The sequence below is a fragment of the Pelmatolapia mariae genome, linkage group LG10_11, assembly GCF_036321145.2.
Source record: "Pelmatolapia mariae isolate MD_Pm_ZW linkage group LG10_11, Pm_UMD_F_2, whole genome shotgun sequence".
In the NCBI taxonomy this organism is placed as follows: domain Eukaryota; kingdom Metazoa; phylum Chordata; class Actinopteri; order Cichliformes; family Cichlidae; genus Pelmatolapia; species Pelmatolapia mariae.
In genome coordinates this window covers 25,477,634-25,621,812 of record NC_086236.1, presented here as the reverse complement: position 1 = coordinate 25,621,812, position 144,179 = coordinate 25,477,634, and the positions used below count along the sequence as shown (strand labels likewise).

Below are 144,179 nucleotides of genomic sequence, written 5' to 3'. Positions count from 1 at the left end.
CCTGCATGAAGTCCAGGTGCTGGTTTTCCAGTGTGTGCATCTGATGGCCCAAAGCTGACTCAGAGCCGTAACACCATCCATGGCTGCAGTATGGAACAGATGTGGGTGTGTCCTCATCTCCCAGAGGAGTCCAAATCATCATCAAACAGCCCTACAGACACAAAAAGATGTGAAAATATAAACAACCAGACTATCAGCAGTGATTTAAGTAAGACCTGTGTGAAAATCATTTACAGTATATATCACAGAATTTAAGGCCTTTATAATCACAGAACATACAGAGAAAAGTACTAAACTGAATCAATTTCAGCTTTTGTTTTTCATGATGTATATTGTATTAATAATTAAACTTCATTATCTGTATCTTTACCACACATTTACCACACAGGTGTAGATACTGTAGGTTCAGTGAATGCTTAAATTGCACTGATTAGAATATACTGGACATTCAAAGCTAAGATTCAGCGCACTGTGTTAGAGGCTGGGATTTGATGAATTCATCATATATACAACCTTTGATCATCGTTTATGTCCAGTTGAGAATGAATCTGTGCACTCACATATTAAATGAACTGAAATCAGTAGTGTGATCCCCAGTCTTGATATAAGGAATGAGAGAACTGACAGCTGTTATTTTAATCAGCCTGTCTCAGTTGTTTTAACTCTAAGTACCATAGAGTAATGTGGTAACATTTGGACTGACGAGTTTACTGTCAGCATTTTAATCGCTAGTTTAAGGGCTGTAGGTTGCAGCCATTGCTCTAACACTGTATAAATGTAACAGGCCTCAGTGCTGGTTCTAACAGTCTGAGCTGCTTCCAGCTTTATTTGAGAAGAGCACAGCAGCTTACAAAACACGTAGCTAGCTCGTACAGCTGCGACGTAAAATTTTCATAAGCTAAAATGACCTTAAAATAACGGGGCTACGTGCGGTGATGCTAGCGTTAGCCATGTTAGCACGTTACCTTCAGCAGGTGGTCAGACTGAGTAAACGGGCACTCAGTCAGAGGTTGGCTCTCCGTTTCGCTGCAGGGTCCCTTCATTCTTCACATATCCGTGTCGAGCTGAGTGTAAATCCCGAGGCTGAACGGCCTTTGTACAAGCACACACGCTTCGTAGCAGGGAGAAGCGATGAGCTAGAAAAATCCAGGCTGGCAGACAGCCTGTGTCTGACCAACCAATCAGAGAGCTCCTTACATCCCACGGTGTGGCTAATTTGAATAGCAGCAGGATTTTTAAAATGAAGTTGTTAATCCAACTGCTAATCCAACTGCTAATCCACATGTTAATCCCTGAGCGAACAGGAAAGGGAAATGGATTTTGAAATGCAGTTTATTAAAGTGCAATTCGAAAAAGGTTTTTGAAATGCAGTTTATTAAAGTGGAATTCGAAAAAGGTTTTTGAAATGCAGTTTATTAAAGTGCAATTCGAAAATGTTTTTTGAAATGCAGTTTATTAAAGTGGAATTCGAAAAAGGTTTTTGAAATGCAGTTTATTAAAGTGCAATTCGAAAATGTTTTTTGAAATGCAGTTTATTAAAGTGCAATTCGAAAATGTTTTTAATAAAGTGGAATTCGAAAAAGGTTTTTGAAATGCAGTTTATTAAAGTGGAATTCGAAAAAGGTTTTTGAAATGCAGTTTATTAAAGTGCAATTCGAAAATGTTTTTTGAATTGAAGACTTGAAAAGAATTTAAAAATCAGTTTATTAAAATTAAGCACAGAATTTTTTATTTCGATGCGCGTGGCTCTTGTGGTCCTCCATAGGTTCCGTGTCGGGCTCGTAGCCGAAAAATAGCTTTACTTTGTTGTCTGGGTCAACTTTGCTTGCCAGAGACAGAGAGAGGCGCTGAAAGACTGCTCCAACGGAACTTATTGTTTCGGAGGAAAACACGAACACAGCGTACAGTCGAGTCTTAATAGTGTACTTACAAATGGGCTCGTCAGGCACTCTTCTTGGCTGCAGTGGTTATTATTATATTTACATGCTTCCAGCTCCCGTTTTTGCTCCGTGACAGCTCGGACTTTCCTTTCTCTCCCCCCCTCGCTCACAGACACATAACGTGTATGGTAGTCCATTCTCGCTGCAGCACGGACTACACTGCCCATGAGGCTACATTCTTTAGGGCCATGCCTGTAGCATTCTGCCTTTTAGCTTAGCACAACAACAACAACAAAAAAGCGCTCTCTCACCCAGGAAACACGCAGACAGAGAGCGCGTCACCCAGTAACCATGGCAACCGTAACACTGCCGCCTGGAATAACAGAACGTAGCTGTCAAACAAACCCAAACAGTCCTGACTCGCGATAATATGAAACAGGAAAATACCGCCGTGTAATCCATTTATTTCAACAAAGTAACTGTATTCTGAATACCACCTTTTTAAACGGTAACTGTAACGGAATACAGTTACTCATATTTTGTATTCTAAATACGTAACGGCGGTACATGTATTCCGTTACTCCCCAACACTGTGTATTGTATTGTAGTCTGTTATCATTAACAAAACTTTCATATACACTGTTTTCTTCTTACCTAGGCTACAGATTTTGCTGGCATGCCACACCAAACTAGTTGAGCCATCACTCACTTCCAAACAGACTTTGAATGGAGACCTTGTAAGAAAAAACTGTTTTGTCAGAAGTCAATTTATGTCAGACCTGACAAGATCATTTTATGTGAGGACAATGAATCTGTTATGTTGTGGCAGGGATTGGTCCACCAGGGGGCAACAGTTGTTGGAGAGTTTTCAGTCTGTGGGGCGCATGCCCCGTCTCCCGCAATAAAGAAGTAACTGTGAGTTAAACATGGTCTCCGTGGTCCCTTAATCCTAGGATATTACATATGGCGACGAGGATAAAAGCCAGGTGTTGCTGTGAAGTTACGCCGTGATAAGTGACTTATGAAGTGAGGTTGGCAAGTGGTACAGCGATAGCATCTGTTGGAAGCGGAGCGTAACCCTTGGTGTGGAATAATGGCTACCACAGTGGGCTCGGTGGCACCGTTCGACAGCGAGCTGCAATCCTGGGAGGAGTATTGTGAGATTTTGGATTACTTCTTTGTGGCGAATGATATTAAGGAGGAGGAGAAGAAGCGAGCGGTACTGTTGAGTTGCGTGGGCGCACAGACCTATGCCCTGATTAGGAACCTACTCAGTCCGGTCAAGCCAGGGGATCGTTCTTATGCTGAGTTGGTGGGATTGTTGAACAATCATTTTCACCCTAAGCCGAGTGAAATTGTGCAGCGGTGGAAGTTTAACACACGGAATAGAAGGCCGGAGGAAAGTGTGGGCGATTATGTAGCGGAGCTGAGGAAGCTCGCACAGGACTGTAACTTTGGAGATTCCCTGACGGTGATGCTGCGGGATCGTTTAGTGTGCGGAATAAGCGACGACAGGATACAGCGCAGATTGTTAGCAGAGGATTCCCTAACATTTGAAAAGGCGCTGAAGTTTGCTCAAGCAATGGAGGCGGCTAACAGAGACATTGTGGACTTGAAGAGCATGACGGAACAGTCGCGATTCGCTAAAGGATTAGGAGCGGTAAACAAGATGGAGGACGGCGGCTCGACGTCACAACAGGTTATCAGGAAGTGCTACAGATGTGGAGGGGTAAATCATGTGGCCAAGGACTGCAGGTTTGTTTCAGAAAAATGCCACAACTGTGGAAAGGTGGGACACATAAAAAGGGTCTGCCGAATGAAAATGGAACAAAAAGGAGGGCGTGGCAGACAAGGTAAACAGGCCCATTTCTTGGAAGAGGAGAATGTGGACAGTGAGGAAGAAGGAGCTGAAATGCACCACATAAAGGCAAGTAGTGTGACTATGTATAATGTGCATGAGGAGATTAGCATCCCAAGGGAGGAACCCATCAGACAGAAGCTAAAAGTAAATGGACAGAATGTGACATTTGAAGTAGACACAGGCTGTGGCTACACTATCATGTCGAAGGAGTCATTTAAAAAACTTTTGGAAGGCAGTAAGGCACCCAAAGTAAGCAAGTGTGGAATCAAACTGAGAACGTATGGAGGCCACAAGGTACCCGTGTGGGGGGCAGCCCAAGTGCAGGTGGAATTCAGAGACAGTAAAAAAAAACTGGATGTGGTGGTGGTTGAAGGGGCTGGAACTAGTTTGATGGGTCGGGGATGGATTAAGGCCCTCCAATTAGACTGGCAATCTGTACATAAGATAGAAGGCAGAGATGATGCCTTACAGCGGATACTGGCCAGACATGAAACAGTGTTTAAGGATGAGTTGGGAACACTAAAGGGGTTTGCAGCAAAGATACATGTAGCCAGTGATGCCAAACCGTGCTTCTATAAGCCCCGATCAGTTCCATTTGCTATGAAAAAGAAAGTGGAGCAGGAACTGGAGAGACTGTTGAAGGAGGAGATCATCCAACCAGTGAAATTCTCAGAGTGGGCCGCACCCATCGTACCCATACTAAAGCCAGACTCCAGCGCCAGGATTTGTGGTGACTACAAGCTGACTGTTAACAAGGTGTCACCTGTAGAACAATACCCCATTCCACGAATGGAGGACATGATAGCGGGGCTGGCGGGAGGAGAAAAATACACCAAGTTAGATATGAGTCACGCATATCAGCAGGTTGTACTTGATGATGAATCTAGAAAGTATGTCACAGTGAACACACACAGGGGTTTGTTTACATACACCAGGTTGCCATTTGGTGTGAGTTCAAGTCCTGCCATTTTTCAGCGCACCATGGAGAGTGTGTTGCAAGGTCTGACCAATGTCGCAGTGTATCTGGATGACATCATCTTGACGGGAAAGAATGACAAAGAACATCTTCAAACACTGGATGGAGTGCTGCAGCGCTTGGAGGAGGCGGGCCTGCGCTTAAAAAGGAGCAAATGTCAATTCATGGAGAAGGAAGTGACATTTTTAGGACATCGGGTGGATAAGACCGGTTTACATCCAGTGCCAGCGAAAGTGAAAGCAGTACAGGAGGCGCCATCCCCAAAATCAGTGACAGAGCTGAAAGCTTATTTGGGGTTGTTGAACTTCTATAATAAGTTCTTGCCAAACTTGTCCACACTGTTGGCCCCACTGCACAAGCTTCTGAGAAAGGGGGAACCGTGGTGTTGGGGACCAGCACAGGAGAAGGTTTTCTGCAAATCAAAGGAACTGTTGCAGTCAAGCAGTGTATTGGTACACTATGATGAGCAAAAAGAATTAATTCTTTCGTGCGATGCCTCCCCCTATGGAGTGGGAGCAGTACTAGCTCACCGCATGCCAGATGGTCAGGAAAAACCCATTGGGTTTGCATCACGTACCCTGAATGCAGCAGAAAAGAACTACTCACAGCTGGATAAAGAAGGATTGGCTGTAATATTTGGTGTACAGTATTTTCATAAGTACCTGTACGGCCGGAAGTTTATGATTATTACGGATCATAAGCCATTGATAAGTTTGTTTCATGAGTTGAAGGCCGTCCCTCAGATGGCGTCACAGAGGATCATGCGATGGGCGGTGTTATTAAGAGCCTATGAGTATGTCATTAAATACAGAGAAGGCAAAAATAACAGTAATGCTGATGGTCTGAGTCGTCTCCCTCTTCCAGGGAAACTCCCTAAAGAGGTGGCAGCTGAGGACCAGGTGTTGATGGTAGATCAGGACCAGGAGGGCGTGATGACATGTGAGCAGCTGCAAAGATGGACAACCAAAGATCCCATACTCTCCAGAGTGCGTGAGTATGTTTTGAGAGGATGGCCCGCTACGCAGCATCCTAATTTTCAGCCCTACAGACAGAGACACCAGGAGCTGAGTGTGCAGGATGGGTGTGTGCTGTGGGGTGCGAGAGTGGTGATACCAGAACAAGGTCGACGCCCCCTTTTGGAACAGCTACATCAGTCACACCCAGGAATGAGCCGCATGAAGGGCCTGGCCAGAAGCTACATGTGGTGGCCGCATATGGAAAATGACATTGAAGACAAGGTGAGGTCCTGTAGTACATGTCAAGAACATAGGCACAGGCCGCAAGAGGCACCGCTACACCCCTGGGAGTGGCCAGAAAAGCCCTGGAGAAGGATACATATCGATTATGCTGGCCCATTTTTGGGTAAAATGTTCTTAGTAATAGTGGACGCCCACTCCAAATGGTTAGATGTGTATCCAGTTCCATCCGCTACAGCAGCTGCAACCATAGACTGCCTGAGAAACTGTTTCAGCACGCACGGCCTTCCTGAGATGGTGGTCTCAGACAATGCCCAGTGTTTTGTAAGTGCACAAACTAAAGAGTTCATGGCCAAGAATGGAATCACTCACGTCACCTCCGCTCCATATCACCCAGCATCCAATGGGTTAGCAGAAAGAGCAGTGCAAACGTTTAAAGAACTCATGAAAAAGAGTACTGGAGACACACTGGCAACCAAGTTAAACAGGGCTCTGTTTAGTTACCGAATCACACCACAGTCCACAACAGGGAAGTCTCCCGCTGAGTTGATGATGGGCCGGAAGTTGAGGTGTACTCTTGATCTTATACACCCTGATTTGAAACAGAAAGTGACAGCAAAACAAGATAGCCAAAGACTGTATCATGATAGACATGCCAAGGAGCGCATGTTTGTTATTGGAGACACAGTATATACCAGAAACTATGGTAGAGGACCCAAATGGATACCAGGACTTATACAGGAGATGACAGGGCCGGTTTCCTACTTGGTGATGCTGGGCAATGAGACAGTGGTGAGGCGTCACGTAGATCAGCTGTTTGCCCGCCTGGAGCCGTGCCTGGCAGCAGGAATGCCTGAAGGCCACCCAGGCGAGCCGCCAAAGGCAGCCCCAAACATCAGCGCTGAGACAGGAGACACGGATGAGAGACACATGGAGGTGCAAGTTACACCGGTGGTGAAGCCACATATGGAGAGTAGTGATTCACAGGAATCACCAACCACTGGGTTACGGCGATCGCAAAGAACCAAGAGACCTCCGGAGCACCTGAGAGACTTTGTGCCGTGATTGAAGATAATAAGGAGATTACGGTGAACTGTTATACGTTAACCTAAGACTGTTAGACTAAAGGTTCATTGTTACAGAGTGAAATTTCAATAATGGCTGGGGACGGGGTCGTTGTATTTTTACAAAGGTGAAGTTTTTTGTTTATGGGTATTTTCTGTAGTCAGTAAAACTACAGAGTGGTTTCAGTTTAAGGGGGGAGGAATGTTATGTTGTGGCAGGGATTGGTCCACCAGGGGGCAACAGTTGTTGGAGAGTTTTCAGTCTGTGGGGCGCATGCCCCGTCTCCCGCAATAAAGAAGTAACTGTGAGTTAAACATGGTCTCCGTGGTCCCTTAATCCTAGGATATTACAGAATCAGTAAGTAATCCTGAGCATTTCAGCAAATGTATGTATGTTCATAAAATGAGAGTGAGAAAGGCAAAGATGGATTTTAAACTCCCTTAAACATTGTCACTTGTATTGTGTTTTAATACATAATACATAAACATAATATTAATATTTACTATGCCATTTTGTTGAGTAGCCATACAAGCAGGCAGGATTTCACAGAAACGTTGAATTCTGACAAATGCGGTAAATATTCCTATCTAAAAGTAGCTCCAAATAAACTGGAAACCATGGTGCATTTATAAGTACATAAAAGATATATCTCCAAGAGATGTAATACTAGAAATTATAAATAAATAAAATAATAAATTTGGGTAAAATTAAGGGATAAAAGGGTACTAATTACCAACTATACAATACTATAATGATAACTGTACAATACTAACTGTACAATAAACAAAGACAGGACAGAGACAATACAAAGTGGATTGTGCAGTAGGTATAGAATACCAAGTACCGATGCAAGTGCTGAATTTACAAGGAACATTGTACCCAAATGTGATTTCAGTTTCACTTCAGTGTATTAAAAGCGTAGATAAATGCATTATTACCAATCCTATTTACTGAGTACAAATAATAGACTATTTCTGCATCCACCTAAGCTTAAATTGTTGTGGTCTTCAATAACTTCTTTTTTCAACATTATGGTTTCACTGTATAGATTAAATGCTAATTAGCTTCATGTGTGACTTTCAAAGTACATCTTAATTTTCAAAATATGCGTGTTTTACTTTTGCATTAATCTTTTGGTATTTTAATGTATCAGTATACCAATAGTCTTAGAAAAATACAAAACCAAAATTAGATTCTAACTATCTTATAGTTGACAGTGATGTCTCTTTGGAAGATATTCGTGTTTTCTGTACTGGATGTGACAGCATTCCAGCCCTGGGTTTTCTCCAAAGCCAAGCCTTGAGTTCATCACTAACTGCCGATTTCCAGTGACCAATACTTGTGAAAATATCCTTTGTATACCAGTTCATGTAGTGTACACTACTTTCAAATCAGACATGGATTTTGCAATACAGAATTCACCAGGATTTGGAAGAGCATGATGTGTATTCTCAAGGATTGTAGAAATGATGAGGATTTTGTTTTTTATTTTTTCTATTTTGCATATGCATGTTTAATTTTCTTGTTTCTTGTTAATGTTGTTAACCCAGTGTCAGATTATCAACCTGTCCAGGGTGTACCCTGCCTCTCATCCTGTGGTAGCTGGAATAGGCTAGCAACGCGGATAAAATATGCAGAAGAGAATGGATGGATGCATTTGGTTTCAGTTTATACGTATGAGGCATATTTTGTTTTTGGATTGTAGTTTATCTGTTTTCCTGCCTATATGGCATGTTTTGTCCCTGTTCTCTGATATGATCCATAGTAACATTAGATTATTTAGTACCCCTGCAGGGAGCAAAATAATATGCCACAACCTCACTGTTACATAGAATTCAATTTTCTCAAATGCTTCCTGTTTCCAGCTATTCAACACAATGTAAAATGTCAGTGGTAGTGTCATAACATACAGGTTTATCAGCCATGTTTTGTATTTCAGATACCTTTGTTTATTTTTTAAATACTATAGCTAGATGTGGTCATTGAAAGATCTGCCACTTAGAGCAACTTTTCTTTACATTTTCAAATGAGATGAGTTAAGCTTTATTTCAGTGTCCCATTTGAACATTTATGCTTTACATTGAAATTCATATTAATTTTCACTTGATTTCTAGTTTAACTCACAGGTTTAAATAATAGTTTTTGTTAGGTTTTGGAAAAGTTTTGAAAAGTGTTACAGTAACCCTAATGAAAACATATTTAAAGGGGGACTGACAGTATCTCCAACACTGCCAGCAAGTTGTCTATAAATGTGACAGACATGAAATATATAATAATATATAGCTGAAATATGAACATTATATCATCATCGCACTATATGACATTGCATTCTTATCAAATAATGATACTACTACTACTACTACTACTACTACTACTACTACTACTACTACTATTATTATTAATAATAATAATAATGATAATAATAATAATGATAACTGTTAAACATTACCTGGTTTACATTCTTTATGTAAACGTGAATGTTTAAGGATTTTGTTTACTTGATTAGACAGGCTAATTGTATTTTGTTTTTTGTTTTTTTCTTTCCCTTTCTTTTCTTTTCTTTGTTTTTTTAAGGTCAGTGTTGCCCTATTACTACAGAATACTCTTTTCTTCCTCTGGGTACTGGAAATACACAAATAAAGTGTTCTGTGTTCCTACCTTTTATGTGTCATTTTTTTTTCCAAATATCAGCCTGTAAGAGTTTAAATAAAAACATTTCTCTGTTTGATAATTAAAAGTGTATAACAGATATTTTATTTAATAAAAGAATCACAATTCGTGTTTATTAACAGATAAATTCGTACATCATACCATGATCTGTAACATATAGTGTAACATTTTTTTACTGTGACGAGTATGGTTTGTCATGAAAGAAAAGTATATTTTAAACACTTTGACTACTTTTATGATTTAAATGGCACAAGTGAATATGAAGATAAAACCAGTCTTATCAACCTTTACCTAAATAATAGCCTTGGAACTTTTTCAATATTGTGATATTTCACAATTTTTAAACATTTTCTAATGAACACAACCAAATTTACTAATAACCGAAGCATCTGGCATGCATAATCAGAAGATCATTCTATATATTCAAGTTTCATTCTATATATATAATAATTTCCTAAACGGCATTCCATGATAGATAGATAGATAGATAGATCAATATGAGAGAGTTAGAGATAGATAAAGACAAAGTATTTGTGTACCTGCTTGTTGGTATCTCATCCATCTGTGTTATTCATTTTCAAGTACACTATATGAGTCTAAGCCTTTGTAAATAAAAGACCCTCATTGTTTCAGCTCCTGCAGTCACTTGAGAGAACAGGATATGCACTGCCTTGCAAGCTTGCCTCGGGATGACTAGCAGTCATGCAAGTAACTTTTTACATGAGTTCTGAATTAAACAGCAGCATGTTGCTACATGTATAATGCAGAATGATTCTACAGTTTGATTATATTCCAATTTGGGTTAGTACTTGTTGTGAGTTACTCAGCCCTTTAGAACAGCTTTCACTCAGGAATGCTGCTGATTGGAATTTTGCACAGAAGAGAAAAATAGAGTAAAAATAGAGGCACAAAAATAGTGCAGAAAGTCTCTCAAAGAGATGTATTAGAGCACAGTGTTTCAAGAATTTGTTTTAGAACATCCACAAATTGAACACTTTGAAACACCTGTCAGCGATTCAGAACTTCTGCCTCAGGGAATCAAACTCTCAGTCTCAAGCTGAAAAGCTGACATTAAAGGAATAGTGTTCAACATTGTACACGGCAGACTAGTGAAGGCAAGAATGAGTGTTTAAAAAAACAGCTTGTTGACATACGTACACCCTCAACCTTAGGCGTGTTTATCAGTATAAAAAAGTAAGTTGTCACAACACAATAAATTAGCATTTTTTGCCAAATGTCATATATATACTTTTTTCCTTTCTTTTTTTTTAACTATGTATAAAAAGTGACACTGAACCTGCCTGTAAACTGTAAAGAATTCCTCACCCACGACACTTATACTGTTAAGAGGATTATTTTCAGGTGTGGTGAATGCGTTATTAACCATCTTTTGAGCTATGCTATTCTATATGAGTGAGCTTCTCCAGTCCTGCGCATTGTGGGGAGGAGAGCATCATGGGGCTGCCTTGACAAGCTCATCCATCAGCACAGCATGTTCAAGTCCCCATCAAATGCCTGCACCGCTCCATAAAGTGGAGGAGGAGAGGTGTCACTCCCTAAACAGGATATATGGTCTCTCACTGAGACACAAATTAGACAGTAAATACATTACAGTAGAAGTAGCCACTTCCGTGGCAACATGTTTGTGCTGCCGCTGTGCCAAAAACAACACCGCAGGAATATTAGAGGTGGCTGCTTGCCTGCCAACAAGACATACACATTTGCATTAGATTACCCCCAGTGTCTCACTCACATCAAGCTTCAATGACAGCCTTATCTATAAAGGAGAGACCACTATAAATTAGTGACTCACTTCATAAAATACACATACTCTGATTATTATTACCCTGGCACTGAAACGCAAGTAGAATTATTTATTTATTTATTATTATTTTTTCCTAGTTTGTGTAATATCATAATTATCATCACTTTCAACTCTGAAACTGGAGGCACAGATGGCACCCAGCCCATTGCAAATTCCCAGTTTAGTATGGCCAATTCCCAGCAGTGTGAGTGCCTCTGCTGCTGGCCTAGAGAGGGTGTAGGCAGCCACACACATTTTTTTTGCACACAGTGTCACTGTTTGTAGCTGCTGTACCAGTGAGCAGCCATAGCATGCATAACCCCTCAACCCCGCCCTACTATCGCATCCACCAAACAACACAAGCTATAAATACCAAAACCCTAATGTTCTTAACATCACTACCTGTGCCAGGTATATTTTTCATCAGAGACCACAAATTTAAAAAAAATCAAGCAACAGAATGGTCCATGTAACACCTGGGAATGTAAAAAAAACAAAACAAAAAAAACCCTGAATAAATAAATGAATAAAGAGCTGACAAAGTAAGTGTATAATTGAAATGGGGCATTACCTGAAGGAGAGAATGGAGAAGTCATGTTTGCTTTGAGCGTTGCTCGGATTGTATGAAATGTGTGAGGATATTACCAGTTTCATGGCTGGTAAGGAAAATGTTTGTTGTAGAGCTGGCGAATAAAAGCAGAAGCAGTTTGTCTTTTCTATGTGTTGTAACAGAGAATTTCCATACCCCTAACATCTAAATGTAACACTGGAAGGACACAAACTGGGCATTCATGAATATGCATGCTGCAGTAAAAGGCACTTCAGACAAAACTGCCTTCACTAGGAGAGCCAAACGCAATAGGAAAGGTACAAATTTAGGAATTGGTTTACAAACCTTGATGCACATAAATAAACTTTTGAAAGTTTTACGAATCCATCTGCAGTCGACGCAAGAGAGAGTTTTCCAAAATACTGACACATAGAGCTGAATTAATTACAGTGGAACAGCCCACTGAGGGCCAAGTTTGAATCTCTGGAGGCAAAGGAGTTTGCCCCTTTCATCTCAGACACAATACCACAACTCCGCCTTAAGGCTGCCTGCGTGCTGAGGATGTTTGGAAGCATCTATTTGTGTAAACAAATGTTCTCCGTGATGAGGTTCAACAATCATCTCGCAGGTCTGCCTGACAGACAAGAGCAGGTATCTATTTTTTTTCAAAGCTGTCTGTTGTTTCACTACAATGTATTATTTCAGTAACAGCTTTCACATTTTCAGTTTTTTTTTCTTTCAAATGAGTGATCACAGTCAAGTCTATGCAGTCAAACTAGAAGGGCAGCAGATGCACAATGAGTTATATCAAACACACACACACACACACACACACACACACACACACACACACACACACACACACACACACACACACACACACACACACACACACAAAAAAAAATACTTGGAAATCATAACAAAAAAGCAGACAGTTTTATTGAATTACTACAGATAGGAAGAAATGGTGCAATGAGAGAGGCTTTGTCTTGATTGATTTGCAAGGAACAATACAAAACAATCTTTATTAAACTAAATATTGACAGCATGAGGCGGACTGTCAGAATGTATGAAATGAGAGAAAGGTCAAAAACATGATTTGGGTCTACATGTTCGACAAAAGGTTAGTGACTGTGTCAGAATAGTTACTAGCTGTCAGTCTATAATAAAATAACTGGCCCATTTTAAAATGTCACAAACAGGCTTTATTATCCAGTGAGATTGCGCTCAGTAAAATATCATGCTTTTTATTTTATTATTTATTTTTTTGTAAGGGTTTTTTTTTTGTCAATATTGAGTTGACAGTGCATACTCTGTGTGTATGTTTTGGTCTGCTGTGCCAGTCTGAGTCAAAAATATTCAGAGTTTTCAGACAACAGTGTCAACAATGTCTCTCCACACTCAAAACAGACACAGAGGAACCGACATAGCCTCAAGATTATAATTAAAAAGAACTGACATCAATCGATGTAAAACACTGGAAATAGCAGGTGAGGAAACACCATGACTCATAAAGCAACTCTGCCGGGCAGTGTCATCTGACTTGACATTCTATTTCAGTATATTCCCTTTCGTAGGCTATTTTTGTTATTTAAATGCAGATAGAGACAATAGTTATATAGTTTGGTTAAAATGCAATATATGATCTTAAAACAAAAGACTATTGGACAACTGTAGCAATGTTGGGCTTGCAATGGACATTTTTAAAGGCTGAAAATCAATGCAGAAGAATCCCATATATTGCCACTTTTTATTTTTTGCATTCATCTGCATTATAGGATCTGTCGGCAACAGTTTCATTTGAGATTTGTAGGAGCACATATTCACTGGGAGTTCACTCATTTGTTTGTAATTTCACCTTAAGCTTCCTAACCATCACCCTCTTGTGTTTGGTGGTTCTGGTGCTGGTGGACACTGGGCACTCATACAGTAGCAATTTCCCCATAACAGCACCGGCTGACCCTTAATCTCTTTTTTTTTTTTTTTTTTTTTTTTTTTTTACTTTAACCAGGTCTATTATTTATTAAATGTATTGATTAAGATATGAAACACACTATTTGTGACGATAAACTCTTAGAAAATTATTTCCTGTATACTGTTGCTCTCTGTTGCTCTTTAAAACAAATACAGGTTTAGTACACTTGTTGACTGGCTGTGCTTTTCAGACCCAGAAACTTGTCCGTGTCCATTTTTTATATACATTTCATATCAGTTTCATTTTAGCAATTCATCTACTCTCATTTTACCAGCTTCAAGCATAGATGAGTAGTGTGCTAAAGAGATCTGGTGAGCTCAACCCATTCTAATTCCACCCACCCACCCAACTGAGTCAGTACATCAGACTCCATGCGCATCCCTCTTGAGCCGCATAAACATTCACATATGCAATAGGTTTCACTGACTGAACAAAACCCAAGTCATAATTTTTGATAGCTTTATTCCCATCAAATCCAATGTGTGTGATAATAATTTAATGTTGCAACGGTATACTGTATTTAAATGCTATTGGCTTGTGAGAGAATACTGCTATATTATTAAAACTTGCTGACGAAAGGGGGACTTTTATCACCATCTTTATGGCATGGCAGGCATTTGCTACTAAATCATAACACTGACTGGCGAATGGGGGGACTCAAAATTAAAAGTGACAAGTTGTGTGACAGTCTGATCAAGAAGAGAACAGACTGCAGCTTTATTAGTGTCATCCATCAATCAATTTGAGTAAAGCTGAACAGACATCTATATGACACAACAGACATTGTTGTGTTGTGATGGTGATGATTCATCAAACTTATTGAGCTATGCAGTTGGGTGTTTTCACTTGCAAAGATATGTCTCGTTCGCGTTCAGTTTTGTGACAAACAATATATCTGAAATTATACTTTTTAAAAAGAAACAAAAAGCTGCTTAATATTGTGATGGATGATGTTACAGGATAAAGAAGGCAAATTAATCTAAACATCCAGGTGGATGTTTGACATGTGACAAGTCCTTCATGTTGAGGTGCGAACTGAGGCTGTAGTATCTAGACCAGTCAAGGTCAGATTATGATGTAGAATAAAATGGAATAACACCTTTGGGGTGATGTGAATTATGTATTCAGTTTTAAAAAACAAAAATGCTCATTAGATTAGAAATCAAGCATTTTTGTTCTTTTCTTTGCACAAATATCATTTACATGTATTTTTCTGTTAGTATTGAATGTGTAGGCAACGAAAAACTACAGCCATTGTTTATTTTTTTTATGAGCACATACAGCAGACTACATTTGAATGCATCTTTGCACATTCAGTTGTTTGCTGTAGTTACTTAAATTAACTCATGTAATGTTTACACTACGTTATTTAATCTCATTTGCTCACCTGTATGATAGAATAGAATAGAATAATAATCCTTTGTGGATGTAATATCAAAATATACACATACAATGAATTATCAAACAAAATAATACTGCTGAAGAAAGAATATTTTGACAGTATTTGAATATTTCTATCAAGTTTCTGATCATAATGGACTTAGTGCCAAAAATCCTGGCAAATTTCTTCTACATATAGAATACCATTTTTTGCAAGTACTTAAAATTTGTTCGAAGCACAGCCATAATTTTCCTAACTGCTCTCACAGAAGATGAGAGACTCTTTGTTGCAATACTAGAAAACACAGACAGATGATTGCATCTGGCTTGTCCTCCTCCGTTCTTTCACTGTATCCCCTCTGGCTACTGGAACAACACACCAACACGCAAAATTGAGAAGGAGGTCATTTTAACTTTAGCCCTTTGACAGAGTCACAGACCTTGAGCTAGAACATTTCATTATGAAGCTACAAACACTGTATTTGTGCTTTTAAACTATCTGAAGTAAAAATAAAATAAAATAAAACTGAAAACTGTGGTTAACATGAGGCTAAACTAACATCTAGTATGAGTGCAAATTGCTTGCATCCTACACTTGGATGTGTTTTGATTTATTTCACGTGTGGTGTTAAATAGGACAGTTCTGGTAGAGTTAAAATCTTATTTTTTTTAATACTTGCTTGCTTAGTTTTATTGTGATCACAAATATTTGGCATTGATGCTTTTTTTTTTAACATTTCAGTGGATATTTTTGTACTATTCAGTGGTGCTTTTTTTTTTTTTCCCCAGAAAACAGCTATTCACTCTCAATATGAATCTCATTTTGGCAGAGAGGCAACACAGCTTTGCATGATTGGCTGTATTGCTGTCCTCTCCCACTCCCACAGACATGCATTTGATTTGTCACCAGCATCCAAAGTCTTATCTAAACACTGCAAAGAATCTCTGAGTAAATGTTCCCTGTTGGCACACTTCAGCTGCACAGAAACCAGCTATTCTTCAGACAGATCCTCTAAGTACCTTTCTTTCGGAGGAAGATTAGAATGGCCTGCAAAATAAAGAAAATAAATGATGTGAAGATGACTTGGCATGTAAAATCATGCGGGGCATGGCACATTATTACCATATGATAAGAGGACTGTAGGAAGTTTTCATTCCGTACTTTCCTGTGAGAGGCGAATGAAAGAAAACAGGCAAAACTTAAGTAATTGGCTTCAGAAGTTGCAACTTTCTTGCCCTCCATTTCTAGGCTGTGAAGAAGAAACCTGCCATGCTTGTCAAATCTTCTTGACTGTTACTGTGATGGCCAAAGAGTGTAAAAATGGCCTTCATCTCCTAAGAGTACGGAGGGGAAATACAGGTTTAGCCGAGTGTGAAAGAACGTCTCATTATGAAAGTGAAATATGTCCTATTGGCAGCTATGGAATTGACATTTTTGAAATTCACTACACTGTTAAACAACTTTCTAAACAACTAATCATTGTGGCATATGGTGTTGATAATAACTTCATACTGTATAATAGGTGATCTTTCAAATTACAGTAAACGTGACAAGATTTGCATTGGATAAAAAATGTTCCCTCTGGCAGTGTGTCATGTAGCCCAACTCTAACAAGATCTGATTTATGGTCTGACAGCTGCAGAATTAGTTTAAGCACTGGTTTAAGAAAAGATCACAAATGAGTAGTTTCTGAGGAAAGATTACCTGCAGAGGGCTATGTTCCTTTTTCTTTCTTTCTTACTTCAGTCTTTAACTGATGCAATACAATTTGTAGGGCGGAAAGCAACAGCAAAAGTGAAATGTTTGAACTCTTACAGGTAGAGTACAAAAGTCTTCACTTTTTTATTTATACATTTAAAAAGTTAGATAGATAGATAGATAATATACACATATACACACTGTGTGAAACAGTATAATTTGAATATTTTTTCAATGTGAGCTGAAATTTTATAACAATAAAACTTGCGGAAAAAAACCAACTCATTTTCCACTTTTTACAGATCAAGCTTGACATAATGTGTGACTTGTGTTGTTTTTGGGTTGTTTTTTGAAATAAAACTATCATCTGTGCCTCCGAGCATCTTCACACTGTGCAAAAATCTCTTTCTGTCATTTTCTGTGCACATGTGTTTTGTATTTAAAGACATTTTGCTCATTTTACAAACTTTCCGTCCGGCTAAGAAGACGAGTGAATCCAAACAGCAAATTGTAATCCTAGTAAACAAAGCAGGTGTTGCAGTGAAATCTCTTCAACCACAATCACATTTCCTCCCTGTTTTAAGATTTCCTTAAATACTGTGTAATGAGTTATCATGACTAGATTTTGCTACCGCTAAGCACACACACGAATTCAAAATTCTTGTGTGCACTTCCAGAAATACTCACATGCTCGGCAATCAAATAAGTCTGGATGTCTTGAAACTCAGTGTTTGGCAAGCAGTGTCCCCAACTGTTCAACTTTTCTCGCTGCAGCCCATATTGCCTCTTTTGTGAATTTGCCTTCAGATACGCCGCACTCCCAAAGTTTTGAGAAAGTTCAATCAGAAAAAAAAGTTATCTTTCGATAAGTGGGCAAGCAAATACATTAGCAAAAACCTAATTCAGGCTCATTAGGCAGCACAAAATTAAAACATCTTCAATCTTAAATAGATCCATTGGGAGGAAACGTGAAGTTAAACATCGCACTTGGCAGCCAGATAGACTACATCAGTTTCCTCAGATAGTTGCTGCTCAGTAGGAGATAAACAACCAGGCTCAAGGACGTGAGCAGCTGCTGCAGCCCAGCATTACATTCCAACTTCTCAAGCTACAGCTACCCCCGACCATGCCCCCAACACCTGCACAGCATGAAGTGGAAACCTCGAGGGATTGCTTCTGAGTAAACAAGCAAAAGTTTAGTTGTGACCCATGGTCAGAGGTGTGCATGCATTCACAAAGCCACTAAAGACACAACTTCTTTCATATATATATATATATATATATATATATATATATATATATATATATAATCTTTTTTTTAACTAAAATGAAATTCAAAACAAAGCCAAATCCAAATACATTTTGGGGATAATAGTGTTGCAGTTAAAATTGCAGTAAAAGTCACATATGTACACATTTATATTTGAGTAATAAAGAAAATATGGAGTCTTTGATAATGAAAACAAAATATGAAAACAGAACCGCTGACAACATCATTTGCATTTCTGTTGTTCCATAACCCTTTTAAATACATTGCATATGTGTTAGAAAAATGTATCTTGTGTTTCTGTTCCATTAAATCCAAAAGAAATGGAAAGAGACATCATGCACAGTTAAAATTTGAGAATTTTACATATTGTGAAAAAAAAATGATGTGTTTTACATTTGTTGTGTTCTTTTAGAGGCTGCACAACGGGGAAAAACTATACAGAAGATAAGATGTAGTGCAGTTCAGTTTTCTTCGTAGAACAGATTTGCGTCCCATATGTCTAAGGCAACAAAAGAGAGACCTCCCGAGACGCAACCAGAACCTTCTGCAGTGAAGCAGGAAAGATATAAGATGTTCAAATCTTAAACATTCTGAAAAAGAACACTAGAGTTGCAGGGAGGAAGTAAACAAGTAAGAAAACCTTACTGGCTGAGAACTAAGGTGAGAAGTATGTTGAAGTAGCTTACTGCATGCTTAGAGCCTAAGGAGGGAGACAGTGATATTCAATTACAGATTTTCTAATTTACCAAAGACATGAAAGAAGAGGAATTGGGTTTATTTAGTTGGGAGCTGAAAGAAAAGAAAGACTGAGACCTTTATTTGATGAGTACTAGACACAGGAGGTGAGGGGAAGAATGAGAGACCTTTAATTAGACAAGATTGACGGTGAGAGGTTGTGAAGTCTAATTAGGTATGTCTGAAAAAAACGATTTTGAAAGTGGGATCACTCAACTGAATGAGAGACTTCATTATAGCTGAAAGAAACCAGGAAAGCGATACATGGCCAGTGTACTTTTTAAAACCACTCTGGGCTACATTTTAGATAACAAGCGATTAGTTCTTTTGTCTATTTCATTAGTGAATGAATTTCCTGTCAGTTGAATTTTCATGATACCAATGTCCCTAATTTTGTCCCAGAACAGATGAAGCTCGGTGAACTTGTAAAATGACAGTGTCTTCATGAAGAAGCAGGTATTTTCCAGTCGACACTTATTTGGTAATTTCACAGCTTTTTGTGACACTAGTATTAGCAAAATATGAGAAGAAGAAGATAAAACTGACTATTATGTCTTAGCCACTGGCTGACAGTTTGTGGTGTTTTCTTAACTCCAGCTTAAAAACTCTCTGAAAACAATTATCTTTTTTATGCAAAAATGGAAATAATAATGTTCTGCAGTGCCCTTTAAATGAGCTTTTCTTTCATCTGAAACAGTTGCGTAAACAGTCAAATAACTGCTTTGTCATCTTCATTAAACATGCTGTTTTTGTGATTATATTTAATTGATCAAATACATTGATATGAAGAAAAAAATAGAAACAAACAAACAAAAAAAACCCCTAAAGAAACATACTTAGTGAAATGCTGGTTTAAACTACTTATGGTCAGTTGCTGACTTTAAATTACTTTGGTGAGTCAAGATAGCGATAAAAAGGTAGTGAGACAGAATAGTCAGCTATCAGTTTGCATTTGAATGGCTTTACATACTGCAGTGCTATGAAAAAGTGGTTGCGTTTTTGTTACTTTTATATGTTTTAGATTATCAAACAAATTCTAAAAATTAACAAGGATAACCTGAGAAAACAGAAAATGTAGTTTTGCTATAATGGTTTCATTTATCAAGGGAAAAAAGCTATTCAGACCTACCTGTCGCAATGTGAAAAAGTAACTGCATGAGTTCAAGTAACACTAAACACACCCAGGCCTGATCACTGTCAAAGCTGTAGAACTTTTTGAAAGGTTTGAGCCCGGTTACATCTGGTGTAAAACTACCAGCATTTCATAAAAAGAACATTATAACAACTGTCAAACATGGTGGTAGTGTGATGACCCGGGGCTATTTTACTGCTGCAGGACCTGAAGAACTTGCCGTGACTAATGAAACTTGAATGACTTCTGTTCTTTACCAAAAGAATTCTGAAGGACTGTCTGGTCATCAGTTAATGCCCTGAAGCTTAGGCACACATGGGCTTATCTGAAACATACCAGCAAATTTTGCCTCTAAATCATCTCCACAGCGATGTGAAAGACTCACTGAGAATTGTCACAAATGCTTAATTGCTGCCAAGGCATAACTACTTATTAGGTTTAGGGGCAATTACTTTTTTTTTTTTTTTTTTTTTACAAATACCAGGTGTGTTTACATTTTTTTCATTTGAAAATTGCATTTTGGATTTACTTGGGTTATCTTTGTGTAATGTTAAAAAGTGTATGCTGATCTGAAAAAATGTGTAAGAAAAATGCAAAAGAATAAGAATCAGAATGGGGGTGAGTACTATTTCACAGCGCTGTGGGAATGTCACCAGAATATAGTCAGAATATAACTAGCTGAGTTGAGTTCCCTATTGCATAGGGGTGTATCGCAGAGATTAGTGCAGACTGACTCAGACTGCAACGTGCTGGCAGTTTTTTGTGTTTAAAAATCAGGCAGCAGTCATTTGCAAACCTTTGCCAACTTGTCCTACAGTGGTTGCAGTCAGTCCGAGGACTGTGAATGTTTGGGGACAGATTGCCTCCTACCAGACAACTGTGCAATCACCTCGTAATAGAAAACAATTGCCACAACAATTTGCCTTGTCAACATAAAAAAAATAAATTAAATTTCATAGTCATAATGCATAATGTAACTAATCATTGTATCTACGGCACGGTGAAAATAGCATAGTGTTTGCCTAAATAATAATGTAAGTTGTGTTAGTGTAATTGGTTTCCCGCTTATTATGAAAATATAAAATGCATAAATACGTACATCTAGGACTTTCAGTTAGACTAGTTTTTGATGCTATAGGTTACTAGTAACAAAACCTGATGGTTCCAAACTAGCTTTTATCCACTATTCCTCTTATTTCTTTCTTTCTTTCTTTCTTTCTTTTTTTTTTAAGCTTTTTCTTGGCTTCTACCATCCTGAGGGAAATGTCTTTCTCTTTATACTAAATGCTCCACTGTGTTCAGCACCTTTTATCTGACTTTGTCTCTCTGTTGTGTATTGCTTAGCTGGTTCTTCTCACTGAAACAGATGCTTGCAGCACATGAAGCAAAACAGCAAAGTTTCAGATTTTTCAAAAAAAGGCTAAAAAAGTATAACAATGCTTACAATGAACTGCAGTCTAATAATTCCCTGTTGGCCCATCTCTCTGATCAGCCCCTTTCATGCTGCACAGTCATCCTTTCCTTTGCTATTAAATATTAATTATAGTAGCTTTAAACTAGCATCCAGCTGAACATAAGTGCTGCTTGACCTGTGTTGTCTCATGTGAATGTTAAGCATGGGCTGGGGTGTCAAACACAAACTGGATGACTATCAGTATTATTGTATTACAGTGTTTTCAAACCAATCCTGAATGGTAACTATAAACCTATCATGGAGATGCTTTCTCAAATGGAGTTTAAACAGTGTGAGGAGTTCCATAGAATTGGTTAATGATTAAATGTGAAATGAATCCTGTTCTTCTCTCCCTTGAATACCATTTTGGTATTCAATAAGTTGAACCAATCATTATATGTAAATGAAAGACTGAAATCTTTCCCCAGGGTGATTTTAAAGCAGTGGGTTTAATAAAGTTGTTTACTAAAAGAGAATAATATCCCATTACCAGTTGATCATTGTTTTTCCATAACACATGAATGTTGTGAGATTGAAATTTGGGTGATACCACCATCACCACTACCACTTTATACCCAAATTTCTGAAAATTTCAATAATATTTATACTGAATTGCTTTTTTCTCACATAAATTTCAAGATCAACCCAATTTTCTGTCAATATGGAAGCAACTACCTATTTCATTCTCTCCGTGAATAGAGCTGACTCAATCTGTCATGATCCCACTCGGCTCTTATGGCTCCATTCAGTATTGCACATGAGGGTGTCTCTCCCAAATTAATTTTGCAACCAGAGCTTACTCACTGCAATACAAACAAACAAGCAAAGGATAGTAAAAAAAAAAAAAAAAGAAAGAAAGAAAAAGAAAAAGAAAAGAAAGGCATGGCTTTATGTTCTGCTTTTCCATTTGTGTTTCACAGCCTCGACTACTCTCCTACTTGAAGGGACTTGCAGTATTGCAGGAGGATACAGAAATGCTTGTTTGCTGGCATGGAAGCAGAAAAGCAGAAAATGTTCCGTTCAAATGTGCATTTACACATACCACACACTTATAATATAACTCTGTCTATATCTATATATACACACAGAGAAAGAGAGAGTGCACGAGAGAGCGAGCACAAATGGGGTTTCTTTCTCTCTCATCCGTATGAATTTATGACCAAAACACAATGTTTCCAGTGCATTAAGTAAGTCTAAGGCCAATTAATAAAATCAGCTGCAGTGCTACAAATCCACTGCAATGTCCTTGAGACCAGTCATAAACTACTGACTGCAGCACCAGAAATAAATTTCTGATCATACAACCAGAAGTAAACAGCTGACTACACAACTGGAAACAAACAAGCGCCAATGAGACCAGAAATAAATGACTGACGCATGGAGCTGGAACTAAACTGGTGATCACAGGAGAGTAGATAGATGACCAATTATCAAACGGTGAGCAGGCAAAGCTCCGAGGGTTTGACATTCGTGAACTACATGCGGACCAACCCCCATCCAGGCATACCCCGAACAAGGCAGTGCCCTTTTGCTGCCTCTTAAAAGACTTAGTCTCTGTGAATTTGCTGTCTGTGCTGACTGTTCCTGAGGAGATGGGTCAGTTCCTCCCAAAGGTTACATTTTGTCACTGTAGGGAAGAGGATGAGGGATTCATGAAGATAGTGGCCGGCTTGCGATCATTGTATGTGGGGAATGTGCAGAATGATGGAGTAAATTAGGATCTGAATAGGTGAAAATACATGTTTCACATGCTTTAACTGACAGAGTCACTTTTCACCTAAAATAGAAAAAGCATTAATATCTTTCTTTCTTTTCTTTAGGAGTAAAAAAAAAAAAATACACTGTGATAAGTAATATACATTTTGCTAGTATTTATTATTGATCACCTCTGAAAGAGCATCTCAGCACAGATAGCGCTAGTCAATAACAGCTGGACCAACTAAAATGTTCAGAAACTATAAAATCCAAAGCCTCATGGACATTCTGCCCAATTCAAAATAATGATATTATTTGGACTGTTTTAATAGCCACTTTCACTCTCATCATTGAATTACGAACAAAATCAGCAGTGTTTAAACAGTGCAGTATGTTACTTATGAGGCTGGTAAGAACTCACAAATTAATTTGGCAATAAAACCCCTGGTGAAATAATAGGTTGCTGCAACCAAACAATGTTGAGCCTCACACAGAGAAAATATGGCGTTAGGATAATGAGCCAATCAATTATCGGGATCTGCTCAAGTTGACAGTTGGCTCTCACCAAAGTCAACCCACTGCCTGATAATGTCACTGAGTGTTTCTGTTTTGCACAAGATTCTGCCATCAATTAGACCAAAATACCCTGAGAGAGAAGAAGGCACAAAAAAGCAAAGAGGAACTACAACATCTCCCCGCTAGAAGAAAGTGAACCACAACCAATTATTCCATCACCTAGAGGCCTCTGTAAAAGGTTGACAGATTGTATGAGGAAGGTGATTAGTTTTAAGTGTCAGATGATTGGGCTGTGAACTCTGCTCTTAAAGAACTGTTACAAGGACTAATGTTAAAAAAGCTAATAATTCTTTGAAAAACTCCCTAACAAGCTTTCTCTTACTTTTTAGTTAAACATAATGAAACACTTCAAATGTTGAAACAGCCTCCGCTGTCAGATACCTAGAAACCTTACACTGTGCACTCAATGCACCACTGGCAATATTAAAAAGACGAATTTAGAAGCGAGAACTTCTGCTGTACTTTTATTTTGATAATGACTGTAATATTATGTCATGCCATTTGATGTTACTGAAGATTTACTCGGATGCTGTGGATTACCAGGAAAGATTCTGCAAATTAGACTTAATATTTAATTACAAACCATGCATATAAAAATATAATCGACCAAGACTACCTTCCAACAACAGACTATAATGTCCTCAGGCATTACAATGTTCTACACATAGCTCCTCTTTAACATTTCATTGGCTGTAAGAGTCTTCTTTGAATGTGTCATGTTATTTTATTTGCTGGTAATTCTCAAATCCGAGGGGAATACACTCCGAGGAATAAATGCACTCCGCAACGTATTTGTGTCTCTTTTTTTTCAGCAATGAGCAATCTTTCTTATGACTCTATAGCATTGTATTTGCATTAATATTTATATATGTGTGTGTCATTATCCTTTGTCTACTTTATGCACATGTTCCCTGCCCTCATTTAACCCTTGCTTTGTTAAAAAAAATATTATTACAAGCCTCTTACAGTCCATTTAAATGTACTTTCTATTCCAGCGTGTACCTGTTTTGAACTGTGACAGCAGTCTCAAAAATGTTTTTTCCTGTAATTGCACTTGACAAACAACCCAATGGCCCAAGTAACTGTTTATTGACTTGTCTCTGTACAGAGTGGTGCAGCTTCTCACGGTGCAGTGCCACTGTAGTTGTTTGAGACACATAAGGTGCTGGCTTTGCACCCATCCCTACCCGAGTGCCACAGTGTGTAAATGCAATGATCAATTTCAAATTTCTTGAGAGCTGCAGGGAATGCCAATGGTTACACAAACTAATCCATAACCAGAGAATCCAAACTTCTTTGCCTGCAGCATTTTCACTGGGCAGTATCAGCTACTGTTTGTTCCCTCTGTGCTCACATATTCTATGTCCCTCTGGCAGCAAAAGCTAAAAAAAGCCTCATAAAAAGATGAAGAAAATTGCTGTTTGTATTTGAAAGCATGTGCAGTGTGTACTCTAGTGTGCCTGCCTACTCCAGATTAGTTCAGTTACATAAGACATGTTATTGATACCCCCATTAGTGTTTTTGGATAGTTTTCATGTGCTCACATGAAATAAAATATAAGCTGTTAATACAATGCAATCAATTTTCTAAGCATATATGGATGCAATAGGTTTTGGTGGATTTCTAACAGGATATGAAAAAAAAAATAAGTTGGCACGTGGGAAAGGGGGAAAAAAAGAGAGATTTCCACTGTGTCCTCTGATCTTGTTAATGAGAGAAGCCAGGCATCTGGATATCTGAAAACATATATGTATTTGTTAATGTGTCACAGGATAATGCAAACTGTGTTAATTTCATTTGGACCTGTAGCAGTGGCTTATTAGATTATTGCATAAATGTCATGTTTATCAGGTTTAGAGATGTAAATGGGAAGAATTAAATATATCCTTTAAGTCTACAAAGAGTTAGTGAACAAGCTCTCCCTGGCTAACAGAGAGCTTGTGTAGAGTTTGGAACAGAATTTGTGTCTGATTGCGACTGGCCCACGTGCCTTTGAGTGTGTGGGTGGTTTATATTAATCTAAGTGAATATTTGGTACTACAGTCATCCCAGAAAGTATTTGGACAATGAAATTGTGTTTGATACTTTGGCTCCATTCTCTTTCTACTTCAAATGTTCAACTAGATGATGCTAATGAGGTTAGTAGGTTTTTCATTTTAGAGTATCTTCAGTTTCAAATTAATGTTCAATGAAGCACTCATTCTTTACTTTTTTATTTTATTGTTAGAGTCCTTATCTACCTAGAGAGACACAAGTGCCTCTCTATAAACAAGGGTTGTTATGAACAGGGGCCAGAAGCACTGAAGCGCCGCTCACCAGTTCAACCCAACAGCCAACTGCACTCCTCTCTGCCCTGCCAAGCTACACCACAACCAGCTGGTGGCAATCTTCAATTACAACACCTGAACCGCATTAACTCATCAGCCCCGACCCTGAAAGCCAGCAGGTGCTCGAGGGAGACTCGCAGGGGCTCACTGTTACCTGTGGACAAGTCTCAGTTCATGTCACAGGAAAGGAGAGTTGTTTTATTCATTCGCTGCCGTTAACGATGTGGAAATTCGAGATTTGCAGTGGAAAATGGAGCTCTAATAAAAAGACTGAGCCTTCCACCTTTGAATGATGCATGTGCCGAATATACCGTAATTGACTGTCTTTTAATGTGCCAATAAAGTCATAAGCCATTCATGTAATAGGAGTTCCTAGCTTCAGGCAAAATAATAATTCAGATATGATGCAATTCTCATTAATGTAATAGATGCCACCCTATATTTATGTGTTTCACCCTGTTGGTGAAACATTGTTAAAATGCTTTGCTTTAAAAATATGTCTTCAAAATTCAGTACAAGTATTTAAATTGGTTAAGATATCTGACGTCTAACAAAAAGGTTTTAATTGTGTAATTTTTATACACATCTTGCACTTTTGGTACCAGCAATGTTGTCTATCTATTTATATAACAAAAAGCTCATTAGGAAGTTATAATTTTAGTTTCTTTTATCATATTTGGTTTAGATGATGAAATGATGAGCAGATGCAAGTTATATTCCCATTAGAATTCTTTGAAAGGCAACACACTTGGGAAGGATACAAGACATTTGCTTTACAGTAATTGCACAGGAAGTGGACCTATTATCTGATTTAATGTGTACTTTTTTTTTTTAAGAAATGATATCATTCTTAAAAGTGAACCCTCTATCATTCAGCCTCTCAGCCATTGCAAATTTTCCTTATAAAGCAAGTCATTATCACAAACTAAAATTAATCTCACTCAGAGAATCTTAACATGTCTTCCATCTTGGTGGCAGAAAACCTCATCTTTTGAAATAATAAAAAAGAGAACTCAAGCACTGGCTCTGTTTAGACAAGTACTTGTTCAGGTGAAAAAAATAACTTTATTTTTCAAGATTTCAACCAGGGAACTTTTGAAATTACACAACTTTGAGGACTGTTAAAGTGGATTATATTTTGAGTGGCAGTAAGTAAATTTATCCTCTGTGTTATCATATAGCCATGTCTATAGCTAGAGTTGGTGAGACTCTTCTAAGAGCAACAAAAGTGTTGAAAAAATTGTCTTGGAGACAGATGTATTATAATTCACTGTGCTGAAATAGCACTGAAATCAACTGCTTAAATTCTCCTTGGCATAGATTTAACACGCTGGAAACATTGCTCAAAGATTTTGGTTAAATTTGTAATTTTAACAAACCAGTTTGAGAGCTGGTGACTGTGAGGGCTATTTGAATACAGTGAACACACTGCCATGTTCAAGGAACCACTTTGGCTACATTCACACTGTCTTAAAGCTCAATTCCAATTTTTTGATCAAATCTGATTTTTTTTTTTTTTTTTTTTTTTTTTTTTTTTTGTCTGGTTGCTCACACTACAAATAAATTGTGACAGCAAACGCGCTCTAGTGTGAACGGTTCACGGCCCTCAAAGCAGCCCGCGTGCGCAAAAGAAGATGTCACACACATTGCGCTCTGTTTACGGAAGTAAAAATGGCGGCTACAGAGCTAGTAGGTGTTGTTGCACCAGTCTATTAATTTCTCCCCATATGCTAATCAAGTCCAAAACCTCAGTTTCTGTCCATTGACTCGCTCCGTCTCCAGTTTCCGCCACCTTGCTTTCTCGTTTGTCTTCTCCGGCGCTGATAATTGGCGTCTGTCTTGTGTCAGTGACGTAAAAGATTTAATGCGACATGACCATTCAAACAGCAGTTGCTTTCTAAAACATCAGATATGTATCAGATTCAGTACCACATACGAAAGTGACCTAGGTCAGATTTGAAAATATCAGTTTTGTGCCGTTCAAACTGTCATACCATGATCAGATATGAGTCACATAGGGTCAAAAAAGTCAGATGTGATGCGCTTTCGCCTGCAGTGTGAACGTAGCCTCAGACATGTCGTGAGCTTTGTGACATGTTGCTGGGCGTGCTGTGGACATAAACACATGGACATGGTCGGCAAAAATTCCAAGGTAGATTCTGGCATTCAAACAATGTTCAGGTGGTAATAAGGGATGCAAAGCATGCCAAGAAAATATCCCCCATGCAATTACACCAACACCAACAGTCTGCACCATTTATACGAGGTAGGATGGATCCATTCTTTCTTTTTAGTTAAGCCAAATTCTACTCCTCCCATCCAAATTTTGCAGCAGAAATCAAAACTCATCATAACAGGAAACATTGTGATGAGTTTTGATTGTCCAATTGTCCAATTTTGGTGAGCCCATGTTAACTGAAGCTTTTCCTTTTCTTAGCTGGCAGGAGTGGCACTGTAGTACATGCTGTAGCCCATTTCCTTCAAGATTTGATGCATTGTGTGTTCAGAGAAAGCCTTCTGCATTTCTTGGCTGTAACAGGTGATTTTAGATACTGTTGCCTTCCTATCAGCTGTCTGGTCATTCTCCTCTGACCTCTAGTATCAACAAAAGGCCTTTCTGCCCAAAGAGCTGCAACTCACTGCATATTTTCTGACCAATCTCTATAAACCCCAAGAGACTGTCATTTGGGAACAATCACACTAGAGCAGCAATGTCTGAAGCACTCAGATCTGAAATCAACAACTATATGACATTCAAAGTTTCTTAAATCACATTTGCTCCCCAATCTGATGCTCAGTTTGAACTTGGGTAGGTTGTCTTGACCATCTCTAGATGACACATGACGGAGTGATTAATTATTTGCATTAACAGGCAGCTGAAAAGGTGTACTTAATGAAGTGCATGGTGAGGGTTTAATATTTTTTTTCTCTTTTTTCAGTACATGTGAGGAGCTGATGGGCAAGGTTAAATTAATGATGATGTTGTACAAGAAACATACCAAGTGCACTTCTCCAGAGTACTTTTTCACTTAAAGCAAATGTCCCGTGATGATGATTCACTCTAATTTACTTCATCAATTTTAATGCAATAATAACCTGCTCAGTTAGTAAAAATGCTGGGAAGTAATATAAATTGGAGAGTTTGATCAGACTAAAAGACTTCATTAAGGACCGTCATTAATTCCACCTATATTTCAGTTATCAATCATTTATATAGCAATCGCCTTGAATGGATGAGCACAAAAACTGCTGTGTGTTTCCCTCTGTACTTGAAATAGAAGTGTACACACATTGATGCAGATTTGCATTGATCATTCAGGCATTTTCTGCTCTTGTGAAATAACCGTGGCAATGTCTAGAACATTGTTTTGCCTATTTGAGTTTGAGCAAGAAAGGGAAAAACATCACTAGTTACAAGGCGGTGTCTGATCCATATTACATATGTATACACAGTACTAAAAGACAGATTTTTGAAGTCACTCAATGATATAGCAAGCATAGTGTAGACTTTTAGAAGCATAGCTCCCAGGTGCATGATTTATTATATGGAAAGCAGATGTAGCTTGGAAAAAAAACATTGCTATTTGAAAGTATTTAATTGGAGACTGCATTTCAAGACAGCCAGCCCTGCCGCTGGTTTTATTCTAATTGCCAGCAGCTACGCACTTAATGAAGCGAGTGGTGAAGAGTGTGGGTAAAAGAGTGAGAGTGACCAGGTTTCCAAGGCAACAGCAGCGGTAGCTGTGTAGTGTTTTCATCTTGAGGAAAAGGCTACAGGAGAGCAGTGTTTCCCGGCGGTGCTTCCTGCAGCTCCATAATGAATATCTATACAGTAATAGATATATTTGTGGAAATGTTGCAGAGTTGAAAGACGCATGCAAACCTGTAGAGTAAGGCCTTGTAGAGAATACACCAGAGAAACAATTTTCCTCCAAACTTGAGGATTAGACTTGAGTAGGCCACTTCGCAAGTACATTATAGCGTACAAGCTTTAAAGTAACTGCACTGGGCCAAAGCTTTGAAAGCCTTCTGTCTCATGGTTTTGAACAAAGAAATGGTCTAGTCATTTTTTTTGCCCTGCTTATCTTACTGCTATATAGATCTGCAAACTCTTATATATCCCGAATCAATTACAGACGTACACAATGGTTCACAATAGCAGTTCAAGTATCAGATTTTCCTTTTCTACTTTTTTTTTTCTTTTCTTTTGCACTCCAGCCTAGGCTCATATAAAAGTTTGGTTATTTTAAAATATCATTTATGAAGAAATTGCTCTCTCTTCCTTTTTGCCAATGGTCCGCATCCATGTGTGTCATGTGTTCCAAGTAGGACACACTATGCCCAGCAGGAAAACAGAGAGATAGGCAGAGCGTAGCCGATGTGTTGCATTAGCCTAACGGTCAGTAATGGATGAAATAAAGCAAAAACTTGCTAAAGGGAAGATCCCAAAATCCCCAGTGATTCAGGGATGGCTTTTTCACTGTTTGAATAATATGACCTTGTAATATCCATAATTATGGCTGTATAAAGAACTGTCAAGATTTGTAAGAGAAGACACTTAGATTTTAAACAAGCCAGTGTGAGCAATGAGGCAATAATCAGCTTGATGTGAGCTAAAACAATATCAAATCTGATTCACAATGTCATTAAGCTTCATAAAATGTCTCATTCAAACTAGATCTATGTGAGAATTAAGCTGCACTTGCAGTATATACAAATACAATTTACACAACCCTAATAAAAGTATTATTTTGTCAAAAGTATTATATATTGCAAAGATTTTTATTTCATAGAAAAACTGATAACAGCCATGAGTTTGTATGTATGTTTAAATTAGAGAAGAATTATAAGTATGTATCACAATACCCTGAACTTTTTACATTTCACCTGTGAAATACATGCTCCCTAACTTGTGGCCAAACATTACTAACTCATGCCCTGTCAATAACTCAAATCTTCTGTCAAATAAATAATTCTTATTAATGGTCATGGCTCAAATTCTTAAGATTTCTTGTGAGTTCCGAGCTTGGTATTCACACTTTTTTATCCCACAAACAACCTCAGATGTTACCACAGGTGAGGCCAGGCTGCTGGACTGTTAAGGGAATCTGATCTGTATAACTGAATTATAAGTCAGGCTGCTCATGAGATATGTATGGAGTTATTGATTCAATTTAACATCTTCAATTTATCATCTTCCTAGCCCCATCTTCATATGATTGTCAATTACCATATGGTCTCAGGTCTCTCCCATCCAATTCTAGTTGACTTCCCTGAATAGAAAAACACTTCCATGAGTCAAAAAGCAGATAATAACCATAATACTGAGACAGCACATCCCTAAAGTAGGAGGGTCTCCAGTAGAACATAGACACATTAATAATTGATAGATAGATAGAAAGCCAGCATCGCCAGACAATTCTAAGAAGCTCAGTTCCTGCCACAGGAGAAATTTCCAGAAGCAAATAGGTCTTGAAGGTGGCAGTTATGTCATCTTTCACTACAACAGTGAAGGGAATGGCGAGCAGGTTTAATAGACTAATAAATTATAAAATGGAACCCTTACCCTGAGTCAGAATTCAGTGGAGAATGGAAATGTTGTAATGCCTGAGTAACAATTGAACCTGTGCTATTGAGATCACAAAACATCTGTGAAAGGTAAAGAAGAAAAAAGCCGCACCAAGGATGTGGATTGTCTGGTTTGATGAAGTAGTTCTTAACTTATTGGTCTATCAAACACAGTGATGCAGTTTGTACATGCCTCATCAAAATGCTTCATTTTTTGAGTTTCTATTGCAGCAGTCCCTTTTCAGCTTTAAGGTTAGATGTTATTGATAATATTGGCTTTCTCTCACTCCCTGGGAAGGCTGAAGGCTAAAATTAGCAGCAAGTTGAGCATGGCATCAGACCTGATAAACTCAGCAAAGTTACTCATGCAAGGTCTGTTTTGCAAGAACAGTATAAGAAGAGAATGTTGGAGTAAACAAATACACATCATAAAGCTCTTGCAAGAAAATAAGAAAAAATGAGATGGGTGCAAGTTTTAGGTCACGTCAGATTTGTGTGGGCTTTTTGCTTAATTCTGCATTTGTGTGAAGAAAGCAACTGCCCCACGAGGCACCACATATGCCCTGACACTTTGTCAGCAAGATATTCTTTTGTCAATATTGCATTGTGTTGAAAGGGCTCAGATGTGACTGTAGAAGTGTCCACCACAACAAATTGTGTATGTCAAAGCATTCTGTTAGGAGCTGTATGAATAAATATGCAATGTTGCTCAGAGTTTCCTCTAACTGGTGGTGGTTCTTAAGATGCCTTAAGACAAGGTCTTGTAAAATCACAAACATGAATCCATCACTTGCCATTAAATAAAAGGCTGTTAGATCTTTGCTTTCTTTGAGCTGTACCTTGTTAAAGCAGAACTCATACTTCATTCCAACATCCCTTGGAGTTTTCTCGAGTCCAGTATGATTTACTTTTCACTTTTAATCCTCCATCTTTGAGAAAAACTTACAATTATGCCTTGCACTTTCCAGAGCATGTAAGATTTCAAGGTCTCTATTAGACTTTATTTTGTGGTTCAAGTCAGGCCTTTCCCCCGTTTTCCAGTGTGCATTGTTCTCAACAAAGCCCATATACCTCTGCCTCCATTTTTGCTAAGCACTACTAGCAAACTCCACGGGAGCAAAAAGGTTGAATCTACACTATATCCAAGAACATATGGTACACTGCATTCTCAAGAGACATGGACTTGTGATGGCCTGTAATGGTATGTGTAAAAGGCTTGAAAACTCGAGCCTTTAAGGCCCTTGTACAGTGTGTGTGCATATAGTGTGAATATTTTGAGAGCTTCCACATCTTGACATGGATATATCTTTCCACTTAAAGGCTAAAAGGTGAAAACAGAAGGAAGTAAAAGAGCATTACGCTTCCCTTCCCTCGTAATTAGCCATTCAGTGCATCTAAAGTATCATACTCATTGTACCAGGTAAATGATGTGTTGCTTTTTTTTTTTTATTAGATTATAGCATCGCATTCACATGGGTAGATCTAATGTTAAAGTGAATATGAAATTTTACTTGAAAAAGAAATATTTAGGAATGAAAACAGTGATCCTTAACACATCCAATTAAATGTGATTTTGTGAAATCATTTTATACTCAGTGTCCCCTTTTTTTTTAGCACAGTTCACTGAGATAATCTGTGAAAAGCAAGAGTGCAGTTATTCACTTAACCATGTTAAATGATCTGTTTTTGCATACTGGGGGTGGGGGGCACTTGTTCGCCAATATCCTCAGCCTCCTTCCCACCCTACGCTGTGTACTGGAAAAGAGCTTAAAAGTGATGGTCATATCTGAGCTCTCAGAGGGGTAACACAGATTCTGTTGAGACTGTAGAACAGTGGACCAGCTTTTTACTTTCTAACAAATGATCAAGGGGGCTGGAAGTCTGCCAGTCCAATTTACTTTGGATTGGTTTGCAGACTAAAAGAAGGCTTATGCCTGGGTTACCCAAGGGATTCCATAGCTCTTAAGGAGTAAGGGATGTTAAAACCACTTCTGCCAGCTGTTATATTTGCATTTTAGACATGTCAGGCCTGTCCAGGATAGGTGGCAAACTTTGCCATTGTCTCAACTCCATTAGTGTAGTTTTACCAGACGTGATTTCAAGACATAGCTTGAGAAAAGCCAGGAGATCTGCTTTCCAGTGTTCTTCTGTGCCTCTTTCGGGAGGACCTCCAGTGCTGATTCGAATGGTTTTCAGCTGAGTGTAATACATCTAAATTTGAAAGCCACTGTTCTGCTCTGCCAAAGGATAGCACTCTCCTTTCTAGTAAAGGGGAATCATATAACATAAAGTATCAAACATTTCTTAAAATACTTGGTCTCAGGGGAAATGACAGCAAGCAAGGATAATGAGACGGTGAGAGTTGGGTGCTGTACTGTGCCTTACTGGTGAAGAGGAAATGTAGAGGTAGTTGTGCCACAAGGCAAAGGTCTTGATTCATCATTTCATCATTTGCAGTGAGTAGCCATTTGAGGGAGGTTCACCTGATATGAGTGCCCCTCACAGAAGTCTACTAAGAATAGCTAGCTGGGCAAAGGCTGACTTAGTACTTGCTGAAGCTAGCAGCTGCTCTGGGTTTGGATGGCTATCCCCCCAGAGGAGTTGGGAGAAGTTGCTGAAGACTGACATTCATTGGGCGTCTGTCTCCTCCTTTGGTACCTAAAATGCACTGTGTAGTTTGAAGAGCGGATTCAGAGGGTGCAGTATTATAGCCTTACAGAGCTGTTGGCATTACTATGAACTATTTGGAGCTTTTCACTGTCTCATCTTTAGGGCAGTCTCTTGTCATCTATATCATCCAACCCCTCTGGTAAATTCAGTGATTTTGTAGGATGTGGGCTTTTTGTTTTCAGGTGAAAAAACGCCCCAGAAGAGTAACTAAACAAACAAAACAGGGATGTTTTTGCTGTGCTGTTAGACACAATATTGTGTTAAACCTTTCTCAATTAAATATGTTACGTTATTGTTGTTACCACATAATTAACTAATATGTATCAGATCAGCAACTGTATTAAAGTAACATACACTGTAGGTATGCATAAAGAAAAAGAAAAATAGGATAGTATATTTTTTTTAATATCTATTCTCTCTGACTTCAAGCCATGGCATATAAATATCTTACAGTCACATGCATATTAAAAACACAGCAGCAACCTTGTTATCCTTGCACTAAATGTGTAGCAACAAGCAATTTGAATGAATGTTCCTTCCTAAGTGCATGACTGGGTCTGTGTACTTCTGGCACATTGTTTTTCTAGTTGAAGTAGTGAACACAGGTCCTGGGACTTTCCTACTTCAACCTCCGGAATGCTTCCCTCTCAACATTCAGGGGCTTCCTGACTGAGAAATAAGGCGCCTGTTCCCGCATGACAAGAATACTAGTTCTTCTTAATGAGCCCAGGTCCTGGAGTGAGATGCATTTTACACAATGTATCTCTAAGGCTGCAAAACCTTTTACAAAAAAGCAAAAAAACCAAAACAAACCCTAACATCCAAACACTTGTTTAGCTATTGGAAGTGATGAATAATGACAACAAACAAAGAAAACACTGACAGTGTTCATTTTTCCCTGAAGTGATTTTATTACAAAGTTCATGAGGACTTACAGTATTACAAGAGAATTTGTCAACATGCTGAAACAGAACAAAGCAGAACACAGGATTTAACAAACTGGTAAGATAAGACAATCCACTGTTCACGATAAACATAAAAACTGATTAAGTCCTCAGGAGGTGGGAGCCGGTGAATGACTACAGTGCAGGCATAGAACGGCCACATTCACACTGACTCAGCAAAGGTCAATCCAACCAAGGCAAGATGTGCACATCTCAAGAAAACATGTTACAATTTTTATATGCCATCGGCTTTTCTCAGTACTTTTAGAAAGCGTCACTTGTATGTACATAAAACTGTACAAAAACATGGCATCACAAGCATTTTATCCTATATAAATATACCAACAATTAGGATAACAACTAGATTCTCTCTTGCAAAGACGTATTTTCAAGGCAATTGTCTTTGTTCTAGATGAACAGTGAAAAAATGAAATGTTCAGATAATTTCAGTTCGTTTGGGAGAGGGCCTTCTGAATATGAACCAGCACTGACATTTCAGAAAGTTAAAAATAAAGAAAAAAGAGTAAACAGTATCTACCAATTATCTTTGGAATTCATGCTAAAATCATTGCCTGCCTGACAGCAGGCACAGCGTTGTGGAGATCTATGTACACTACACCACCAACAGACTTCTTTATTTTTTTTCACACAACCAGTTTGCTAAGAGTCTTTGATCAGTAAGAAAAAGAAAAAAAAATCTCTTGCCAATTTCAGAACGGTAATTTGTCCATCTGTCCACAGAAATGATCACCATACAATACACACTACAGATAGGCAAAAGATACTCAAGTGAATTCAACATTAAATCAATGTTAAGTACAAATTAAACATTATTCAACATAGTTTCGAGTGTATTTAGGTGCTCCGTGATGTCCTCTTACTTGGATCAAGGAGAACTGTTCTGTGTTTGAGAAAGAAGTAACCACAGTTCATTCAGCATGAGTTCAAAAGAAAGGTCAAACCTGGTGATGTATTGTTCCAGAAGTGAGTAGCAGGAGGTCATTATTGGCTGGAGCAAGAGAGTCCAACTTATCAAGAGAGTGGGAAAAGAAACCCAGGCTTGTTTTTGTTTTGGACTTAAATCAAACTCTCGCCATCCATTTGGATCAGCAACCGACAGTTCTGACACATCTGCTAAAAGCCTATTTATTCCATATATATAGATATTTTTTTTGTGATCAAAGACACAAATCAAAACATGTATTCCAAATTTACATCGTGACACATAGGCTAGAGCTGAATCTGAACCCAGTCAAAGCTTTTAGACAGATCGAGTTTTGACTGAAGCTATGTGACACTGATTTTATCCCTCATTGGTATCTTTCTCACTTGTTATTAATTCCAGGTCAGTGATCTTACCCGCTGTTTTCAGTTCATGAAGCAGCTAGCCACAGCTATGAGAGGGGAGCTCGGGAGAGCCGTGGGGGTTTAATCACAGTGTATCATGGCTGTTGTTTGAATTTTACGTAAGTCGCTAAATGGCTTTGAAAACAGCATAATGTGCTTTCTCCCCCTCAAGGCAGGATAATCGCCCACCTTATTTAATCATGGCCATGTCCAGTAATTTCCATATGTTTTCGCATTAATTATTCTAAACGTGGCTTTCAATGGCAGCATGATGAGGTAAGTGCTGATAAAAAATACCCCCTTTAACTGATTGTAGCTCTGTGGGTGGATTTGCATTATCTGGTGGGTGCCGTGTCCTGGGGTATGCTCACACATGCCCCAGCTCAGGACTTATTACTCACCCTAATTAGGAAATGTCCATTCCAGGCTCTTCCGCCCTTATTCAGAGACACAGTCTTACTGTGGAAATACTATACAGAGGTGAAAGGTATCTACAAATCTAATCAAATCAATGTTTAAATCAAAGACAACGACTAGCTCTTCGATGTTGTAAGGCAGGCTAGTGGAGTCATCATTAACACCCAATTACTGACTAATACATGGTGTCCTTCAGACACACAGTATCCTTCAGATTCACTTGGAAAATCTTTGTGAAGATAAATGAAGCCCATGGGCATGCCCTGTTTTTATTCTCTGCTCAATAGCCAGAGGAGGATAAATGCCTAATAACTTATTAAGCATGTTGTCCTCAATACAAGGAAATATATAATTAACAGGCAGTTGCGGCAAAATTGAGCCTTACTCCTACCACTGTCACTGTATTTGCAGGTATTCATTTACTGAAATGAATCAAATATTTATTTCAGCTTTTATTGTTGGAATCTTTCATGTCAGACCAACATTGTTAAATCACTCATTTCAGTGTGTATTGAATTCACCTCTGCAGAAGCATGTGTCCAGTGAGAGCTGATAATTAACATTGAAAATAGCACATACCACCTATCCAGTTCACATCATATTCACGCTCAATAAGTGCTCTATCTCTCTAGTGTCTCTCAACACTCAAGTGCCCTTTCCTGTAAATAATTCCTTAGGCCTTCATTAGATCAACACAAGTTCTCCTAAGCCGTGAGCGGAAAGCAGTATGAGTTTTAGAAAAAATGGACTGTGAATTACACAGAGAGCCCATCTGATTGTCACAACAGAGAAGAGCTTTCTCAACCGATACACTGGTATACTGTCATCAGCAGAGTAAAAAGCCAATCAGAACGTGTCTCGCGAGTGCTCTGCGTTTGGTCATTGTGACTCTGGGGTACTGTGGCCAAGTCAACCGTTTTCATGATGAACGATAGGTCACAGTGCTGCGAGTCAGTGGGACATAATGTCAGTTTAAATGCTGCCACACAGCTCTCTCCACCAAGTGGAAGAGCTCTACAGGGAGCAGAGGTAAAGGCCATTCTACTATGATTAGGGGTCGAAGGGGGTGCGTGTGTGTGATTGTGTGAAGCGGATAAATGCCTTCCACAATATTGAGCTCCACTCCGGGAGATGGTTTTTAATCAAGTTTAAACAGCAGCATAAAGAAAAGCTTAAATATGCTAAAACTCTGAGGCATTTTTTTTCAGCTTATGCCAGACAAAAATATATGTAGAACACACCATTCAAATGTATTTACAGCACTGTACATTAAGATAGACCATTTTATTTGATTGTTAGTCAAAAGTGTTAAGCCTTTTGATATGGCCTGACTGGCTGTCTATTAAATTAGATGTAGCAATGGCACAAGAGCACTGATCACAACTTTCAGTTTCAAGATATCACTTCACAGAATGGGACTTTGCTAACTACAGTAATGATTAGTTTCAATCTGTGTTTCCTATTCATCTGACTGAATTGTATCCCATCAAGATTTCCAATAAATAAATGAGTGAGTGCATCAATTAACTTTGTGGAGTCACTCATAAATATGCTAATAAATTAATATTTTAAGGAGAAAATGAGAAAAGCAGTGATCGAATGGGTCACAGCCTATATTGTTAACTTCAGATTGGGCATTGGCTTCAATGTGTGGACAGCCTGTTTCTCCTTCTTGAGGGGAGTGTGTATTTTCTTTAATTGTGTATTGATCAGATGAATATGTTCCTCACAGGTAAATTTCTCTTTTTGGAGTGTGAGCAGAAGGAGAGGTGGGTGGAAACTCAGAGGCTACGCTCAGGGGCATCTCCTCTAAGGGGCAGTCCTGATTGGCATCATGACCACTGCTGGAATAGGCACTGCGGGAGGGCGGAAGGCGCGGCCGATGCTCCTCACCACCCAGCCTGGCGTTCCCATTAGCCAGGCGTCCCAGGCTCCCTCTCTCTTGGTAAGGCACGAAGGTGGAGAGTTTCGGGGGGTTCCTGGTCTTGCGTACAGGGGAGGGATGCCCAGGCATCCAGCAGGCGTCTGAATGGCCCAGTTCACTGCACTCGGTTGTGCAGTTTCCAGTCATTGCCACATCAGGGAGGGAGCGGATATCTGTGGGCAGGAGAGAGCAAAAAAGCACCATCAGAGGGAGTTTCACAGCGACAAACACTGGAGCAATTTTCATTTAAAAAAAAAGTTGTAAAAAGGCATTTGTGAACAGAAATGGTGTCATTTGAAACACCCCGTGAAACCCACCCCCCTCCTTGAGATCTTTGCAGCTGTTGCTAAGCAGTAAGCAGCAGTTGCTATGTAGCTGTTGCTATGCACTGTGTAATGAGCACTACTGTGTGTGTGTAGCCCACGAGCTGATGTGATACATTCAAGAGACGGCATGCTGTGTCTATGTCATTTAGAAGTATCCAACAGCAGTTTGTCTGCTATGTTTGTAATATATCATCGTGTTGTTAACATGTTCAACCACAGTGAGTTAATTTCTATTAGTTGTGATTTGCATGCTGTAACTGATGCTCCAAGCATGTGTCAACATGAAAAAAAAAATACTACAGGAATGGACATAATGGAACAGCCACACATACTGGGGAAGTACAGTGTTTGGTTACAGAGAGAATAGCTCGATCCCTCTGGGCAAAACCATTGCTGAATGAGTTATTGATTGACAGTACTGAAATGAGTTCCCCTGCCCTTGATTCTCATCAATTTTTTATTCAACTGTTCCTAATTAAATAAATGGGTCCACGACCCAGTGACCTCGTTTCACTGTGGAAGCTGTGAAATCTTCCAAAATAAGTTTGCTTCAGCTAGCTCTCACAACTCACATGTTTCTCTCATGCTTGTAAAAGCGTAAAAAAAGGCCCCATTTATTTATTCATCGCTAATGTTCAGCTGCCAGGCAGCAGACTGGTTAAGCAGACCACCTGTTGACAAACTAAACATACATCCCATATTAAATTTAAATACCACTCAATTTATCTTTGTTATCCCTTCAGACTCAGCCTGAGATGGCCAGATCAATGTCTGAAGAGCAGACAGCTGAGATCCGCGTGTGCGTGCAATGTCGCTGATGTGTAAAGTTTTGATTGCTGTGATAAATGCATTACTGTAAATGCCACAATAGTGACCACACCATCGAACGAGACATCCGTCGTGGGAGAGCTGTCTTGTTTTGCGGCTACAGGACGGTGTGCGAATGAGAGCAAATGTTCTTGTTGAGAAAGCAGAAAGCCCGCCGCTGAAAGAAGCTGGTGCATGTGAATGATGTAACCACAAGAGGTGACGTATTAGAGGCAGCGGTTCACAGCTAACAGAGAAAATGCCAGCTTGACTGTAAGCCTGTGAGACACAACATCAGTATTGTGCTCATGACCAGTGGCAAGATAATTATCTCACAAAAATGCCAGATCTCTGAGGCTACGAAAAAAGAAAAGGAAAAAAGCACAGCATCTGGTTCAACGAGGATTCAGTCAATCAAAAGCGAAAGTGGGAAAAGCTTGTGTGCTAAAGATGTTAAAAGCTCTGATGTTTACTAAAAATAACAGCATGGCATTTAGCTTAATTCATTGTCCCTATTTGTGTCTAAAATATTCCCCTGGGTAAGCTACATACAATTACCTCTTTGTTTATTAAAATAATAATAATAATAATAATGATCGGGCATCTATTGTTGCAGTTAATCTCATTGTTCCTGTAATCCTAAACAGCTAGATGTTTAGGCTATTTAATACTTTCACTTCACAACTGAGCACTGTTCTTATTCATGCTTAATTACATCATTATGCTTAAGTGGCAAATTCCTATATCTGTTTAGTAGGTCAGTGTCAGCGAACTAATATTATTTTCATAAGAATGAACAACACTTTTATGGTTGATTAAGAACAAGGAGCTACAATAAATGAGGAATGCAAGCGTGTACACGTTGAGGTGTGTGTGTGTGTGTGTGTGTGTGTGTGTGTGTGTGTGTGTGTGTGTGTGTGTGTGTGTGTTTATTGCCTCATGCAAGATGACTGGAGTTTGATTTTCTCAGTTCCGCTAAGAGCATTGTCTGTATGCATCTCTGCAGCAAAGTGGACTCTTGGTACAAAAAGATGTTCATGGGAAGAGAGCTGGAGAGAGGGTTGAGGAGTACGTTTCTAAGCGCAGGCACAGTCGTGTAGGAATCTACCCCAAAAGGATTTCACACTTGATTAAAACCTCTCCACAGCTTCCAGGAGGTTTATGCCACACCAAGAGGGCCTCGTGTTAAAATCAGCACAGCTCCACATCTATGAATCACTGTACAGGAAAAAGGAAAGACTTCACTGTACTGGTTTCCGAGAGACTTCACATGCCACAACTGGGCATGTTCCTTATAAATTAGGCATTGCCATTATGTGTCCGCATATAGGACCGCAAACTCACAGTAAGCTCCTGAAATTCACAAATGTGAATACTGAATACTGTGACATCTTCACTCACTGTCAGGTTGGTAATTGACTTCAGGTCGGCTGTATTTTTTATTTTTTTTACAAAATATAATGTGGAATTATTTAATGAAATGCCAACTAAAAGAAAACATGTAATGCGAAATGATGCCATGCACCACTGACAGGAATTAGAGCACATTCTGAACCACGCTCATCATCATCAAGGGCCAGAAAATCAGCAGTGACAGCTAAATACACGACTAGCTTGCCAAAGTCTGCCATTTTCTTCCGACGGTGCCAAAGTACATATCACACGTCATTAAGCGAGAACATACAGCAGATAGTCTAATGTCAGATATTTTAGTAGGCCATTACCTTGACTGTTAGTGCTTTATCTAAATTTCATATGGTTTTATTTATAATCTAGCTTTGACATACAAGCTGTTCTTAATGCACAATTTAGCGAATAGCAGGGGTATATTCAACTTCAGCTCGCTGTGCTGCTGCATGCTGTCATTAGCACTCTGCAGTGCGTGTCATTCCCAGCCACCCATGTCAGCTCAAAACAGTTTTTAACGTGCAATAGTAATGGATTAGTTATTGTGTAGTGATGACAGAATGTTATGATAGTGTGTCTCATTTGTGAAAGCACAAATTTTTACATTTGCTTCTACTGACCTTTCTGTCACACTCAAATCCATTTTCACACACACACACACACACACACACACACACACACACACACACACACACACACACACACACACACACACACACACACACACAAAAAAAATCTATATTGGTAATTATACTTTTGTGTCCGCCTTTTGCTGTGGCCATTAGCCATCTGTAGCTGTACTACAGTCCACTTACAGTGTGGCACAAAACTGTCCACTCTGTGCATCAAAACACACTCCCACGCTTAGCTGAAATGATCATTGTTTGAATATTTGGTGGACACAATAAAGCAAATGGGTCAACCACAGGTTGAAGGAGCAGCCAAAGGCGCAGTGGGAAAATAGGTATTTTCTCACCCACTCAACCCTGTTTTCTGCTGTACCTATACCTGAAATAAATCTGCTCACAGTCTGGAACAAACCCTTTAGAGTTTATAGTCGTGTATGTCATGGATGGCGAGCCAAGGTGGACAATGGAGAACAGATGGGCAAACCACAGCACTATTATGCCAGTGGCTGAAACAGGCTGACTGGATTTAGAGAGCTTGCGATTTGGTTTTGAAGAGCAGTGACTCAATGACATTGCTTCCTTTCTGCACAGCAGAATCCTTTTCCTCTAGACTCACAGATAGATTGCACCTGTAGCGTTCTCCTTTTATAGTGGGTCAGTCCCATCTGCTTGCTTAAAGCAATATCATGGAAAAGAAAAACAGCAATTTCTACCTTCTCCCACCTTCAGAACCACATCAGCGACTCGCAGTGAACCTTAGCCAGGCTTCTAAAAGCACCTCAGCTGCAGTAGCATAACATGTACTCCACAGTGCAGTTACAGAGTGGGGGTACACACAGAGCTTAACCCCCTGGCTGACAGATACATGTGAGGGGTGGGTTTGCATGCTGCTTGCATCAGGGTGCCAGTGGGAGGTGTTGAGTGTCTGAGGCAGGCTTCCTCATCGTCTGATCCCCTGCCCACGGGTATGGGGGAAGCTGCCTCTTCCTGAGATTTCACACTGCTCCTCTCTGTTTGATTGCAAATGCTGCCTCTCCCCACCGGCTGCTTTCCAGCGTACGCGCCAGACCGCTATGATCGATGGTGAACAAATATGAGAGACCTACAGCTCACGGAGGGATAACAGGGGAAAAAAAAACAGCTACTATCGTTTGGGATGTGCAAGAGATATTAATGGTATATTTGTGGTACCTGCAAACAGTTTATGAGGTAAATGACTACAGAAGTTCCAACAAACAAAAGGAAGAAGAAGAAATATCCCAGATCTGAGCAGACGTTAGTGTGTGTGTGTGTGTGTGTGTGTGTGTGTGTGTGTGTGTGTGTGTGTGTGTGTGTGTGTGTGTGGTGGCTATCGGTATAATAACTGGGTGCGAATGCATAGTGTGGCTGTCATCCTCTGCGAAGAAAAACAAGAAACCAGGATTTTGTATTTCTTTAGCTATGACATGTCAAGCCTTGTTATTCAAGTGTTCTCAGTAAGCACAGTAAGCAGAAGCTACCAAAAACATTTTTTTTCTCTCCAGAGGAGTACATTTTTAAAGGACTGAAACTTGCTACAAGTGCACAAACATAGTGTTGACATGCACATTTTCCTTGCTCATTGTAATGGAATCCAGAAGAACAAAAACAGAGTTTGTAACCTCAGACGTGCACTTTCACATCTTGCCAGCCTAACTAGAACATGCAGGCTTGTAAGCTTTGTCACCTTTACTACACAGAAACTGATGGGTGAGATAAAGCACGGTAAAGCTCTTTTTGTTATAATACTGTGGCGGCGCTCTAAAGATGATGTAGATTTCTTAAAGCATCGTTTTTGTGGAACAACCCCTGCTTTCAAGATCACTATGTTTTTCTTTCATACGGTTGCATGAAATGATGCTCTAAAGATGACGATGTTAAGCATAGTTTAGTTTCTGTTAATGAAAAACTTCAGTCTGTTTGAACTCTTAATGGTTGATTGTTTTGGTGGAGACAGGTTCAGCAATTCTCAGTGAAACTGTACAGAACGTGATGGCAGGATAAGAATGTGTATTGAGTTTTAAAACGCATGTCAGAACCTCCTTCAAAGACTCTTTAAGATCTGAATTCTCAGCTTGCTGAGCGGGCCGGCCTCTCGCTGACAGAGGCTGATGAGTGGACATGTCGGCCAGCCGCACGTCAGGAAAATATGCTGTAGATGGTTCATTGGGTGATGGTACACCTCCTGTCAGTTCTCTCACCATCCACCATTTTGTCTTAGAGTTCCTTTATTTGAAAACTGCCTTTTGTGTCACTGCGTCTGACAAAGCCTTAGCACCTGCTGACAGATCACGCTATGCACCAGCTCCTCCAATTGAGAAGTTGATATGCGGTGTGATATGTCAACCAATACTAAGGCTTTGTCAAACTGTGACACATACGCAAGGCGTCTTCAGATAAAATAGATTCAAAACACAGGTGAAAGGCTGGGCAAGATAGCAATACGCTTTGTTTCGTGAGTGATATAATTGTTTCTCTGTTAGTGCACAAACATGTGTTTGAAATATGTGTGTGGAGAAAAGCTTCATGCTTCTGCTGACAGCTGTATGTTTGGCTTGCCGACCAATTACGGACTGGAGATTGCATCCTGAAACTTGACAGCAAAAGTATTGATCTGTAACACCTGGGGCCTGTACTACCGAGTAAGTTCAACATATCGTTTCGTTATCACGAAACGTAAATTCAAGCTATTGCATTCCTGTAACCAGCAACAAGGTCGCCAGAGACTGGGGAATGTGTTTAATGTCAAAATATTATTTGCAACTAAGGTCAAATGGATTTTGGAAGAAAGAAATAATGTCCAGAGAGAGACTTAATCACCATGTTAACCAATCTTAATAAAGAGCTTGCAGAGAGTGACTCTTTGTAAACTGACAGGGGGCATATTGTTAGGACAAAAGCATGATTATTATACCTTTATCTATGAGACATATTCAAAAGAGTAGCATGATATAGCATCTGAAGCAAATTTGAGTTTGAAGCTAATTTTGTCTCTCGTTTCCCTCCACAGTCCAAAAGCATCACTTAACAGATAATTTTAAGTTGGCTGTGAATGTGGATTTAAACATGAATGGCTATTTGTATCTCTGTGTTATCCCTGTGATGGATTATTTCTTTAGGCCAGGGTAAGCTAATGTTTCACAACAACTTCTCAATATTAAAAAGTTGACATGGATTGTTTAAAAAAGGATTCTTGAGAATTTTTATTTTATTTTATCATTACAAATAGCCTTTGATTTAATTATTGTGCTTCATATGATAACACTGTAGACAACAGCCCTAACCTCAGTCCTACTGAAGAGTTAGTGACTATGCTTAAAAGACAGGTCTGTGCCGAATAAATAAATAAATTAACTCTACCAATTCTGCGAGAAAGAGCGGTCAGATATCCAGCCAGAAGTTTTGCCAGAAGCTTGCTGATGGCTACCACAAGCATCTGACTGAGGTGAAACTTGCTAAGGGACATTCAAACAAATATTAGTGGGGGTGAAAAAAGAAATGAAAAAAATCCTTAAAAGCCCAAACTTAGCATAACGTTCATGTCCATATATATATGTGGATGTATCATGCTTGTTACTCTGCATGTTTTACGCTATTAAAGTAAAAAATTCTACCTATATCACTTCACCTAAATCTTTTATTAAGGCAGTCAGCTTGGAAGCATGGAGACTATAAACAGTATTACTCTGTATGCTGTATTCACTCTCATATTCATTCAGAGAGAGCTTCGGGGACAGAGTTGAATGTGCGCATTGAGTTTGAATCACATTAGTTAGACATCAGTGATCTACTGTAAATCTCGAAATTTGCATATGTTCTTCAGGCCAATACAGGTATTTTATTAATGCTGTTCATTTAAATCTTTACTGTGGGCTGTGCCACATTTGATGAAGGATGTAATGCTAAGCAGGGAGACACTGATTGTGATTAAAATATACAGTTTCAGAAATATGTTAACTACGATGCTAAACACAGTTAAATACAATATAAAGGGACATGAATTATTTGTCACTGTCAATACAGTCCAAGAACATCTTAAATTAAATAAGAATTGAAATGATTACACACACATTTTAGCTTCGCAGGTTTTTTTGGCAGTGCTTTTTGCAGTCTTATAATATATTTATACTTGCATAATTATATTTAAACCCACTTTGCCTCTTCCGCTCTGTGGTTCTCTTACTCCTGAAATAGGAAACCTCAAATTTCCCATTCAGTTTTCCTTATAATTTAATTAGAAATACTCCTAGAGATGCAGACAAAATCCCTGTGGTGTGGGGTTGTGACTGAATGCTCAATAGTCTATTGTTTTTCTTTTTTTTTCCCTTGATACAACTATATAACATTGTGACTGTCATCAGCATATAAAAACTTGATTTCTAGCTAATAATCTGATCAACTGCTATCCTTTGTGCTCCTATGTGTCAGTCTGAAGTCAGTTGCTGGAGCAAATTAATTGATTATTAAAAGAAAAATGGTTTAATGACCGGTGACAGTACTGAGGTTGGAAGAGAAGATGAAGCCGAGAAATGTGAACACCAAAAATACCTTTTATGTGAAGTTTACGGTTGGGAAATATTGTCATGATAATTAAGCGGAGCGTTTCATCACCCAAGCCATTCTCTGATTACTGTGTGACATTTACTTCAAGAGTCACTTGTCTATTCCTGTCTCATACCCAAACGTTCTTTCTTCCTCTTGTCTGAATGTCTCTTTCTTGGTCCCTGCCTTTGAAGCTTTCCTTTCCTGCTTTAGGCCCTTTCTATGGCCCCTTTCAGAGTGGCAGCACTTCATGGCCTCATACTAGCAGGTAGAAGATGTTTCATTTTGTAAATGCTGAAAAGAAAATCTAAACACTGAGTCCCCAGCCTGTTAGTGTTTGTTGAATTCAAGTTCCAAGAAGCACAATATACTTAATAAATATTAATGGTCTGCTTTTCAAATGACAGCAAAAAAAAAAAAATGTGGTTGCACTGGAAACATTTTTTTTCCTCATCAATAAGAAAATCAAAGCCTTCCTTACATGTGATGTCCATGTCTAATTATCAAAGAGGAATTATTTTCTTCTCAGGATTTTCCCCTGGAGTATATTTCTATGCAGAACTTTGATGCTCACTATCTTTCGCTCATTGATCTTATTGACATGCAACACGGATGTATTCCATAATCCATTTGTTGTTCTTCCTCACCTTTCGATCAAGATGGTATCGCTTTGCTAATTCTGCCTTTGATCTCAGCAGTCTGCAATGTGAGACATGGTTAACTTGGGAGCGCTAACATTAGCTGCTAATTAGCCTACACCTGCACAGGGCTTTGAATAAAGCGAATAGAAATGATAAAGTCACACACAGAGACTGTATCCAATCTGAGGTGATATATTTTTAGTAGGTTACAGAACCTCGCCTACGGGCATGTTCCATGATGACTTTTAACACCTAATCTTAATTCATATCCTTTAACCAGAAACCAATGTGGCAGACCTGGATTTATAGCAGGGTATCTTTTCATCTACATGTATTGAAGGCCATGTATCGACAAGTGATATAAAGCTACTACGAAAAAATTTAAATAAAACATTCACAGGAGGTACATAATTTCCACCACCAGTATGGACAAACATTGACATAATCTCACAAAATCCGATCTTTAGAATCGCGTAAGCCGCCCATGTGGCAGATAAATAATGACCCAGGAGAGGCAAAGCTTTATTCGACTATTTACTGTAGATAGAGTGTTGCTGCATGACTGACAATTCTCTGGAAAGTCAGCATACTAACGCAGTGAGATGGAAAGCTCTGTTACCACAATGCTCTCAACAATACAGCTATGTGTTTGGAGCAGGACAATTCAAATTTGTAACACAGCGGAATATGAAAATTGCCTTTTGTGTAGCAGAAATGCTACAGGAAAAGAACAGCGGCAATCTCCCAGTGCTTCTCCACCCATTTATCCTCTTTTTTTTTCTTTTTTTCTTTTTTTTTGACAAGGCTTTGATTAGGGAAAGGGGGAAAATAACACATGGAATCAAAAACATGATTGAATATGTAATTATTAAAGGAAAATGAAAATTTCAGTTTTTATATATGGACTTAAAGAGAAGTGCAAAACATAGAAGACGGCAGGGGGTCATCAAGTTTTTAACACCAGCTTGATTCGGCCCTCTCCTGTTGTTCTGATCTGTTGCATTTAGCTGCTACTGTTTGATTGACTTTTATGAAGCTTTTGTTTGGTGAAGAATAGTCAACTTTGATGTTTTTTTGACATTACTGAAGTAATCATCTAATACAATAACAAAATTAACTTAATATTTTCTCAGTGGAGAATCAAGAGTACTTGTAATGTGGCCTGTCTGGAAGACTGAGTATTTTGGTTACTAGAATGAGGACCACACCTTCACTTAAGTAACATCTTATGTATTAAAGGCACTTTAAAGAAGCGCCATAAATGTTTTATCAGCTTAAAATGTCATAAATGGCCAGGGCATACACTTCATTATGAGATAATAAAATGAAAATTTAATGCACTGATGGGCAAATTGGGTCATGTACACAGCAGTCGTCTGGGTCTGTCTGTGACCCTGGGTGTGCATGGCATACAGTCCCTGTTTGGCTAAAATATGTCAATTTTTTTTTTTTTGTGTTACATTTTAACTACCATGTAATTATGCTTAGTGGGAGGCAATCAAGTGCCATGGCAATAAAAATAACTAAGTGGGAAATCAATACCTGAAGGAAAAAAACAAATACCAAAGGCACAACAAGAGTAAACATCTGAAGATTTTTTTTTTCATTAAAGTGTCTTCTCTCGCCATCTGTTTTCTCAGGGCCTGTGGCGGCTGTATGTTTGATGGGTACCTCATCTCCAGGCTAGATACTGTTTCAGTAGACAGCTCATCAAGATGAGTGACAAGTGTTGGGGCCTTGCACATGGCATGACCATCCAAGAGGAAGTTACCCAAAGGGAAATTGAAAAGAAAAGAAAAGAAAAAGATATAATTTCTAAAGTAAAAAAAGGTTGCATGAAGACCAACAGTACATGTCTCTGTTCCAGCTCTGTAGTTGGGAACTAGAAAATATCAGTCACGATTAAACAGCAGAGTCAATACACGCTCTAATTAGACCGAAGATCTAACAGGAATGCATGGTGAGACCGAGCTGCGTAGTCATGCAATATTCTGTCAGAATTACTTTGCCTTGAAACAAGGACTATTTAGGGATAGTCCACTATATAATGTAGAGTTCAAAACTCTGTAAAACAGAGTTTTGAAAGATCCAAAGAATTTAAGAATTGATTAAATAATCAGTGAGGTGCAACATGGATCAAAAACACGGGCAGGGCCCTGGAAATATCCTGATGATTTAGTTCAGTATGGAAGTAAAATGTCAGTGATGTCACCTTAAATGCATAACTGTATTATATTTGGCCATGAGGGTAAGCAAGACTAATTCAGGTCATTTTATTTAGCTCGAGGCATGTATGCTATTGACTGCCTGATATACCATGTTAACATAAAACTGCAAATTAAGAATTGATTCTTCCACCAGAGGAAAAAGCGAGAGAGATTAAAAAAAACGCACTGTTCCTTTTCATTCTGTGTTCAGAGGACAGTTTCAGTTTCACTGGATGCAGGCCTCATTGAGTTTGTATGGTCCCTGAACTGTAGTGAATTCTGCGATATCTGTGAGAAAGCCTTAAAGCGAGAGCGACTCTGTCCCTGTGAGACTCACTGGAAATAAGGAAATGCATGTCAGACCCATACAGTACAATTCCAGTCCCTCAAGTGCCATCCATCATTGAAGGGCAGAACACTAGTTAGAGGGAGGTTCAGCGGCTCTCGGTCCCCATCACACTATGATGGAAAGATGACCCCCGGGCTTACTCTGATGCCGGCCTGAGCTGCCCAACCAACTGAGGTTGAAGTGGAACTGGCCCCTAGCCAGCCTCTCCTCCCCCCCCCGATGCATAGCACTCTACCTGCTCTATGAATCACATAGACTGGGTAAGACCCAGTGAGAGCAACAGAGCTCTACCACCACTTTCTATTTCTGCCTCCATAAAGATCCCTGAAGTTTCAAGTCAAGATCCCCTGGATCTGTCGGTGGACACTCAGCTGAAAAGAAGCCACAAGTGACGCCAAGCTAATTAAGAAAACTTTCTTTATGTGCGTTTATAAACTTGTAGTTTTAAGCACAAATTTACACACACATCACCACCTCCAAACCTGCTGCTTCAGCACTCTGTTGCCCAGACTCACTGGCACGGCAAGAGCAGGCAGCGTGCTATCCAATTTTTGCCTAAGTATAGGGAGCTATCCACTTTTGTTAGAGTAATACATGAGCACATCTAAAGCTTAGGGATAGTGGCTTAGGCACACTGGCTCACTCATTCATTTTACAAGCTTAGTGCTAAAACCGGACAATTTCAGTGGCAGCATGGTGTAAAAAGCACTATTTATGGAGCCTAATGTGCGCTTATATGCATGTCCTTTCCTTTCAGCACATAATTCTGAACACTTATCTGGGTTTTCAGCCATGTTATATACATGTGGCTAAGAGTTGAGTGGCTTGTGTAAATCATATTGAAGAGGGCAAGGGACCTGTCCCTATAAAGCAGGGACCTTCCACAAATTCTCAAATTTATTTGCTTTCCTCTTTTTTTTTTTTCTTTTTTTTTGCAAAACAAGCAATAAAACTAGACAAATATTACAATTTTAAGAACTAAAGCCCAAATAAATTCCAGGTTCTGATAAAAACATGCTATTATAAGGGATGTTACCACAGCCTTTGAGTCAGCTGGTCACAATGATGAAATTGCAGAGAAATCACTTTTATGTGTAAAAGAAGGTAGTCTGAAATCAAATGCAAGGGCTAGATTTATTGGGATAATGGGACTTCTGTTCGGGTTCCATCTATTTCACATGTGGCTGCAATCTCTGGCACACAATAAGTCAGTTCACTCGAAGAGACAATAAGCCAACTCTGTACTTTGCTACAGTTAATGGTCTGAGATGTAATAACATGTCCCTTCTGTCACAAAGCCCCTTTCAAAGGTCTGCAGTCATTTGACAAATAGTCTAATATGTGTGGCCAAAGTTTGGGATGAGAGCACGGGGCTCATTGTTAGTGATCACACAAGCGAGAGCACATTTTCATTTTCAAATTGGGCAAAGGAAAATCTAGACACATTCAAAACTGTGACGTGTTGACACATCATCAGTGCCATTTTGGATTCAGCTGTATTGTCCCATGAAGTCATTTGTAAAAGGGTTATAGTTTACCATTGTCCATGGTGTCAAAGCCACATTCAGGTTATTGAGTTTAATTCTGCTCCAGTTAGGCTCTTCCAGTGACCTGTTTGCTCTGAAATAAACCTACAAACAATCAGGGGGTAACAAAACAGCAGCAGCTGATGTGAGCATAGTGTAATGCGTGTGCTAGAATGAGCTCAGGATTATAAGCGTATTACTCATGACAACATGCCTCAGGGGACCACTTGTAAGGACTTTTTTTTTCTGCAGAAGCCTCCACAAAACTGCCAGTCCCATGACCTGCCCCTTCTCTGGGTGGTGGCAGTTCCAGCAGTGGCTGGCATAGGCCACAGTGCTGTTGTAGGCTGGCATACTCTAATCCACTCAATAGTACAAACGGGCAGAGACACTGACAAGGCATAATGGCATCTGTTGGAAGAAACCCACACCCCTGCATCAGCATGCTTTACTGGCACCCAGGCAGGAGCCCAAGCAGGCACCCATGGACAAATGGGCTCAGTTATTCCATCTTTCAGTTTTTTTTGTTTTTTTTCATACATCTTTATTTGCTAAATAATAATTTCCTAATATATATATATATATATATATATATATATATATATATATATATATATATATATATATGTTTCAATGTCCTGAGTGGAGACTAGCAAAAACAGTAGTGCTGCCTGTGTGATAGTGATATGGCAAGCAGAGGAAAGCAAAGGAAAGCCCCATGACAAGAGTTCAAACGGAACAAATATATGACGCTTCATGCATTATCTGTGAGATCTAAGGAAGGGAAAATCAGACAGCATTTCTAAAGAACCTTATTATCATGCAAATGCCATTTTTTCCCATTTTATCTCAACCTTCTCAATAGCCCATATGGCAGTGAGTCCGCACAGAGGAAGACACGGGGAGACCTCATGCTGGGCAAGCGGCCACATCAAAATTCCTCCATCTGTGGTCAATTGGGTTTGTGTGTATGTGTTTGTGTGTATGTGTGTGTGTGTGTGTGGGTGCATGTTAGTACCTGTCTGCAATCTACCTATGTCTGTGCTAGCCCTCATATCACAGCCAAGATCCCAATCCACTGATCCCTGGAAGAGTGATTATTGTCTAGGCTGGAGTGAACAAGGCGGGACTGATGGTCAAACCAGTGTCCCAAAAAGAGAGGAGGGCTTATCGTAGGTCCTGGGACTTATTACTCAGAGATCTGGGATAGGTGAGCATTTTTATGTTGTATTATGTGACTCCAGCTGAAACACAATATATTTGTTCTGATTAAGCTAATGTTGGCAAAAATGTACAAAAACTCCAGTCATGTTTTTTCCCTTTATAGTATAAGTGATTGAAAGCAACTGAAGAAAAAACATTGTAAATTAAATCAAGTGAACTCAGGATTAAAGATGATTAAAGTTGCCTGATGCTATCTCATGTAACTGAGAGTTTTTTGATACTGATGTCTGTTTATTTATCAAATCCCCAAAACGATGCATTTTCTTTTTGAGCCAATCAGTAATAAATACTGTAAATCACTCTGACATTACCACTAATCAAAATCTAATCAGTAGTGTCTGATATACAGTGGATGGACAGATGGGACAAACAGAGACCAGTCATCGGTCTATCTGTGATTTCACTGTGGATGACAAATCATGCATCTTGACAGCAACCAGACATACAAGATAAGCAGTTTTCATGCTGTCTGAAGCAATCAATTTAAATGGAATTACAGAGCTCAGTGATTATGATGAGAGTCTATTAAAGTAAAATAGCACTGTAATCAAAATGATTTAGAGATTTAGAGCGCGATGCAACACCCGCCACTGCAAACAAATACATCCATGTACTGTATTCAGGTGCACATGCGCGCCCACCCATGCCCCCACATGAGCACATGCATCCAATGGACAAACATTTCTGATTAGATTAACAGTTGAGCAATGTGCATTCTACACCGTGAACGTAAGAGCGGAAAATGCACATGGGGAAACTGAAATGGAGTGCACTCTAACACAGCCGGGAGACAAGAATTAGAAAAAGTGGGAGGAGGGAGCAGCTGCTATGGGCATGGGGGGGAAAAAAGGAACTCCAGAAATTAATTTCTGCAGATCAGACAGCATAGATGTCATATAGCGGAATTTTTTATTACTCTACTTTGAATGAACTCTTAATACCAAAGCCAAGAATCATAACGGAATATGTTTATGCCCACTTGAGCGAAGCTGTTATAGACTACATACACACTTTCCTTTGAGCTACTCAGCCCAGTAAACCAAGGTCGTATTACTTTAGTCTGCAAGAATCTTAGCAGACAGGGAAAAAAAACATTTTGTTCATTTTAACTTTCAAAAGGCTTTTGATTGTATTTACTCAGACACCTCTTTTAAAACTTTGTAAAGCGGAGCTAGATTAAAGATTTTTTTTTCTTCTTAAGTATTACATGGCTATGCAGCGGTTATGTTCCCCATGTACAAACTGATTACTCAGTATTCCCATTGCTGTTAACCAATTAAATTATATACAGATTAGGCTCTTGAAGGTAAGAAGCCTTAAGTACACATTTGGACAATTTAAGTCTTGCCATTTTGCTATATGCAGATGATATTGTGCTTCTGTCAGAGGGAATGTGTTAAAATTCTGTTTAAGATGATGGAAATTGTCAGTCAAAGGTAAATTATTTATTTTAGGGAACAAATGTATTCGATGTGTTTTTTAATAAGATGGGACTTTGGGACTGCAGCATGGGAATATATATAGAAACTAGCAGGATTGGTTTAGAGATCATTAGAGTTGGGTGCCAACACGATAGAAGGGTGTGAAAATCTTGGACATTTTACTTATCCACAACATTATGATGCATGTGTCAGCACCATATTAAATTATGTTTTAGTGATAAGAGAATTAAAAATCAGCCTAAAAGCAACAAGTCTTGGTTAACTCGCAAGCATTTAATCAATCAATCAATAAAAAAGCGCCACTAATTATAGATAAACCGAAAAGCTAATATACTTACCTCATAAATTATTTACAGCTTTAATAGCAGTGTTAAAATTAATAGCAACAAGCATAATAGTAATTTTTCTATGTGTAATTTTATTAGTAATAAAAGTGATTCTGTATTTCCAGTTTATTATAGGAATGAAAAACCTGACTACAATGAGAATTTCACTGAATTCCCAAACTGAAATGGACTTTTGAACTACACAGTCTGTAAAAATGTAGATTCGCCAGTGTCAGAGTTCAACTTGTATAACAAAACACACATCCATGTCGATATTTTCCAAGCCCGGTGATGCAAAGGCTGACAGTCTGGGGTTCATATATTGCGTTTTATCCAACTTAAATGGAGTGACACATCGTCCTCACCTCCCCATTTTTTGCCTGTCAGTCATCTTTACTGCAATGAATAAAGCTCTGTACCAGTACAGCCTGTCACTCTGCCACTCAAAATGCTTAAAAAAGACTTCATGTCACTATTCAGGTGAAGCTTGGGAGGAATTCCTCTGTCTCATTTGATTTTTCTGTCTAATCTTTCATTTTATGTAGGCTCCCTGTTATCTCCCTGGAGTGGGAATCACATTTTAATTAGGTCTTTCCTTGGTTAGCAGTTCATCTTCGCATCTCCCTGTCCTATGTGTTCATCCTGTGGGCTTTGCATCCTTGTCAGAGATTCCCTACACCCTGTCACAATCTAACGTTGTCCCCATCCTGTGCCACCTTTTCATTCTTTAACTGCTCTTCATTCTTTCTTTCTTTAACTTGCGATCTTGCTCCCTTGCTGCTGAGAACAAAGGCAACCCTTTTATTTCTCACAAAAAAAATGTGTTTTCCAGATGGCAAAAATGCAACAAAGCCACAACAATCTAAAAAAGAAATCATACATATCCCATAACATAATTATGTGGACAAGATAGAAATGTGCTAGTTGACTGCTGGCTCCTGAACCCGCAAGAGCGAGACTGTATATGGGCTGACTTAATCTGATGTTTAGTAAACTTAGACCTGTGTAGAGGCAGAAGGAAGTGCAACATTTCGGAGACTTATCCTTTTTTGCACAACCACTACTCCAGTCTTGAATTCCAATGTCACTAATTGACACCAACATTTGCAGCAGAGATGAATAAACTAACTAATGTGACCCAGCACAAGAAGAGGCAATGCATCACAATGCAAGATGCTTTACTAAAAATGGAACTTTATCATCTGCTGCTTTCAGGTGACAGTGACACATTTTAGCCTTTGATCCTGCAATGTTTTGTAACTTGGGAACGCTTGAGACTGAAATAGTCTTCCTTTTTTTCCCCTCTCATCACTTAATCTTTTTCCAACCGTGATGTATACTTGCACTGACAAAAGATGCATCTGGGTCTGTTTCACCCACAGTGTGACACCTTAACTGTCAGTGTTGATCAGCAATTCATCAAGTCCTCAATGATGCATTTGCCTTTTATGGGGCAGTCAAAGGTCTACCTTTAAAATCTATATGCTAACAGAGCTGAGCCCTTACTGCTTTTGAGATAAGACCACATTAATGAAGAAAGTTAACATTCTAGAAATGCAAGCAGGAGGGCGAGGTGTTGTAGGTCAGAAGTGAAATATCAGAATTTACAAGTGTAAGACCAGGCAGCACTGCAACACAAAATGCTACAATAATTGGAAATGCACCATATGTATCACTTATCAGAGACATGTAATGGATTGTGTTTGGCAGCTTAAGGCAGCAAAATTGTTATTTTGATGCACTGCTCACAGATTTGCAGATTTGTAGCTATGGCCTTAGCTATAAGTTTTTGTTTGTTTGTTTGTTTGTTTGTTTTTTTTTTTTTGGGGGGGGGGTGTTCTTTGCAATATGAACCTATAGTGAGGCCGTCAGTGTTCTGCTGGTGGATTGATTATTAAACCAAGAAATTATGGCACCTGCACACCTTAGCTGCTGTGTAACTTGTGTCCGACTAGGAGCAAGGAACTGCTATGAGTAAACATAGTGTAGTCTGCACAGATGTCATGGTTCAGATTTATTTAGAGGGCAAATGCTTCATTAGTTGGGCTTTTTAATTAGCACACTTGTGAGAGAGGGTCATTAAGGATGTCTGACAGAGGACCTGCTGATGAGGGGGATGGAGACACTGCTTACTCCAGCCTTGGTACACCCCCCACAAACACATACGCACGCACCCACGCAGCACAGATCTGCTCAAAAACCAATAACATTCCCACACAGTCATCAACAACCACAGCAAGTCAACGTCAAGCGTGCCACAACATTTTTGGGCTGAAATGGCCAGGGAGCACAAACAAATCTTCTACATAATGCATGTCTCAACCAAAGCCCGTTAGAGCCATCAACATTCAAATGCATATTCATAAAGAATATGCCAGAATAAAGAGGCTTGTCAGTGTACCATTTTCTGGGTGTTCAGTCTCTCCAATACTGCCATCTGGAGTGGTTCTCTCATAGTGGTCCTCAGGCAGGGTCAGGGGTCCAATGCGAGGACCAGACGATGACTTGCTGCTTGGAGTCTCAGATTCCTCCAGGCCGCTGTCATAGTAGCTGTGCTGAGAGGCATCCTGCAGGTCCTGCACAGGGTTGGTGGTGGAAAAGGTCACTCGCCGATGGGGATGCTAAAACACAGAGAGAAAACAAATGAATTTGTTCAGTATAAAGACACTTTTTTACCCCCCCATAACCCTTTTTTTCTTTTTGTTTCCTTTTTGGTCTGCACAGTTACATTCACAGCTCAAAATACATCCATTTAGAACTATTCTCTAGATTGTGCTGGCCATATAAAGTTCACTAATAAAAAGTCAGAAAATAGTATTAAATATTAAAGACCTTTAAATATTAAATAGTTTTTTAGTCTATTATTATTCTGAAGATTGAATAGGTCAGAATTATATGAAAGGAGTGAAGATGGACTTCAATAATAAGGAACAGAAATTAATTAACTACCACAACATTCCAATATATTCTACAGTAGATTAATAGATGCATCAAAGTGTGAATTGGGGGCATGCGTTTAAATATTCTGACTGTTTATGGAAAGTGATTGAAATTAGTTTGCAACAAATAAGTGCCAATTTTCTTTCGTTTTTTTTTTTTTTTTAAACAAAGCATCCTTGTAGTGCAAACTGTCAAAGTTTGATTTTCCTTGATATCCATGGACATGAAAGTAAACATTTTAAACAAACGTCACATGGTGTCATAGAAACTGTAACCGCGATATGTACGATTATTGCTGTCACTGTCATTATTAGTCAGACAAAAGTTTCATTTTCTAAATCTGCCACTGCCAAATGAATTCTGATGACAATGATTGGTACACTAATCAGTAGCCCCAGTGAGCTACTTTCTATCTCCATATTTTAATATTTCTCTTTCCCCAGCTTTTGATGTTTAACTGAGTGGAAAGCTAGACAATATTTCCACAGTCTAACTAAAAAGGAATCCAAAGAAGATCTAAATAAGGCTAACAACAAAAAGGGCACTGCAAATAAAGTTTGTGACAGACATCAATTTGCCAGCATTAGAATATTTCATTAAATTTGCTTTCAGTGGTTTATGCTGATAAGATTTGATGAAAGATTGTAAAAAGTAAATGAATGAATGAAAATATTGATAGCTTGAAGAGGAGCAGAGCAACAAATGATAAATCATTTGAGATCACACCCTTTATCAAATTGAATGGCTTGTAAATAGAGTTAGGAGACCATTAAATTTCCTCTTCCAAAGATCAGTTTACTAATGGCTACCTACCCGCCGATCCACAACAGAAAGATGACTCCTTGCAGTGCACATGCAATCTTCCCCCACCCCCACACATGAGCACCTCTCGTAAAAGTCAGGAAAGCACTGATACAGCAGAACAGGCCTGCCAGTGCTGCACGAGTCAGCCCCGATCAATACCACGGGTCTGCGCTTTCTACCGTTCAACCACTTTTCTGGCAAACAAATCCATGCTAGAAATCATTCGAACCATCAGCTTTTAGTACATACACACACCAGATATTGAGAAATGCTTTTAGGGCTTAGGTAAGTGCTATCAACAGCATGGTAGCGGGCTCCAAAATGTTTCCAGAAACCTGTTCATCTCTCCATCATCCCAACCCATCATACTTTTTTTCTCAGTGCACTGATGCATCTCTTAGACTTTTATCTGAATAATGACTATGTGAGTTCTATGGTGCCTCATAGTTTTTTTTTCTCTTTTTCCCTCTCAAGAAAGCTACAACAACACTACATCAATAAATGATAGTCTCATCTTGGATTCTATAGATTTATGTATATTATTATGTACATAAGAAACATAAAAAAGACTTCTATGTCTTTTTTGTTTCAGATATAGTGTAAACAAATGAAGAAAAGGGGCTGGGGGTGGAGTTAGGGGGTGTTTGGGTTCTATTAAACATGCTCTTTGATTGTACATCGACACATAAAACATTTTTAAGCTTCATTTGAAATTAAACATACAAAGCAAGAACACGTTTATTTATTGTTTATTATACTCAAACGAATTTTTAATTTGCCTCAGCTGATCTAATTCAGTTCTGAAAATATTACTAGTATAAATCGTGAAAAGACATGACACATGACAAACACACACAAATTCAAAATAGAGACTCCTCCATCACCCTGGCTGCTAAGGATTTTCACTTCTATGGTATTTTACAAACATGAGTAGACAAACTATATATTCCAGTGGTGCATTCTTAAAATCCGATTGGTCATCTCTTCGGCTCCTTATATGTTTAAAGTGAGGGGGCATTTAGTTGTTCAAATATGGATTCTTGCTTACACGTCTCCTCAAGGCATCACTCCAGAGAGTCAGCATGTTTCCTGAGTATGATAACCAGCAAAGACTGCAGAGATGGGAAATAGATTCCCCTTTTAGTCAGAACAAAAATCCTTTGCCAGGCCTTGGGGGCTGCAGGGATGCGGCAAGACGGAAGGATGGAAGGGGAGGCTGAGCAGGAGTGGGGAGTTGGTCAGGCAGACACGGGCGGCGCTTTGGCTAGAGGGGACAAGCAGAAGGATTAGATTCTGGGAGACTGGAGGCGGGAGAGTACGATTGTTTGGGCATTGTTGTAGGAGTAAGAAGCTACAGGGCTGAGAATGAGGGAGGGGACATTTATGATGACATCTAGAATTCATAACCCTATTTAGATTTTGCTAAAATGGCCTTGTTCATAATAATGTAGTCCCAAAGCAGATGGAAAGATATTGCATGATTCTGTCTTTATATGAGGACCAAGATACAATTTTACATAAACAGCAATTGTCCACTGCTTAACTGCCCCCCCCTCCCACCCCCCGGCATTCTTAGTCAGGCTGTCACAGAACAATTTCGAGCTAAACATGGTTATAGCTGAATGAGTTTTAGCTGAACGTACATACTGATTACTAGTAAGATGATTATGTTATTTCTTAATTTCTTTACAGTTTGCTGACATGACCATGTTCCACTCTTGTGAAAGCAGGCTGCTGTGTGCTTTCTTAAATAGGCTATTTAATTATACATTCATACAGTGCTCCTTTGCAAATACCATAATAACCAAGTGCTTTGTGATAAACACATAACGGATTAATAGTCTTTTCAGTGCATATATGACCTGACTGTAATGCCTTGGACTATAGCTGAAGACTGCACTCCTTGTTCTTCTCTGCACAGAGTTGCTACTAAATATGAGCAAAAGTGAGCTAAATGGCAGGAAAACACAAAACAGACACGATCTGTCTCATTAGCAGCAAATGAACTTTCAAAATAAAAGCCAGGGAATTGTCCACAGGTAAACTGACTGTGAATGGCACCATTCCCTTGACAAAATATGGATTTGCTGCTAAAAAGGGAGTTTTTCCTTCCATCTGATTATTGGGGCTTTTTCTGTGTTATTGTAGGATCTTTACCTTACAATATAAAGTGCCTTGAGGTGATTGCTGTTGTGATTTGAAGCTATATAAATAAAACTGAATTGAATTGAATGAATGCTAGAATGGTCATGTGATTTGAGGCTAACTTTTACCATCTAAAATATTTTGAAAAAATGTATGACAAAGTGGCAAATAAATAAGGAAGGAAAAAAGGCTTTTTTCAAAAGACTTTTGATGTGCTTGCATCTGAAGTTGTTATGCAAGCTGGAACTACTTATTTTAATTTACTATCTATTCAAGTAATTAAAAAAAATAATGAGGACTGCACCTTCTCTTTATCTCACCCTTTCATTGGTTTGTAGAAGCAAACATATAACACAGTGGGGACAAATCTATTAAGTTGAATTGCAAGGTCCACACTTTCATCTAAATACATCAAAATATCAAATCAAAGGAATAACACAACATTATGTGATGACTTGCCTGAAACAAGAACTGGTTACGGTCGAATTGATAAGGAGTGAAATAGTCTGGCGCAGATAATCACAAGTGATGATCTATGTGAGTTAAATCTTGAGTGTGAGGTTAAGGGAAGAGAAGCCTGCTGGTCTGAACTGAAGAGTGCATTTTAGGTTATGTTGAAAGTGGCAGCCCATATTAAATTTTTGGCAGACTGAGATATCAGAACAAATATTTCATTTTTCAAATTAGATTTAACCCAAATTCCCGAGCGGGTTGCTATCTGATTTAAAAACTGGCTTTCAAATGATCCTTTACATCACTTTGTATTTGACACACAGCAGTGACGTCAGACCCAGAGAACTGCTAGCTCGGTGCGGACTGTCACTAATGTTTTCTGGCGTGATCGAAGACTTGTGCACTGTGACTAGATATTGCTACAGTGTGAAGAGTGAGAGAATACATCTCCATTATTCACCCAGCTTGTGGCCTGCTGTTTTGTGTCTGCATTGGGAAAAGGCACTACCAGTTTGTGAATGTATTTACGCCTATGCCGTTTCCATAGCAACTGACGCAAACGGGTTATCGTCAATGGTTATATTGGAATAGCATGGACAGTTTGTCCCAAGGATTGGTTTTGAAATAAAAAAATAATAATGTAGGTGCCTGCAGCTTGAATGGAAGAGTCGAAAGACATTGTGGTGGTGTACAGCTGTGCTTTATCAAAAAGGATAGCATTTTAGATCACCTCTAATATTACTGCTGATTTGCACTACTGTTCCCTGATGGGACCGCAGACCCCAATACTGCTGTGTTCTTGTGGTGGAGGTCTCAGTTCACTGTAAATGTCCTAGGGCTACCCAACACCATGTTGTCAGGTGCCCTGTCATTCAGCCAGGCTTCCCTGGTCATCACTGCTAGTGCTTATGCAGATGCGCAAATTCTTCATGCTCTCAGACACTTTTTAAGCAAACTCCCAGAAGAATCTCAGGTGAGGTACATTGAATTTTTGAATGCCCATCTGCTCCAAAGTTTGTATTTGTCTTTTCATTCATCTATGAGTGAACATATGGCGATCAAGCTGTTGACTGAATTGTATGTGCTTCAAAACTTATAAAGTTAGGGCTATATATACTGGATGACCAAATTATGCACTGTTGTTTAATTTGCGGTGTCACGATTGTTTACGACAATATATTTCAGCATTTAAATGCCATGTCGATCTTACACAGTACCTCATGGATGCAGATGGACACGCGAATAACAGCATGGTTGGTGAGGGTGAGACGGAACTGGGTACAGAACAGGAAACGGACAAGCCAAGGCAAATCGAGGAGCTCATTCCTAAATGAGGTTCTACCTCTGTAGCATGGATATGGTTTGACTGTGAAAATCTGATACAAACCGGAAAACTGTATTCTGCCAGTCATGACAACAGGCTCAAACACCACGAACCTCTTTTACCACCTACACAAGAACTATTAGACAGAGAGTATGGACAGAGTTTTACAAGTGACAAGCACAAAAGAACTGTCAAGTGCTTATATAAAAAATAATTTATGTTGGGCTTGTAATCATTTGTTTTTAAAAAACTGTTTTGTTTATTATGAATTAATATTTTAACATTTTAAATTAATGATTTGAGCAGATGTTCTAAATAAAAAGATAAAAATAATCACATATGAACATGTAGGATTCTTTTTTGAGCATGTCATCTAAAATGTTACAAAAAACACACTTTTTTACACATCTTATAAACTTGTGTATGTACTATGTCATGATGTATTGTTATTGGGATATGGGATGACTTATACTGGGATATGAGATTTTGGTCATATCACACAGCCCTATATACCATATGGAATTAATCCATTTTCTTCTACCTATCCAGTTCAGGGTCACAGTGAGTCTTACCGTGAACAAACAACCATTCACTGCTATATTCACACCTACGGCCAGTTTAGAACCACCATTTAACCTAACCTACCAAATATAGATTTAAGATTTAGCCTGAGACTAGCATTTGATATTAGCCACATCAAAATCTGAATTTGAAACCAAAGTGGTTTCAAAATTCTGTCAATTATGCCATTCTGCATCTGACTACTACCTCTATTTATACTACTCTGTAAGCTTGCTAAAACCTGTCTGGCTCATAGTCCCTTATTGTCTTTTTAAAAATTAATTTATGATAAACATAATCACTCTAGTTTTCATTTAATCCCAATGATGACAGCAACTTGTACTAAATCAGTGTAGAACAATGAAAATAGATATGCCAAATGCAAAAAAAAGAATCAAAATTTGCCACTACAATTCACTGCCACATTGCAACAATGCTAAAAAAAACCCAAAAAAAGTTCAATCTCTTCTTCGCTTCCGAGTCCAATGGCTAACACTGTATTTGTCACAGTTAGTTTGATGCCAAATGTTTTCATTTAAATTTTTTATTACACAGTGGTATTGTTCAAGCTGAGTCACTGTGGACAGAAAAACATGCTGAATATTCAGAATTTCACTTGGAGAAGCAGAGCACAACAAGAGCCCAAGTTTCATAACTTTGAACAAGACACATGAATGGGGGTAATAATGAACTAAACACAATCACTACTGGTTAATAGCATCTCGGGTGCAATTTGAAAGTGGAAAATATAGCTTTTGGAAAGATAATTAGGGAACAAGAAGAAGCACTTGTAATAAAAGTAAACTGGTTTAATAGGAGACTTCAGAAGGTAAAGAATGTGGACTATGTTTCACAAAAAGTGAGACGGAGGAAAAAAACAAGGATGTTCTTTAGTTTACTGTGGCATGCTTTTAACCGGCTGTGAGGCCAAACAGCAATACTATACTCCACTAGAATACTCTCAACTTTTCAAGCTGCAGTAAACCTACAGTATGTGGCTCTGTTTATCAATCCTGAGTTGAGGTATATCGTGTGTGTACTGGTGCTGGCAGCCAGACTTTTCCTATTGAATCACAGTTATGTGTCTCTCTGATATTATGAAATGGGTTTTCTGCCCATGTTAAAGGAAACGGCTGATGTCTCAGTGCCCCTGTGATATGAAAAATTCAATTTAAAAGGATGAGAGAAAGAATGGTGCACGGCCTATTTTCATTCCCTCACACTGAGAGATATGAGAATGATGTTCTATTGTGTGGAGGAAATGATGCCAATCGTACTGCGGAGAAATTCCTTCATAATTCAATTCAATTTCTTCTAAATCCCAATGGCAAGCTCCTCTGCCAAAGAGAGGCAGAATGACAGAGACAAAAAGGGAGGGTTGGAGACTAAGATGGAAAAAGAAGCACTAAAGACTGAGACTGAAACAATGAAGAAATGGAGACGAGTCAGAGAGAGCAGCCACACTTAGCGGAAGGTAAGAGGAGAAGACAGTAATACAAAGTGGAGGGGGAAGTGGATAGAAGAGAAATGTTTTAGTAATGATTTATTTTGATCACTGTGGCATTTTAAGTAAAGCCAACTAATTTTCTCTAATTACCTCTCAGCAGCATCTGACAGAAGCCGAAAAAGTCATTTTCTGTTGCGATCCAACAGGACAAACTTCTAATTTTGGTGAAGTGGTGTTCGGGGTGGTTCACAGTAAGCCTGTCGTATATGCGCGCCTGATTCTAAGTGTACCATTAGCTACAGAACGTGCATCATTGATAGCCCGGGAGACCAAGAATTTTCATTTTGTTACTGTGTTTGTGAGTACATCCTGGCTCTGGCATTTTGGGCGTGTATGCAGGAATCAATGAGCTGCTGCCTCTGAAGGCACAGAAAAAATGAGCTGCACCAACAAATATGACAATGAAGAAGTGCACCTCTCAGTGTATGCAGCAAGCATAAAACCATAAAGACAGAAGCAGTTGCAAAGCAAATGCATATGGAACTGTTTTTATTTTCCATTCCTCCATTATGTCCTCCATTCTCATCCCATCTACTGCTCTCTCTTGCTCTCTTCCTCTCTCTTTCTGTCTCTCTTCACACACACACTCACACACACCCACACACACACAGTTGTTTTTGTAGGTGCAATAGCTCCGAGGCAAGCAGCGTGGAATTGGAGTCTTCAAAGAGTCTTGGATTATCAAAGAGACACAGCTACCAGAAAACTAGGGGACACGCTAGAGAGGGGGAGGGAAGAACATAAGCATGAGGCAGGGAGGGGGGGGAGGGAGAGTGCAGAGGAGTCAGCATGGGTTTGGGTGGAGGATGAAGTGATCAGACAGGGTATGGGTGGGGGTGAGGGGTGGTTAAAGACCAGAAGTCCCTTTGTTCGCATACTGTAAGTGGAGAGGGGGAAAAAAAAGCTCAGTGAATGCATTAAAAAACAATCACATAGACCTTAATGGTCTTGATAGGCAAGACTGGATTTGCATTCTTCACTGTCTGTGCTGCTGCCTATTCTCTAGCAGTTTCTTTTCTTTCTTTTTTTTAATTCAACACAGAATTACATTTCAATGGGAGCACTGGCCTTGAAATACCATAATGTTGTCACAGTAAAACCAAGTATTACTGCAGCAGGACCCACCAAGTGTGAATATAGCTGCCACATCTAATGACAAATCTGACTGTTCATGCCATTCCATATGACAGGATGTGGGAGTGCTGGTGTGAATGCATCACCCTTCGACAAAAAGCTCTCCGTCAGCCTCTCTGTCCCACAATGAGCTATGGACGTCTTTTTTTTCCCATTACAAGAACACTTCTTACTACTGAACACATTTCAAGTGAACCTACAAACCTGATTCTGGTAGCTTCGCTGCTGTCAGCTGCACGGCATCATCCAGCAATGATCTTGTCCAAGTGCCACAGCTAACATAAATACACACAAATACAAACCTCCCACCGTCTCTGACCTTATTTGAAGTTAATTACAACCATTTAGCGACTGGTAGGAACATGAAAGACGCAAAATGCTGATAAACAAGTCAGTTTTAAAAAGTCATCTTTTCTCGTGAAACTGGGAACAGAAGTCTTGCCCCTGCTTGCACTCATTTGGTAATTCTGGAGCATGCTAAGACTGCTCTAGTGGTGCAGTCATTTGTTCTGACGGGAAGAGGAGAGCAGTAGAGAGCTGTGTCAATGCAGAATAAGTTGTTGAACTCCTCCTCTCCACACGCCGCATGTATAGATGCTCTGCGCCGGTTTATAGCAGTCTATAAATAAATACATGCATTGTGTATGCGTTGGGCTTTCTTATGTGAGCATAGACCCTAAACTGCATAAAGATGGTCCAAAAAAATGAAAACTTGACTTTTCCTAAGCCACAGTTACAGATAAAATGATATTACTGTACAATACCAGCACGTTTGACTATTATATTCAATATTAACCTTCATCTTACCAATATATTTTACACAGAGGAACTGCCAGCTGGACCCTCAAGACTAAACTACCGTAGGAAGTAATCATAATAACAAAGTACCACCACCACTAGCAATAATAATAATAATAATAATAATAATAATGATAATAGCAAAATCTAATATCTTTAAGAATTATTAATCTTGTAATTATCTAACATCCATTAATTTCCTTCTCATTCCAATTCAGGGAGGACTGGAGCCTATCCCAGCTACCGTAGGGTGAGAGGTGGGGTGCACACTGGACAGGTCCCTAGCCTGTTGCAAAAAATGGTTTTTCATGAATATTATTTTTTGCAGTGTTACAATTAGGTTGATAATTTTATACAATTGAAATCTATACTTGTCTTTAATACAATTTGCAACTTTCATCCCAAGTATGCTCCATATTGTTACTTATCCTTTATCTCCTAGGTACTATACAGGATGTCTGGAGTTATTTTGTCATTTTGAATGTAAAATTAAAAAAATATCATCTTTCGCGCACTATTTGAATTTTCTCTCATACACCAAAATGGTTGAGGAGTTATGAAAATGTGACTCTCACATGGTAAAATCTGGGCAGAGCTGATTTTCCTGTCTGTATTCAAACAACAGTACCTTGTGAATGCTTTGTGCTACCATGATGTACTCAACATCCCTGTAGAGCTCGTCCTCTCTCCTTTTCAAGAGAGTACTCTTGTATCTAGCACAAACAGCAATGGCGTTTCCATCATTTAAATAATAAAATCATCCAGATGAAATGAATCTGCATAATTTCTGACCCATGTATAAAATCACTGAAATAAAGACATAACTAGCCAGCCCAAAGATCCAGTATGTCCTGGATTTGCCCTGGGGCCTCCTCATCTCCTCCTCCTAGGACATGCCCAAAACACCTCACCTAGAAGTGGCTCAGGGGCATTCTGATCAACTGCCTGTACCACCTCAACTGGCTGCTTTGGATGTGAAGGCATAGCAGCTCTTCTGTGAGTCCTTCCCAAATGACTGAGCTCCTCACCCTATTTCTAAGGGAGAGCCCAGACACGCTTCGCAGGAAGCTCATTTCTGCTCATATCCACAATCTCATTTTTTTTCAATCACTACCCAGAGCTTGTTACCATACGTGAGGGGCAGAACATAGACCGACCTGTAAATCGACAGCTGCTGGGTCATCTCTCTCTCCATCACAGCAGACTGGTACAGAGTCCACATTACTGTAGATGCTGCACCAATCCATCTGTCATCTTCCCGCTCCATTTTCCAGTCACTCGTGAATGAGATCCCCAGATACTTATACTCTAGAAGAAGCCCAGGGGCATTCTGATCAACTACCACCTCAACTGGCTACTTTGGATGTGAAGGCATACCAGCTCTTCTGTGAGTGGGCCACTAACTCCACCCTGACCTCAAGTGGGCACTCTACCCTTTTTCTGGCTGAGAACCACAGCGTCAGATTCGTAGGTGCTCATTCTCATCCTATCAGCTCAACTGTGAGTGGCCCAAGTACAAGCTGGAAGATATCCCTCAAAGGATCCAGCAGAGCCACATCATCTGCATAAAGCATAGATGAGATCCTGAGTCATCAGACACAAAAGGCAATTATAGGATGCTGGCATGTTAGCGGAGAAACAAACAGCTACTGCCTTCCTGTCTATGTTTCAGGAGTAAAGGTAACATCTTTGTTGAGCAGATCTTTCAGCTGAGCATTAGACAGTCAGCAGGTGGAGTTTTGCCCACTCCCAGGAGGGTTATTGCTGCTCAGACTGGGACATGTACTATAGCAGTATCAGGTCTCCTTTTCATGTGCGGCATGGCCAGTGCATAAAGCCATACTCTGAGCAGCAGCTATACCATTGCCTCGAAATCATCCTTTGTTGTGCCGTTCATGCTGCATACAAAATGACCTTATGAGACTTTCGGTTGCTTTGCCACGCAACTTATATGGTACTCGATTCCAATGAAAAATGACCAAAATCGAGTCGAGACGAGCCAAGTAGGTGTTACTGGAAAAGGGCTATATGTGTTACTTTAATGTAGGACCTGTAGCAAGCAACTGCATAAAAAGTTGGACTGACAGAAAAAATATCTGTGAGATATATACCTTTGAAGAATTCAAGGAACCCTGTAAGCATGATGATGGTTAATCAAATATTCAAACAATCCCTTTATTTGTAATTCAAGTCACATGGCAAACTATTTCTTTAACTTTGGGTGGGTGTAATATTAACGTTAATACTGATATATAAAAATCACAGTCAAAGCTTTGAACTGCAAGTTCTGACTATCACATAGTCAGACCTAGTTTATAATGCATATTATATTTGGTTAATTAGTATTTTTCTGACATAATGCCATAAGATGATGGAATGGGAAAGCACAAGTGGAATATTCTTTGGTGTCAGATTTGGAGACGGGGGGGATAAGCTTTGGGGAAGCCAAAGAAAGGATCAGTGTTGAAACTTAATTGGGAAGGGCACTGGATTAAAATTTTGATTGGTTTAGGGTTTAGATGGTGTTGTCTGACACACTCATTGTCTTAAACTTCAGAGATTAAATATGCTAATATTATATGCTAATATGATTGAGCTAATAGGAAATATAATGAAGGCAGCCTTTAGTGTTGCGCTTTTGCAAGGAAAATGCTACTATGCACTGGAAAAAAAATACTCATAAAGGATGAAAAACCCGAAACAAGCGGACAGGTTAAAACACAGGGCACAGTGTAGAAAAGACAAGAGTAAAACATAGAGATGTAAAGAGAGTCCAGAAGCTCTACCTTGCCATGATTTTTTTTTCCAAAATCTTGTATGTTTTTATATTTAATTTTTCTTCCACATTGTAATCTTTTTTTTTTCTAAATATCTGTTTAATGAGTCACGAGTTTGTGATCTCAAATGTGCCTTTATTCATTTGTCCATTGTTTGTGTCTTATTATCCAATACACCATAAGAAAGTGTTATATAACTTAAACATATTGTTTTATTTCCCTCATGTAAAGTTCTCATGGTCACACTGACTGTTCTGACTATTTAGATTTAAACTTTAATCGGTTTCTCTTTGAGTGATTAAGCTCGGTAAGACTGTCTGTTTTCTTGGACCCAGACATCAACACTCTTGAAGTACACTTGCAACCTAAGTAATTTCCTCTAACCACCACTAATTTTGCATTTAGCCAAGAGCTGTTGTATTAAAGTGACTACATTGTGGTTAACTTGGAAGCCAGGAGAGCATGCGGGTAAGTAAGCAGCAGGGATCGCTTTTAAGTAGATAAATGATAGAAGCCTGCACTATTTGCAGCTCGGCTTATCTTGGTAATAAATAAATTCTGTCTGGAAATAGACCAGTTTGAAATGATAAATTACAGATGTATGTAAATTGTTTTAAAATAGTCTCAGTGACTATTTTAACCACTATCATATCAATATCATTACAATCCAAAGATTTCTGATTTTTACATTTTTTGACAATTTCAAGTCAAAAGTCAAATTTCAGAAACTTCATTTTCATCAACGGCTGTGAGAAACATTTAATAAGTGTTTCCATCAGTGTATCCAGTTTTTCCTGTGCTTTCCCAGGGTCAGTGATTGTTCTCGATAAATTTGGTCCAGTAGTTACAAAGAATTCATTAAGGCTGTTTGCCACAACATCCATAATATATTCTTTATTTTATCAATGAAATACATCAGATAGTTGTTTAGTCTAGACCCCCATGTTTTATAACACTGTTCAGTATTTCCCATAATCTTTTAATATTATTTCTATATTATCTAATTGGTCCTTATAGTATTCTTTTTTACTATATTTTAGTATATTTATTAACTTATTTTTATATCTTTTGTATGTCATTTCAGCATCTTCAGTTCTCTTTCATAAGAAATCTCTGTATAGTGCATTTTTCTTTTTACTTGCAGACCTTTTCTTATCCATGGACAGTCCATATATTTATGTTTCCTACTATATTGCTTTATTGGAAGGTTTGTATTACACAATAATGTAAATATTCTAAGGAATTCATCATACGTGCCATTAATGTCTTGTTTCTGATATATTTCACCCCAGTTCTGTTTCATTAAAAATGTTTTAAATGCATTTATTAATTCCTCTGTTCTTACTCGTCTGTAGTCTTATTTACTGTCCACTTTATTAATCTTGTAATTCCTATCGTAGACTGTAAAAATTGGGAGATGGTCACTGATGTCGTTAATCACACGTACAATGTCATTTGTAAAAATGTTGTCTACGAGAGCTGCACAATAATAATGTGATCCTGGTAGGTCTAGTAATATTAGGGAACAGGTTCATACAGTACATTGTGTTACTAAATTCCTCAGTGATTTTTATTTTATGGGGGCAAATGATTATTGAGATCTCCACAAATGAAAAGTTTTTTGTGAGCTCTTTCTAAAAAGGTTTCTTTATCCAGTCTACTACTACCTGGAGCTCTGTATATACAGCTAATTGTATATACAGCTAATGATTACATTTTTACTTTTTTCTTTAAAAATTTCAACTGTTATACATTACAGTACCTTATCAATTGCTATCGTCATCTTATCCACCACATTAAATTTCAGGGATTTTTCCACCTTCAAGGCCACTCTTCCTCCACCTTGGTTTTGCCAAGTTATAAATGTGAATTCATAACCCTCCAGTTCAAAGTCTATTCCTTTTTCCATATTGATCAAGTTTCCAATGAGGCAATGACACTAAGTGGATGTGAAAACAAGACACAACAACTTGCAAACAACTGGCAAACAGGAAATGACAACAGGTCACTTGCTATATTATAGAACTATAGAAAATAGAGATGCAGGATACCCAGGTGGAAGCTGTGGCCGAATATAGTACTCAGGAATTAGGAATGTAATATCTAAAAGGTCTGTGCTCATCTGAGCCTTACAGGTAACTGAATTAAATGTCGAGGCATGCAGTATGCTTACCACTTTTAAGATGACCTAACTAGTGACACCGTGTCACTTGTGACACACACACACACACACACATGTCTGGTTTGCTATCCTCGTGGGGACATCCCATTGACATAATGCTTTCCCTAGCCCCTTACCCTAACCCTAACCATTAAAAATGAATGCCTAACCCTAACCCTTACCCTAAACCTAACCATAACCTAATTGTAACCCTGACAGTAAAACCGCATTTTGAGTGTGAAAATTGCTTTCAACCCCGAGGGGACCTGGATTTTGGTCCCCACGGTGCAGAAAGTCCCCACCAGGATAGTAAAAGTCAGATTTTGGTCCCCACCAGGATAGTACGAACCCGTACACACACACACACACACACACACACGCACATGCACGTATAGATTCGCCGGTTTCAGGTGAAACTATTTCAATGTTTCAAACCATTCCAGGGTTTTTAGTTCACCATTGATGAGGTTTCAAGAAGAAAATAAAAGACAGATCTGAATGTTGGAAAATGTTTTGTAAAAATCCTGTAAAGATTAGATGAAAAATACTCAAAGGATCAATTAAGGTTGGTTTATTATTTTGTTAGATAAATTGAAAAAAAGTTAAACAAACAAGTAAATAGAGGAACAAGGTAAAATGAGGTAAAAGATAAAGTTAAACAAGTAAATAAAGAAACAAGGTAAAATGAGGTAAAAGCCAAAAGTTAAGCAAACAAGTAAATAAAGAAACAAGGTAAAACGAGGTAAAAAAAAAAAGAGAGAGAGAGAGAGAGGAGCGAAACCCCCAAGAATCCCCTCTGAGCAAACACTGGGCGACAGTGGGGAGGAAAAAGTGCCTTTAAACGGGCAGAACCAGGCTCAGGAGGGGGCAGTCAATTGCTGGGACTGGTTGGGGGTGAACAGAGGTGGAGGAAGACGAGGCTACATCAAGTGAGGAAGCAGCAGAGTTCCTCCTCCGGAGCAAGCGGAAGCATTTTTTCTTCTTTTTCATGCATTTTTTACAAGTGCTTTTTTTTTTCCAGGATGAGAGTTTTCAACTTGTTTGTTTGTTGTCTGATTGTTTCTCCGTTTTGCTTCTCAAGTTTCTTGCATCTTTGTTCCACTTCTTCTAAAGTTACTTGTTTTTCTTCAAGCTTTGCTTTCAGTTCTTTGGATGTTGCCTCCTGTGTTAACTTTGCCTTGTGCAGGTCTGCATTTCTCTGTTGTACTTCATTGTGCATGTCTTCTGACTGCTGAGTTCTTCTCTGGATTTCTTGGAGCATACACTGCAGGTCTTCATGTATTTTGTCTTGTTGTTTCTTTTGCGCCTGCATTTCAGTATGTTCGTGCTTCAAATTGTTGAGGGACAATAATACCCCCTTAATGAGCTCTGAGTTGTTTCTCACTATTTGATTGATCCTTTTCTCCATCTGTGAACGTTGTTTTTCCAGTTTTTCCTTTTCTCCTTCCAGTTCAGTAGTTTTGTCCTTCAATTCAATTCAACAAAATTCTTGCAAAATTAGAATTTTTTACTCTTAAAGTCCTGGAGAGTAAGTTTTTCTTCTTTCAGTCTTTCTTGCTGTTGCTCTTTCTCTTGAAGAAGGTTCTTTATTTTTGCACCATGTTTCATCCAAGCTTACTTTCAGCATTTTGTATTTTCCCTAAATGTCGTTGAGCTTGCACTGCATGTCTCTTTGCTTTATGTCCTGTTCTTCCTTCTGTTTGAGGATTTCTTTAGTTTTTTCCAAAGCTTCATCGAGCTTTCCTTGGAGCACCTTATTCTTATGGTCCATGTATTGGAGATCCCATTGCTTCTTCTTAATAGTAGCTTTCCTGTCTCGAAGCTAGTCGGACATTTCTTTTAGTTCAGCGCTCTTTTCCTTGTTTTCTTTAATCAGGAACACAATCTGCTCTCGGGCTTGACCAAACTTTATTCCCCAGCCCTCATTAATAATTTTGATGTTGGGCTGGCATTGCTGTCTTTCTTCCAGGTGTTTATTTTGTGGTTCCATTCGTCTGCACTTCTCCTCCAGTTGATGTTTCTCTTCTTCAGTCTGTTTAATTTTGTTCTGGAGATGGTAGTTTTCCTTCCTACTTTTCTGTATTGCCCTTTGGAGGGATAAGATACCATTTGGGGAAACTGGCCGGCCACACCAGGAAGGAGAGGTGGCATAATCTTTTTGTCTTTCTTGGTGTTTTCTTGGATACATATTTGAGTTTGTATACAATGACTCTGAAAAGGTTTCCAAATGTGGAAACTTTTGAAGGCTGCAAACAACTGCTGTGCAGAAACGAACTAAAAATTGTTGCTTCTCACTCCTCTTTATGCAAAAACTTTAGACACCTTTAGATTTAAGATTCTAAAGGTGTCCTTATGACATCATCACCGCGTAAGCCAATGAGATTGTCACATGACATTTTGGAATGGGGATATTTCTTTTAAAACCATTTTCAAATTGAACTTAATATTTGAGTGTTTCTTAGGCTACGTTCACACTGCAGGCGAAAGCGCATCAAATCCGACTTTTTTGACCCTATGCGACCCATATCCGATCATGGTATGACAGTGTGAACAGCACAAATCCGATCTGGGTCACTTCCGTATGTGGTACTGAATCCGATACATATCTGATGTTTCAGAAAGCGACTGCTGTTTGAATGGTCATGTCGCATTAAATCCGTCTTTTACGTCACTGACACAAGACAGACGCCAATTATCAGCGCCGGAGAAGCGCCCGAGAAGACATCGTGAACACTTCCTGACCATCCAGTGTAGATGTTAGTGAAACTGTTGGGAAGACAACGTTGGAGAAACGTGAACATTTTATTTGTACTGTATAATCTGCAGATTCTGACAGAAATCTGCAACTATCCTTTGAAGCACCGCTCATCTCTAAAACAGCAATACGGATAATTATTAGGCCATATGTAAATAACAAAATAACTTTACAACTTAAAGCAAAATTGGGAAACATAAAGTCCGAAACAAGTCTTTATATTAAATCAAACAATACTGTTTGGTCTGGGTCTAAACAGAGCGCGTTGTGTGTGACGTCTTCTTTTGCGCATGCGGGCCGCTTTGAGGGTTCACACTAGAGCACATTTGCTGTCACATTTTATTTGTAGTGTGAACAAGCAGACAAAAAAATCGCATTTGATCAAAAAAATCGGAATTGAGCATTAAGACCTGCAGTGTGAACGTAGCCTTAGTTTTAGACTAGTTGGTTAGTCCCCCCCCCTTTAAGTCAATTAAGAAATTAAAAAAAAAAGACTGCATAATGGAGCTACAGTCAGGTCCATAAATATTGGGACATCGACACAATTCTAACATTTTTGGCTCTATACACAACCACAATGGATTCCAAATGAAACGAACAAGACATGCTTTAACTGCAGACTGTCAGCTTTTATTTGAGGGTATTTACATCCAAATCAGGTGAACAGTATAGGAATTATGACAGTTTGTATATGTGCCTCCCACTTCTTAAGGGACCAAAAGTAATGGGACAATTGGCTTCTCAGCTGTTCCATGGCCAGGTGTGTGTTATTCCCTCATTACCCCAATTACAATGAACAAATAAAAGGTCCAGAGTTCATTTCAAGTGTGCTGTTTGCTTTTTGAACCTGTTGCTGTCAACTGCCAGGATGAGATCCAAAGAGCTGTCACTACCAGTGAAGCAAGCCATCATTAGGCTGAAAAAACAAAACAAACCCAACAGAGAGATTGCAAAAACATCAGGCGTGGCCAAAACAACTGTTTAGAACATTCCCAAAAAGAAGGAACGCACTGGTGAGCTCAGCAACACCAAAAGACTAGGAAGACCACAGAACACAACTGTGGTGGATGACCAAAGAATCCTTTCCCTGGTGAAGAAAACACCCTTCACAACAGTTGGCCAGATCAAGAACACTCTCTAGGAGGCAGGTGTATGTGCGTCAGAGTCAACAATCAAGAGAAGACTCCACCAGTGTGAATACAGAGGGTTCACCACAAGATGTAAACCTTTGGTGAGCCCCAAAAACAGGCAGGCCAGATTAGAGTTTGCCAAACGACATCTGAAAAAGCCGTCGCAGTTCTGGAACAACATCCTATGGACAGATGAGACCAACATCAACTTGTACCAGAGTGATGGGAAGAGAAGAGTATGGAGAAGGAAAGGAACTGCTCATGATCCTAAGCATACCACCTCATCAGTGAAGCATTGTGGTGGAAGTGTCATGGCGTGGGCATGTATGGCTGCCAGTGGAACTGGTTCTCTTGTATTTATTGATGATGTGACTGCTGACAAAAGCAGCACAATGAATTCTGAAGTGTTTCGGGCAATATTATCTGCTCATATTCAGACAAATGCTTCAAAACTCATTGGACGGCGCTTCACAGTGCAGGTGGACAACGACCCAAAGCATACTGCAAAAGCAACCAAAGAGTTTTTGAAGGGAAAGAAGTGGACTGTTTTGCAATGGCCAAGTCAATCACCTGACCTGAATCCGATTGAGCATGTATTTCACTTGCTGAAGACAAAACTGAAGGGAAAATGCCCCAAGAACAAGCAGGAACTGAAGACTGTTGCAGTAGAGGCCTGGCAGAGCATCACCAGGGATGAAACCCGGCGTCTGGTGATGTCTATGTGTTCCAGACTTCAGGCTGTGATTGACTGTAAAGGATTTGCAAACAAGTATTAAAAAATGAATGTTTGATTTATGGTTCTTATTCTGTCCCATTACTTTTGGTCCCTCAAGAAGTGGGAGGCACATTTGTAAACTGTTGTAATTCCTACACCATTCACCTGATTTGGATGTAAATACCCTCAAATAAAAGCTGACACTCTGCAGTTAAAGCATGTCTTGTTCGTTTCATTTGGAATCCATTGTGGTGCTGTATAGAGCCAAAAATGTTAGAATTGTGTCGATGTCCCAATATTTATGGACCTGACTGTATATGCTTTTTTTAAATTATCGTACTTATACTGTTTGTTTGTTTGTTAATTTATTTTGATTATGTAAAAAATACACAAAGTTCATTTAGCAAAGAAAAGAAGATGGAAAATTGCTTTACAAAATAAAGCTAATACATTTCAACATTGCTTCAACTGTTGTGATTCAGTTACATATCGAAAAGGAAGGTGGGAAGAAGCACACACATATTTAATCCCAATCCTTTGTCATAAGTCATTGGTCAATATTTAGTCAGCTTCCTTACTGATATAATGCAGTAATAATAAGGAACCCATTTCTGATATAATATATACATCACATCATAAAATGTGCTAAACAGAGACATTCACTGAATTTCTGCATTTTCCCTTTCTTTATATTTCATGAAGATCATATCTTTATAACCCTTTTTGAACTGCTTTATGGTTGAACACTGCTTTAACTCCATCTTCAAACTGTTCCAGAGCTTCACTGCATCCACAGAAACACAAAAGCTTTCTTCTGGTACGTGCCTTCACAGCTTTGAAGTTACAAAAACCCCTTAAATGATAGGTTCCTCCCCAAAAAAAAACAAACAAAAAAAAAAATACTCTGAATATTACTTGGTAGTTCATTATTTTTTGCTTTGAACAGAATTTGTGCAGTGTGGAATTTCATTAGATCAGCAATTTTCAATATTTCAGATTGCAAGAAATTTGAGTTATATGATCCCTATAACCTGCATTGTGGATGATTCAAACTGCTTTTTTTGAAGAGCAAAAAGTGAATGTAATGTACTTTATACAGTGGCTTGCAAAATAGTTTGCCGAATAGTTTTGCAAGCCACTGTAGTTATTGCCCCAGACCTTTGCCCAATAGCTTAAATAGAGTGAAACCAGTGAACAGTGGGGAATATAAAGTAATATCTCATCTAATACCTTCTTTGCCTTGTTTAGGATTGCAATGCTTCTTGATACTTTGAAATGAATATATCTTATGTGAGCTCTCCAGTTAAGTTTTTCATCTATTATTACCCCCAGACATGTATTTTCACTGACTCTTTCAATATCAACACCATTTATTTGAATCTTAGCATTTGTAAATAAACTACTATTTCCAAATACCATTATTTTATTTTTATTTAAATTCAACGATAATTTGTCAAGCCAGAACTTCACTTTACTTATTTTATTAGTCATCTCATCCAGTAAATGCTGCAGATCATCACCAGAGCAGGACGTGTTTGTATCGTCAGCAAAGAGTACCATTTTTAATACTTTGGACACTTTAACTTATACATCAATGACATTTGTAAAGAATTTTGGGCCCAAAACTGACCCCTGGGGTACACCACAAGCAGTGTCCATACATAAGGAGCAACAGCCATTTAATTTCACAAACTGCTTCCTGTCACTTAAATAACTTTGAAACTACCCCTCTGAGCAAAAAGGAACCCAAATTTTACATAACTATCTGGAATAGGCCCCAAAGTTTGTCAGATCACATCTGGTCATGCACTATAATGTTGCTGAGCAGAAGCCCTGGCAGCATTGCAAATTGCAGTATCTGTGTGTGATTGGCTGTGGGTTCAGAGCCCTGTAATGGTCAACTGTAGCTGTATTTTTCATCTAAATAAATGTCCCTAGGGCAAGTTTCCAATTCAATCTCAAAGAGCTGTGGTGCTAAACAAAACTGAATTAAAGGCAAACAGAATTTAAAGGCAATACTTTAACAGAAAGACATGGAATGGAGTAAAGTAAAGGCCTATTTTCCACCAAGTGAGGGTATGCATATATACCCTCACTTGGTGGAATATATATATATATATATATATATATATATATATATATATATATATATATATATATATATATATATATATATATATATATATATGTGTGTGTGTGTGTGTGTGTGTGTGTGTGTGTGTGTGTGTGTGTGTGGAGAGAGAGAGCGAGAGAGAGAGTGTGAGAGAGAGAGGGTATTTGAACACATTTAATTTGTGCCTTACCTATAATATACTGTAAAATATAAGTAACTTCCAAAGTGTCTCTGTGAAAGAAATATAGTTAATAATGCCGGAAAGTAAAGACAGACACTGAAGAGGATGGACTGATGACAGAAGTAAAGTCAGAGAGAACCAGACATGAGAGAAATTAATCCTCAATATCCAGTCTCTGCTGGGTACCTTATTGCCTCTCAAACTTCCCATCTTCAGAGTTCATATCTCTATTGCTGCAGCATCTGGCGGAAAACCATGCATATACTTCCATTTGTTTGAACTGGAACATAATTGGATTTGGAAGTGGGATAAAAAAGCCTTCAACCATACTTAAAACTTCCTCTAATATGTGCACAAGGGGTGTGCAAGTCGGTATTTCAGCATGTGCAAGCTTGTGCATGGGCATCTATGTGTTGCTATAAATAGCATCTCTCATGGTCTCGCTTGTCTTGATTTGTTACCCCACATCCAAGATGTGCCGATTGGCAATACATTCCAAGAGCTAGGCGATTTCAGAAGTGTGTGTGCATCTCATTCTTGCTCTAAAAGTAATCCTTCCAATGCAACTGGATGGGGAGCCCTCATGTTCTGCCATCTTATCAGGGAACTGAAAAATCATGGTTAATTAGATTCATAGTGACCTTTTTCATCTCTGGCTACAAACGCCCAGTCACTGCTGAAGCAGAATGTGTTCTCAACATTGATCTTTCTGCAGACTTGGGGATTGAGAAGACCATGGCGCAGTGAAACGAGGCAGAAAACAACATATCAAAAATCATCAGATGAAGAGATTACTCTGTTTGAGTGAGCTGCTCTCTTTTGAGGCCTTTAGGAGTTAGCATGTTTTTGTGAGAAGAGCTCTGTAATCCACCTACTGCATCTCAATCACTGTGCAAACAAACTCACACAAGTCCTGCCCTCTGTCTCACGGCCCATTTGCCAGACATGCACATGTAATCCCACCGCATTTCTCATTATCAAATCCTATGTTCAATCTCTCCTCCTTTTGTATCCCTGCTCTCCGCTATCCACAACAACAGTCTGCAACTGAGCATTGATCTTCCTGGAGGCTTCAAACAAAAGATGACTTACAACTTTCATCCAGACAAAAAAGCCCTTTTGATGATGCCCTGCTGATTTCCAGGCACAGGAGAATGCTTGAGCTGTTCCAAAATTTCAACATACATACATCCAGGCAGCAAATATTACCAAAGCTTGGTAAAGTTCACAGTTATAAGAACAAACAAACAAATAAAAAAAAAGCTGTTGAAAACAGAGCTGCTAAAATAAATGCCTCAACTAAAGCAAAGGAGAAATCACATTTTAAAATCCTGAAAAATATAAACATATTTGTGTCACACCTTTACAGTTGTGGTAACACTGAGGAAGAACCCACTAGACTCTGTTGATACAGATATGGTATGATATTGATGACAGATTTGATTAATCTACTGATGAAATTTTGGCGGAGTGCTCCACAATGGGGTTTAGACAGGGCCTCAAAGCAGAATATCTTGTATGAATACTCTATTGCCATATCCTTTCAGAGCTCATTTGAGTCATATCTGACATATTTATGGCTCATCATGTCATATCTTAGCCATCAGAGTACAAGCACCATGAACCACTTAAATACTGTGGGCCATGCTGTCATCTCCTGTTAGTAACATATGTCTGATAGATGCATAAGAAGAGGCACTCAACTTGATTCTTTCACTGTGCTGCTGAGGAGCTGGAGCCCAGGCTTGGCAAATTTACAGGCAGGAATGATTTCTGCAAGAAAGCCTATTTAGCTGAATATTTAAAAAAAGAGAGAGAAAAAAAAAAGAAAGAGGGAACCTGACTGCTTTATATTGAACCGTATGCGAGAAGTGCACTGAAAGCATGGGGAAATGCAACAGAAGCCTTATCAGGATACAGAATGGTACAGTATATTTTAAAAGGAGTACAAGTTAACAGTTGCACCCCAGAAATCTATAATGATCCTTTGTGTGCACCTTAACAGAGTTGCCTGGCAACAGAACTAGAGCTCTGCAGTGAATTAAAGTGTCAAACGAAATACATTTGTAATCCAAAGGCAACATGGATTAAATTTTAGACAGTAGGAGTGCCTCTTGGACAAGATTTCAATAGGTAAGGTGGGCAAAGTGAATTGGGAAAGGCAAATAATTTTCTGCACTTTAATAACTTTCTGAACACTGACTGCTACCTGATATGGATGGCTGAATGAGCACAAAATAAGCACAACTAATTAACTGTACAGTTTTTAAATGGACCGTCTTAATGGAAGCTGTTATTCATCTGCCTTCGGCTAGAATCTATGAACAATCATGAGGGTGGGCGTGAAGCTGATAAATCAAAATAGTATATAGATCACTGTCACATATTTTTCTATGAAATTATTGATTAACTCATACGCAGAGCTGCTGTTTGAATAACACATTTCCTGTTTGCATCTGGCATTTGGCTTGATAAATATCATATCATAAACTGGTTCATGAAAAACAATGCGTCTAAAATGCTTTATGTATAAGCAAGATGAAAAATCTGAGAAACACTTTCTACCCCCCACACTCCGCTTCTCCTTCTCTCAAATGCAACACACACAAATAAGCAGACTGCTTATTTTCCAACAATGTTAAGCATTTAAACAAAGGGACCCAAATGAGCCACTGATTGAAGATAGAATCAGCGCCCAAGCAACCCATCACAGAGCCTCTCAATCCCACATATGCATGATTAATACATCAAACAACATCAATTCTCCTTCCTTTTCCACTTGTCAATGAGTGCGCATGCACATACACGCCCACGTACACATTATAGGGGCAAACTTACGCACACATACATGCATATACACTCTCCCGCGCGCACAGACACAGTGTACCCAAATCCTTACAGGACTGCGCGCGAACACACAGACACTGCCCCCTCCATCATGGTTAATACATCAAACAGCATTAGCTTCCTGGATTCCTGAAGCTTAGACAGACACGGTTCTGACAGCCCATGATTCCTTACTGGCTGCCTCCCCCTTCAGCTTCCCCACTTTCTTTATTCCCTATGAAGTCTGTTTGGGTGGTTACAGAACATGCTGCCAAAATAGATTCACTTACATATTACCTTTGCTTTTTGTAAGCTTGTATAATGTCATGTTTGAAAGCCATCTCTACAATAAGGTGACACTGCTGAGGAGCTTTAGAAGCTTGGGAGACGTAACAATAATAACCACAAGCCCTGATCAACAAAATCTTTATTTTATAAGAGTTCCATAGGCTTCTGACATCAGCAGGTATTTATAACTACACATATCCAAAAGCTGCTTCTGTACCAGCATTGGCTCATGAATGTCTTAGAACAGCACCTAAACCAACAGGCCATCAAATGCAATCAAATCTAACCTTTATAATTCAAATATGTCCTGTTTTTAGCTGGTTATACTCTAACATCAGTGAATAGTCCTTAAATGGAGATAGCAGGTGGCTTATTGGATCATAGTCCAATAAAATGGACATTCATTATTATATCTTTAGCAAAGAGTACTGTGTAATTATCGTGAGAGGCCTGCACACAGTGCGGTTCTGCATATGATCTCCATTTGATTTTACAGCGCTTTTAGTGGGTTATTGATTTAAACTTGATTTTAGAGATCTAAGCTTTAGTCTTTGCATAAATAAGTAAACAAGAGTCTTTTTTCAGTATCTCTTAATGAATCTCAACCACAAAGGAAGCAACTGAGATAGTTTGTCTCACCAAATACAATAAAGAAACTGTCACATTTTGTGACGGTTTCAACATCAAATGAATACACCTTCTGTTCTCTTTAGTCTCCATCTGTTTTCATTCCCCTCTATACTAACACAAACACTATAACAGTTTTCGTATTTCTGAGGAGAAGCCTTTAAATTTAAAGCTAAATATTTATCTCATTACTGTACAAACTAAAGCTTCTTTTCATCTAATCTGGTTTTCTTCTTTTCGTAAAGTGAACTAGTTATTTATGATTGTTTTTTTATGCACAAAAGGCAGATGCAATTCTGATACTTCTTCCACAATACTTCTACTGGGCCGAAGTAGTAATGCTAGGGCACTTAGTAGATTGCTTTATAAATTTGAACGGTATCCAATGAGCATAGCTACTCCATAAATGCAAAAAAAAAAGAAGAAAAAAATTAATAAACAAACAAAAAAATGAGAAGGGAAAGTGTTTTTATGGATACTCTACCAAGCTGCTGATAGTGTAGCTTAAGTGCAGGGAGACTCATATGTGATCTGCTATACTGCAAATCCTCAAAAAGAGGATAAAGAGGCTTTAAAATCACATTTACAGCATAGGAGCAGTATCCTGCTGATAAATACAGATCATGGTATTTGACCCTGTCCATCAGCACATGGAAAGGCTCGTGGCTTCTACACTACAGAGTCAGAACCTTTGTCACTAATAGATAAAGGGCCACACTTCAATAACTCTAAATAATAGCTACGGTTTGCGAGACCTAAAGAGCAACAGGGGTGAAATTAACTATGAGTCCAGAATTTCCCAGTATCTCGCTCAGTTATCTGACCTTTTATTTGATCTATTAAATGAAAGCATGTTCTTCATTTCAACTCTCAGGCTTGCTTTCGAATTGACCAGAGGCCTGTTATGAAATATTTTGTATGTTACACAGATCAATAGGCTTCCTAAAAGCCAGCATGCCATATTTATTTGTTCCTTCATAACATTCAACAACAACCTTAAATGTCAATACTGATCACCATCTGCTAGGCATTTTCAGTACTACCTGAAAGGAATTAACTTCACAGGATTACAGGAAACCAGTAGTTACAAAACAAGGATATTACTTGTCTGGCCATGAATATATTGTTAATGCTTAAGCCAATGACCTCCAGTATGTTCTTTTGACATTGCAGTATGACCTTTAGTGAGTCAATCTATCACTTTTAGCTTTTAGTTAATGCTGTGAACAAGTCCTATCTTTTTGCATAAAAAATCTTTAATGATAGCTGGTGGAAAACATTTTTTTTTCTTTCTGAATGATAATTTTAGCTCCATTTTCCGGGGGACAAACACACAAAGCCACAGTGAATAAAGTTAATGGGTTTAAAAGTGGTTTGGCTTTCATCAGACTTGACTTAGATTGGAACTATTTTGTTATCCTCACAATTTGATGTGAGTCAAGCTGTTGGCTCTCTATAAACCCACTCACTGAAGACATAAATTTGTCTGATTTTGGCAAAAGAAACAGTGTTAAATAATCAATGCCACAACTCGAAGCATTTTCAGAATGAAGACATCAATGTGGGATAAAGTTTTTAGTATGGTTGGACAATAATCAAATTTTTGGCTTCCTGCAATTAAATGAGCATGATTGAGCAATATTTAAAATTCTTGGTCAACTATTTAAAACACAAAGCAATAGCAAATCAAGCACTTCCTAAATCATTGTCTCACATGCTTGCAGGAGCCAGCTGTTCCCTGCACCGGGTAGCTTGAAGCTTCCTGAACTAATTTGGATGAGTAATAGACAGATATTAAAAGAGAGATACATAACAAAAATCTAATCTGACAAAACAGAAAGTGAAGAGTTTGTCCTTCAAAACAAATCATCATCTGTTTTTTTGAAAATACTTTGGATTTAACACAAATGTTAACTATAAGCAAATCAGATCCAAAGAGTGCTGTCTGTGCTGTAAAGCAACCACCTGAAAAGACACTGCAACCAGAGTCGGGGTCAGGAAAAACAGTGCAGTTTGCCATCATGTCCATAACAGCAAGCCTCTGGATGTGCCAACGTGTCCATCCACCTTACAAACATACAAAAAAATAACAAAAAAACATACAAAAAAATCCATCTCTAATTTGAGTAGAGCTTGAAATAGAAGTGCCTGGACTACACTTCGAAACTTTAGAAACAGTTTTAGATTTCCTTTGAATGTGAAAGTGAGTAATGTACTAACAAATATAACTACTGTTTAATTGCAGATTTTACATGTTTGTCTCCAAAAGAGGAGAACATGTGTGCCCACACAAGAGTTGATATGTACTCATCTTTGGATATTAATGTGACTAAAAACTACAAACACATTGCTCACTGTAAAAGCATAGCCACATTGAAATCACCCACTGCTTTTGGATTCTGCACACTCAAAAAAATGAAATTGGGTGGTTGCTACATGTACAAGATTCAAACTTGTAATTTGAACTAAATAATTTCATGTTTCTATGGTGAACATAATTAAATCATGTAGCATCTGCATGAAATTCAGCAACTTAGTTTGTTCTTGTTGAGATGACATGATACAATCTAGTAAGAGTGGTTAGTTGCCTGGACTCACGAAATTCACAAGATCACATTAGATGTCAAACTGCAGGAAAATCGCTGGAGTTTTAAGAGGCAGACAATTACACCCACACCACGTGTATGCTATCGCTATTTATTGTGGTTTAACCTGTCAAGGACAAAAACGTACAGAAAAGTCTGCATCAAGCCTTGTAATCATAGCTTTCCTACTTTGGTTAAGCCTGGATTGACAGTTTGGTGGTGTGATGGTTAGTGCTGTTGCCTCACAGCAAGAAGGGCCTGGGTTCAAATCCACAATCTGGCTGGTTTGCAGTGTGTAATTAGAGTTAGGTTAATTGGTGATTCTAAATTATCCATGAATGTAAGTGCAAATGGTTGTTTGTCTCTATGAAATCATCAACCCCCATATATTGGTTCATTAAGCAAGACTAGTAGTTGTTCAAACAACAAGATTTCATTGTGTTTTCCTAAAGTTTTTAACTTGTGTAAAATGAATTAAAACAAATTTCACTCTACATACTTAAATAAATCACTTCAAGTCAATGTAAGTATAATACATTGATCCAACGTAATCTGATTACATTAAACCACCAAATGCCAAATGTGTTGGTTTGACATGGTCAAAAATGGGTTATTGTACTTGGATAAATCATGTGGAAAAAGGTGCCATGATTAAATTGTGTCCATCCAACAACAGATTTTTTTGAGTGCAGTTACCTTACATGGATAAAAGGATGGAGTGCAACTAACTGTTAGTAAGATTCATTCTTAAAAACTACCGATGCAGAAGACACACACATACTGGATAATTAGCTCTAAGTAACAGACTAAAAAAACACTACCTGTGTGGTCTGTACCATACAGTGATCCATCGTATTACTCAAATAATAAATCAGAAATGCTCCAACAGACACCAATATTCCACAAACACACAGTGAAGAGGTCCCATCTGCCAGTAGCTGTAGACGAGCACAGTGGCCCTGAGAAGCCAAACGCACTGCATCCAAAGAAAACACAAACAAAAAGAAAAGTTCTAAACTTTTGTTGTGTTTTGTGTGCTTTTGCAGAATTTTTCTCTTCGCTGGTGTTTCCTTAGGTTGCAGTTTCTTTGAATCCTAGCACACACCAAATGGGTCGAGGTGTTATTATCAGGATAACTGTCAATCAAGGCAGTTAGCCACGCTAAATACAGTAGCCAGGTGAAAAAGCTGCAAAAACAATTCACCCCTGTCAGTTCGTTGTTGATGTAGAAAACAATCCACTGAAAGCAAAACCATTAAAAAAAAATCTAAATCAACTTTTTCAATTTGTGAAGTTGGGCATTTGATGTGGATTGCCTCCCTTTTAGATTCAGCCTCAACTGGCACATGGAGAACCTGCAGTGTTTTTTCCATGTTGGCTTAATTCTTCAGCTCCTGTTGGATGCCCCTTAAATAAGACATGCTTTTTTCTGCAATTTGCAGTAAATTGTGTGCCGTAAATAACATTTGTTTGATTGATTTATATACCCTCCTCCCACTCTGAAAGGGAAACGCATATGCAAATACATATGCAGTAAGGCCAGCTGTAAAAGTAACTGTCCGTGCCTTTCAGTTAGAAAGCTGACTCTGCACCTCTTCAGTAAAGACCGTCAGTAGTTTTTTGAATGCTTGGTGCAGAGCATAACAAATCCGGTCCTCAGCTTTTGTAGACCAGTTTGTATAGTTTCTTGCTCTTATACACGACAACAGGTATATAAAATAGCACTTTTACCTACAATAACATGTAGTTTCAGTTAAACTGAGAATTTACATTATTTTTGCTGCAAATTTAAACAGTTTTTAAACAGTCTTACTGCCATTAAAGACCAAATTCCACGCATTACCATTGCCATTTTATCCGATAGAGATAAACAACTCCTTTTCCCTCAGATATTAGAGGTATTTGAGAAAAATATTTCTGTTTCCCTGGTGGCATTTTAGTGACATTTCGATGTGAAGTACCTCTGTTGAGTACTTCACATCATAGTAGGCTACACACACACACACACACATATATATATATATATATATATATATATATATATATATATATATATATATATATATATATATATATATAGATAGATAGATATTCAAAATGTTTTTTTAAAGTGTTCGATTGCTACATCCAAAATCCACATGAACACTCTCAATCAATAAAAGGAAACCTAATGTGTTTTTTGTGTCATTTTAATAGAGTTGCTCTCATAACTACAGTTTGTTTTCACATTCTGGCATTGGTGTCTAATACAGCTCCTGGGCTGATGGAAACGGCGGCAGTGAGGTTAAGTTTTCGAGTAAATACAGTCATGGCCAGTTTTCGTGAGTGTTCGAGGTGGTTTGTTGTGCTTTTCCCCTTTCCAAAACTGAATGAGAACAGACCTGGATGACTCATTGGCACTACAGTAGTAGGTTCCTGCTTTATTTATGAGAGCTGGTGGTTTTCTCCAGTGTGTCTCCTAGGCCCAGTGATTCATGAATGGACTAGACAGCCTGAGCCTGCAATTGTGGAGGTGCATTGGGAGCAGTGGGTATTGAGGATTAATTTCTTTCGTGTCAGACTGTTATTCCCAACCCCCATCAAATCCATCTCTCTTTTGCTCTCTATCTACAATGACTCACATTTCTTAGTTAAACGGGTGAAGCACAATTATTTGTCCTCAATCTGACAAATGGTCTGAATATTACGATAGAGCAGCCCTCTAATATACTGTAGGCTATATTATGTTGTTGGTGGTGGTAATGATTCAGACAGCACAAGTCAAATTCTAGCTTGTTTTTAAGCACATATAAGGTTTCATTACTTACACTGGGGACCAACACAAAAGGAATAGTAGGCCTATTATCCTGCAGGGTGATGCAATCAAGGGTTCAAAGAGTGAATGAAACAGTATATCTGGCAGTGCTTAATGCAACAAAGCTCAATTATGTTCTATTGCATGCTTCTCCCCCCCCCCCCCTTTTTTTTCTTTTGCCAATTAAACTGTTTAGTCCTGGTGGAAGAACGGGAATGCCCATTCATTCCATTGGCTTAAAGGACAAAGATCACGCTACATTCTGTCACAGCTGGAGATATTAGATAGATCACTTGAAATATAGCCTGTATCTCCAGTTTCAGTGACACAGTAGGTGTCCAGAGAAATTTTTTGAAATAGATGAATATGTCCTGGTTTCAACAGTGTGTGTGTCCCAAGATATTCAGTTTTTGGCAGATTGTTAAATATTCCTTTCTAAGTAATGTTCTTCTGCATCCTGACCCACAAAAATCAAACCATAAAACAAACAGCTATAACCCCATGTGGGGTTATTTCTGCAGCTGTTGATGGTTGCTCAGCTGCTGGCATGCCAGTCAATCACAACAGAAATAGTTTGAACCGTCCTCTCGACATAGATTCAGAGGGAGCTCGTACTGTCTGACAGGAGAGACTGCTGACATTTTGCATTTCACCTCACCAAAGACAAAACAGTTTAACTAGGGCCTCTGGTGTGAATACCTTTGTCATTTGCTCATACTTAGTAATCTTAAGAGAGGCAAAAAGAAAAACAAAAGTGGATTTTCAAAATACAGTGCATTGCCAGTTTATTTCTTTGCTTGCTAGTTAATCCGTTTACTTGAATATGCTCCGTTTCACAAATTGTATAGTGTATTTTAGCGTGTTTTCTAAAGTATAACAACATGCAGTTAGTCTACAGTTAGTCTTCTGTAGTTCTGAAATCCACCAGCAAAAACAATTTCAATAAGGCCAAATGTGTATTTGCATTAATTATGAAAGAAGCAAGTGCTGCAGACTTCAAATACTGAAGAGACTACTTTCTCCTGGCCCCCTTTCTGTTGTTATTAGGCAGCTTCCTGGCTGATCAATGTGTTAATTTGATTTATAAAGAACAAGATGTATTGAACTTAGCAATTACTAAGGGTGGTACAAAATGACTGCAGATACGTTCTATGCACGCCCACAAAAACCCATTTTGTGCCTCAGTATAGCTTTGATCTATGAGAAAACATATGCAGATCTGCACACATCCTTTACATTCTAATCCAGTTTCGTGGTATAATCTGTTCTCTCTCTTCACTGTTTCATAGTTCAGCTGTAATTGTTGAACCTCACTATTTTAACTCGTGCCATATCATGGGTCTGTCTCAAATTTCAGCAGTTCAAGGTTGTTCTCCTTAGCTTCAAAATATGATTTTTGACGTCTTTGAAATGTCAAAAATTATTAACTGGAAACATTAATTTCACAACACTATAGGATTTGAAACTCAGTTATGAAATGGAGTATTCAATCTTTCTGATACATTTCTCTTGGAGAATAAATATTATAAGATAAGGTAGAGCCTTGCAGGAGGCTGTAGGTAACAATCCTCCACAACAGCATATTAGAATGTGCTTCTTTTGTTATGATATCCTGGTGGAAATGAATTCAAAAGGGCTTTTTTGCTGGGATGCTTATTGCTCAGAATTGAAGAATTTTTCTACAACAGAGACTTAACCACTTAACCTTGTGATTGCTGCTATATTACACAACAACTTTTGATAGACAGGTTTAATTTTCACAGTCACCACATTGGAAAAAAAAAACAAGCTGTGTCTGGGCAATATGTAGGCAATATTGCTAACAGACAAAGGGACTATGAGAAAGAGCTCTTAAGAGCAATGCCACCTTGAAAATGTTATATCTCTGACTTAATATGAAAACTGGGACTGGTGAATATTGGTTATTATTAAATGGATCACAGCTGTCTAGACTACTTTTATAAAAAAATTATATTTTGTATAATTATGAGAGCGAGAGAGAGATAGAGATAGAGACAGGCAGACGAACTGTCTGTCTGTCTGTCTGTCTTTATCTTGCTACCTTAGTTATTCAGATCCTGGGGTCTTTCTATATAGGGTCTCCATGTTCTCCGAATGTCCAGTTAAAAACATGTGTGGATTAGGTTTAATGGTGTTGACTGTAGGTGTGAATGAGAGAGTGAATAGTGGTAAGTCTCTCTCTGTTGGCCTTGTGACAGATTGGCAGCCTGCCGGGGTATAGCCTCATCTCGCCCTATGACAGCTGGGATAGGGTACAGCCTTGTAAGGCCATTCTCAAAGCCCTGTCCTCAAGCCTAAAATTTGCAGATGATGCTTAAAACCTTGGTCCATGTCAGGAAACCAACCAGTTTAAATGAAGTATTTCAGAAGCTTATTTCAGAAGTGAATGCATACTTCTGTCCCTGTGTGTAGTTTTTTCATTGCCAACTGAAGGCATGTTGTATGGCAATGTAGCATTTCAAAATAACGTCTGTGCTCAATATCCTGTCAGCTTTTAATAGTGTCACTATCCGGTTGCAGCAGATGGCCCCGCCCCTCCCTGAGCCTGGTTCTGCCGGAGGTTTCTTCCTGTTAAAAGGGAGTTTTTCCTTCCCACTGTTGCCAAAGTGCTTGCTCATAGGGGGTCATATGATTGTTGGGTTTTTCTCTGTATCTATTATTGTACGATCTACTGTACAATATAAAGTGCCTTGAGGCGACTGCTGTTGTGATTTGGCGCTATATAAATAAAACTGAATTGAATTGAACTGAACTATTGTCTTTTTATAGCCGAGTTGCAAATAATAAACCTAATGCCTTCCTTGAACTTTAAGATGTTGAAAGTTATGAGTCCCTGATTTGTTGTCATCTTATGGAATTTCTGGAATGCCTTCCCTGATAACTTTTTCTTTTTTTGCATGCAAGTATTCAAATTTAAATTTTATGTTACAGTTATGTTAGTTGTCCAGTTACATGTATGAAACCTGAAGGACTGTGTAAAAAAAATGGAATTCTGAGAGTTGATGTGATTATTCTTGTCGAACCCTTAAAGCTAAAGGTCTAGAATTCAATCAAATTTTGATTGACTCTCAAATCCATTGTGGTGGTGTGGGGAAGGAAAATTGTAAAAACAGTGTCCTTGTCCAAATACTTAAGCTTGACTGTGTATGGTAGTCATTCTCTAGCCCTGAGCACAGTTGTTAAGTCTTACTCAGTTCAAACCAACACCTTTTATGACATGGCAATTTGCAGCCCTGTAGTTTTGCAGTCTGTAGATTCAGACTGACACATATTGACAATAGTTCAGCTAAAACAAATTCAAACTTCCCTAAGTATCTTGAAAAAGTATTTTTCATGTGGGTAAGATAACTCCTGAGAGAAAGAATAGATTTTTTTTATTTTCATTTTTTTTCTTAGTCTGCAGTAGGCCTAGCTAAATAGCCAGGAGGGTTATGATGAGAACAAAACCAACAGGACTTGGGTAGCCCTGGAACTAACAGTGGGTTTATCATAAGATAAATATTAGAAGAAAGAGATAGAATAATTCCAAGCTTGATGGCAGCAGAACAATATGACCTAGCCACTCTTTCTCATCATGACATCTTCTTCTCTACAGCCAAGCAAATAATAAGAAAGCAGACATTTCCTTTCTTTTTCTTTCTTTGCCTCACTTTCCTGCCCTGGTGCTCCGTCACTCACTGTCTGCGGTCTGCTGGATGTAAGAGCATGTCTGACACATTTCCATTAGTGGGGAGACTATTCAATTACTATAGCTCAAGATATTTAAACTTTGCCAATTACTGAACATCTCCCCTGTAAATTATGCATACACAGAGCTGATAAGGTTGTGTGTAGTGATTTCTCCTTTTGACACGTTGCAGAGTGTTCTGCTGTGTCAGACTTGTTTCTTCAGAGAGAAATCTACCCATTTGTCTCAGTAACATGTCCATTCAGTGCTAGTGTATCGCAATGATATCGGCCATCTGTGTGTACCAAAGCGAGTCCAAAAATGTTATACCTCTTACCTTAAAAAGAGTTGTTTTTTTCTGTATAAAGTGTGTGAATGATCCAATGTGATAAACTTGGTAATAAACATGTTTTGTCTATGTTTTTAGGTGGTAAAATGCTGATTTTGCATTGAGATAGTCTAAAATCTAGTAGTGTTCTCCTGAATAAGTACTAATCATTGGCTCTATTTTTTATGCCAAATCCAGTCGACAAATTGCGTATGCTCTTCAAGACCATCTAATCTCTTTCCTTGTATCCTAGCAACCCCCCTCCATTTCAAACAATACTGCAAAACTCACACATACTCCTACATAATCCCACGTACCTCTCGCTGCCTACTGTCTCTGCTCTTTGTACCTGACCCCATCCCCAGGTGAGTAGCTTCCTACGATTTCTTACTAGACTATTTCTTCACCTTTACCCTAACCCACTCATTTCAACAGAAACGCATCTATGAAAGAATAAACAGAAACCTCAGTACTCTCTTTTCTTTAATGCTACTATATACATCAACTGTACAGTTTTGCTTTATATCTTCTGTGCAATTCGACAGTTAGAATGCATTATGGTATGTTCCTCTTAAGCTACCTCCCACTTACAGTAAATGGAGCCACTGTGACACCTCTGCTTCAGAAACATGTCTTTCTTTTTTACAACTAAAATTAGGGTTCTCCATCATTTCTATCAATCATCTGTCATCTATCAATATGATGACAACACTGGTTTATAGGATAATGTGCCTAAAAAAATGTAGTGAAACAAAAAGTTAGTTGTGTGGAAGTGAAACTGAAAAAGAAAATATGAAGGGCAAAATAAATAAAAAAATCTGCTTTAAATTCCGATAATAAATCTGAACAAATTTCTAAGCTTTAGGGAAGCTGAATGATTATATGGTTTATTATATGGTTATATTATATGGTTATATATATATATACATATATATATATATATAGTCAAAATTATATATCCTTGATCTTATCCCAAAGAAATTATATATCAAAAGATCATTTCGCAAGGATTACGTTGATGAAATGTTTTGTCTTGCATCAAATATTGTCATAAAGCCCTGACAATATTTTCACAGGTTCTTTGAAAATATTCAAAGAGTGGTGAAGTCTTTACATAAGAGCGATGTTCATCAAGATGCAGATTAGAAGTGTCAAGATGTCTGGAACAGGGCTGTGGCATATTATTAAATAGATGTCAAATTCACACTGAAAGTGTGAAGTGAATTCTCCTTCCCAAACTATTCAATTGTCCTCATTGTGACTGGCAGGAGGAAAACACTATAAAGGGGTTAAAAGGAAGCAAAATTGCAGTGCGCCTATTTTGTTGTCCTACAAATTACTGGACATTTTGTTAAAGAAACTAAAATCTCACCACAAACTCATAAATAATCTCGTATGACTTTCATTGAACAACGTCTCAGAGAAAGCAGAAAAAATGATAACATTACCCTTTTCTGAAAACCCTATGTCTTTTATAGAAACTGGGAAAATGAACTCCGTTATGCGTTATTACATGTGAAATGAAGGAAATTAATTGAATTATATTCAAGTCATAAGGGTAATTGTTTCTGAGTCAATAACTGTTTCCGACAGTGAAGCAGACAAGCTGAAAGACACAAACAAGCTCCCAGCTGGAGAGATACATGCACAAAATCATAGAATCAAGCAAACTGCAAATGGCTAAAATCAAATACATATTCTAACACTATAAAACCTCACTGAGCTATACCTATCTCTTTTATCTGACAGATTTTTATCAGAAGCATAAACCAAATGGGTCTATTATTATAACCAGACAGTGTGTCAATCTGTGAAACAAGTTGACATTTAGTTTACAAATACATTAAGAACTGAAAGGATAAGTTATCATTATAACCCTTGCTTTACCTTTCAGTAAACAAAAATGGACTTTGTAATTCCAAGCAAACATCATAGCATACAGAGAAAAATTTAATTAAGGTGGCTTATCGACGACAGTGTTGGGGCGTAACGGAATACATGTACCGCCGTTACGTATTTAAAATACAAAATATGAGTAACTGTATTCTGTTACAGTTACCGTTTAAAAAGGTGGTATTCAGAATACAGTTACTTTGCTGAAATAAAGGGATTACACGGCGGTATTTTCCTGTTTCATATGCTCGGCTATGCCCTCTCTATTTTTGGTTTCCACGCCCCAAACAAAACATGAATTAAGAGGCTCTAATGCCTGTGTCTGAGGCTACGTCCACACGTACCCGGGTATTTTTGAAAACGCAGATTTTTCTATGCGTTTGCACCTTTCGTCCACACGTAAACGGCGTTTTCGGTCACTGAAAACGGAGATTTCTAAAAACGCCTGCCAGGGTGGATATTTTCGAAAACTCCTTTTTTGCATTTACGTGTGGACGAGAAAAACGGAGAAAACGCAGCGTCAAAGGTGTGCGCCTTTTTTGACGTCACACTGTGCGCCACGTTTTGTTTCGGTGAAATGAATTTCTACAATACTGTTACTGTTAATTGTACTCTCTGCAGTGTTTAAATGCTTACATATACACACACAGTTACTGTCCCTCCACACATACGACTCGGTTCTGCTTCTATGCCCCATCTTTGTTTACTATTTCCCACCGAGGCTTCTAGACTTCTGATTGGCCAACATTTCTACACGGTTAGGAATATATCGCCACCTGTTGCTTTGGCATGTACCTAGCAGCGTTTTCCTTCATTTCTGCGTTTACGTGTGGACGGGATTATTTTTTAAAACGAAAACGGAAAATCTCCGTTTTCAAAAATACCCGTGTACGTGTGGACGTAGCCTCAATCTCGCGGCCCATGTCACCCCTACTTGCGGCCCGCATAATGACGTGAAGAAGTATTTTAAAAAATTACTCACAAAAATGATTTAATATGAAGGCAATAGGCAGAGTGTTACAGGCATAGCCCTAAAGAATGTAGCCTCATGGGCAGTGTAGTCCGTGCTGCAGGGAGAATGGATGTCATACCCGTTATGTGTCTGTGAGCGAGGGAGGGAGAAAAAGGTGAGTGGAAAAGTACGAGTTGTCACCAAGCAGAAACGGGAGCCGGAAGCATGCAAATATAATAATAACCACTGCAGCCAAAAAGAGTGCCTGACGAGCCCAGTTGTAAGTAAGCTATTAAGGCTACGTCCACACGTACCCGGGTATTTTTGAAAATGGAGATTTTTCTATGCGTTTGCACCTTTCGTCCACACGTAAACTGCGTTTTCGGTCACTGAAAACGGAGATTTCTAAAAACACCTGCCAGGGTGGATATTTTCGAAAACTCCGTTTTTGCATTTACGTGTGGACGAGGAAAACGGAGAAAACGCAGCGTCAAAGGTGTGCGCCTTTTTTGACGTCACACTGTGCGCCACGTTATTGTTTCGGTGAAATGAATTTCTACAATACTGTTACTGGTACTGGTACTCTCTGCAGTGTTTAAATGCTTACATATACACACACAGTTACTGTCCCTCCACACAAACGACTCGGTTCTGCTTCTATGCCCCATCTTTGTTTACTATTTCCCACCGAGGCTTCTAGACTTCTGATTGGCCAACATTTCTACACGGTTAGGAATATATCGCCACCTGTTGCTTTGGCATGTTCCTAGCAGCGTTTTCCTTCATTTCTGCGTTTACGTGTGGATGGGATTATTTTTTAAAACGAAAACGGAAAATCTCCGTTTTCAAAAATACCAGTGTACGTGTGGACGTAGCCTAAGACTCGACTGTACACTTTTTTCGTGTTTTTCTCCGAAACAATAAGTTCTGTTGAAGCAGCCTTTCAACGCCTCTCTCTGTCTCTCGCTAGCAAAGTTGACCCAGACAACAAAGTAAAGCTAGTTTTCGGCTACAAGCCCCACACGGAACCCGACGTACTAGCCAGAGGTCCCTTTACTACGGTTCGGAGCCGCAGACCTGTTTTATATACGCGTGAAACAGTTTTCTATACGAGATCGCTGCAAAAAGTGCAGCCTTACCTAATATCCACCCTACTGTTACTCATTTTATATTAAGATTTAAAAATCTAGTCGGTATTGGTATGGCGAGTAACCTTCAGTAAAAGTAATAATTCACACAGCAATAGTACATTCATGTAGTTGTAAAAAGCATGATAATATAATAGGTAATCCAAAGTATTCAGAATACGTTACTGTCATTGAGTAACGTAACGGAATACGTTACAAAATACATTTTGGGGCATGTATTCTGTAATCTGTAGTGGAATACATTTTAAAAGTAACCTTCCCAACATTGCTTATCGATAGGTGTTACACTACATATAGATTCAGTATTCCCTGAGTTTATAAATAATTATATTTTATGACCATATGGCTGTATTCTTTGGCCAGACACTTATTTATCAGACCAAATACAACCGGCACAAAGATATAAGCACAATTGTACTTCACTGATTGTAACAAAATCTCTCTTGATAATATACTCAACTCAGTACAATGCTGCAGACAGATATCTTTAAGCTTCAAGTTAAATGTGCAGTGTCAGGATCAAAAACATCCTGTTAAATTCAAGAACACAAACTAAAATGGATGGGCTTTAACTCAAGTCTATAGTTTTCTTTCTTTACTATAGCCCTCAATAATACTTTGCAGCACATAGGTTAAATACATATGCTATTTCTAACATATTTCTGAGGCTTTCACAAACAGATCTCTGTATATCAGAATCAGGTTTCTGATACAGTGGCTTGCAAAAGTATTCGGCCCCCTTGAACTTTCCCACATTTTGTCACATTACAGCCACAAACATGAATCAATTTTATTAGAATTCCACGTGAAAGACCAATACAAAGTGGTGTACACGTGAGAAGTGGAACGAAAATCATACATGATTCCAAATATTTTTTTACAAATAAATAACTGAAAAGTGGGGTGTGCGTAATTATTCAGTCCCCTTTGGTCTGAGTGCAGTCAGTTGCCCATAGACATTGCCTGATGAGCGCTAATGACTAAATAGAGTGCACCTGTGTGTAATCTAATGTCAGTACAAATACAGCTGCTCTGTGATAGCCTCAGAGGTTGTCTAAGAGAATATTGGGAGCAACAACACCATGAAGTCCAAAGAACACACCAGACAGGTCAGGGATAAGGTTATTGAGAAATTTAAAGCAGGCTTAGGCTACAAAAAGATTTCCCAAGCCTTGAACATCCCACGGAGCACTGTTCAAGCGATCATTCAGAAATGGAAGGAGTATGGCACAACTGTAAACCTACCAAGACAAGGCCGTCCACCTAAACTCACAGGCCGAACAAGGAGAGCGCTGATCAGAATTGCAGCCAAGAGGCCCATGGTGACTCTGGATGAGCTGCAGAGATCTACAGCTCAGGTGGGGGAATCTGTCCATAGGACAACTATTAGTCGTGCACTGCACAAAGTTGGCCTTTATGGAAGAGTGGCAAGAAGAAAGCCATTGTTAACAGTTAACCAGAAGAAGTCCCGTTTGCAGTTTGCCACAAGCCATGTGGAAGAAGGTGCTCTGGTCAGATGAGACCAAAATGGAACTTTTTGGCCAAAATGCAAAACGCTATGTGTGGTGGAAAACTACCACTGCACATCACTCTGAACACACCATCCCCACTGTCAAATATGGTGGTGGCAGCATCATGCTCTGGGGGTGCTTCTCTTCAGCAGGGACAGGGAAGCTGGTCAGAGTTGATGGGAAGATGGATGGAGCCAAATACAAGGCAATCTTGGAAGAAAACCTCTTGGAGTCTGCAAAAGACTTGAGACTGGGGTGGAGGTTCACCTTCCAGCAGGACAACAACCCTAAACATAAAGCCAGGGCAACAATGGAATGGTTTAAAACAAAACATATCCATGTGTTAGAATGGCCCAGTCAAAGTCCAGATCTAAATCCAATCGAGAATCTGTGGCAAGATCTGAAAAACTGCTGTTCACAAACGCTGTCCATCTAATCTGACTGAGCTGGAGCTGTTTTGCAAAGAAGAATGGGCAAGAATTTCAGTCTCTAGATGTGCAAAGCTGGTAGAGACATACCCTAAAAGACTGGCAGCTGTAATTGCAGCAAAAGGTGGTTCTACAAAGTATTGACTCAGGGGGCTGAATAATTACGCACACCCCACTTTTCAGTTATTTATTTGCAAAAAATGTTTGGAATCATGTATGATTTTCGTTCCACTTCTCAAGTGTACACCACTTTGTATTGGTCTTTCACGTGGAATTCCAATAAAATTGATTCATGTTTGTGGCTGTAATGTAACAAAATGTGGGAAAGTTCAAGGGGGCCGAATACTTTTGCAAGCCACTGTATATTACATTTGAGCTTATCCATTTCTACAGACTGTCTCCTACCCAGTTAACAAGGTGGGAAATGTTCAAAGAAGTACACAAGGGAGCCAGAATATAGGCATCCTGATAACAAGCATATTGTTGTGAGTATGAGTCACCTTTTTAATTACACAAACACACACAAACTTGTCTTTGGACATTGGCTGCTTTTTCACTCACTTTTAGTACACTACGTGACCATTTTTAGAGGTGTATTTCTTTTTGTTATTGAACATTTAATATTGACCCATGAATCATTCAAGCATACAAAAGTTACCTAACTAAAGGAATGAACCAGTGTTGTGGCAGGCCTAAAAAAAAAACCTATCTGTAGTAGATTAACAGTGTCACACTCTGAATAAAATGATGAAAGAATTCTACTAATGCAGGACCTTAGAGATGCATCTAGCCCAAGCTGATCCATCTACTGTTCATGGAACATGATGAGAAATGGTCTCAGAAGAAGCCTGGCTCTTGAAAAGCCTTCTTAAGGAAAGGAAACAAAAACAGCTGAAAATGAGTGGAAAAAGGTCTTACAGAGTGATGAACTCAATTGTGAAATTCTTGGTTCAACTCATTGCCAGTATGTAGGGAAGAGGTGAGGCGACAGTGCAAGTCTATAGCCATCTGTTAAAGACGGTGGAGGCTCTGTCATGTGTTTGGGCCTGCATTTCAGCCAGTGGTGTAAAGGATCTTATCTGTTGGAATTGATGAAGTCATAAAAGCAGAAAAGAACTGCAAGATTTTGGTCCACCATGTACTACCCATTTGGAAATGTGATTGGTAACAACTTTTTTCAGCAATGACAATTATTCCAAACACACTGCTAATGCAGTACATGCTAATGTGGATAGAAAAAAAACCCACACACAATAGAGCACTATCAGTCATGGATTGTCCTCCCCAAAGGCTGGACCCAAACATTACTGAAGCAATGTGGGATCGTCTTGACAGAGAATGAAACAGATGGCAGCCAACATGCAGAGAAGAGCTTGGGAACGTCATTCAAGAAGCCTAATTCCGATCTTTTCCAAGCAAAAATATCAAGACTTTCTTTTCCATATCTTCACATATTCATATCCTGGGAAAGCATTTCTGGATTCAGCAAAGTGCATGGGGAGAATAGCAAAGCCTGCTTATTTGTTCCTCTAGCCTGTGGAACCGTTCGATAACTTACCACCTGATGGTTGCTAAGACCTTCATGCCTTTGGTAATAACTACTGTGTGGTCCGTAGGGAGTCAGAATAGTCACAAAACTGCAATTGATAAAAAAAATGTGGACCTGGTACGATGTGTTATGTCTAAGTTTGCTGTTTTCTGCTTCCTAATTGTAAATGTCTTACATCACTGGTATTTTTGGAGATAACGGGTTTCAAAGCAGATGATGAAATGGCATGTTCCTTGGTTTTTCAGAGCTGTGCTGTTAAATTTTCAGTGAATTTAGTGTCTGAAGCATCAAATATTTCAGATTTTTTTTAACTCAAAAGAATTGCTGAATTGTTCAAGCCATAAACATCAATTGTAGTTGTTAATTGAATTGTATGGTCTAAATTTGAAATATATAACAAATTAAATGAAGAAGCCTGTTACTTTTTTATTTTGTTTTGCTAATTGAACCGTGTGTGTGTGTGTGTGTGTGTGTGTGTGTGTGTGTGTGTGTGTGTGTGTATGTATGTATGTATGTATGTGTATATATATATATATATATATATGTATATATGTGTGTGTGTGTGTGTGTGTGTGTGTGTGTGTGTATGTATGTATATATATATATGTGTGTGTGTGTGTGTGTGTGTGTGTGTGTGTGTGTGTGTGTGTGTGTGTGTGTGTATATATATATACACACACACACACACACACACACACACACACACACACACACACACACACACACACACAAGATGCGATTGAAAAACCTTTAGGCAAAAAAGACCACTTGAACAAAGAGTACCAGAAATTTTCATGTTAAATGAAACTTTTATACACCAAACAGTTCATTTTATCCAGTGAATGGTTGGCTCTAAGCTACATCTTTGTGACACAATAAGCAAGAAGCAAAACATGCTGCTGCTGCTGCAACCCTTTTTGTGATAGATTTTCCTTCTCCTGGTTCATCTCTCCTGTACTTGATTTTCTGGAAATATAAAATGCCTTCTGTGAGTCTTAATATGTTTTGCTGGAGTTATAGGAATGGTATGCTTATTATGTTAACCCTTCAGCAGACATTGTCTGCATTTGACAACATGAGATGCATTCTCCTGTGACTGTATGCACAAAATCGTATCTTTTAGTATGCAACAGTGAATGCAGCTGCAATGGATGCATAGTGTCTGAACTGAAGTGGAAGCTGGACAATTGTCCTACTGTAGGATGCCCTGGAGCACAAACTGTGCAGCAATGGAAATATCAAAGTGATGTGCAAAAGAAGCTTTAGACAAAAACCTAATCCAGCTGTGCTACTGAACTGTTCAGCAGCTGGAACCCTGCATTCAAGACCTGTTTTCTCAGGCAAAGCAAGGATAGTTTTTGAATGCATGAATTATACATTATAATTTGAAAAATGAAAAACAAAACAAAACAAAAAGACAGGGATTTGAACACCTACTGATCTCCAGTCTATGAACTAAGAGAATTCTACAGATATATTTATCACAGAAACATATCTGATCAGTGCTGTGATCAGAGGATTTTTTTTCTTCATTGTCAAGCATAAAATGCAACTGTAAGCAAGACTTCAAAGGGAAAAAAGGAAACATTTCATCATTCTGGATGCTCACTAACTCTAATTACATTGAACTCTTATAATCAGGTCAGTAAAAGTTACAAAGGACAAGTGCCTAAGGGAATGCTCTAAAAAATTATATTAAAAAATAAAATAAAACAGCACAGGTTTGCTAACATCTTATAATGAGAATATAGAGATAATAAAAAAACAAGCTTGGAATTTGCTTGGCTCTGATATCAACACTGTGTTTAAATTCTTGGCCAGTGACACGGTATAATCAGTTTAATAGTATAAGAAGGCTGCCAGTTATTCTGACCTCGAGACAGCAGAGCCTACAATAATTCTTCTGGCAAATAATTAGTTTTATCACACAATGACATGGGTCAGCCGTAAGGGCCTGATTTTAACAAGAGAACAATACAAGAAAATGTGCAGTTCAGTGAAGCTCTCAAAGGGGATTGCTTCTTCATATCTTGTCAAATTCCAGATGACATTTCATATGACTGCAAACCAGAAACAATCCTTCCCTGTATGAGCTGCTGCAGCCTCTGAGAGTCATTATGTTGAGAGCTGAAATTCCACACTGCAATGCTTTAGTCCTCAGCCTAAGTGTTTTGTTTGTACTGACACTTAGCACAAAGCAAGAAGAGGCAGAAATCAGTTTTGAAAATCAATGCTGTATGTTAGGTTTGCTTGAGTAACACATGCAAAAGTATATAAATGTGAAAACAAAGTACTGAAATTGCATGACAGTGTTAAGGCCAGCTTTGTTTATTATTAATCTTTACCACTAACTGATTGACAGCATTTATGTGAGGTTGTATTATTCATCACACTTTCCATTAACCGTGGCGAGCTGTTCTCTTAATAGCATTGCAAATTGTGCTTGCCCAAAGGAAATGGTATGGCAAACATGCACATTTTGCTATTTTATTTACTCTGTCTCCAATCTGTATGGTATTGACCATATGTTGAATAATATAGCCTACTATTTGTTATTCCAATTACATTCAGTGCACTGTATTTTTTAGCTCTGCCTGATGGATTTGCACTCATCTAACGTGTGCAGTGTACTGCTGCTTAACAGACTCAGAATTTGCATTATAATGATTTAGAACACCAATGCATTTTTAATGCTCATAAACAAGAGTGTGTACTGTGGCTTTTTTTTTCACAGAATATGTTTACGCCACCATTTAACTGTGTGCATGGTCGTAGTATTTTGTACCAACTCCTTGGTATGAAATTGCTCTTGCTTGTGCATAAGACTAGTCACGATGAAAAATGTATTTTAGCAGAAATACAAAGATGACTGAGATGTGAGCTGCAGCACTAAATTACATGGACTTTGGTCATAGCCATGTAGAAAATGTGATATGTTTGTAAGCTTGCCTTTGAGAGAAATAAATAGTGTGTCTCTTATCACTGTCGAGTGGAACTGTTGTTTAGAAACTGATCAGCTTTCGACAGAACTTGAGGGAATTACCCATGTCACTGCTTTAAATTAGGTCAAGGGGGCGCTAGAGTACAGCACTTCTTCATTCCTCTAGGATCACATATAATATCTCAGTTACTGGGAAATGAATTTTTTTAAATTAGAGAAATTATTCTTGACAAAACTGTGTTTGAGAATTTTTAGATGTAAACAGATTTGCCTAAAAGAAGTATCAGGCTTGCCATGTGATTATCCCTATATTAATAACCTGCCACTGTCATACGCTACAGTTCCACAAATTGCACAAGGACATAGTACGCATGATGCGTTTATCTTGCTATTAGTTAGTATGCTATATCATTCATCAATACTATAATAGAACAACAATATAATTAATGTCGGGTACCTTACTACAATAGCAACGTGGCCACAATATGCTCATTACGAGTCAGTCAAACTGTTATTCAATCAGTCAGGAGATTATTCAGTCTATATAAGAAGCAGCAAATCATATAATAGAATGTTTTGACAAGGTGCAGTCCACGGTGTCTAACAGCACCGTGGGGCAACTTAACTCACACAATGCAACCACAATATTGCAAGACAGAATAGTCTCTTAAGGTACTAGGGTGGCCCTAAGCCTTTATCTTATCAAGTTTCATTCCAATACACATGGGATGGGGGCGGGGACAAAAGGAAACCAAGCAATTAATTGTCTTCTCTGCTTGGCATCTCATTTCAACACCCCAGAAGGTCTATTACAGGAGCAGGACAGTCATTAAATCTCAACAATAATCACTGCTGAGCTATGCCTTCATCCATTGTGCTACTTCAGTGTTTCTTCGTTAATGGCACTCAGCTATGACAATTCCACTCAAACGAAGTCACATTTTAATACATGGAATGCAATTTATAGTATATAAAAGCTATGTTAGTTGGTGACATGAAACTGAAGCAGGAAAGTAATTATGGTGCGCTAGAATCATTCTATCAATTATATGAACTAAATAATGCAGTAAGATTACTGCATAATAGAAGGCAGCAGGACCTCTTCAGATGCAAAAACCTCCAATACTTCTCAAGCAACAGAGCAAAAAGAGAATGGGGAAGGTAATGGTGGGAGAAGTGAAAGAGCATCGCTGGGAGAACAAAAGAAAAGTAAAAATGTAGGCCAGGGGAAAGTGAGGCAGAAAAAAAGAGCATGGTAGGTGAGAATGAATAGAACAGGGGTTGAGGGCGCTCAAGAAGAAAATGGTGGTGGTGGTGGAGGGGGGGGTACAGGGAAGAGACTGAGGGTGAGAAAGGAGTTTCAGAGGCATAAAACTGGCAGTTGGGGAAGCGGAGATGGTTCATTTGTCACTGTCAGATCAGTTTGTTTCTCCTTCATAACTGCAAGGACGAGATCTGGCCCACAACCCAGCCCCGATCTTCCCCGTTCTTAAGCCAACCACCCATCACCATCTATCCTCCAACCTCTGCCAGCACCTGCCCTCTCTCCTATTACTGGTTGGAGGATATAAACTATGCTGCAGTGCACGCAGTACACACACAATTGTGTCTGCCTGTATGGACAAGCTCACTGAGCTTAATCAGTAGCAGTAACAACCTATAGCCTGCAGTAAAATCCTCAATCCATTGGCATGTCTAAAATATATGAGCCCTTCAGATCTTAATAAGTCATGAGGTATAGGCATGCAACTGTAGTCTTCTATAAACGTCACACTGTCTATAGAAGATGATTGTTTAATTTAAATGAAACATAATGCAAACGCAGAAGAGCCACTTGCAGCTCTTTTTGACCACAGTCCCTTTTTCTTCTTTATATGTACCTCCTGCAGTGCAATCGAGGCAGCATGCTGATATAGCACTCCTGGATGCATCACAGGCAGAATTCGACAACCCTTTATTGGCTGAGTGTCTACACCAACCTGGGCCTTGTAATGAGCACCATGGTGGTGCTTCCTCAGTAAAAATCTCTCAGTCGGAGGTTAAAAAACACTTTTCTTGGCTCAGAAAGTGTGATGTATTTGGCAATCATATTGCATGTTTAGTCCCCTGTGGGTAATGTGTCTACGCATCTTTCACCGGGTGTAATTAACCTGAACTGTTTGTGGCGTGTAGGTAACTCTGCAATTACTGCACCTAACTGTGAGATGTTTCTGCTGCTCGTGTAGTTTCCTGACAAGCAGTTGAGTTTTAGAGGTAAAAAAAAAGTTCATGGCTGTTTCCATACGGATTCCATTTCTTACTTTTGACTCTTTATTTATTTATTAAAAGTTTCCTTCCAGCCCTCTCTGGCTTACCATAAACAACTTGTTTTTTCCCATTTGTTCTTTGGCTTTTCATCTTTCATATACATAATTACTTTAAAATCAGTAGTTGAATGCTGTGTACCTTTATATATACCACATTAAATTGCTGAATTAGTAAAGCTACACATAACAATTTCAATCCATGTCTATGAGAAGATATTAGGTATGTAAAGGAATACACAACATGTTGTACATTTGCTCAGTTATCAATAATTGTATTGGAGGATCAATAAAATTGGAGGATGTATTCTGTTTGATCAATACAGAGTATTATAAAATTGCGTACTACTGAACTTATTCACTGCTTGTTCTACAACCAACCCTGTAGATCTTGGCATATATAGTATTATTCAGAACTGTAATAATCGCAGTTTGATTTCATGACTGACAACTGCCGAGTAGTTAAATTAATATTTTTAGTACTACAAATTGTATTGCATTGTTTGACTGACAGAGGAATTGTGATCATAAACGCCAAGCAGCTACAGCTTTGGAGGTTTAAATAGTTGCTATACTATGCTATACTTACATACCAGCGTGGTCAGGAGATGGTTGTGCATTGCTGAAATTGCTGAGATATACTCACAGTATATCAGTTTTTTCCATAAATGTCAATAGGAAGGGAAAGTTCTTGCAACAGTTAAGTGAAAACTTTTTAGAAATGATATAGTTATAGTTATAGTTATGAAATAGTTTGAGTGAATCAAGCAGCAAAGTCTCTAAACGCTAACAGAAATTGCATTGTCTTAAACATCTTGATTTTTGTCTCTAGATTACAGTAATTTGTAAACTACTACTGACTGTGTATAAGAAACTTTGGATCCCTCAAGTAGACTTGTTGAGGTACATTAAAGCAAATTGTAAAATCTCATGTAGCTATTAGAAAACCAACAGATTAATATAAATAAATAAATAAATAAATAAAACATCCTTTTTTTTTTTTTTTATTAAAAGCTGTTTCCTGTTATCACATTTATGGGATCTGCTCTTACACTTCTCATGGCTTTTACAAAAGTTACTAACTAAATGGGACTGGAACTACTTACACCACTATCTGAATCTAAAATGAATAACTAATTACTTAATAGCTGTTGAAATATTCTCCAGTTAAAGTAAAAGATTGACATAATCAGACAGGACATGCAGATTCACAAATGTTAATTGGAAAGGCAAACTTGTTCCACTAATTAAGTGAAACCTTTATGAGAAATTCTGATGCAACATTGTTATTCATATTTAAATTCTGCACACATCGAAATTAATGAGACTCTTTCCTTTTGTAAATGTTCATCCTCTGTCTTTTCTCCTTTCTGTTAAGAACCATATGTGGGGTAAGGTGTCTAAGCACATAAATGGCATTGTTAGATTAGCCCTATTAACTAGCTTGCAGAGCTTTTTTAAACTGGTATTGATAATCACAAATCATGCTCGTGGATTACATGTTACGTGAGTTACAGACTATTCAGTACAATATTTCTAGAGGTAGTCCTCATTATTCTTATATCAAAGGCTAAATACACATAAAAAAACGTATTTTCTACAAACTCGTCAGCAGGCTTTTCCCCAATCAAATATGTATTATAAGTTACAACATGAATAAAGGTGTTGTAAATGCAAAGCAATAAGGCAGATAAAAAAGGTTTGAAAATATATATTACTTGCAAAAGACATTTTAAAAGACATATCGGGTGTGCAGGAAAAGAAGTGAAACACCAGAAGAATATAGCATGCCACTTGTAATGTGTAAAGAGAAATTTGCTCAGTGGGATACTTTAGGCAGAGAAGTAATTTCCCTTATTATGCTGCTTATCTCAATTTCTCTGGCACCATTGTAGAAATAAAACAACAATAACAAAAACTCTCAAATATATAACTATATACATAAAAGATGATGGATCTTTAATGGTGAATTTTCTTTTCATAGCAAACTCCATAGTAGCTTGCCCCAACCCCACCTATATTAGGATTATCCTCCTGTGATCATCACTTTAAATAAGATTTTTGTGAGATTTTCATTAAATACAGGCACACCCAACAATAACCAATACTGCATAGCAGAAAAAAATAGTTGATTCATTGATTATATGAGTGACAGAATTAACTGCCAACAATTTTAATTCTTGATGGATCATTTAAGTCACTAGTGCCCTACCTGTTCAGAACACGCCTGTTCGGATCAGGCTGATTGCGAATTGCAGTGAGTGATTGAAGTCATTTGGAGAAATAGGAAGTGTCAGCAAATGCACAGCTGCCAACATTTAACTGCAATGATTTAATAACGTTGGTCTTATCCGAACTGCATTGCAGATATATGACATTATCTAGATTGACATTATGTGCCTAGACACCATTTCATGGTACCTTGCAGAGTTTGTCTTGTGTGTGTTACTACGGTTATAAGGTACATGTCAGAGCGGGCATGTGTCTCTGTTAAAAGCTAAATTAATTACATAAATTATAATATTATAATGCTAACTCCTCTTAACCAAACAGAAAATCACTTAAAAAAATACGTAAAAGTGTCTCAGAACACAACCAAAATATGAACACCTCTCATCCAGTGACTTCATACTTGACATATGAAGCTCTAATACCCCACATAGGAGATAAGCAGATTAGACCCCAGTCATACACGCCTAGAGACTGGTTGGCAACTGCCTGGCAAACAGCGATTGCTTAGGAAAAATTAGTTTTCTTCAACTGATCAGTGAAAAATAAAAACTGGTTGCAGCTTTACATGTATTCTAAATACCTTGGTCTAAGCAAAGTTACAAAGGACTTAATTGTATAAAACAATGAAGGTCTTAAAAATAGAATTAAACAACAGTCTACAGCAGATGGCACAGAAAATAGTTGTAAACCTGAGCATTTCTGGGGGACCCTGGGTAGTTGGCTTCTCTTCCCATTTGGTAATCAAACTGTGCCTCCAGGCTATAGTACACACTCAAAGCTGCAGCCATGCAATGGAAATCTAAGCAAGAGAAGTGCAATGAGGAGCTATACACTCTTGGATGTATAAAAAATTATATTAATTAACTTAAAAGAATCCATTTTCCTTCATGCTTCCATGTCAGATCTATGAGTTGGCAAACAAAGCACGAAAAACACACAATTAATCACGACTTCACAACAGTTTGTCACAAAGAGAAACACTCCTGAAGCTAGAGAAAAAAACATTCATTAGGCAATCCTCCATATGGCAAACTTTAATGGTTAATGAGGTCATAATACATCAAATTGCTTTAAAATTAGTATTCTTATTTGTGGGTGCTGATAACATTTATTAAATGTCATGAAACCCTTCGTAAAAATGAAGTGGTAGACAACATGTCATGGCGAACCTTTTATGCCCAATTCTATCCCGAAAGGTGTCAGAAAATGGCTATTTGTGGCCCAGCAAAGGATTCAACTTTGACTTGATCTAGGATTGAAAATTTCAAACTCACTTTGGAAAATGTGTCTGCCTCTGGAAGATTTGGGTCAGGCTCATCAAATGTAATAAGCAGCGCTCTAATCACAAGAGAGGCAGTATGCTGGAACCTCACAGCTGTATGCAATTGTTCCAATCGGAGCAGGGTGAAAGAGCTGCCATTTGCTGGAGAGCTTGTTCAAGCATTTACAAAAGAGTGAGTGAAATCTCAGCTGGGATCTGCTTGGGCTCAATAATGCTTATGCTAATTTATATTTATAGCTATACTTTGCATTGTGTACTGGTTTGCTAACTGGAAAAATAAAACACTATATATTTAACTATATTTTTAAAGCAGGTGCCATCAAACATCACTGCACTTTAGGATGGTTAGAATTATTGAGAAATGAGTCTTTCAATACAATTTCTGAAACTATGTCGGAATCTTGTGGAAAAATACACAACTTTTACCACGTTGCCATATGGGCCGATGCTTTTATGCAACCTTATCTGACACATGGCTTTGAGTAAATATCCTAAGGAACACATGGCATTCCAGTGACAAATCAAATTTTACACCATCTGTAACTGTGCACCTTTGTGGCTGACTGGCCTTAAAGGTGTCTGTGGACCAGAGCACTTCCCTAATGGATCTTAATGGGTTTTATGGTGAACTCCAGTCTTCTAATGGGGTAGTATGTCTGATGGGGATGTTGCTCCCTGGCCCTCTTGGGCCCTGTCTAGTTTCCTAATGTGACCTGAAGAGAAGAATACATAATGTATTGCTGTTTGTCTAAGTCAGAGGGTAATCCTTAGACCTATAGAAGAATTTTTGGGAGAAAGGGAGGTAGGTTGAAAATAAGGAAATATGAGAATATGTAAGTGCAAAATACTTTTAAAAAGAACCCCAGGAGTTAAAGCAGCGGGAGAAAAAACATGGCATATTATTGAGGGACACTTTGGTGCTAAGCTGCTTATTGATAAAAGCACTAATCTGCCTGGCAGAAGGTAAGGAGGCTGGGTTGTGTGGTGATATAATATCTCAGCTAAAGGCAATGCCATCAGGGAGCTGAGCCTCCACACAGCTTTACCTAAAGAAGAACTCATTTTATTTTTTATTTTTTATTTTATTTTTTTACATAAAAGATGGAATCTGACCATGTGCCACTCACAGAAAGCATTTGAGCCTGAGGAAAAATGACAGCAACCAATAGCTTTTCATCAGATATTTCATTAAACTTGATCAATAGGGAGACCATCACATTTTAATGCGCACATGGATCACCAGCATCACTTTAATCAGGTCTATTTTCCCTCTACATCAAAGAGCAAGTCAGCAGTGCTAAGCATCTTGATGACATCAAGAGGGCTGATGGCTGGCAGTCAGGACTTGCTGCACAAAAAGTTGCAATTGCCATCCATCAGGAAGAATTTGGCAATTGCTCATTCTACATAAATCAAGAACTTGTTACATTATTAGAAATGTTTTTAATGAATAATTACTACATGAAAGCTGACATAACAAATACAACAGTGTTTGTGAGAGGTATAAAAGGTTAGAATCTTGCTATGTTCTCATTTAGCTGAGATTCGTAATGTTGTCGTTTTATGTTGGCGTGCTACAAAAGCAGTGTTACAACATTTGCCTTTGTTGAAAACACTCCACATGGCGCAATGAAAATGTTGAGCTACCTCGCCATGTTGTCAGTGTACAATCCAGGATAATCTAGAAAAATCGCCTCGCCTCTGTCAGTGTGCCCCAGGGTGGCTGTGGCTACAATGTAGCTTGCCATCACCAGTGTGTGAATGTGTGTGTGAATGGGTGGATGACTGGATGTGTAAAGCGCTTTGGGGTCCTAGGGGACTAGTAAAGCACTATACAAATGCAGGCCACTTACCATTTGCCAAATGTAAAAGTAATATATATCACCCTCACAGATAGTATAAAAGATGGACATAATCACCAAGAGATCACCTGCTGGTTTTAGACCACCACCATGTTTGTATAACATGAGTGAAAGTTACTTTATCTGCTAACACTAGTTACCTTGGTTGTATATAGGTGTAACACACATATATCAGCTCATTAGTGCAAAACAAAAATACTAAAAAGTAGCAGAATTTCACTGGCCAAAAGTGAAGCTCAGACTTTTTGGATGGTCTGTACCCTTCAGCAAGCCATAGATAATTTATTAAAAATACTCCAAAATGCTCCAACAGCACACACAGCAATGAGATACCTCATTGCCTCAAAGTACTGGATGGGACCTAGGGCTATAGCTACCTGTGTTGGGACACCTGTCAGTTACAGTGACCACGCACCTAATTCAATTACTCTGGTCCATGAGTTACAGAAATGCAAAAGAAAAACTAAAAACATGCAAGCCAGTCAGCATTATTGTGAAGGGAGAAACTATCTACAGAGGCCAAAACAAATTTTTATACCAGGCTGTAAATATGATTTTAGAACCAGCCTCATTTTTCATTTTGCAGCTCCCGAGGTTGCCCTATTGTTCACATTATGTACTTCGTAGGCACATTTTCCATCTTTTGTAAAACCTTGATTAAGGAAGACAGACTACCTGAGAAAAGGAGATCTCCAGGTAGCATTTTACAAATAAGTTAATCATCCTTTGCAAACTAAAATATTTACTTCTATCCAACCCACACATGAACTTTGCCTATTACCCACACCTGTCATTTCTGCCGCATCATACTTCAGGCAAACCATTTCAAAGGGCTAACACTAATAATTCAATCTAGGAAATGCAAATAAAATCAATCCCTATGTCCTAGTTGAAGGGATGGTTGTTCATTAGGGCAAGCCTGCTAATTGAATGCACTTGCCTCTCTGCTGTCTCACTTGCCCTTAAAGGGTTTCATGCAGAGCCTTTGGAATAAATGACTCCTTTGTAACCTACTGGGAAACTTTTATTATAATATAATTATATTACATTGAGCTCAGAGTATAATATTATCTACTCACAAGAGTGTTCGTAAAGAATTTCTCATTTCCATCACTTTTAACTCTGATGATATGATTCACGAATTCATGCTACATTAAGTACATCATTTCAAACTTGTTATATTTTCTAAAGTGTATTTTGTGAACAATGCAGAAGATCATTGTTTACAAAACAGTAAAACAGTGGATGTTTGTTTTTTTTGTTTTGTTTTCCTCTTTCTCAATTAATCAATCAATTTACTCACATTTAAACAAGCAACACAGGTTGACCAAAGTGTTTTACAAAGTAAAAGTGCAGTTTAGGTGCAGAATATGTTTGCCAAGTGATGTCCATCTTTACATCATGATACATGATATACAGTAATATTCTCAACCACCTGGAGCCCTTTAACAAGTCCAGCATTCAATGCAAAGACAAAAATATGCATATTAAGGAGCACTGTACACAATAAAAAGATTTCAATTAAGATTTCATCTTAGTTTACTTATAGAAACTTAAAGAAACAATATAGATCCAAGGTCTGACAGCTGATTGGGTAATAATTAGGATGTATCCTGGACTTTAAGCCAGCTTTTAACAGTACATGAAACAGAAAGCATCAGAAGGGTGCATGGAGGGTGCCAAGAAACTGTAAATGTGCTCAATATGACAGGCAGCCTGTACATCAGTGTTTCCACATAAGCCTTGATTATTGAGGTGTGCCATCTTTTTTACTGTGCTGAGCCAGATCGCACAGCTGACATCCATCTCCGTCTACAGTAACTCAAGGTAACACACCTTCTCTATCTTGGCAAGACACTTCAAAGGATGTCTGAGGATGTTATGTGAATATTATTGGCATGTATTTCAGCCTGCCTAGCACAATTTTTTAACATTAATTAGCAGACACATCAAAGAAGATTGTCATGGGTGAAGTTTAACGATTTTAGGCAACTGCCCACGAGCTCCATACAGTGAAATGATTGCTGGAAATAAGAAGAATAACGTAATAGTCGACAGATCAAATTGTAGTGACTTATTTATGTTATTAAGGTTTATTTTGATCATCGGCCAAAGCATTTGAGCCATCTTGTCAGCTGCCTTGCTTGTGCACATTTTACAGAACAAAGTATATAATTGAGATTGCACACCTCTTGTTTTTTTTAGACTTTTTTTTTTTAGACAGTAGGCAAAAGCACCCCACTTTCACTCCCTACTATTTAGAATAGATTTTTCTCCAGTCACTCCATGCAGCCATCAAATGTGCATGCATTCACTACAACCCATATCTTAATCTTAGTGTTATCGAAGTTAAATGTTATATTTTTTAGATGTTTAAATATTAATGTTTAAATGTTATATTAGATCAGTTTAGGATGACCATTAACATCTATACATTTGTAAACTGCTGTGAGATTGAGTTGTACTGCTTAAAGTGTATAAGCCCCTAATTAGTTCAGGTATTACCATCTTCATAGCTGCTGCCCTGAGCTGCAGCAGTTTTCCCAACATTAGATTTTCTTCTGGTTGATATTCATTAACTTGTTTTTTTTTTATGGGGTTTTTGTTTGTTTGTTTGTTTGTTTGTTTGTTTGTTTGTTTGTTTTACAGCCCAATCAAAAACAAGTGTTTTGTTCCCAATAAAGAGGATTTCAAAGAAAATAAAGTGGGCAACTTACTGAAAGTGTAGATGCTAGTTTAGTAAGCAATCAAATGGTCATGCAAGGGAACTTGCATGAGAACACAGATGTATTCCTAATAACTTGGCATTGATTTATCAATTATATCACAAATTTTTAATCACCACATCCCAAAGGTGCTCTACTGGATTATGATATGTGACTGTGGAAGCCTTTTGAGTCTATCCCCCAGATCATTACATCATCCCCCTGAATCACTGATACAACAATGGGTTGGTCCATGTTATCATGTTGTTTATGCAAGATTCTGACTCTACCATCCAAATGTCACAGAAGAAATCAAATCAGCCTAGTTGTTAAATTTTAATGGGTCTGTGTGAAGTGTAGCTCCAGTTTCATGTTCTTAGCTGACAGGAGTGGGACCCTGTGTGGTCTTCTGAAACCCATCTGCCTCATGGTTCAGCATGTTTTGTGTTCAGAGATGCACTTCTACATACCTTGGCTCAGTTAAGCTATTGTTTTTTAACAATAGCTTAACTGTGAGCTCAAAGCAGTCTGGCCTCCACCAGGCATTTTCAGCACAGAAAACTGCTGCTTACCGGATATTTTCTACTTTTTCTAATCATTCTCTGCAGATGAGATGATCGTGAATGAAAATCCCAGGAGATCAGCAGTTTCTGAAATATTCACACCAGCCCATCTGGCACCAATAACCATGCCACATTCAAACTCACTTAAAATCCCCTTTCTTTCCCATTCTGATGCTCACTTGAATCTTCAGCAGGTTGTCTCAACCATGTCTACATGCTAAAATGCACTGAGTTGCTGCCATGTGGTTGACTGATTAGACAGTTTTGCTAATGAGCAGTTGAACAGTTGTACCTAATATGCGGGCCAGTGATTGTATTCTCTTCATACTGCAGAAAACGCAATAAAGTTCTGAGATTTGATGCTTATCATTTCACTTTTGTACAATAAACATGCAGTAATACAGAATGGTTGCAGTCCAAAGCCCACAATTTGTGGCAGTAAGTTGAACTGTTGAAAAACTGCAATGTAGAAAAGTGAAAAGCAGTTAATTAAAATGTCAGGTTGCTATGTGCTGTTTTTTTAAATTATTTTTGGCAAAACGGTTATATGGAGTTTTGGTGTGAATATTCTTTTTTATGTGTACAATAGCCCTAACCATTTTTGGGATGCATGAAGAACATTTTATTATGCTTTAATTTAATTATTATCCCAAGGGAGGTTGCCAGTTGAGTCTTTGTGTTCACCCATCCTAAACAAAATGAGATTAAAAGCACACTGTCTCTTAAAGCAATGCTTCGGCAAAAATAACGAACAGGCTCTGATGTCTCTGAATTCCTTCTCTAACGGCAAAGACAGTATGGAAGTAGCTCGGGTGCTTACAAAAGACCTACTGTATGTATCTGGGCAAAAAAAAACATGCATGGAATGTGGTATTTTCTGTTTTCCTACACTAAACTGGAGTGCAACACTTTGCTTATTATTGTGCTCATTCAAATGCCAAGTTCACATTCAGTCAAAACTCAGTATTTTTGCCTCCTCTGTAATACAGAGGAGATGTAATACCTGTGAGTCCTTACCTAGCAGTTACATAGGCTTAGAGATATATTTAATGCACAGCCTTTATATATCCTATAAAGATGTCTCACTCATACACCCACATCTTAGCTACACATAGGAAAAGTCATAGCACCTTTTGCATCATCTCATTCTCTGTTCAGCTTCAGAGAGACAAATTCAGACAAAGCCTCTGTTTCTTGCTTTTCCCAAAATTCTCCTATGTTTGTCAATTCCAACTGTACATCACCTTGTGCTGTCACCTGTTTGCCAGGCTGTTTTTTTTTTTATCAGCAATTAGTCACAGTATAGGCAGAAGGCTGCATGGTACCAGGCTATGTTACCTTCCTGACTTTGACCATTTTTCTTGTTGCGTGTTTGCCTTTTACAGTAACTGCCTGTACCTGTTACAGTGAATAGATGTCTAAAATTTAGGTGATCTCGAGTGCTATAAAGCTACAGGTTCTACTGTGAATGTCTAAACCACTCTCCTTGTTGAGGACTACATGCCTCAAATTATTTAAGCCAATCGTGTCAGTATTTTAATCAAACTTACTATGTGGACTCAAACATAGAAATGTATTGAACAAAGAGAATAACAAGAGAGATTATGGCCAATGTGGTTATTGTTAGGTACGCTTAGCCAATAGTCTCCCCTTGACTATCTGAGCCTGGCATGTTTAAACTTGAGCATTTCTTTCAACAAACTTTTTGGTCGACATTTTAACCAACAATTATTACAAAAAAATTTAAATATTAAAAAATATTTTTTCCATACTGTTAAGAAAAATGAATCAAATGATGAGAAATTGAAATGATAATTAATGGAGCTCACCAGTTTTTTGGTTTTTGGTTTTTTTGGGGGGGCTGGGGGGCATGTACATGTACATGTTGTACAACTTCCCCACCCATCCCGAAAAAAAAAAACCCACAGGGAAAACTATGCTTTATAAAAAGGTAGGTGCAAAATGATACACTACTGCATTTCTTAAATAATAAACTGCTCTGAACTAAGATCACTGTGGCATATTTTTTTCTTTTTATTATCTGGCTGTATTAAGTTGTGAAGGAGCAGCATCAAATGTGCAGTGCTTTTACTACAATGCAATACTGATGCAGTGTATTGAATCATGCATTGACACTATAAAACAGTAAGAAAACATGCCGTGCAGGCAGGGCAAATTACTCCACCATTACCTCACTTTCCTTCCAGCCTTCTTTTTCTGAGTAATCAGCCAGGGCAAATATGTGGTGCACAAAGAGCTGTTTGTGTGTTTCTGTGCATGCCTGTGTGTGTGTGTGTGTGTGTGTGTGTGTGTGTGTGTGTGTGTGTGTGTGTGTGTGTGTGTGTGAAAGAGAGAGTTGGTCTGTGGGTGAGTATGTCTGTGTGTGTGCCTGTGTCTGTTTGTAAAATACTGGGAGGCAGATTGGAAAGTGAGATAGGAAAAGATAATTTAGCAGCACGCCATGCTTTCCCAACTATTCAGTAAAATGCAGATGACATATTTTCAGTGATTTCAAGGTTCCACTGGTCTTCAGTAAAAATAAGCATAAGACAAATCTGCGGAATCGTGCATACGAACATATCACACACAAATCAGTGATTTATCACTATTTTCGCACCTTAATTTGTTTGTGCTTTACAAACAAATTGAAAACTGCCCCTAACCATGTATATGAAAAAAAGAAAAAAAAAGCCCTGGCTGTTTTAGCAAACATACACACAACTCTTTAAAATGAATAAATCCATTACTACTAATACTATGATTACTATGACTACTACTATAATGAATCATGCTGACTATTATTCTTATGATTATTTATAAAACTTGGATTCCCATTATCTTCTCCATTGTGGTTGCTAGTATCCTTGGGGCCCGAAAATGTTCCTATGTCAAACCTATGTATTATATATTTTTTAAAGTTACAGTGAAGTCCGTAAATCACAGACTGTAGTCAACTGAATTCTGTTTTCTTACCCTCCCGAATTCAAGTGCATAATCCTAGCTACGGTGAATGCTGTAGGACAAACATAGTTTAGTCTCCCTGCTGAGATCAAGACATTAAATAACATTCAACTGTACCACATAATGCAACTGCCAGCCTATTAAATGTATATGATTTCCTTATATTATTAATCTATTACTTCTTTTTGTTATAATACAGTTTAGTTGTCATATTTCTTAATCTACACTAGCATCTTCTGTCAGAAATACATCATCATTTCTAAGGAATCTCTTTAGCCTTATCTCAGTATAGCATTGCTAATCTTAATTTATCATCAAGACAGGGTTCCTTCACTGAGCGCTTCCTAAGTGGAACCCTTTCACACATAGTGGCCACTACAGTGGACAGCTATTCAAAGGCTGTTTTCTTATATTTGTGTCAGTGTTGATGGTATACTTGCACATAAACCACTACATTGGGCACTGATGTGTCACTCCATACCCTGCCACCCACTGGTTGTTTAATGTTACTATAGATGTATGACGTATTTCATTGTAATTATTGTTATTTAACCCTTTCATACAAGAATTATGAAAACCTCAATCAAGATTTTTTGCTTAAGTATTTTTATTCATATTTTCATGGCTAAAGATTAATAAAAATACTTAAGAAGAAAATCCTGATTGAGGTTGTCATAATTCATGTATAAAAGCGTTAACAGATACATTAGATTATCCATAAACAGGGTTACAGCCCTATTTGCAAGATTTCCCCAACATAATTCTGACCAATTTAACATCATTCAAAAATAAATCCATATCAAATTTCCATAAGTTCTACAAAGGACAATGCTATTTTACAGGTTTTGACAATTTTGTTCTCCAAGTTCAAATTATGAATGTTGAACCCAACTGCCACCAATACAGACCCTGATCATATTATTTTATTATTTACAAATGTGATTAGTGCACATAGAGATTTTATTACTACAGTTATTTACAGAAACTGTTGACCATGTCACAATTTGAGGAAAGTTTAGAGATCCCTGTAACTTAGATAAGGTTTATTTCTAAATGAACAGTACTTATTAAGAAATTAAGATTCATTAAGATTGATAGAAACCAATAAAAGTTCAGGTCACCAGGAAGAAAAAGAAAATTCTATTCTGTTACATTACACTAAAATTTTCAAAATACTGTATATTAGAATTAGGTGGTCTGTAACAACAGCGTATAAAATAGGCATACATGTTAAAAACAAATCTTTAACCAAAAATTCTCAATCTCTGGACTCATTAAACATTTTTTATCACTGTTCCTGGAGATAAAAAGCAACGCCTACACCAAATTTATTTCTGTCTGCCCTGTACAACTTGTAACCACTTACAGCCAGCTCAGAGTCATTGCAGCTTGAATCAAGATTAATTTCAGGCAGAGCCACGATGTGAATATTATTTCACTGATACCAGTGACTTCATCAGTCCTGTTTCTTCAAACGTGCAATAATCAAGCCCTTTTCAGACAGGCTTGTTGAAAAATAGACATTATTAACTTTATCTAAAAAAGGAATGGTAATATATGATGATATGAAGATACCATCCCATTGTTGTTTCTAAACAGAATGATTAATTTTGGCTAAATGCTATTAGCACTGCATCTAAAGGACGAGATCAAAGACCCAGGACTAATTTGGCCAGTACTTGCTGTTTTCTAAAACACCGTAAGTCACAAAATGTTCAGAATTACAATTAATCAAAAACATTTTAAAAAACCCCTGAACAGAATACTAAATGTAAAACTGTAGGGTTCAACAGTTTTATTAAAAATGCCATATCATTCCTGGATGACATCATTACATCATTACATTACATTTTCTTAAGTCAGTTTCTTGGCACTATCACATTTTTTTAAATTAATTAATTAATTTCATTTTTCATTGCAGTGAGGTTCTCATCTTGAGCTGACAGATTACGTGCTCCTTCCCCTTCACTGTTTTCTTCTTTTTTATAGAATGTTTGATAGCCAAACTCTTTTTTTCCTGAGTCACAGTGCCTGTCTCAGGGGGAAACAACATTCAGAACCCCCATTATTTCAGCCACAGACTTTTTCCAACAATCCTCAGTCTGGTGGAAACATTTGTGGGAATCTGTGTCTTTTGACTTCCTCTTTGCACAAAAATGTTTCACTTTCTTCACTTGGACTTTCTCTTGCTTTCTTGCTTCAGTGAAGCGTACAGGGTTTTCTCTTTCAGCATTGCCACTAATTTCCCCACTTAACCTAGAGGTAAATGCATTTTCTTATATAGATAATGTTGTGTGCAGATAGTATGCATGTATACAGATTGCACCAGTCTGTTAGTTCAGAATGATTCTGTTTTGCTAACATGCCTATAGTGATGAGGGCAAAAAAGGGCAGTGCACATGCTCGATTAATCTGATAGTAATTTTACGCACTTGTTTTTTGTGCACGGTAAGAAGACTTCCAAACACACCTAAGTAATTGAGGGCCAGTGTGTCACAGTCTTAAAGAACAAGTGCAAATTGTGCTTCCAGCCTCATCTGTAATATACCTTGGCTGACTTCAAATACCCGCATTGGACTAAATCGGGCTAATCCCAGCTCAAAGGGATGCCTAAAGTTCACAAAGTGTGGGCCCTTCTTAACAAAGAAGCAGGTTAATTAAGACTCACACTGACTCACTCTACTACCCTCTACCACAGGCGGGCATGGAGATGAACAAGTAAGCCAGAGCTGGACAAAATTCATCCTCATTGAATGAATAGAACATTTTATCAGCATGCGTTGATGCATAAAAAATACAGTGACGCAGTAATGATTGTTGTGTAACAGATGATTTTCAGTCCTTCATGACTTTCATTTTGCTTTTTGTTCATATGTAAGATTCTCATTAAATGAAGTGTGAAAAAAGGTGCCAGGTCTTGGACCCAACAGAGCTAATTATCAGGTCTAATGGCTAATGTGAGTCACTGGTTTCTCTAGCAACCATCATGCAATATCACACATTCAAAGGTGATGAAGGGGTAAACTACAAAAGGTGCAACCTTGAGCTTCCTGGATTTAGAAATGTGCAGCTTACAATGTTGTGTTTTCAAAATACAACTATGTACCAACATTTGCTTAGCTATGTTACTTTCGTGACTACTACTATTCATTTGCTTTATTTAGTCCAAATGGATGACACTGGGTAAAACATAGTTATTTAAAATATTCATATTCTGTTAATAAAATAAAAAGTTTCCTTTTAAATCTTAAGAATCAAGGATCCACTATGTGTATGGATAGTAACTTCACATGCAGTACTCAGTACAATATATTGTTTGCCCAAGAATAAAATTGTGGCATATATCTAAAAATGGCTTAACTTGCCAAGACCCTGAGGAAAATTCCCAGTGTCCCTACTTTAATTACAACAATACCCAAACAGGTGCAAGCAGAAACTGTAAGAACCTCTATGCATATTCAGTACAGTGAGGCTATAACACCCCACTATTTGAAGTCTCCCACATGTTTGTTTGAATCTAGTATAGAACCATTTGGGCTGTCTATGATGCTACATTAGCGCTCAGTAATTTTCCTTGATCTAAAACTTTCTAATTTAGCATTTGATGAGTGTTATTCTAAAGGGTGTTGACAAAGGACCACAGAGGAATGAAGCTGGGCTTCTTTAGTGCCTATCATCCTTTTTTCCACCTCTGATGCAATGGTTCTCACAAGCTTTGGAGCTAGTTGGCAGCAAAAGCACTGTCCATGTTACTGAATGTTATTGCTTGTAGACACATGGCATGCAAAGTTAGAAGTGTGATTAGTGGCGTTGAGTGTCTGTTGCTGTTTCTTTGCGAAACATTACATCCTGGAAACAGCATTTTAGGAATATTTGCAGAAGTGGGTTAATCTAAAACAATTACAGGGCTGAAACATTCTCCACAGAGCCTTGGGAAAAGATCAAAATGTTTCTGAACTGATAGCAATACTAGCTCCTGGTGTAGGAAATATTATTTTGCACATATAGCTGGCACATGCTTAGGTAATATGATGATCTAATTAGCACATCTGAAACATCTGTTCGGGTTCTTGAGTAAAATAGTACTTTAATATTCTACTATTCAGCCTTGGGCTGTTCATTAATCTAGCATATTAATGTAGAGATGCTTCTGATAAGTTCAAATAGAGAAGATGAAAAAATAATCATTTTGTAATGACCAGCTCCACAAATAAGTTCAAAATGAAGAGTTAAGTAGGTGCAGCAAACAAGACAATATTTTACCTGCAAATAAATACTAATGCATGTATGACAGTCTTTAATTACACTAGATCTAATTTTGCATTATCAGTCTATTTGCACCTGCAATCCAAACCTGGGCAAATATTTTCATCTTTTAAATATATCTCTACGATCAACGTCTAATACCACTAACACACTCACAAACACACTTACACACTTTTATATCAGTTTTTTGATCAAGTTGTTTAATATCCGCTCAGATACCACCTGACAATAGATTTGCGTTTAGAAGGAAACTGTCTCTAATTAAAGCCTAAAGCATGAAGATACTGCTTGAAACAAAAAATATCATTAAATGCTTGTAATATTTCATATGCTCATAATCCCTGAACATGCACGCTGGAAATTTGAGACTTTGAGATTTGATAAAAAAAAAAAAAATAGACATCTGACCATATTGGGGGAAACAAAAAAACAAAACTATTGTTGAGTGCAGCACAGTTAATTAAAACAAGGGCACCACTCTAGATCTGTCACATCACTTGGCAGTTGCTTTAATTATATATTTTGGTCAATCTGTTCTTCCTGATGTGAGAGGGGATGCCATACACGAGACAACATCTGCTGAGGTATGTCACATGAGCTTCAACATCTGTCCATGTTTTTAAACAGCCTGTCACTCACTTGAGTCATGTTGCATATGTATTTATGCGATCACATTGAGAAAGCACACACACAATACTGTTAAATGCTGAGAGCTTACATCTGTGCCAGACACAATTAACACTCTTAGATTAAGGAGCAAATCTACACACAAACAGAGAGATTGGCACTACACACAAACACCCAGACACACCCTGTGGCTTGCAGTCATTTTGGTCCCTTATGTTGTCCATCAAGAAGACAGTGGTGACTGTTCTCTAAACTGACTCCACCCACAAAGGCTTGTGATCACCTAAGCTGTCAACTAACATCTGCTGAAACTACCAACAAGCCAACTGTGAGACTGGCTCTGAAGATATCTCCACAGAAAATGTGTCACCTACACATGTTCAGAACTCAGCGGCATGTTTTCCCCTTCTATTTTTGCTAATTTTTATGTGGCAAACGTTATCTGCAAAGCCTTGGAGAATGTCAAACTGTTTTGTACGGCTGACACTGAAATGTAGGAAGTGTCTTGAAAGCTCATGTCAACTCGTCCTGGTTGAAAATAAATTGTTTACATCAATGTCAAATATTTTCAGTACTAAATAATGGCCATCCTTTGAATGCCACAGTAGCGACATGAATAAAGTATTGTTAGATCTAGTTGGTGTGTGTTTCACAAATATATCACTTTTCACTCAGTGTGGTTCAGAGGAATCAGTCATGTTAGGTTGCTAATCATACCCTGAGTTTTTGAATTTGTGGTTGTTTGTGATGGAATGCCCCTGCGCAAAGCTGTCTTTGGTGCTGGGTATTCTTTGAAGCTGTGTTATCAGCATCTTACCTCTCACTGACACTAGCTGTTTTTTTTTTCTGTGTTGAATGTGAGTTCAGCACATATTTAACTAAAAAAGTAAATAAATAAAAACCACAGATCCATTTCAGTGGCTCAAGCATGGCTGTGTAACTGGTGGGATCAAGACATCTGGACATTTTTCTGTATAATAAGGGATGTTCTACTATATAAGGATAATGATAATCTGCCTTATCCCCTCCTGCACACAAATCTATATTTGTGTAGTCCAAGACACACATTTATACAGTTGCAGATGACACAGAAACCCAGAGACACACTAGCTTTCTAGCCTTACTCTCTAAAATCTTTCTGTTCGTAATCCCTTCTGACTCTATTAATATTTCTGTTTCCATGGTGATTCAAGCCCAAATGTTGTACAGATAAGAGGAGATAAGAGCATAAGGAGCAGGGAGATAAGAGCAAGTGACCTGCCGAGATCACTACAGAGCACTAGAGGTCAAGCAGAAGAGCAGAAGTAAGTAAGTGAGAACAGACCATCCCTGCTCAACTCTTCTGCCAACCTACAAGAAAAGTAAAAACACATGACAAAATCTCATTTTTTAGCAGTGCCACAATTGAGCAAATACTTGCAGCAACTTTCTTTCTGTCTATGCAATTTTACATATATACATGCCTTACCCAGAGAAGCAAAACAAACAGTTACTAGTAAGAGAAGGAATGGATAATATAATTTTGGAAATGATTTGGTCTGTTCTTCGTATATCATCACACACAATTTACAGTTATGCACTGAGTAAAACAGCCAGTAACAAATTTGTACTAAATTTTTAACTATCGTTTTACATTTTTACAATCCAGATAGATGGCACAATGACAAAAATGCCATTCACATAATTCAAATTTGGGACTGTTATTGTCAAAGTAAATCATATCAAATTACTAGAACTCCCAAAGTAGTCATGAATGAGAGTTGTTGAATCTGTGATATGTTTCAGGACTGTAGATGATAAGAATAAAATCACTGCTCTTCAACGTTCTCACAAAATGCACCAAACCAATCACCCATTCCTCAGACAGACCTTACTATGCGCTTGAGATCACTGTACCTGTTTGTTGTTATACTTCGGTTGGCCCGTCTTGTAGCTGTAATCTGAGTACTGGTCTGAGCCAGTGGAATTGTCGTCTCCTCCTGTTCCTACGAAGGTGTTGGTGGCAGGGAGGTCCTGGACCACCTGATGCTTCTGTGAGGCAGATGGCGATTGGGCTTGCAGCTGGATGGAGGGTAAAGGGGAGTTGGAACGGTAGTGTCTGCCTATATCAGGGCTTCCTGGTGAATATGTTAAAGGCAGATGTATCCTGGGGCTATCATTGACTCCATCAAGGTTGAACTTCAGACTTTTTTGAAGGCTGACCTCTTCTTCTTCCCCGAGTGGTTTTGGAGACTTCTGAGGTTTGCCTTTCCGTCCACGTTTGCCTTTGGTGTTTTTTGGTGCCTGTTTGGGTGCATATAAGTCCTTGGTTTCCTTTTTGCCAGCTTGATATCCACTCTTGGTTTCTCTTTGGATGCGGTGGCGAATAAATACCACCACCAAGATCAACATTACAACACCTGCTACACCAGCAAGGCTTCCAAACAATATATTACTACGCTGAGCAGCAAAACCATTGTCGGGATCACCAGCAATGTCCCTGTCCAGTGGAGTGTAAAGACTGTGTCCCACTAAGGCTTCCACTAAGCTGACATTTGAAATGGTTTCATTGACATAGATGTGGACCAGGGCAGTAGCGTGGCGTGCAGGCTTCCCCTTGTCACTTACTCGCACCACTAGGCGATGTAATCCACCATGTTTGCGTGTCATCTCCTTTGCTAGAGTGATCTCTCCACTTGAGGGGGAAATGCGAAATAACTGGTAAGGGTTTCCACCAGCAATACTGAACACCAGCTCTGCATTAGGGCCATTGTCCAGGTCCTCAGCTTCCACTACTTCAACGTGGCTATCTGGGGAGGCTAGAGGTGATAAGCGTCTGAAGGAAGAGTTGGAGGGCTTAGTTATCACGGGATCATTGTCATTTTCATCCAGTACATTGATTGTAACACCCACATATGAAGACCTGGGTGGCTCTCCTCCATCCACTGCTTTTAGACGGAAATTATAGCTGCTTTCTTTCTCCCTGTCAAACGAGATGCTTGAGAGAATAGTTCCTGTTCCATTTTGAACAACAAACTTTCCTTCATCAGGCTCTACAGAGAGGTGAACGCGGGCATTCTCGCCTTTGTCCATATCTAGGACTGTCACCATACCAACTGGACTCAGAGGTGGCATGTTTTCCAAGACTGAAAAACTGTAGCCACTAAGCATGAATTTGGGATCATTGTCATTGCGGTCTATTACTTTTATTACAACAGTTGCTGTTCCTTTATGGACAGGAGACCCTTTATCTGCTGCAGTGACACGAAACTCATATTGTTCTTTGTGTTCACGATCAAGAGAGCTTTTGGCTCTTACTTCGCCTGTATTTGAGTCAATCTCAAACAAGCCTTTGATGGATGAATCTGGCAAAATATTATAGAGAAGTTCGGCATTAGTGCCGCTGTCAGCATCTGTGGCTATAACATCTAAAATTTTTTCCCCTGGTTGGTTTTCTTCAGCAAAATCAACCTCAAACAAGGTAGGGGAAAATATTGGAGAGTTATCGTTCACATCAGTCACTTGAACCTTCAAAGAGTTTGTACTAGAGAGTGCTGGGTTTCCAGAATCTACAGCCACAATCTCTACTCGGTAATCTCTAACTCTTTCATAGTCGAGAGGCGTGGTGGTCTGTAGGAAATACTTCCTCTTGTTGTCACTGGTTGAGTCACTGGCAGGGCGAAGCTGAAATGGCACATCACCTGCTACCACACAAGTGACCACAGCATTTTCTCCCTCATCTTTGTCAGATACTTGAACTAAAGCAACAGCTGTTCCCACTGGCATGTCTTCGGAAATATTTGCCACTCCTTCACTGTGAGTCACAAGGCCAATCCCACGAATCTCCACAGCTGGAGCATTGTCATTTTGGTCAGTCACTTCAATGGTTACAAATGTCTTAGAGCTTTTAGGCTGAGGGCCTTTATCCCTTGCTATCACATAGAAGGACAAGCTGCTGATTTCCTCCCTGTCCAGTGGTCCTTTGACATAGATGATGCCAGTGGACCGATCAATTCGTAAGAGTTTCGGCACTGGGTCTACTGCCTGGTGAAGGGTGTACTCAATGTCTCCATTCGGGCCCATGTCAGAGTCGTTTGCTTTAACCTGTAATCAAAACATATTCAGTGGTTAAAGGCATTAAATATGCGCAACAGTTTAGTGTTGTAACTAATGAATCATTGGTCACTGAATAAATTAATCCAGGAATCTGTGTGGGTCTGATCACTTTAAATCACAGCATGTAGATAACTTTGTTTTGGCTATTGCTTTTCCTCTGTTTTTTGATAGTTACATCACTAGCCTTCTTTTCTCTTTTTTCTAGGATTCAATGAAAGGTTGTAAATTATTAGGCCTGACATTTCCTTCATGATGATCAGTGTAAATTCACAGCAACATGCTGTGAAAATCCTGCACAGAGCAATTTATACTCCGAAAATAATATCTCACACTGTTCTGCAACTACATTGTCAATACAAGATATAAGCATTTATTACCTGTAGAAGGATACTGAGCTAATGCTCTCTTCAAAAATATATTGAAAAACGTAAAATCCAAAATTTAAAACTATACATTTATTCAGAAAGACATTGCTGGTTGCAATTTAACTTTGCAATCCAGACTACAACATTATACAAAAAAAGTTTTTAAATTACCTGCAACACAGAGTGTCCGACAGGGCTATTTTCCGAAACCTCTGCATCATAGGTGGACTTTTCAAACTTGGGAGCGTTATCATTGGCATCAGTCACCACCACTCTGAGTAATGCACTGCTGTAGCGCTGAGGGTTTCCTCCGTCCACCGCCTTTATGGTGAGGTCATAAGAATCCTTTAACTCACGATCTAGGTTGCCCAGGACAATGAGCTGTGGGAGCTTCCCTCCCCTGTCATCAGCCACTTGCAAACCAAACAGGGTTGCAGCATCTGGCCCTGCAGTCAGCGCATAGTCAGCTACCCCATTCCTGTCAGAGTCCCTGTCTGTAGCTAGAGGTATGGAGAATAACGCTCCCATGATCGTGTTCTCGGGGACTGAGATGGTAAGCACAGAAGAAGGAAATTGGGGGGTGTTGTCATTGATGTCCTGTACTTCAATGCGTCCTTCAATAAGCCGTGGGCTCTGGTTTTGTATCAGATCAGTCACTGATACTTCAAATTCCAGGTAGCAGGGTTTACCCTTAGCCAGGGAGCGACAGTCCCTCAGGGTTTCTCTGTCTATAGGAATCTCTGTGGTGTAAATGTCCCCTGTCTTTCCATCGACACGAAGATAAGGGGCACCCACCTCTAGCTTGTAAAGGTGACCTGAGTCTGGCAGTCCCTGGTCTGCTGCCAGGCTACCTATAAGAGTATTTGGAGGTTGCTCCTCCTGGACCCGGTACAGGATACTGCCTTCAGCAGAGCCACAGTGCAGCACCACGACCCAACACAATATCACTTGTAAATTCAGTTCCATTAGGTCATCAGACGATCTGCCTGTAAAATGAAAAAACACAGTATGGGTCAAAAAGCTGGTTCCCTTTCTGCTGAAACCTAGCTCCATAAAGCAATATTTACATAGCTGTTACTTTTTATTTAATTATTCAAAAATGAAAAAAAAAAAAAAACTAACAGAGGGTCAAAGTGAAACATTAGACAGGGGAAGCAAGCAGCACTGTGTTTTTGAATAATGACTCTACAGCTATAAAATTAATCGTTTTGGTTTTTTTTTCAATAACTTGCAGTAAAACATACAGCAAACCTAGAAGCACAACACAATAATTAGACAACAACAATAACAAAGAGAAAATAGGGCATTTAAAAAAATGCAATCATAGCTATCCCAGCATGGCTTCTTTTCCGTCTCAGAGCTTCAAGAGTTTCAATGAATATCTCAGCTTTATGAAATTCATGGAAAAATGAATGTAGGAACAAGAAATTATATCTTGTGAGCTTACATCCAAAACAAACTTGAGGGCCAGTGTGGATTGTTTCAGCTGAATAATCAAATAAAAATGTAATACAAAAACTCACAGCCTAAGAGACTCATTATTTCTGTATTACACAGCTAGACATTGAGTAGGGAAGCAATGTAGCTCTAAAATAACCTATGGTTTGAAACCCACGCTCAAGAATACACCCTTACGAGCGAGCCAAGATTTTGTCTGCTGAGAGAAATGAAATATTTGACCAATTTGTTTACCCAAGAGGCGTCTGACAATGAACACTTGCATACTAAAGGTCATAGAGTCAAATTTCTTTCTCATGCCGATTATGCAACTTTGCTACTATCATCACATCCAGTTTCCACCTGACATTGCACAATGCAGTCATTTCCACACTCCATTGCCACTGGCTAGCTCAAACACTGTAATCATTATGTTTGATTTTGAACCTTTCAACTCTACAATTACGACCCATTATTTTAGTGTCTTCTTTGATCTTTACTCCCTCTAGCAAAAGACTTCTGTTTTTTTTTTCATGCTGCAATGATTTTAGAGTATAATTATTTCCCCTCTCTCTCTTTCTTTCTGTGTGTGTGTATATGCATGTGTGTGTGTTTGAGTCCTATTGGTAATTGAAATAGGAGCAATCATTGGGGTTAAGTATCAAGGTCTCATGCTCTGGAAAACTTCATCGTGAAAACAGTTAAAAAAAATTGTGTGTGTGCTGAATCAGTGAGTGTCCACTTACTAATCAAGTAGAGTTCATTTCAGTGCATCCGATTTTATTGTGCTATGTTTGTGTTACTAATGCAAAACTTCAATATGCTGATCAATACCAGCTTTAATGACTCGGGTTATAATCAGACAACAGCAGTCCATGTCACAGTCACTGTCTCTTCAATACTGCACTGTTTTAAAGCATTTCTTTATTTTCACAGGCTTTTAAGGAAAGTTACAGCGAAAACAAAATGCTACTTCTAGTTTGAAAAGTTATGTAGAAGTAAATCATTATGTTAATCCAAACACAGGTGAATAGTTCCAATTATTTCCACAACAGTTTTTCAACTGAAAAAGAAAAGAACACAGGTGCTCAGTCTAGTGTGGGTCTATGTCGTCGGTTAGGGATTAGGAAAAGAACAAGAGGAATCAATGCTTCCCTAGTCAGTGTGGGTGAGAGCTGATAGAAATGTACATACAAGACAGCAAATGGAGTTATTTAAAATGCAACTGCATGCTGCAATGTTCCATACAGGAGTAAGGTAAATGAGTATTAAGCTAGACAGCAAAACACAAATATACAGAAATCCAATAAAAAATCCAATTCCTTTTGAATACATTAAAATTGAAAGTGCTAGTTATTGATGCACTAATTGCTCAAAAATCAATGTCTCCCTTTTTACATTTGCGAGGAGAACCTGTAGTCAATGTGGCATGAACAGTGATTGCGCTTTCTCCAGTTCATGTTTGCAGTATAAAAAGGCAGGAAGAAGCAAAAACGCAATCAGCAGATACACTTTTCTTATACCCAAGACTGACATTAACAAGGTAACAGCATCCCATGGGATATAATTTTAAGGGGAATTATAAATCACACTGTAAATGTTTCATACTGCTGCCTACCATTCCATTAAACACATGCTTTCATCAAGATATGTGAACTTATGAGGTGTGCATGTATGTATTGCTTCAATTAAATTGGTATTTGGAGAATTCAGTAAAAATTACTTTAGCTTACTTGATATGTGCATCATCTTTTTTTTCATTTCTATTTTAAAATTCACTGTTAAATTTCAAAGTTTTCAAATGTATTTATACAATGTGGCATCTAAAAATGGCATACCGTAGCTGATTTTATAATGGTTTGGTTGTAACTGCTCCCCTGATATTATAGCCACTTCTGCAATGAATAGCCATGCTTTGATAGTGACATGATTGTTATGGTTGATGACACTCATGACTTAATGTTTTCCAGTTGGCCTCATGCCTGTCTTCCAGATGGCACCATGCCTGACAGTCTAGTGAATTAGTGTCCTTTTTTTCTTTGTTTACATTTACATTAAAATTCATGTTGTTCGTAAAATATGCGTTTTGCTATCACTCAGTGAGAATCTCTGCTGAATATCATTGACACCACGCCTTTGGGTTTTATCTCACATTCCTCAGCTTTCGCACAAATATTTTATCAAAAGCTTGACAGTGCCAGATTTCCTTTTCTCATCTCAAAGTGCTCTGAGGTGGTGGCGAAGGGAAACAGGAGATTTTTCCCTGCTGGAGGATGTGAAACTTCTTGGACTACTGGATGTCTCACTGAAATTTACTACCTGAGCAGCAAAATTGATAAATTAGAAGTGCTGAACACAACTAGGAGTGACATTCCCTGCATCTCAGCTCTTTTTCTCCCAAAAACTTGGTTATCATCTGTCATCCCAGATGGTAGACCCACAAGACTACAAGCTGATTCAGGCAGATCGCGATACATAATTCAGCAGAAAATCAAAGGGAGGAACAAGAGGTTAGTTCTCCCAGAGTGATAAAATGTTTTTGTCATAGTTGAGTCCTGTTGAACTGCTCAAAAAATCAAATACTTTTCTTAGTCATTTCCAAAATTAAGATTTTTAACTTCCTTAATGAATGAAATCAGCAATAAAAATGCCAGCTCTGGAGGAAAAATATTGAACTGGATCAGACATTGCAAGACTGCAATATTGAGAAAGTGCTAGGCTGAGAAAATGAAATCTTTTTGGTTATTAAAATTCACCCTGTCAACAACCAAGTATTGTGGCAGCACTGCTGTAATAAACTAAAAAAGAATCACTGAACATAAACTCTTTTTCATTTGTCGTCTGAACAACCAATTATAACTATAAATTATGTTTTGCTAGCTGCTCCACGGGACAACTTTGACATTGCTTGCTTGGGTAACTCCAACTGTAGTACAACTTGTGTAAGTCCAGGAGGCAGAACTGTAGAGACTGTGTATGGCCTAGGTGACTCTAATTCCCTTGAGCACTGTTTGTTGGAAAATACACCGTGTTCAAATAGACAATTAGCATACTGAGCCAGAGACCTTATGAAGGTGATCCAGAGCAACACATATTCTTAAGAAAAAAACAAAATCCTTCCAAATACAATCAAGGCATCCACTGTTTGACTGAGGAGGGAACTTTAAGTCTACCAGTGAAGCAGCACTCACCACAAAACCTCATGCTGTGATCACGCAATGGTCCAGATGGTTGCTATGTTGAAAAAACTGAAAAATGAATGCTGAAGGCAGCCTGTACCACAGTATGGAGGTGGACTTTCAAAGAGAGCCTCAAACTGCCCGATGGGTCTAGTGTCTGTTGTTTGTTTTGTGTAGATGTTTAACTTTGCAACAGAAAACGCAGTCGAGGCAAAACTGCTTAGCAGTAGAGTTTAAGACCCCAAGGTTTATCTGGATTGACCTGCCACACAGCAAGAACTCTGCCTGGCCAAACCTTAGCTTATTAAGACCATCAGGAGTGCCAACTGTAAGTACAAGTCCAGACAATTGAGTCGATGTTTTATGACTTATGTTCAGTTTGGCCATCATTACACAGACTCACAATTTGCTGGAGACGCTCACCCAAGCATACTTTTTCACCTGTCAACGACCTCTATAGATAAGAGTGTCTCTAAGAGGGGAAGAAAAGTGGTTCTCACTCATGCCCACTTTCACACCTGGGAGGTTGTTGTCACTTATGTTCAAGTTTTAGTGAAATGTAGTGTAGAAGTGTAGAGGTTGCTATTTGACTACACAACTCCTTGACCTGAAGGCAAAAAAACAAACCTTGAAAAAAGTGTCTGGTAAAGTACTGTGGTACTTTTTGCTGCATTATTTTTATAAGAAAAAGAAACAAATAGAACCATTAAATGTGAAATTGTGTTATGTGTTAAATTTTGTTTGTCTTTTGTACAACCATAGACCTTTGTAATAATTAAAAGAAATGACCTTTGCATGTTTATTTCTGGCCAATAAGCAAAAGGTGCTGTGGGAAAATATGCTGTTTTGATTTGAATTTCAGCAATATATTCAGAACAATATTGTTGTCTCCTAACAATATATCTTCCATCATTATCCTTCTGATGTCTGCGTATCATAGATTGAAGAAGTAATAATCATTGATGTGCCCCACCATGTTCTAAAATAAATGAATAGATAAAAATGCAGGACTCCTCCACTCCACCGCTGCAATTTTTTGTTCTTCATTGAGGAGAAGGTGAAAAACTTCACAGGCAGGTAAAACATCAGTCAAACTACGAGGTCTGATTGAGCCTCACACTGAGCCCTCACACAGTGCACAACCCAGTTGACCCATCTGTTCAAGAGAACTTTTCAACTTCTGCGTGTCTACAATCAAAGTGCCAGCCTAGGTTGTGTCATATTGTGCTGCGGTTCCCAAGGAAACAAGTCCCTGCCTCGCTAAGGCCGTGGTTGCTGAACCCAGTCATAACAATGACCTCTGAAAAATTGGTACCATCCAAGCTTATATGACAGATCCAGTCCTGAATCAACTGGAGAGAAGTGCAGAGATATCTTTACCACTCTTTACTGCTATAGAAAATGGTGCTACAATTTTCATTCTGAGGACACACTATATACATATATATATATATATATATATATATATATATATATATATATATATATATATATATATATGTGTGTGTGTATATATATACAGAGAAAGACAGACAAATGAGAGACAGAGATAGAATTAGCATTACTTTATTATTTACTGTAAGTAACTCTGATAAATATAGGGAAGGAAATACAAGTAGGAGGGTGAGGTTTGATTAAACAGAAATAATTGGTAAGATAAATGCTAATAAAAAAGTTACGGCAGTACTTCAGCTAACAATAAAATTGTATAAAATATGGAGTGATTATGTTGTTATTCATTTTTGTAATTGAAAAATAAATAACACATCTTTTACGTGCCAGTATGTAACAATTTATTGTAAAGCAAAAGTAATTTGCATTGTTTGTGAAAGATTGTGAAGTAGATCAAAATTGACTTTTAGAACAATATTTGGCTTAAAATGAAATTATTTTAAAAAATGATAAAGGGGTTTGTGCCTGATTATGTAAGTGCTGGTATTATACATTTAAAAAAAAAAAGGTAGTTATAAAAATGAAGAACAATATAATTGTGCTGCGGAGCATGTGCGCCTGCTCTGGTTGCCATGGAGACAGACTATCTTCTGACTGAGTCAACTCAGAGACTGACTGGGTGACATTTGCTCTTTAAGTTGGCCGCTCCACAGGTCCAGCAGAAATGACTCACATGCAGAATTAACTGAGGCATAATAGTAAATTACTCATAAGAAAAAAGGTTAGAGTTGTGCCGGGAAGAAAAAAAATCATCAGAGGAATTAAATAGGCTATTTTGTAGTAGTTGCTTGTTTTGCAGCAACTGATAAAAGCAGGACCTGAATTTTCACCTGTTACATGCTGGGACTCAGGTTCATGAATTTGTGCTGTACAACGCTGCTCTGTGCTCCTTCCTGCTTTGCCAGAGTGTGGAAAGATAACAGATGATTTAATGATTTTCTCAACTGATGTGATTTGATGTATTGGCTGACTCTGCGCCTTTAGCTAGTATAACAGGTAAAATCCATTACCCTCCCACCGGCATGATTTATGATAGGTAGTATCACAGCTATGGGTCTCTCCTTACACTGCTGATCTACCAATGGAATTTACTGCCAAATGTAAGGCTGCACTCTTATACTGACTGCAAACTGTGGGTTTCGATAATGAGAAAGCAACAGCCTTTGGTTGGAAACACTTTCTAAAGGCGTGAGCACTGGAATTATCCATATGCATGCTGAGACACAGAACACTCATGTGTCACTCCTGTCACAAAGAAGTAAAATTAAAAATTAAAAAAAAGAAATACACTGAGATCAAAAAGGCCACATTCCGATATTAAAAGGTTCTTTATATAAAGATATAAAGAAACTGGCAGGTCGTATAATTTGGATTCCTCACTGCTCTGTGTAACATGATTAAAACAGAGTTTAATTTCCTTATAGGGGTTATTGTACTGCTTTTGTGCAGTAAAGGTTCACTCCCTCAAGCTCAAATACCTGCTGGAGAAGTCAGAAAAAAATCCTTTTGTGCCCTTTCCACAATTTGATCCGTTTACCACACACTTACCCTTCCTTCAGCAACCCCATTACATGGCACATTGCATGTTATTGTACAATATTCAGAGGAAAGTTCCCTACTGGTAATAATTCAAAAATAAAATAGGCAGAGGAAATTAGCCTTACAGTCTATTCTTATGTGGGATAGATAGATAGATAGATAGATAGATAGATAGATAGATAGATAGATAGATGTTTCATTCACTGAATGATTTAGATAATAACATTTAACAGGTTCATGTCTTACAGACAGTTTCTCAGATCTGGGCTACAAGTAGGTTATAGGCCTGTTTGATCTGCTCTGTTATGACGGCCTTGTAGCCTAAAGTATGTGTGGGAACTTAGACCGACATCATTATGTAGAGCAGACTATTAAAATGTGCCTGGTGGTCGGTGGAGTGGCGAGAAACAACACCCCAGACTCTCACTGGAGAGCACAGGAGATTACCCGTGCCGATGATCTGATCAAAGATTTCACCCCCCAATTATAAGCACGAATCTCTCCATAGAAAAACTGTATAACAGTTATGAATACGACAGGCTGCAGGAGAAGTCCGAATTGTTTGCAAGAAATTGTTCAGAGTAAACAACGCCAAATCAAGATGCACGAATTAAGGCAATTAGTATGATGTTTGCAGCTAGTATGGGATAAATGGCGAAAGAAGGATGATACAAATGGTTCACATTTTCTGCTTCACAGAATCATAATGGTGCAATAAAATGCAATTAGCCGATCGCCGGTACAGATCAGATTGAAGCGCACGCACTCATATTGTCGCTGAAGTGCAATGATATGCAGAGTTAATGACTTAATACCAACCCCGACGCAGGCTGGAACTCGTGTCTACTCGGATAGGTTTTAATTAAAATGCATCCTCTAATTTATCATGCAGCGGATCCTTATTGCGGGTGGCACATCTAGCCTTTGTACCGCCTATCAACCTGTAACACCGAACAGCCAGCTGTTTTGTGCTCTGTGTGTGTCTATTATAAAGTGCAACTTGTTGTATAAACGATCTGTTTGAGCCACGGCCTGTGTTAAGCGACAGCACTTCAGACAAGTCCGAAATGCATTCCTATAAACTTCATTGGCATTGCATCATGAAACATGCACAGTGGCCACCGGTCAAACCAACTTTCTTGATTATTTCTGCAGTAATTTCAGTACCTGAGCCAGAGACTTTTTACGTGAGCGCTTGTCGCGTAGCCAATTCTTCCCGCAGCTGATATGTCCAGCGGTGCTCCCAGAGGCAGGTGTCTAACCCTCAAACCTCCGTCACAGTGCTGAGATCAAAAATCACTTCAGCAGCCACAAAATCCATACACAGTATTCAGAACTTTCCGCATGAAAATTCAGAATCCTTCGTCCACCGCCGTCCGACAGTGTGAAGAACAGAGACAGTTTTCAGTCCGTGGGAATATGCGGCTGTAACTTATGAGCAATTATATTATATAGACTGTTTTATGATAGAGACGGGAAACCAAGAATCTCATTCCATAAAGATGCCCTACTGTGTGCCATTTTCAATCCTCAGTAACTGATCCTTGGGAAGATTTGCACTCGCTGTCGCATCCCTTTGGTCCAAGTTTCTCCAGCCCTGATCTAAGTAGCTTAGAGCGCACTCTAAGGACGCACTGGATGTCTAAAACACAGCAAAAGAAATGTCATTTTCGCAACGTGCAAAAAGAAACAGCTAACCGGTCCTAAACAAGAAGCCCATCTGAAGCATTTCCAGACAGCAAGTGGTGAGATACAGCGGGTACGTTAGTTGCTCCCCTAGCTCCCTCTCTCTTTTCTCTCTCTACTCATCAGAGCGTGGGAGGAGGTGGGGCTCCCATCCACCGCAGCACACAGCAACTTCATACTCTACATTATGCCAAGGCTGCCTACCAGGAAATTATGTGATGCCTACAGTTTAAGAGGATCTTATTAAACTGGGTCAGCTCAAACAGGGGGATGCACCTTATTAAATAAGCTTATCAAGAAATCACTCCGCTTGCCTTGCACTATTTTAATTCGTGTCAGTCTTTCCTTTCCCCTCAAAACTGCTCACTAATCGCACAACGTGTCCAAAATTGATGTAACAGGTAGCCAGTGCCGGCGGTTTACTTGTTGATATGCATTACATGTAGCAAAATGAGCGGCCTAAAATGGAAGCTGTTTGGCCACTATTTATTCATTTGGCGCCACCCTCAGGCGGTTATGATAGGGAAGAAGAGAAGCAGCACAGTCTATATCTGCTGAGGAAACTGCGGGGATTAATGTTAATAATGCTTGATGTAGGAGTAATATGCGCTACACTGTCTTGTTCTTGGAGACAATGACTATCAACTGCACGTGAAACAAACTGTGCTGTTGGTGTACAATGGAATAAACTAGTAATGTGTGGCATCATCTGTTAAAACTGCAGCAGTGTAATTAAAAAAACAATGCTTTTGCTCAGGGCTATAAATCAGCATGGCTCAGCAGGGAGAGAAATTCATCCCACGCCACAGTTACTCTCTTCCTTTCTTCCTGAACACTGATGCCAGTGATCATAACTGCTTAGGCATAAAGCAATGGACCAGGAGTAATGAGTCAAATGCAGGGTTTTGTCACAAAGGAAAGCCTTAAGCAATGTCCTCCGGAGAAAACTTGATTTCCTATCTTCCCAAGCCATTCAGAAGCAAGAGTTTATCAGAGTGTTTCCAGTCTGTGATCCTTTACTCCTCCCCCATCTCTCATTAGCTGCAAACACACAGCTGTTGGGTTACCTCTCCAGGGCTCCCATTAAGGGCTGCCACTCAGGCTTACAGTGTCCCTGAGCCAATCATATTAGAGCTCCCGCCCACGCATCGCCACCGCTATGCTGCTTTTCAACAGCCATACTAATAACATTTAAGTAATTTCACAGGTGGCCCAGAAGGCGCCTGAGAACACTGCGAGGTAGCCTACAAAATGAAAGGGTAAATGTTGGAGGAGAAGAAATGAACATTTTATGCATACAAATTAAAATCAATTACGAAATAATTAGGAGATTATGAGTCAGTGTTCCGACAAAGTGACCAACCCACTTGAGCAAAATCATTATATTTCATTATAGATGTGTTAAAGAATCATTTTTGTGATTTGGTTGTTTGCTGATCTTTTCCTGTCTAATTAAATAGACAATTGGAAATTGAAGGCAGTGTTTCAAGACAGTTAAAGTGAAACAACTGATTACATGTATGGTGACCTTGTTAAAGCTTCACTCAAAACGATTTTATAAGGATATCTGGCATTCATATTCATGCTTTTATTTAACCAGAGAGCTGAGACAGACCAAGGCCATGATTTAACATTTCTATTGTCTATTTCAGGTATAACTGGTTGAGTGTAGCCTAAAACACTGCATTTGATGTCTTTATTAGCCAGTTTAAAGAGCGCAGGCAGGTTTGATTCCCATTCTCTTTTTCCTGGTGGCCATATTATGATGTGAGGGAAAAACGAGGACAAGGGAAGGGTAATAGGTGCATCAGAAGAAGGGCAGATTATGCCCTCAAATTTCCCAAAAGGGCCTGCCCACCATGCACAATCTAGCCAGCACATTGTCTGTGGCCAGCACCCTGAATACTACAGTCTCATACTTGGCTTTATCTGATTTATTTCAAAGCTGACCTAGTCCAGCCAGCACATTCAACAAACATCAATTAAGAACTTGGCAAGTACTCCAGAAAATATGTTTTCAGGACCCATTTCCAATTACGTCAACTGATGCTGAAAAACTTGGAAGCTTTGGTAAGCTTGAATACTCTCAGGCAGACGGAATGTTAGAATTCTAAGCTTGTGGTTTGTTTGCTCTCACAAGCACACAGCAACACAGCATGTGAATGTGATCTGTATACATTTACATCTATTCTCTTATCATAAACCACACCTGGAGCACCGTCCCTCCTCCCACAAACACATACTTTCGGAGGAGGCATACACAGAGAAACGACAAATACAGACTCAACAACATGCAGAAGCAAGGTGACACACACGCAACACAAATGGACATCAAAAGCAGAAAAAATGAGGTAAAATGATATCAATATATACTTTGAAGAGCAAATCCGTACTGAATGATAATGGCCAAAAAAAAAAGAAAAAAAAACTTTTCCCACAATGTTCTCTATAGATACAAATGTTCAAAGTTGGGGAAACTCTTGTCGCATCCCAGTCAGTTTTTCCTTTTGACAGATGATTGAGCAGACCTGCTGTGCCATCATAGGGTGTGGCCAGACATACTACAAGATTTAAGCCCATAGGCATCAGTGCAGCAGCAGTTCTCTGCCATATGTGATCTGGAGCGACTTTACTCTCTAAATGTCACTGCAATAAAAATAAAGTGAGATATGTCAGCTGTGGGGAAGAGCATCCTTTATCTTTCTTATATTTCTTTTCTTTTCCTTTTCCTTCTTGTGCTGACTCAGTTGAAGAATATGATGCATTCAAATATTTAGAAAATCTACTTGTGGAGCCAAAGCATATGGGTCAACTGACAGATAGAGGGAGCACTGATGCGTAGAGAAAAATTCACTTTTCTTTAGCCATTCAGCCCAGAGAGACAGACAAGCAACAAACTTATAAGGCAAGATTTGACCAAAAAAAATGTAAATCTGATTTGTTTAAAGATGTATACAGACAAGTTTCTGATTTTCGTTGAATAGATTCATAATTTTATAGAAATAAGAGATAAATGTTAAAACAATTTTGCAGTAATGCTAGAGGGATGTCTTAAGAATATTTACCCTCAAGTAATAGATACTTGGTTTCAACAATAAAATGGTGAAAAAGCTAAAAGTAATGAATAAATAGCAAAATTGATCAATTGAAGCAGGTGTCTAATAAAATGAATATATAAGAAAAAATGGTAAATGATTATGCTGATGGATAAAAAAAAAAGGTTGACACAATAATTAGTCATGGAGAAATGGTTAAAATGTTAAATTGCAATAAATATGTCACTGAATACCAAAACGAATAAATAAATCCAAAAGAATTTACATGAACATATTTTCATTTGTTGAAGGTGAACTTTAAAAAATTAAAATATTTTTGACTGAGATCATAAATAATTAAACACATATTTTACTTCTATGCACATCAATTGTTGGAATTAAAGAAACCGTCCATCACGTCCATCAATTTGCTGTAACAGTAACAGGTTGATCATAGCAGCAACTTTATTAACCTCCCAAGTATAAAAATGTTGGGGTTTATGTTGTTGTTGTTTCTTAATATATTGCTAATCCATTACATTTCTTTATTCTTCAGTTCCATAATCTGGTGCAAATTATATGAAGATCCCTAGTGATGTAATTCTGCATGGTCTATTCCATTTTTTTTTTCAGTTTAGCCGAGAAAACAGTTTTAGAGTGTCAGAAAATATCACATATTTGATTTTGACATTACTGATTCATTACACAACTTTAAATCCCTACTTTGTGATGAGTGAAAAGTGAGAATTATCTATAATATAATGTTTCTATATCATTGTAGACATATTAATACCTCTGCAAACACACAATACAAGCCACAGTTTGTGGTAAAACTCTAAATTTGATGTTTTTCATGTCAATAGGAAAGACAGCTCAAAAAATGAAATAAATAAAAGAAACAATACTAGTCAGGTAAGGTGGAAATGATCTAACAAGTAAAATGTGGTAATGGACAGCTGATTTCCTAATGGCAGACAGGCATCAGAAGAGACTTAAAAGATGTGTGTTTATAAAGCTGTCAGCACCACATGAACAACTCACCGTCACTCCTGTCAAGATTTACCTTGGTGTCTGAGTGTGTGGTAGGCGTTGGGTGTGGGAGAGAGAGTGTTTGTGTGTATGTGTGCACTTAAGATCTGCAGTTAAAAAGACTGAACAATTTAGCAGTAATATTTCCACCAGCAGCTCCTGATTCAGTTCTGTTGTCGCTACATATAATGTATAATTCCTTTTTTTCCCCCCACACAGTGACATACATGAAACCAGCGAGGAGTTTAGCATTAACACAGGCGCTATATATTCTTGAGGGGAGATACAGAGATTGTCAGCTCAGTGACAAAGCCAAAGCATCAGTAAAAAGTCAAGACTGGCTGCAGTCATAGGTTAAGGCTTTGCTTATTCTTCTGCATTTATTCCTTTTGTACGAGGTCTGACCCTCACCTCACCTTTGTAGAATACCACAGACAGTATATGTTGGTAGAAAAATAACATGCAGACTATGCTGCTAGGTTTTATTCAGTGAGGAGACTCTACAGTTAGAGAAGACACTTGGACTTATGTTTAGACCCATGTGGTTTGGTTAATTAACAGAAAGAGCTCTCTTGCAAGCAGAGTATTGAGAGGCAGGAAGATCCACATAACCCTTCCCTTGTGTAAATGAAATATATGAAAACAAGGTGCTATGGAAATAGCACTTTCATTTTCACCAGACTGGACTCAAAACAACCAACGAATGGGGAGATGTTTTAAAATTAATTAACACTTTAGTGAATATGATGAGTATATAGCACTGTGGGAGTGAGTAATCCTGTTACTGTCATGAAAGCATGTCTTCATGTCTTATCCTAAGGCTTTCTTATCATATTGAGTAAGCTACATTTATTCCAGGTGCTATATGGATGTCACTGTTCCTCTTATTGGAGCATGCTGGTTTGCTTTGTGTTTAGGAATTCCAAGAGCTAGAGCAGTTTGCGTTTCTTCTTCGTGTTCATTGTTTTTGTTTGCCACTGGGTTTGGATTATATTCACATGATTAAAAAAGCAGCAAAAATAACACTTCTGATAGAGAAACAGTAGGCTTTAAACATCCCTCCAGTCATTTGTCACACGGCACAGTTCCTAACCCTAAACCATCTACAGAAACTGGGAAAGAGATAGTGAGATTAAATTAAGCTACTTAGCATTTTGAATTTGTTTTTTTTTTAATAAAGATTCAAATTATGTAGAAAATCGTAAATAAAGACTGTCAACTTGAATTGGTGAGCAAATGGTATCATTCATTCACTTACGTTTTACAATCTAAATCAGAGACCAACAAGCTGGACTTAGGATAAAGTTATTTTGCCTTCAAACCTGTATTTTTGTGTGTATGTGTCTGTATGTGTCATCCTAACACAGTAAGAGATGACTGATTAACAGAAGAAGAAGAGTCGATATTATGGTATAAAACAGCAAAGATATCTTGCTTTAAAAATGTAGTTAGTCATAGAGGTCTAAAATGGATGAAATAGACACAAGAAGCTAGGCAGTGCTGCTACTACTAATAAAACAACACAATAGAAGATGCAGGTTGGTATTTAGTTAGTCTGCTTTAACCTGTTGGCACGGCTGCAGAAGAGAAATCTGAGAAAAAAATGCTTGTAAAAAAGACTTATTGCAAAAATACTTCCTGCATTTTGATTTGGGTATTCATTATCTCCCTTTAACATTTTAAATTAGCTGTTCATTTTGAATTCCTATTCCTTTTGCCAGTTGGTTCAAACATTAGAGTGAGGCACTTAAGCAAATTAGACTATGATCACGTACGCATATTATCATGTATGGCTCTTGGGGATCATTTTTGTGTATTTTCACATGGAAAAAGATCCATACCCCTTAAATAAATAGTGCACTATATTTTGAGGGATAAAAGAATTAAATGTCTTAACACAAAATAAAATACTGAAAATCTGTAAAACTTCCAAAAGGTCCAAAACATAAAACTTTAAATATAAATATAATATAAATTGGAAATATGTGGGAGTTACACTGAGAAAGACAGTGGACTATATTGTTGTTTTGATTGTGTGATGTTGCTAAAATGGTGTCTAAATTCCATCAACATTCCAACATTTTGATACTGGTCAAAATCACATTTTTCTTTGTTATCACGCTTAAAATGTGAAAGTCTACTTAACAAACACTATATTTGCAACAAACATGAGATAAAAAGACAGTAGTGTTTGTGTGTACCTGACTACATAAACCACTGTTGCTCACCTTGTCATACAATATTCTTCCATATGATGGTAGATGGGCTGTTTCCTTAGAAACAGACACATTTAGACCTAAGTTACCAATGAAATCAACTGAACCATTTACTGATTAATTTGTTTTGTGTTGTTTTTTGCCTTTGTTTTTTTAAATGCTACAGCCACTAATTTCCTCAAGCGGTGGTAGATGTTGGCTGAAATAATCTTTAGAATGAATTATTAGAACATATCAGAACTCGCACACACAACTTTATTTAAAGGCACGTTATTCACTATATCCTGACATTACTTTTCTAGTTTAAAAAAAAATCCAACTTGATTTTGCTTTTGCCATCATAACAAAATACTTCCCCCCCCCAGTAACTGAAGTTAATTTTACTGGTTTTGCAAAGTGTTTGTTGTTGACTATACAGTAGTCCATTAAAGCAAAGCTAAGCCTATGCCAGCTGAGGTACCACTGCCTGAAAACAAAAGTAAATGTGCAACCTAGTTAATGTTTTTGAAATAGCATCATATTTAACTTCAAAAGTAACAAATTAATTTGAAAAGCACATTACTGAAGCATTTTTTTTCCGAAATCATAGACAATAAAATCCAATATATTCAGTAAAACGTCATTTACTAAGCTTTATATACTCAGTTATTTATTTTTATTAGCAATTATATGACTGCATCACTCAAAAACACTAAATGAATAGCAACTGTTTCTAAATTCCTCATCAGTGGTTGAGTAGCTTCAGTTTATGTCTAGACACATCTCAAGGTTTTTAACAGGTGTTCAAGAGTTCAATGTCTAAATTTTTTCATAAATGAGTAAATTCTAGTTACTGAAAATGCTAAAAAACGCTCTTTAAACTATCTGACATGAAATGACATGACAAGTTAATTTTTTAAACAGGTTTATGACAGTAACATATACCAAGACATTTACTGCTTGACACAATAACTTATGCAGCCAAATTTCTTTGCCACAAACACTGTCTTGATACAAATACTATTTTCTTCTATAAGAGACAGGATGCTATATTTGATTTGAGGTTTTATAAAATATTTGTTGTATTTTATCCAAAACCTGTAAATTGGGCTGATCATGTATTTATTTTTTTTAATTTTATTTTTGCAACAGATGTAATATTTTTGAGCTGCAAAATTAATGAAACCATGAACTCTTCTCTCTACCACAAAGTGCTGAAGAACAATGCCCTGACATCAGATCATGTCCTGAAGCTCAAGAGTAATCAGCTTATGGAGCAAGACAACAACTCAAAACATACAAATAAGTCCACCTTTGAATCCTTCAAATAAAAAAAAAAAATTAAAAGAAGGTTTTGGGGTGACAAAGTCAAAGTCTAGACTCAAATTTGATTAAATGCTTTAAGATACACTTGTTGTCTTCATATGTTTTTCTGTGAAATCAGTTCTACCTCAAAAGAAAACAGCACAGGTTAGTTGTGGTTAAATTATCAGTGCTTAATTAGGGGACCTAATGCAGTCATGTGAACAAGTATAAGTGAAATATCTACTGCCCTCATCAGTTATAGTTCTTCAGTTGCAGTGTGATACTCCACCAAGACACAGCAGAAGTTTACTTTCAAGTCCTTCTGCCAAGAAGGCGCTCTAACATGTGGTAAATGTTGTGAAAGGGTCTATTTTAAACCCAGACCATAATGTTTTCCTACAACTAAGCAAGCATTTTTTGTATGTGCCTAAACCTTTACAATCAACACCTAAAAACAAAACAAGAAATCCACATATAAGTAAACCTGAAAACTCAAAATCAACAATCTAAAGATAAGGACGAAGAAAGGGAGAAAGGGATACATTTGACTATGCTGCCAGTACAGGTTTCAAAAGCAAACTTTGTTGCATTTCAGTCTGCAAACACTACTGTTGTTGTGTGAGTCATGTCCATTTCGGCTATGCTGTCATTTAGGAATGAGAGAATGTCCAAAATAGAGAAAAATAAGATAAGATAATCCTCATCTTTAAAGTGCTGAGAATGAAAGAAATAATAATATGATAAAACATAAGTGTTTCAGAATTACCTATAAAAATCTCATGGGTCAATGAACAAAAGCCTTGGCATGCTATATTGAATCAGCAGTGGTGAAACAATTGTAAAGGAAGAAATAATAATAAAAATAGTGTTTGCATTTTTTTAATGTGAGGCAATGTGGCATATAAAGAAGACACACAAATCCAGTGTGTTAAAGTCTTCACTATGCTGGTAATAAAGTAGAAAATGATGATAAGAGATCAGGCCAGTAAAACACACATTGTGGTCTGAAAGGGCATTTTTGGTTGAAATATTCAGAAAACACCATCTATATATGAATACCTACTGGCTGAAAATGAAAGAAATGTTTCTTGCTTTATTGTGCATCCAAACAGCTTCTTGAAAAATACAGAGACTACAGGCTGCCAATATAATACTGTGGGGAAAAGACTGTAGCAAAACATCTGGCCTCCAGTTTTTAATTAGAATTACAATTGGGATTTCTTTCATTTTACATACTGTACTGGGGTATTTCTTTTCCTTGAGGAATACTTGACAACATGATATGAAATCAAATATAAAGCATTTGTTTCAAGTGGGATACCATGTATTTAGGAAATAATGCTAGTTTAGCATTAATATTATACTGTGAAGAATTTTCTAGAACAGAAATTCTAAAAATAGTCATATGCAGTAACAGAATTTGCAAAGATTGGAGTATTAGACTAGTAGATGTTATAAGTGGCTTGGTTTTGTGAGCCTGCTGTATGTTTTGAGTAACAGCTGCTATCTTCCAGCCCGTTGGGGTGGAGCTGGAGTTTCTCTTTCCACCTCTGATCACCTGCAAGCCATCAAACCCGTTCAAAATTACCAGCGCGGCCATTAGTCTTTGCAAGATTATCAGATCACCAGCCTGGTAAACAACCCAGCTAAGACACTTTCTAGCAAAGTACAACTTGCAAATTACCAGATTTCTCCTTGTTTCCAGTGTCACTTGGATGAGTGATGAAACGTTTCTCCTACTGAAAACGCTAAGTCCAGATGAACAGAATCAGCCTTTTGGGATTTACTTACGTAGATGACTGAGCAGGCATCAAGACATACCTTGCTAAATTTGACAGTGTAATCTGATCTAAACCTATGGACTCACCAAACCTGGTCAAAACAGCCGTGGATAAGCAGGGAGCCTTTTTGTGGGAATGCCACAACATATGTGGTGCCCAACATAAACTCACAACTCAGTGACTAGACCATGTAACCCAGTTAATTGAATAAACTGTGTCAAAGTTATCCAAAGTTTTTTCCCTTCGCACTGCCCCGTCTCTTCCACTGGAGCTTCAGAGGCAGCAGCATCACCGGCTGTTTTCGTGATGCCGTTTTTCCTCCACTTGAGCCATTTTCGGGAGAGCTCGGTTGCTGTGGATGGTTTCTGCTCTTGTGCTCTTTGGCTTTTGCGCGCTCCCCTCTCTTTCTGAGATGATGGTTCTAAGGTTTCTTTTGTGATCGGTTATTTGTAAGGCGTTTATGTGGGCAGAGGCTTACCTGCTATCCAGAACAGTTGCTGCTTGTTCTTATGAAACATTTATTAAAGAGCTTAAGGGACATTTGACCATCCTCTTAGTGATGTCATGGTGCCTATGCATCTATTAGCTCTTAGGCAGAGTAACAAAAGTGCGGTGGAACACATAATTGAATCTCGCACTCTCATCACAAGTTCAGGTTGGCCAGCT

The 144,179-nt window shown here is 38.4% G+C and overlaps 1 protein-coding gene and 1 long non-coding RNA gene across 2 annotated transcripts in view; both read right to left on the bottom strand.

Annotated features, from left to right (window-relative positions):
- Positions 1-1,127, bottom strand: part of LOC134637276 (uncharacterized) — a 2,247-nt gene extending 1,120 nt beyond the window's left edge. Inside the window, exons 1-2 of the long non-coding RNA XR_010095100.1 lie at positions 966-1,127; positions 1-151 (exon numbers count right to left, since the gene is read on the bottom strand). The exon at positions 1-151 is cut by the window's left edge and continues 18 nt beyond it. This is a non-coding gene — a long non-coding RNA (uncharacterized LOC134637276). The remainder of the gene's footprint in view (positions 152-965) is intronic.
- A 34,256-nt stretch (positions 1,128-35,383) lies between these two features.
- On the bottom strand, positions 35,384-134,230 carry pcdh1a (protocadherin 1a). Its single transcript, XM_063486403.1, has 5 exons — positions 133,650-134,230; positions 125,047-125,861; positions 122,312-124,498; positions 56,960-57,179; positions 35,384-39,287 (listed from the first exon to the last, which is right to left on the bottom strand). The coding sequence occupies exons 2-5, from the start codon at positions 125,839-125,841 to the stop codon at positions 38,917-38,919; spliced, it is 3,573 nt and encodes a 1,190-aa protein (XP_063342473.1). The 5' UTR covers positions 125,842-125,861; positions 133,650-134,230; the 3' UTR covers positions 35,384-38,916.
- Positions 134,231-144,179: the final 9,949 nt, after the last annotated feature.

Excerpts from the sequence above, each read along its gene's own strand:
- pcdh1a (XM_063486403.1), bottom strand. The coding sequence starts at position 125,841 with ATGGAACTGAATTTACAAGTGATATTGTGTTGGGTCGTGGTGCTGCAC. Across the intron at positions 57,180-122,311 it reads CGAAGTATAACAACAAACAG|CATCCCCATCGGCGAGTGAC; the intron begins GTACAGTGATCT and ends TCTGTGTTTTAG. Across the intron at positions 39,288-56,959 it reads GACTGAACACCCAGAAAATG|ATATCCGCTCCCTCCCTGAT; the intron begins GTACACTGACAA and ends TCCTGCCCACAG.